At 38.7% G+C, this 144,179-nt stretch overlaps 1 long non-coding RNA gene across 3 annotated transcripts; it reads left to right on the top strand.

Annotated features, from left to right (window-relative positions):
- The first annotated feature begins 28,453 nt into the window (after positions 1 to 28,453).
- LOC119145298 lies at positions 28,454 to 76,948 on the top strand. Of its 3 annotated transcripts, XR_005103379.1 has the most exons (7): positions 28,454 to 33,138; positions 33,585 to 33,624; positions 55,882 to 55,969; positions 56,049 to 56,152; positions 58,386 to 58,571; positions 71,184 to 71,240; positions 73,621 to 76,948. It is a non-coding gene; the product is annotated as an uncharacterized LOC119145298 (long non-coding RNA). The 3 variants fall into 3 exon arrangements; XR_005103378.1 differs by lacking the exon at positions 56,049 to 56,152; XR_005103380.1 differs by lacking the exons at positions 56,049 to 56,152; positions 71,184 to 71,240; positions 73,621 to 76,948 and adding an exon at positions 60,436 to 60,576.
- The last annotated feature ends 67,231 nt before the right edge of the window (positions 76,949 to 144,179 follow it).

The following is a 144,179-nucleotide window of genomic DNA, read 5'->3' as shown; positions in this document are numbered from 1 at the left end:
AGGGACTTGCTGAACTTTCTAGCCATCTATTCTGTAAAGGACATAAATCATAAACCAGCACTTTTCCCTGCCACTTTCACTAATGCTTATTTTTGCATTAAACTCCCATAACTTTGTGATAGGCAATGAGAAAAGTCACACAGGCATGTGAGATTTGTCTCTGCTAGTAGAATTTTCACGGTGTAAAACAGGGAGTGAGGGAAAAGAGACGGTCCTTTTGTGAAAACATTCAGCTTAAATTCTGTGGTGGCTTACTGATTCAGTAGAAGAAATCACATACTAATTGTTTAACCTTGAGGATGTTAGCATGTAAGGGTGTTTAATGAGTTAGTTTCAACTGAAAGGAATTTTGTAATTTGCACTGAAATTGGTTAATCTTGTTCATTAGGTTTTAAAAAAACTCCTGTTGATATTACAGGCAATGCTTTTCCTAGTTTGCATTTAAAGTGAATTTGAGGCTGTAGAAAGTGCTTCCTTTAGGCAGAGGTATTCTAAGTAGATCAAGAATGGTGTAGCGTGGATGGCACCTAAGGTTTATCAGCAACTTCACCCAAGGAATGTCACCTCTGGACATACACAAGTAGCTCAGCAGTCATGTCCTTTCAGCTTTGCTGCCTCTAGAGATATTACAGACGATGTAGCAAGTTAAGCATCATCATCATACAAGAATTACATCTTGCAGTAGCATAAGCCTGCAGTTTCACTGCAATCTTCAGTTAACTGTGGGAAGAAATAGGTTTTGACATGCAAGCAGTTTGTATCTGTTACCCTTTTCAGTTAGTTATGTGGCTGATCTTATCCTGCTACTTAGAAGTAACTATAAGGGAGCATATCTTATCTGATGATGAAAGAAGGCTATGTTGAATTTCTTTGGTCAAATTTTAACCAGTGACTTGAAAAGTACTTTCTACTATAAACTCTCACTTTGAGTATCTATGTGTACATCTAGTTTGGTGCTTTGGGAATAAAATCACCACCTGTTTCTCCCATAGTCCCAGATTTTTTTCAGTGAGAATATTGGTAGAAGCAGATCTGCGGGAAAGGGTTTGATCTCAGCAGGATTTATGTGATAAGCATAGTTTTAAACATGTGAGCATACATTTCAAAAGTCTAAAGTTCTCTTAATGTATAATTTGCTTTTTGTATTCACATTTCCCTCATTGCCTTTATGAGAATGTGTATTCCTGTGCTCATCTGAAATTTTGTCTTTCCAGCATTACAGAAGCACTGTTCTTGTGTCGAAGCACCTGCAGTCATGTAATGTAATGGTAAAACACTTCTTGTAGTGGTTCCTAATCAGGTTACTGCGAGAAAGATACTTTTATAAGGTCTCTCTCAAAATCCCCAACTTCTTTCTGAGAAGTGAAGGTTGATGATTGGAAATAGGTGCTGAAAAGAACTCTAAAAGTTGCTGAACTGCTGGGCCAGTTCTTTTGGGTTATCTGAGCAAAGTGAAGTTCATGTTCTTTCCCTTTTCCCTCTTCCAGCCAATGTGTCTTGAAACTGCAGCGGTAGATCGGGGGGTAGTCATGCAATTATCCTTTCGAAGTAACTGCTCTCCCTATGTGGTTATACTGATTAGCAATCTTTAGTTTGTAAGTCAGGGTTCATTTGATTATATGTGCTTCTTTATCACTGCCCTAGAGTCACTCATTTAAGAAGTAGTTACTGAGTGTGCAGTTCTAGTTCATACTCATTGTTGACCTTTGGGCTTCTGCACATTTTGTCTTGGATAATGTTTTTCCAGTAGCAGTCTAGCTGCCATCTAGCAGTTCCTGTCTCCTTGGTCAATTCTGTTGCAGGCCTCTTGTTTTCATTGTGCCTGGATCAATCTCAGTGTTTCTATAGTCTGCTGCATTCATTTCTGTAGTGTATATATAAAGTCCCTTTGGGTGGAAGAGTCAGTGTGGTTTCAGCGTGAAATGTGCAAGTGGGGTCAGCATTGGACTTTGCTGCTAAGGCTTGCGTACAAAATGGGTTATATTTCACTTCCTCTTAGTTAATTTGTGTGGTTAAAACAAGAGATTGCTTTGAAATGTGTCTTATGCCAGCAGACCTTTGATCAATGAACCAAGAATCAACAGCTTGTATAAATTTTAAAGCTGTTTACTGTCCATGCTCTGGCAAAGGACTTATGTATTTGTCTTTGCTATGATAACAACGTTTTTGTCTAGTGCTCCCTTAGAGCTGCTCAGTTTTCCGCACATCATGAAGTTGGATAGATTCAGAAAATGTTCGCTTCACCTAAAAACCTCAAAAAGCAAAGGTTTTAGGGAGTAACCCGAAGTATTATTTTTATTATAGCATTTGGAGGATCTGGTAGTTGGTATTATGCCTTTGGCAGTGCAGCCTTTGACAATGTGGTTCCTTGGTGTAGATTTGTACATCTGCATGCAGGTTCAAAGAATAGTATAGCTATGGCAACACAGGGTTAATGTGTTCATATAGGACTGTGTGGATACATTTCTGGAACTGGAAAGCATAGTGTTAGCTTGGATATTCTTCTGAATTCTTCTGCATAACACACAAGAAAATGGTAAATGATATGATCTTTTTTTTTTTAAAAAAAAAGCAGCCCTAAGGCTGAAAAACTGTTAAGCATTCTGAGTTATTAGAAAGTCCCCCTCTTGATTATAAAAAAATAAACAATCTACAGGCTACACTGCTGCTGGAATTGATGTGCACATGTGAAGGTAGCCAAGAGCCAGTCTATGTGATGAGGTTAAATGAGACACAACTGTAATGTGACACAACTGTACAGTATTTCTTATACCTGATGGACAAGGGTAGTTCAGCTTGTGTTGAAGCCCAGTAATATGGCTGTTGTGGATGTTGTTTGCAGTAAGTAGATTCACTATAAGTAGTATGCGATGCCAGATTGACAGCTGTCACAGTGACATTGCAATGTCACAGTGACAGCTGAAAGAGAATTCTAGCAGGTAACAAGGAATAAATACTTTTCTGAGAGGGGAAACAAGATAGGTAATTGTAAACAGCAAACTTCTAATAAGGTGGAAACCAAGGATAATTATGGTGCTATGGAAAATGCTGTGGTTGCTGCACAGCTTATAAACTTTGTTGTTGTTGTTATTCTAATAATAAAACTATGGTAACTGTTTGGCTGCAGTGCTTCCAAAAAAAGGGCATATTCAATGTTCTAGTGTTAGGGACTTGTTGCATGCTGTATATTACACTTAGTGTCGGAGGTTTTAATTGGGTGTTTGCATGACATGATTTGTTTCAAAAGTTTTCTGTCCTGTGTGTGAGAGTAATTTGTTTTAGCAGCTGCAAAGTGCACTTGAGTCTGCGGTGTACATTGATATGTAATTTTCTGTTTTCTTGCATGCTGATGGCATTTAAAGGCTTTGAATTTTTCAGAGCAATAGATGTTCCTTCTAGGGGAGATACTATGACATTCTTCTTGTAGACTCAGTTGGATCTCTTTCGTGCACCCTACTGGTTTTGGTATTATTTGAATAAATGGATAGATAGAAGCAATGCAGACTTCTGCGAACTCGTAATTATCTGTACTACCTGAGACATTGTAAACAATATTGTCTCAGAACCCACTGTCAGACACATGGGAATAAAGATAAACAAAGCCAACTGCCTTTGACCCACACGGAAAAGATGTATTTTCAGAGAACAAAAAATTGCATCGGAGATAGGGGGATGACTTGGTGGAAATACAATCATCTCTCCATCAAAATGACTGCTATAAAGGGGGTAATCCAATAATGTAATTCTCTTATGCAGTCTTTGTATTTCTTTAGTATGTGAATGCATAGTGTATCTTCCCCAGTGTCCTTTTCTCCGCCTGGCAAAAACTAGGGAGGGGAAGAGGAACAGCCTTCTTATTTTAGACTAATAATATATACCATTTCCACTTTTTGGAAGGCTTGATGTCTGTAAGTAGCCATGTTTAGTAATGTTTACTTCCAAGAGAATAGTGGACGTGCTGTTATCTCACACATTTGATACAGGTAATACTTCATTTTGCCCCTTGCCTGTGAACTATCTCTGTTCTGGGACCCATGGGAGGAAAGCATTGCCTGGAGAGGAATGATGAAACCAGAGGTGAACGGAAGCTGATCTGAAGTAAATTCTTAAGAAGGCAGTAATGCGTGGTTATGGAAAGCAGGTGTTTCAAGGTGCTGATAGCTGCAGTATTTAAATCTGATCACTGTATCAAGTGGCCAGGCTCTGTTGTAGGCAAACTCTTCCTGAGTTACAGTGCTTCTGATACTGATGCCTTCAAGATATTCTGGTGTCCTCACATAAAAGACTAAGTTACTGTAAAACTTTAAAATAGGTAGCTTTGTGAAGAGTAGTTGGTGGTAGTGGTTGCCACTTTTCAAAATTTACCGTTTCCTGAAATGTCAAGACAAGTTTATTTTTCAGAATTCATTTTAATGTATTTCAACGCTTCCTTTTTGTTTTTGCAAAGTGTTTTACAATAAAATGGCTAAAACAATTGCTCCCTCACCCATCCAAAAAAAGAAAGCTTTTGTCAAGCGGGTACCTTTGAATACTTTCTGGCCATCCATATTTGATGGCTTTATATGCTACAGAATAGAAAAATACTTTGATATAAGTAGATCAGCTTAATTAAAGCTTTCAAATATTTCAGCTATTAAAAACTGCCCCAGTAAAATGAATTGATTCTAAGGAGTCTGACTTGGAGGGGAAAAAAATTATCTGTGATATCATCCATGTCTAGTACAATGTACATGACATCAACACAATTAATCTTTTCTTACAGTTTGTATTTGTTACCTTCTATTTGCATTGCCAATATTTCTCTCCAATTAAAATGAGTATTTTAGCAGAGTCAGGGAGTGAAGTCTTTAAATTGAGATAGATTCTCTTAGTGATGAATACCTTTTGGGGTATAATTGCAAGAGTGGTACACTGATAGAGGCCAGTAGCAGATGTATTCTGTTTGTTATTCTCATGTCATAATAGTTGAGATGAAAGAGTGAACTTGTGGAAATGCTCATGGATAGGAGTTTTATGTTTCAGTCCAGTTTTTTGTGTGAAGCCTTTTAGAATGCAAATGTATTAAAGTAACCACATGATTAAAGATTGTACAAATTCTCTTCCTCTTTATGGCAATTACCTTTTCAGAATGACTTTCATTACTTTCACCTCAGCATTAATACTTTAGCTGAGGGACGTTTTATACTACATTTCCCAGAACACTTATGTAGCTGACATCTGAATATTCTCAAAATAAATCACAATCTGTCATTTTGATGCCAGATTGATGGCTTGTGGCTTTCTCATGTAGCAGGATTGATTATGACAATACAAAGTACCTTGTTGTACAAAACTGCATAATAAGGTATAAAACTGTGTATTATTTATTATTTCCATCTTGAGGCCTTATTTCATTAACTCTCTGACCTTTTCTGTCAGATGTTATTGTTTCAGTAGAATCTTTCTGTAGAATTGGAAGTTTGTTCTCAATATTAAATGTGTCCCTGGATTTTCTTATTATATGCAAATGGAGTAGTCTTCAGTATTTTCAGTAAGGATTGGGTGTTTTTTTTTTTGCAGTTCTTTCAATTTCTGATGACATTACTCTGCTCGCTTATCCCACCAAGACCTACAGAAACTTTGGTGTTTTAACAAAACTCCTTGCTAAGAATCAGCAAGAAGTGAAGGTTTGCTTGAAGTTACCCCTTTAAAGGGCAAACAAATTAAAACAAAATTATTATAGTTTAGGAATCAATTCCTTCTAGTGCAAAACACAGTTTTAGTCTTAAAAACTGCTTTTCTAATTGTAGAAGTTATGCTTTCTGTAGCAGGTTCATTATTTATGCAACATGACTTTTCCCATCAATAATTCTTAGATTATGCTAATTAACAATATATAATTTACATGCAAAAGATGTAAGGTGGCACTGATAGATCATTACTTAGGGCGACGTAGATTATACTGATGAAGAGTACAAAAGAGTTTTCTGTCTCAGTGCATCAGGAAAATAAAATGCTAATCACTCTATTTTTGAGTTCATATACTGCACAAAGGTATTGATGTTACATGTGCTAAATTATCCTTCTGATTTAAATTATAGCAATGATCTGCTCCATTCATTGAATGAGTGCTTCAAATAGCTGCTTGTCTATGTTGTATTCTTCTCTTTGCAGCCACTTCTGGATGTGTTTGAAAGCCTTAAGCTGGACTTGAAGTTCATGGTTTGTGAAAAGTGACATGTGTTTATTGTGAACCTACAGAATGAAGAAAAATGCTATGTGGTCCTTGTGTTGTGCTGCTCTTCTCCCTGCTTGATTTCCCTCTCTTTTTTCATCCTTCTGTACATCTCCCTCCTGATAGTAATGTTTCCCAGTCTCATATCTCTTGGTATAACAGCTTGTCCCATCTTCCTTGGTTACTTTCTTGGATGCTAACAGGGATTTGCATCAGGACTGTTGCAATTTCAGTTAAGAAATGTGAGAGCTAAAGGAAGGCTTTATTGTGTTTTTTGTTCCTTTTAGTTTGGTGTCAAATTTTCTGTCCCTTGTTTGGTGGTTCTCCCATCGTTTTTCCCAATTCCCTTCTCTGTTGTTATTCCAGCCCTGAAAGGGTGTTGATTTCCCGACTTCATGAGGACTGTTTTTTTTCTGGTTTCAGACCTTTCACAGCCACTGGTTTTGCTGAACATTTGGAGTTAGTTTTTTCCTCATCTGTGTCCTCCCTCCACAATGTCCTCTCTTCCTCAAATTTTTCTGTGCTCTTGCTGCTTCAAAATTAAAATGTTTATAAATAACTGGACAAAATTTGACAAAACTGGAACATATCCCAGTCACGTATAGCTGTTCTGGGTTTTTTTTTGGGTTAAGAAGTTGTGTATTTTACTCCTTTCCAGCCCTGCGTGTTTTAGAGCCACTTCTCTTTTTTTTTTTCTGTTTAAAGGCCTGTCTGTGCTTGTGAATAGTCAGCTCTAAGGTCTTACCTGAAAAACATCTGATACATCTATTTGTAAGTGAAACAGTGTTGCAGGTGAGACCAGAGTTTCATCCGTCCTTTTTTCTGCCTGAGACTGTTATAGCAGATGCCTAGGTAAGATTTTTAAATCTAAGGCCAAATACATGAGGATACTTTTTGCCAGGCAGTCTTCTAAGAGGTCTTCTACTAAGAAGTGTCAGGTCCTGCCCTTGGGTCACAATAACCCCACACAGCACTACAGGCTTGAGGCAGAGTGCCTGGAAAGCTGCCTGGGGGGAAAGGACCTGGGGGTGGGGGTGGACAGCCGGCTGAACATGAGCCAGCAGTGTGCCCAGGGGGCCAAGAAGGCCAACAGCATCCTGGCTGGTATCTGAAACAGTGTGGCCAGCAGGACAAGGGCAGTGATTGTCCTCCTGTACTGGGCACTGGTGAGGCCCCACCTCGAATCCTGTGTTCAGTTCTGGGCCCCTCACTGCAGGAGGGACATTGAGGTGCCGGAGCGTGTCCAGAGAAGGGCAGCGAAGCTGGTGAAGGGTCTGGAGCACAAGTCTTCTGAGAAGCATCTGAGGGAACTGGGGTTGTTCAGCCTGAAGAGGAAGTGACTCAGGGTGGGGACCATATTGCTCTCTACAGCTACCTGAATGGAGGTTGTAGAAGGGTGGGGGTGAGTCTCTTCTCCAAGATAACAAGTGACAGCACAAGAGGAAAGGGCCTCAAGTTACACCACGGGAGGTTTAGACTGGATATTAGGAAAGATTTCACTGGAATGGTGGTGAAGCATTGGAGCAAGCTGCCCAAGGAGGTGGTGGAATCGCCGTCCCTGGACATGTTTAAAAAACATGTGTATGTGGAGCTTAGGGACATGAGGATGGACTCGGGAGTCCTGGGTTAACAGCTAGACTTGGTGATGTCAAAGGTCTTTTCCAACCTAAATGATTCTATTATGTTGTTTTCTGTATCAGGTGAGGACATGTTTTAGAAGAGTTTATTTGAAACTTCTAAAGCTTAGAAATATTCTACATGCTCAGCGATATGCTGGCTGCTTAGACATGCACGTGTTTTTCTTCTGTGAACTTGACCAGTTGAGTTTCTCTTGGCTTTGCTTGGTTTTCTTTTTTTTTCCAGACTAAAATAAATTACAAGTGAAAGTGTTCTGAGTGACAATTAACTTGGGCTTGCCAGGATGCTGGAGATGTAGAGGTGATGGAAATGTACTATTTATATCCTTTGTTTATTCCAAAGTCTCAAAATGCAAATTTGTCACGAGCTCTCATGAGAGGTCAGTTGTGGAATCTCTTAGGGAGATATTTTCGAAATTATCAAAGCTGAATTTAAAGAATGGAAGTCAAAATAATAGCCTGCAGGATGTGTGTGTGTGGGTTGGTAAAAAAACTTTTTGTCTATATTGATCTACTAAGGTTTTAATCATAGGAATGTAGTATAACACTTTTTATAAGTTAAAAGAACGTAGAAAAAATCCTGGCCTTCTGAAATGAACCTCTACTGAACTGCAAAGAGCAGACTGGACTTAGACTTACAAAAAAGGGTGAAGTTTTTTCATAGCACAAAATATTTGTCTTGCGAATCTATTTAAGTATTAGGAAATAGGAGAGTAGGCAGTAAGTTGGAATGGAAAGAATGTATATGGGATGGTTTGTGTGCTGTAGCTGTACTAGTGAGTTTGTAATTCCTGTCAAATTCTCACAGTTGGAAGTAGTTTGTGAAAGAAGAAACAATTTTCTGCAGGATGTTTTTTTTCTTTTAAAACACTATTAAAAAAAAGGCACGGCTGTTTTGGAAGTACAGGAGCATTCAGTTAAGAAAGTGTTTGCTTGGAAAGTGCCATGGCTCAGCATGTAGCTACGATTGCCTACTGGAGCTAAATGTAAAATAATCAATTAATGGTCTTGTGTATCCTGAATCATTACTTCCTGTAGCCCTTGTACTCACTGTGATGGCAGCATTTCTGCTGCGTTTAGGGTCCTCAAGCACTGTTCCAATGCAAGAGAACCACCAGAGTGAAAGGGATATGTAGGCGGACAGACAGATAGCTCTGAAGGTTGTTTGACGGTGTGGTAGGACTTCCTTCAGAAGTTGAAAAGGACTGCAGAAATGCCATTTATAAAGTTGTAGGTGAGACTCTGTCAGTGGCTCTCACCAATAAAACCTGGCTTTGGAAGTGCAGATCTTGGCTGCAAAACCTTACTTTGGGCTGCATTTTAGTCTGCATCTGACCTGATCTTAGAGTCTATAAATAATTATTTTCTGCTGGTTTCTCAGACCTGCATAAACTGCATTGCTGCTGCTTGATTTTATTCCATTCCTGTTCAGTTTGGGTTTTTTCCATCAACTTTACACAAGTTGATGTGTAAACTTGAACTAAAGAGTCATGTGTGAGATTTGTGTTTTTTAAATAGTTTAAGGCAAAAATCCTTTATCCAGTATCTAGAATTTCTGATCTTGCAATTGTGATGCATGAACAAGATGTGAATGTTGTATTTTGTAGTACCTGTGTACCCTGTGCTAGGGTAACTTGTTTATTCAGCTTTTCTGTGATACCTGTTAAATTGCAGTAGCAAACTCTTTGAGGTAACTTAGCATTCTCTCTTTTAATAAACTTGTGCCATGGTATTTAAGGCATGAGTCTAATGTCTTAGAAGGTGGCAGCAAAAGGCAGAATTTTTATTCCTGCACAGTATTTATTACAGAAAAAGACATAATTTCTGGTACTAAGAAAATGAAAATAATTAAAGTGAAATTTAAAGATATTAGGGTGGTGGTCGTGGGGGGAATTGTTTGAGTACAGTCCAAGTCTTTTTCAGCAGGCTGTCTTTAAGAAGTCTTTTTCTTTTCTCTTCCCTGCCCAACAGTGGCTGAAAGAGTGAGCTCTGGGGAGAGCAAAAGGCTAGAGCAAGCCTGTAATGATTATTTGACAGAATATTCTCCCACTTGCTAACCATTTTTACTGTAGTACTTATGCAGCTGAATTTGGTTTCTATTCATTTAATAGATCATCTTGTTGTCAGAGAAGTGTCTGTGAAGCAGAAGACTGCTGTAACCGTGCCTTCTGTTGCAGATTTCTTTGAGTCTTTTGCTGCAGCACAACCTGAGAGTAATTGCTCAAGCAGTGCTTCCCACCACCTCTGGTTTCAGGGTGTCCCTGAGGAAAAAGGCACTGAACTGATTTCCTCTGATATTTAAAGCCTCTCTTGTAAGTCCTCTGATATCAGTACATACACCAATGAATGGATGAAAAGAAAGAGATAACAATAAACATGCTCAAAAACATCTTTCCGGTGAATGAACAGTGAAACAATAAATTATGCAGTGTGTGCAGCACGGTAGAGTATTCTTGCTCGTGTTCTGTTGTTTTTTATTGTAGTAGTTAATTGTCTGCATCTGCAAGTACAGCAAGGTTGAAATAACTGGTATACCTTATTGCGTACATTTGCAAGGAGAATCCTGTGTTGAGTTACTGAACTTATGTCTGTTTCTGGAGGAAAAAGAATGACAAAAATGCTTTAATTTAGGAAGATGAACAGGTACATGAATTTCTTTGGTCCTGAAGTCTACCATTTTTTCTAAGTAATAAGTGCCACAAATATGTTCACTGATGCAGTGGGTTGGGTTGTTTGTTTTTTTTTTTTTCTTTCCCTTGTGAGGATGCTTATAAACTTTTAAATGATAGTAGTAAACTAGTGATCTGATTTTTTCAACATGTGCATACCCATGTCTAAGCACACAGGTTGCCTGTTAAAGTTAAGGGTGCTACTCATTTTCTTCAGTTACATGGGTGCTCTTTGCTGGATGTTTGGATGGTAGCCTATATCCTTCTGCTCAGTGGAACGAGGGAGGTGTTGTGGTGGGGTGAGAGGGACAGCCGCAGTCTGGCTTTGCGTAGCACCATAGGCAGGCCTTATCATTAGGGTTAAACAACAAAATGGAAATCTTTATTGTAAAAAGCTTAAAGTAGAAAAAGAGATAATATGCTAAGTACTTTTTAAGTTTTGAAAGCAGTTGTAGATAACCTCACTTGGAAGTTAGCAATAATTTACAATTTTCCTGTCTTCTCTGAGCACCGGATTTCCCGAGCCTTAAGAATCAAGCTGTGAGAGAGAGAGGAAAGAAGCATGAGAAATATCGGTACATTGTTTTAAAGACAGTGTTGTATTTTTAAATTTAATTAAACTCAGAATTTCATTTTGCTGTTCTGCTAGAAACAATGTAAGAACAACTAATACGTGTACCAGGTTAATGGGGTTTCCTTTAAAAACTATTTTGTGTGAGCTCAAGGCAACCGTGGGTTTTGCCGGTCAAGAAATAAATGAACTGTCTTTCACTCGAATTCATTATCCTTCAGATCACTGCAATTGGTAGGGAAGATACAAGGCACCAATGCACTTTCTAACTGACCAAAAAAACCTCTGAATCAATTTTTTTAGACTAGGCTTTGGTGAATTTCTCTTTATCAGTGGCATGCTAGGATGCTGTGTTTATTTAAGTAACATTTGTGTGTTAACTTAAAGTAGTTTGAGTTCAAATAGCTCAAAGAACAACATTCATTGTAGTGAACTCTAGCTAGTCTTTGTTCAGGCCCTTCCATAAAGAAAACAGCATCACCCCTGTGTGCTGACACGTTTTATTTGAGAGGAATTAACGGTTACTAGATCTTTTTTGTTTGAAAAAAGTAAAACCCCTTTCCCAAAGGCTACACAGCTGCTTACTTGCTTATTGATATGGGGGAAGAAATGTCAATGGAATGGGTATTAAAATATTTATTAAAACTCTTGTTGTTGTTTACCGAAGTATTTTTGGACTATTTTTTCTCTTTAGAACACAGTTGGTTTAAATGTTTCAAACAAGCGTTTTAGTTCAGAAAGATCTGATATTGACCTCAACTGTTTCTTTCCTTGATTGCCACTAAGAGGATCACACAGCCGTTTTCCTTGCAAATTAACTGTTGAGTAAATATAAATAAAACGGATTGCTACTTTGCTGTTTGTGTGGTGTGGTTTTTTTTTTTTTTTTAACCTGGATATGCTTTTTATCAGAACTTAGATTGCTAACTTGCACCTACTATTTTTCTTGCCTTCTAAAGAAAAAGTATTTGGTAGTCCTAGAAGCTGAATTAACCAATTAATCCTGGAAACTAATTAACAAAGCACAAACATTCGTGGCAGTGGCAGTTGTATATTTCTCTACAACAGCCTACTTCTGCCTTTAGCCTTACCACTCTTTGGAGGAGAAGGTAGTTGTCCCTTTGGCCTTCTCATTTGTGGTTTCTTTAGCAAATTTATCAGCTGATTTGTCAATTATTTCCAAGTTTGATGATGATACTTGGTGATGATTCTTTTGATGTTGGCACTTGTACATGAGGATTAATTGTAGCGATTTCAGAAATCCTGTTACAAATAGCAGGAGAGCTTGAAAACCTGACCCGTACAGATGCTTGGGAACCTGTGGCATGGGCTCAGTTTAAACTATCCATTTATATATCCCCCACGGGTTGAAAGAAAGCAACAAGGGTACCTCTCAAAGGAATCAAACATGGAACCAGCAGACTGCGTATGGTTGCACTGCTGTTTTGAGAATAGCTAGGCACTGCAAACAGCCTTTTCCACTGAGCACAGTGTTGGCTGAAACACAGGTAAGGGAACTGAACAGGCAATTTGCAATAAATGGAAAAAAAGTAGGATACTAAGCTTCAGTGAGCACTGGGTGATTATGGATCAATTGTGCAGAGAAAATTTGAGGAAACTTAAAACAGCTTTTAGTACCTGGACTGTTTACACAGAGTTTAATGCAGTGGATAAGCTGTTGATGACTTTTGCAGATTGCATTAGGCCTTGTATCCATCCAAATCTTCTTTGCATTACTGGAAGGATCAACAGAGATGTTTGTGTCTTCTGTAGCACTAATCTTAAAACTGGCAGGGTGTGTGTAATGAAGGGAGTGGGTGGGCTGCTGCCCTCATACAGGATGGGGCAAGCCTTAGCTGGCAGGTCTGTTGCAAATGGGTGTAGCCAGAGCAGTGCTGTGAATACATACCCTTTGCGCTACCCAGTAGATGCTGGTTCTTTGAGAGATGGGGAGGGAAGGTAAGTGCTACTACTGTTGTAATTGGGTTTGTTCTTTTTCTTCAGCCTTTGATTTAAGACGTCAGTGACCTGAGCCTTGTATTAGAAATATCTGATCTATTGCAGTAAGGCTTAATTTACACCTTATAATTTTATTAGCGTGTGACTATAAACTCACTTAAATCAGGAGTTTATTTCTTCACAAAATGTATGAGAAACCACAACCCCTTCCTGGAACCTTATGGAGGATTAATTTCCTAAATTGCATAACCTTACTTAGTGCTTTTCAGTGAAGACCCTCTACTACCAACAGCAACATAGTGTTTCTTCTGAAAATATGCATGATGTTACAGACTGGAAGGGGTGTTGGTTGGTTGGTTTTTAGCTGCTGTTGTGTTACTGTTCATTGCTTTTCTCAGTGTTCTTGTGCTGTGACAGCTTTGTTTGGATAAGTCACAATTGTGGGGTTGTGTGGGATTTTTTTGTGTGAAGTAGCAGGATTTTTTTTGGTCAAAATGCTAACGTGCCAGAATACATCCATACTTCTGCTTGCAGGGCTTTTGGCCTATCATGAACCCTCAACTCTGTATTATTGGGAATGACAGTGCACATAACTGGCAGTTAAAACCTTCTGAAAAAGGAGAGAAAAAACATCCCCCAAACACTCTTTGTATTAAACATCATTCTCATAGGAAACACATTATTTTTTGTTGCCTTTTTAATATGCGTAGACTTAGTCTAGAATTTGGACTTTTTCTGCTGAGCTGGACTATAAAGGTTTACTTTTGTATGATCAGTAACAGCATATAGCTTCGTGTTGGTGATCACAGTGATGATGGTCAGGGAGGTTTTTTTGAAGAGTCATTTTGTCCTGCTGTGGATTTAGTAGCCTATGCGACACAAATGGCTAATATGTTCACCTGCTCTTCTTCCTGGCAGAGTGTCCCCACAGCCCAGCCAGTTTTTCTTACCATTGAAAAGTTCCTGCCTGCATTCGATTTCTGTTACAATTATGTTGTAAAACAACATCAGCGAGCCTAGAGAACAGTGAAATATATTAATTGTGGGGAAACTCTTACTTAGTACCCCAGGATTTAAACTGTGAAATCAGTTTAAACTTTCAATATTATTTTTTTTTCCTGTCAAATTCTGATTGTCGTCTTACTGGCACTGAAGAGTGATGGTCACTGTTCATTTGAGGCTGTTAAATTTCCAAATGTACTTCAGGCTTGTTTGTAATATTGTTTGTAACATCTAAGAGTGAGGATCTAAATAACCCCTTCTGCCTGGATTACAATAGTTAGCAATGTGGACAAAATGCATTTGTACATATATACAGATACACACACACACACACATATATTTAAGTAGTTGCACACATATATATAAGTAGTTGATGATTTCCAGTGAATCTTATGTGCCTGGATTATATTGTGAAGTTTTTTTTAGTTCATGGAAGTTTATGAATAGTACTGTTCTTCATGTGAGCAAATATCCCATGGATTCACTCTGTTTTTAGACACAGTACTTGCTTCTCGACTGCCTTGCACTTTACATTGTTTTATACTTGCATAGGATGGGTGTCAAATGGTATCAGTGCAAAACGGTATAAGCAATGGCAGAAGAATGGACAAAAGCAATATTCAAGACGAGCATGTCCCTAATTGTTTCTTGCAATATTATCATGGTCGTAAATAAATGTAATCTATGCCATCTGCTAAACAGAGGGATTCATTTATTTCTTGGGATGTAGACGTGATGGATCACATCTTGAGGCTTCTGGTGCTGCAACAAGCTAGTGATTTATAGTTTATAATCTATAATTAAGAGTTGCAAGTTAGAGGTGTTTATTGCTCTCACATAGCACCATGGCAGGTAAAGGAATACCTGTACAAAGTGGTTGCGCAAATATATGACTGAGATTCCAAGTTAGCACAAATGAATTGAAAATCTAGCTGATAACTCTTGACATTTTTATTGCCATCAGATTGAGCTTGTTTTCTTTGACTGTAGCATGCAAAGATCAAGTTAGTGCCCTTATCTTGCTTGGTTCTAAAGGTATTGACACAAACCCACTTTTCTTGTTTGTATTTTGTTGTTTTTTTTTTTTTTTTTTAAATATTGATTGTATTGGAAAACCTTCTTCTAGTAAATTGTGGAAATGCTTTAGAAATTCAGGTTTCTGTAAGATCGAGTTTTCATAACTCTAAAGGTACAGACTGAAGATATGCCTGTGATTTTCTTACTTGACTGCCTTTCCACAAGTACCTAGGTGAACTAGGTAAAGTTGATTTGTATTGGTACACTGCTCTCTGCAGCTACAAATCCAACTTAAGCGAATGAATTTAAAAATCAAATATTTTATTGTTTTTATTTGTTTGGCATTTTTTTATAAATACCTTAAATCTTGCAATGTTTTTTTTTAATCAAGTATCAGCCTTCTTAAATCCTATGTGACTAATTATAATAATAATAATGTAAAAAGATAGTTAGCAGCTAGAAAATTACATCCTTGTCTGTTGATCCTTCAATTAAAAGCCTTCAGGTACCTCACTAAACAGTTTGTAGGTTTTCATGGTGTTCTTGATTTTCTTTTTTTTTGGTCTTGTATTCTTTTGTTTCTTAAGATCACACAAAAAAGAATTTGACTTAAAGTAGGAAAATACTGGGATCAGGAAGGAAAAAGGTATGAGGAAAATGCTGAGTGATGGTGTTGTTTGGGAGTGAAACTAATTTCCAGATTAGTAAAATAGCATACTGTTACTCTGATTTAATTATGTCTTCACAGCTTGCTACTATTCTTTATTCAGAGTAACTATTTTAAACTCCACTGTTTCAAAATGTTCACATTTGCCCTTGCATTCAGCATAAAATTAAATAAATGCTTTTCATGCCTAACAAAATGGATTGATCTTTTCCTTTGATTGTATAAGTATTTGTCAGTGGAATTAAGTATAAATATGAATTTATGACTAAGGAAAGATCTAATGTGATTTCTGGACATACTAAATTTTCACTTTCTAGGAAGAATCAATTATTAATCTCTCATTAATAATTGCTCATCAGTGGTAAATGGATTTGTTTGGACTGTATGTGGCATTCACCCATGATTGTTCAGATTGGTTTCCACTCCTAGCTTGTTTTCTGCTCTTAGAGAGCAGACAGAATTGAGGATTTAAGAACAGAATTAAGTAATACTTTTAAGGGAGAATTCCTACATTATTCCTACTACATGTTTACATTTTTTGAAATACTATTGTCATACAAAATACCCAAGACTTCACCCTGAGACTTTGTAAAAGATTTCTTATTTTTCCTGTGCCATCGGTAACTAATATTATTGTGCAGCACAGGAGAGATCAGTTATGCCATCTTGTTGGAGAGGTAAAAGCCAATGTTTTTTTCTCTTTTTAAAGTGGGGTGGTAGGGTGGGAATGTAGAGCTTATGCAGACCATGAGATAAAAAAAGCTTAGTTTTGCTTCTGTTGTTTTAAGTAATGCAATGTTTTAGACAAAATGGCAAAATTAGCTTGCAAACACTGACCCTGCTCTTCCTTTATATATAGTGCAAAGTGGGTATGTTTTTTGTTGGGGTTTTTTGTGTATGAGTGTGTGTGTGTTCTCCTTTCACCCCCTAGACTCTTCTTCATTGTACCTACTGGACTAGAATTGTAAATGTTAACATCATACAAGTGCAGAGTGACAGAATGGTAGAGGCTAGAAAGCACTCTGGAGATGCTCTGGAGGTCATCTGGCCCAGGTCTCTCCTGTGCAAGCAGGGCCACCTAGAGCCAGTTGCCTAGAACCGTGTCCAGACAGCTTTCGAATGTCTTCAAGGGTGGACACTCCACAATTTCTCTGGGTGACCTCTGCCAGTGCTTGGTCACCCTCACAGCAAAGTAGTGCTTCCTCATCTTCAGATGGAGCCACCTGTGCTTCAGTTTATGCCCATTGCCTTTTGTGCTGTCACTGGGCACCACTGAGAAGAGCTTGGCTCCATCCTCCTTGTACTCTCCCTTCAGGTACTTTTGCACATGAGGTTCCCTCAGAGCCTTCTCTTGTCTAGGCTGAACAGTCCGAGCTCCCTCAGCCTTTCCTCATAGGAGAGATGCTTCTGTTCCTGCATCTCCGTGGCCCTTTGCTGGACTCTCTCCAATATGTCCGCGTCTCTCTTGTACTGGGGAGCCCAGAACTGGACCCAACACTCTAGGTGTGGCCTTGCCAGTGCTGAGAGGAAGGATTGCCTCCCTTGACCTGCTGGCAGGACTTTTCCAATGCCTTTTAATAATCTGCTCCCTTACCTGCAGAAGGCCCCTGTCTCATCTTAAGCCACATAAAGCAAAGTTCTCTGATTCACAAATAATTTTGATTAATGCAATCTAGCCTTGAAGGCCCCTCTAGGTTCTGATTTCACATCAAAGCCATATAAACTACCTTGGCATTCTCGAGCAGGAAAACTCAAGGAGGACTTCAAGCGTGCAGGTCCCTGTGATGACACTTACTGGACCCCAGCCTGACTTTCCAGCTTCCCAGGAATACAGAGGGCACCTCTCAGAGAGAGCTTCTACTTTGCATCACGGAGAGACTCTTCAACAAGTTTTATCAACCAAAGGATTTACCTGGCAAATAAACTCCTTCGGAGTATGGCTGGAGCTTGGTTCTGTTTGCATTGACAACTCCAAAATGCAAACAGTTTTTATTTTATGCCCAGTGCTGTTATTTTGAATGGTCTTTGGTAGGGCTTGTGGAAGGTGCAGGAGCAAGAGTAGCCAAAATGTCTACAAGTGAGCTGAGCAAAGTCAGGGAGCAGAGAACATCAGGATTGTTGTGAGAGAAATTGAAGTCAGAGTGCTTTTAATGTCTCAGAACACTTTTCTGTGGAGAAGTGCTTATTCAAGTTCAGCTTGAAATATTTTGGTAGCTAACAGTCATTGCATTAGCATTGATGTATAATAACAGTTTGTGTCTAAAATACATATACCAGAAAGTGACTGTTGGATTCAATATATTAAAAAGGCCTTTCACTAGGATTTGGGACAGAACCAAGTGTCAGCATTTTGCAGTGATTAAAAGTGCATTTATATATTTGCTGTCTCTTGGGGGCTGTTATAACTCTCAGCACTGACTGTTACCACATAAACTGAAATTTTTCACTCCCAAAGAAGTCTATTTTTTGCTTGGTACTCTTGAATAATTTTATGTACTAGTTACTCTCAGTGGCTAAGACAAATGCAACTGTTGTATGCCTCTGCCCTGTTCATATGTCTCTGCTCATTGTGCTGTTCTGAGACTCCTGCAAGTTTTTTGGGCTTCCATTTTTATTAGTTATTATTAGACTGAAAAGCTATAAAATGATAGAGGCCTGTGTTATGCCAGGTGCAGAATACAAACTGGATAGTGACAGTTTCTTGAAAAGGCAACATTATAAAGGGTCAGGACCGTCCTAATTTATTTACTAGCTTTTCTATAACCAAAATGACACTTGAGGATTGCTGTGTTGGATCAGGATGGACCCTGTCTATTCCAGGGGCTGTTTCTATGAGGAGACAGGTATTGGTCGTTTTTGGAGGAAAACTCTGCGTTAAGGAAATTGTGTAAATTTTTAAGCAGTTAGAGACTGGCCAAACTGCTGAAGATGGTGCAGGTCTGCTCAGTGGCTGCCACGGTGTGGTGCTGCCCTGCAGGGCAGGGTCTCTGTCCCAGCAGCTCCCCGATAGAGTGTGAGCCTTCAGCAGAGCCCTGGAACTTGGGGTGGGGCTGGGGAAATCTGTGTAGCACTAGGAAAGGGGGAAAATAGATTGATGCGTCTGTGTAGACACCCAGCTAGAACTGGTGTTGTAGACAGAAAGCTGGCTTTTACAGCTGCAGGACCTTCTTTGAAGATCAAGGATTTCCAGAGAGAGGAGGGTCTACCTGACTAAATGGGGTGAGAGCATCTTTGCTAACAGGCTGGCCAGCCTGATGAGGAGAGCTTAAATAAGGTACAACATGGAAAGTAAGGATACTGTAGGTGAGGATGCAGTGACAGGTAAAAGAGAAACATCAGGAATAATAAAACGGGAAAAGACACCTGTATAAAATGTATATACATGAATGCATGCAGCTTGAGGGGAAAAAGAAACAATAGGGAGAGAGAGCTGTGCTTGTGGTCACAAGACCTACAGTTAAGCTGCATTAACTACAGAACAAGGGGAGTTATCCCCTTTACTTGTCACTTAGGCCATATCTAGACTAGTACATGCAGCTTTGGACAGCCCCCCTCTCCAATGCAAGAAAGACATTCAGGAGAGGCCCCCCAGGATGGCAGGGCGGGAGCCGTTGTCCTGTGGGAAGCTGCTGAGGGACCAGGGCTGGTTCAGCCTGGAGCAGGGACAGCTTGGGGGGCACCTAGGAGCAGCCCTGCATGCTTGCAGGGGTATTACCAAGGCGAAGGACCAGCCATGTGTGATCAGGAGGCAAAAGGCAACTTGCAAAAGTTGAAATGAGAGGTTCAGACTGCATGTGAAGAACAAATTTTTCCCCATGAGGGCAGCCCAGCAGTGGGACAGGCTGCTCTGGCTTTGGTATATTTGACTGCAAAAATTGGAGTAGCAGCGATTTATCACAGTTCTACCTTGGCAATCTAAAGGAGAGCAAGGAAAGACTGCAGTGTACCTAGCCGCTCCTATCTTCATGTGCAGTGTCCTCTCATAGGCTTTGAGGGATAATGTCACAAATGCTTCATGCTTGCTGTTTACTTTCTTATTCATGTACAGAATTTCCATGGAACATAATGCTGGTCTTTCTGAAGCCACATCATTTCCATTCACAAATCCAGTGGATGTGCTGGCCTCTGTTAATTCTTTAGAAGTATTCCAGTTTTCTGTTTTAGAAGGAGGACTATAAGTGTCTATAGGCTAGTAGAAGTCCATGGAAGCTGGTTCAGCATAGGGCTCACTGCAATTAAAATTTGGTTACTAAAGCTGGTCTTTCTTGTTTGTTAACTGTAACAAACCATAGAATCTAGAAATTCATTTGGCTCAAATAATAGCTGAAATAAAGCATATGCAGAGACGTTACCTTTCAAAATAAAATATTTTGATTTTTCAGTAAGTGACACCTATATTCCTGTTCTGGAAACAGTACCTTGATCACGTACTTCACAGATTTACCATGTTGTAAATTATTTAAATAATTCCATTTTAATATTAGAGATGTGACAGTTCTAACCAGAACAAAACTTCAATACAGACAGACCCTGTCAGCCTCTCTTGAGGCCTCTGCCTAAAGCTGCAGTTTAAGAGCTTTATGATGTTTCAGCCCAATTTATAGAAGCTACGTAAGGCATTCAAAATAAGAGATTATAGGATGGTAATTGCAGGCTGCTCTAACCATATCCAGTGTTTCCACAGTACTTTTTGCTTTTCTCAAGTATAAATCCAAATTAATTTTCTCCTTTCAGAGAAATACAGACTTCAGAAACAGATTCTACCTAGCTTATAAATAACAAATAAAATTTACTGCTGCTGTGCATGTGCTGATGCACCTGGGATGTTTTGAGTTACACCAGCCAGTGAGCCAGGGGTTGCAATCAAGGTTCATCTGTTTCTTTGTGGGAAAGTTAGTGTAACAAAATGCTGATTCAATTCATCTCCAAAAGATGGTGTGTTGTTTTGCTGTTGAATAATTTTCTGCATAGTCTAATGTATTTCCCTACAGCACAACATCAGTTGTTGCAGTGTCACAGATGGAGTGATGCACTTCACTCATAGGAGAGAAGTGGCAATATGTTTAGTGATATAAAACAGCAATTTAACGAAGTTTGATAGTAAATGTGACAGTGGTTTAACAAGGCTCGATGGCAAGGTACACTTGATTATTTACTACATAGAGCACAGGGTCAGACAGAACTGTCAGGGAGACCCTCCTGTTCGAGTCATGAGGTTCAGAAAGGACCCCCTTGAGTTCTCAACTCCTTCTCAGAGGAGAGTTTAGAGGTGGCTGGGTCCAGACATAGTCTCAGACTCGGTCAGTGGTTTATAGCTAAAGGATTATATGTGCCCAATCAATCCTTTGTATTACTTCACTAAGGTTTCAAAGTTTAGCATGTTATTAATCACTTACCAAGAATTTGTTGCAGCAAGGGATCCCTCAGCGCTGAGCAGTAACCTTGAAAGGCATCCCTACTGGAGGGGAGATCCTGGCATGCAGCCTGCTGCTGTGCAGGAGAGCTCAGTGGGCCGTGGGCTGTCCAGTATTTATGGAGTAAAACAATTCATAGTCATATTTGCGTACTGAATACTTAAGTTATTCTTCCAAACATGCCTTGAGTCAGACAGACCTTGACCACCTCTGTGTTTAGGTGGATGTGTTGCTTAAATTAGCCCTTGGCTATCGTGTTGTGTGGTTACTTGCCTCCCCCAAATCCACTTTGAGTTGGATGCAGCCATCATGAGCAGACACCTATGCCTTGAAATCCTTGCTAGTCTGAATTGGCCTTGGGATGTTTTCTTGGCCTGTGTTACTTTTCCTTGATCACTTCTTCCAGAGATTTACTTGCTAATTGCCTGCTTGACAATAGAGTTAAGTATTTTATACTGCAAAAAAATCTGAGGCAGTCTTACAGAATACTTCAGCCCTCTTATTATATAGCTTGCACTTGACTGTATGCTTTTCCCCATTTGTTGGAAGAATTTGTTCTGTGGTTTTTTTTCATCCCCTGTGGTTGTCTTTAAGTCACATCTTATACATGGTAACTGTTGCTGTACTCTGTCTAGAGTTGCATATAGGTGAGTACTGTTTTAATTTAAAGGATTCACACAGTGGTTCACACATCATTTCTTTTATAAATCCATTTGGGGTTTAGACTGGGTTTGTATTTTTCATTTTGGTATGAAAGCTGCCTGTCCATGCATAGGCAGTTTATTTACATATATACTTTACTTAGTTTAGGAAAAAGGGCCCTGGTTACCAGCTTATGATAGTCAGCTTTTTACTGTACTGGAACGTAGGAAATGTCACACGCAGTAAGGTCACTGATTTACCTGTGAGATGGTCTCTCCATTAACCTGCAACACATGGCTAAGGAATTAAAAACTGGAGCACAGAGGAGGCTTAAGAGCTGAAGCTCCAGTGAACATGCTGGGCAAAATGCTGAAGAGCTGTTTTGGCCTCCTTTCACCCTGCACAGAACCCCTGGCAACCAAAAAGTTTTGTCAGATCTTCAATAATTCTCGCTTTAATGTTTCAGCCTTGTATGTGTTAAATGTAACTTACAGGCTTTGGAGGACAAAAAGAGCTGGTGATGTAATGAGAATGTTAGAAGACTCAATGAAAAGTAAACCCAACCTTTCTGCAATCAAAGTGCTATAAAAACTTTATTCCCCAAAACAATTTGAAACTCTTTGAGCATATTTTGGCTTCATGTGTTTAAACATGTATGCTGTTCTGATTTGAATGGGCAATTGCCTAAGACTGTTTTGCGTAATAGATTTTGGTTGGGTTTTTTTCTATGTAAAGCTTGATGCATATTTAGTTTAAATGTTTGAATCAATATCTAATCAGTCTTTTGCAGGAGTTTGCCATCTTATTTTGATTGTTCAGCCATCTTGGTATTTTAATTAGCGGGCTGAAGATGTTTTCAGTCTGAACATAATTATGTGTATGTACCTTGCTGAACTGGGTGGGCATATGGGTGTCTTCATTTTGTTAGGACTTCTGACAGGTTAAACGCGTTCTTGAATAACTTCTGCAATTGTCACAAAATGTGGACCAACTTTTGGTCCTTGATCAATTGTTTTTTTTTTTTTACCTGCACAGTTAGACAGAGCAAAGATCATCTTCAGTTTCTAAGGCTATAGCAGCTTGCCTGCTAAAGAAAGTGAGGAAAATGAAATCTGTCATATTGGGGCCTATAGAGACCTCTAGATAACCAACTTTGGATGGTAAAATGCAATATTTCTTACATGGGAATAGCCTGATGGCTTTGGCATAAGTCACCAAACACTTTGCTTTTCCGATTTGCAGATGGAGCCCTGAGAGTGTGAGCACTGCTCAGACTGTGGCCAGACAAGGTAAATCTAGTGCTGTGTTTTAAGTCATCTGGAATATTCATGTATGAAGTGAGAATAGCTGGGTTAGTTGTACTGATATGTGACTGAGTTATTTAGGTATTGATATGTTGTTGGCAAGTAGCACACCTTGCATTGCAGAATTATATGCCTGTTGATTAGCTCTGTTCGACGCTACTGACTGATTAATTTTTTCCTTTCCAATGCAAACTAAATCCCTAGCCGGCAATGGCTGAAAAAATATTTCCGTTGCTACCTCTAAGTTTCTGTTAATGCTGATGTGATGCTTGCCATTGGCCTGGTTCTTGCTGTGCAGCTGCACACCAGGAGGCAGCACAGTTGCCACAAGTTTCACTTGGCTGGCAAAGTTTAGAATAGTTTAGAAACTTCAGAATCTTCTTCTGAGTGAAAGGTTGCCCTTCAGAGTAGCTGTGTGCTACACAGCTGCTCCATCCACCTGGCCCTCATCTGGTGAAGTGCGATGCTTTCGGATAGACAAGGAGGCAGAGCATGCGCCCCAGGGCTGCCTGCAGGTTGCCTGTCTCTGGGTAGATGCTTCAGGGATGCTCCGTCTGCAGCTGGGCTGGAGTGTGTGGCATCTTTTTTCCTGACCTATATGGTTGGATAATAAAATGCATGCAAAAGACAGGACAGATGTATTATCTTAAAGCAGCATTGTGCTATATTTGCTCAGCTACTCCCATAGGACTTCTTTTATACTTTGTTTTTAAGCAGGAAGCTAAAGGGGCAGCCTCCCGCTGAGTCTGTGTGAGTGGCATGGAAGAGAACAGGGATCTCAGCCACAAGGCAGGGATAAAACTTTCCTGTAGTGCTTTTCTAGATCACTTTGTCTTAAATTTCTGGTCCCTCTTAATGAACTTTTTGTTGTTTTGTTTTTTTTATGCTGGTACTTTTTTCATGTTTTGCAATAATTTAGCTGTTATAAAAATAGCTCAGTGTTCTGTACTATTGTGTTCAAAGGCTGACTTTGAGAAGCTGTGAGACACCGCGCTTCTGGTTCCTGTACCAGGGCTTTACTGAAAGTTTTCTGAATGCTGAAAAAGTTTTCTCTGCGGGAAGGAACTTGCCCTCAATCACTGTGTTTGGCTTTCCCAAAGGCTATTAAGCTGCTAATGCCACATTGAGAGATCAGGGGACAAATCACAGTACGTTACCGCAGGCATGTTGCTCTCCTTTTGAATATAGGAAAGCTGCTGCATCAGGAAAGTACTAAAGTCTTTTAAATAAAATGCTGTATTAGGGGTGCAATACTAACCTTGAGCTTGTTTGAGTCTCGATGGTTCTGTACTGAGTTACAGTTTTAACAATTGCGCTTGTGTGTTTCAAGTTACCACAAAGTGGGCATAAAATAAGGCATTTTTTAAAATTACAAACCCAGTTACCTGTTTTTAAGGAAGCAAGATGTGTTTAGGAAGCTATAGAGTTTGGAACTAGAGGCATTTTGGTTCAATGAAGGCCTTGTAAAACATGGGTGTGTTTTTTGAAGGACAAGGTTGGCTTTTTCCCTGTTTTAGAAATTTAAGATGGATATTTGATTCAAATAGTAGGACTTCTAGACATGAGGCAAAGAGGATTTTTATTATAAACGTAATTTTAAAAATGCAATGTTGTCCTATTTTGAGAATATATGTAAGTATGGAATGGTTCAAAGATCTAAGTTTAGTTCAAGGTACATGTTCTAACTAAAATTAAGTTGAATTAGTAACTGGTGGGTATGCAATTGCAATCTGAAGTGGGTTTTGACTGTTTCATGTAAATATTTAATTCTGAATTAGTTCTCCTCCAGCTGTGACAAAAATGTGAATTGCTGAGCAGCAATTACTGCAGTTGACATAAAATTAATCATTAATATAGGATGGGCAAAGTGCAAATTGCACTTTCAGCACTTTCTCTCTAGATACCCTTCTATTTCTGCTGCTGTCAGTTAACTATGTTCCCCTTTGCCGCACTGGATTTTCCAGTGGCTTGAAACAACAGGCACAAGCTATAGAGCTGCTGATCGTTGGTGAGGGATGCAGAGCTCATGAAGGATTCAGCTTGGCTTTTAGAGCAGGACTGGGTGGTTAACCTTTTTTTTGCCTCTGGCAGAGAGGCAAGAGGAATGATGCAGATCTCTACTACTGAAAATAAAACATATATAGCTATTCTTTGTAATAATAACTATCCAGGGCAGTTGGTTCTGACCTTATTGATTTATAGAACTAGGAAGAATGAAATTTTCCAGTGAGACCATTTCAAAAATTTCATTTATGTTGGTGGTTGAGCACACACACACACACACACATAACTTGCCTCTGGGGGAACCCTTACTGCCTGTGTATATGTTGGGAAGTAGTGGAGCTCATTTTCAGCAGATCTTGAAGGCTAAACATTTCATGCGGAGGATCTACTACCCATGCTGCACGTGTACTGAGTTTATCTGAGACTACTGTAGTCTTACCCTGTGGACTGAGCATCCGTAAGCAGTTGTTGCACCTCTGGTTTGACTCTCCTGCAAGGAATCCAGCTCATGTACGCTATGACCACTTCAGGAATTGAACCAAAGCATAGAAAGTGGGCATGACTGGGCTACCCTGTTCAAAAGTGAATTTCTAGTATGCACTCAGTGGCGACATTGACTCGCTGTAGTGCAGTGTTGTCTAGCACTATGTATGTAGACTGCTGTCTGAAAACTTGGTCTGGAGAGAGAGATGGAAAGCAAGCAGGTATTTCTATGAGTGCTTTGTTTTCACAGAGTCTTTCCTGTGACGTTGCATGAGTTTAACCCACTCACCCTCCTTATTTTTATACTTTTATTTGAGCATTTCTTAAAAATTGGGTTGGTGTACATGGAATGGTCAGGGGTTTCCAGAGGTCATTTAGGGCTTCTTGCAATGGGATAGCACTGAAGCCTCTGAGGTTGAGTGGTCTGGAAAGATCTGCTCTGGTGAATAATTTTTTTAAACTTGAACAATCTCAGCACAACTTGAAAGCATTTGTTTTTTGAATCCATGTTTTTGCATTGCAGCATTTTTATGTAGAGTCATTTTCAATTGAAGCCAAGTGCGGACTTCAGAATGAAAAAAGTTACAGAATGAAAAAAGTTACAGTAGAGCTGACTTGGTGGGAGGAATAACTGAAAAAATCTTTGCATGAAAATGAAAATTCTGTCCAATAGCTGACTGGTTGTTTTGGTTACAGTTTTTTGGGAAAAAGTGGCTGGGAAGGGGTAGTGACCAGAGAGAAGTTTCTGCTAATCCTGCATTTGAAAGTCCCTAACTCCTTCTGCAAAAGGAAGAAAGCTGCTGTGCTGGATGTTCTAAGGTTTGCCTGACAGGAGCTGAGAAGTCTTTGATGATCAGAGAGTTGCTTTTGAAGTGCAAGAATCTGACTGATGAATAGCTAGGAGCATTTTTGGTGATGTGTAGCTTCACTGAGGTGTAACAAGGATAAGTATTTCGTAACTGGGTGATGTCTCAAATCTGTATTTCTTGGTTTTAAAACTGCTATCCCATCCACCAAGCAATCATTTTAACTGATGTTCTTTAAGAACTGCTTGCTGAGAAATCTTTGTGCAAGTGTTTACTTTTAATCTGTTTTACCTGAAGCAGCCTGGAGGAAATTGGCAGATACTAATAGAGTGACTGTGCTCCTTTCCGTTTTGCTTGGTGCTGGGAAAAGAGCAGGCTTAGGTGTAGTGTTTCCTAAATGAAACAGTTTATATAAATTCATGAGAGCTGGAGAAGAGATATGTGATGAAAACAAAAGTGAAAATAAAGGGCAATGGTAAACTGTGGAACTAGAATTATTAATATGCTTATTTATTTTAGCTAATCTTAGACGAATGCACTGTAATCTTGTAAACTTTATACTTTTGTGATGATGTTGCTTAAGGTTAGTGATGGCCTTTCACACTACAAAAGGAATTGACAAGTTAACTGCAAGTCTTGACTATTTCTGAACTGACTATCTCCACATCTGATGGATGAAAGCATAAAGCATGTGTCCAATTAGCTAATATTGTGGGGTTTGTTTGGGAGATTATTTTTTTTTAAATAATTTTATTTTACAGGATGCTGCTTATCACATTGCATGACAGAATTGTCTGCTTTGGATGTCTGGAAGATACAGATGCAATCATGCAGTGAGTCAGGATCATTTTCCCTGTCCTTGGTTATGCCTTCAAAGAGCATTTGGCAGTTGACAATGTCTACTGATTATTCAGAATAGTTTTGAGAAAAAAAAAATCATAAAATATACATCTTTGCAATCAGTAATTACAACCTATTTAAGATGTAACAGAACTAGGAAAATAGCACTTTTTTTTAATTTTCAGTCTTGCACTTTAGAAGGGTACAGTACTGGATTAAATGACGTTCACCATCCCACATAATGCACTTGATTAAAAGCTTCCTGTGTAATTCTGCTTGTTTATGAATTAGGAACCACCAAGAGGATGACCCAATACACCGATGACCTTGAAGTTTGATCGTTAGCCAGAACGCTCCTATGCAGTGAAATCAAATTCTTAAGTGCCAAAATTTTAGCTATTTCTCCGTAGTTTTAGAGATAGTCTTGCTCTGTACACCAGTGCTTTCAGAGGTTTTCAAGGATGTTTCTTTATTTCCCTGTTGTACGGGATATTTGGAGAAAAGATGTTGATTTTTTTCTTTGTGAGGGCAGGTCGTGGATTATATGGGTCTACTTGGAACAGCTTTTAGCTAGGGAGAGAGGAGCAGCCACAGCAAATAGCAGGAAAACTGTTTTTCTCTCTGCTTTACCACCTGGGCTACAATGGCTGACTATACAGTTCCTCGCTTCATGCTGATGTTTGGGTAGAGGTTTCTGAGAGATGGGAGAGATAAGTATAAAAATAGAATAGAGCAAACAGAAACTGAAACCACTGCATGCACGTATGTCTAAGTAGAAACAACCTTGCCTTTTTTTTTAAAAAAAAGTGGAAGGTATATACTGGGGAAGCCTCCCATATCTCTACTCTTCTTGGCCAAGTAGTGATGTTTAAGTCTCTGAAACAGCTGCTTCCTGGCACAGGAGTTGCAATACTGTATGTATCTTGGAAGCAGTAATTTTATTTAGCATTACCTTACAAAATATTGCTATGTATTTGGCTTTTATCAGTTTTCTTACTTTATAAGTTATAGCCTTTTGCAAAGCTTTAAAAACCAAAATTGATGCTTTTAATCAGGTTGGCAGATTAGTTGTTTTTATTGCTTTTCAGGATATTGGTTTTTTTACCCCTCTCCACACCCTGAGTGTGTCATTTGGAAACAAAATAAGAAAATCTTCAGGTCATTGTTTCTTTTCCTTTGAATCTTGGCTGCTCAGCCTGCAGAAGCTGTTCTGCATCAGTGAACTTGGGGGGGGGCGGGGGAGGGGTGTCTGTGTGTATGTGTGTGGGTAAAATAGTTCCAAAATCCCCAAAAACTGATTTAGCAGTGATTAAAAACAATTTGCAGACTTACTACTGGTCCCTTGGCAGCACTCACTGCCATTGCACCGTGCCGGGTTGCGTCTGCTTTACGTGGGAGAGCTTGCTGCCTGTGTCTTATCTGACCTTTCAGTTTTGCTTATGTAAAGTCTAAGAGCGACTAACTTAATTGTTCCATTCAGATCTCACCCTTTATTAACAATATTTATATAGCAATTTATTTCATATTCAAACTGTATTTTCCTTTTCTTCACCAGCAGGTTTCTCAGTTTTTGTTCGATTTGTGACCTGGCTGAATACGTGAGAGTGTGAGCTTTGGTAGAATGCATAACATCAGTAAATCCTTGCATTGCAAATGCTTTTGCAAGATCTGCAGGTGCACTTCTGGATTTCTTCTCTCCCTCCTTAACTTCTGGGAAGTGTGGGAATCAACTTCTTTCCTGCCTGCTTCATATGGAAGATGGGGTTGTGTGATTTTGTTAACTGTAAGATGAATGAGAGGTTTGGGCTGTCTTTTGATCCATCATTCTTTAGAATTGTTTTTTCATTTATTAGGTCAAGCTCCATGTTATTCTTTTCATTGTGTAATATAAAGGGATGGAGGGAAGAGGAAACCTTCTAAGTAGTTTACAATTTTAAAAATTCCACAAGAATTTATAGATTGCTTGAAGTCAGTGGCTCAAGCTTTTTGGCATTCAGCCCATCGGTCCTGCATCTTTCTAACTGCTTCATGTTTATCTTCTGCAATTATACATTCCTTGAAATCATAGTGCTCTTAGGGGGAAAAAACCCCAACTGTGTGTGTTTTTGGTGTTATATTTAAACTGAATTAAACATGTTTGAATCACAACATTGTTTTTCCTGTTGGGAGGAATAATTCATACATGAGCCTCTATACTGTTTTCATTTTAAGATATGAGGTTCTAAACAATTAGATATGCAAAGATCTGTTTGTTTTATTCAGCTCAGCAGCATGCTGGTCTGCAGGCAGCTCTGCTGATTTAAATGGAGTTGTTTCTGAATAATATTAGTAGAGTTAGAGCATATTTAGAAGGTCATATTTGATTCTGATGAGGCTACAGCTGCAGGAAGGTGTTCAAAACGTACAAGTTGCAGAACATGGACTTATTACAAATGGACAATTATGCAAATTTGAATGTGGTCTTCCATGTCTGGAGATGTCTTCCTTCAGTAGTGAAACTATACATTTCAGTGTATAGCACCTTAGATCAAGGTGTTGTGCAGAGCATTTCACCACCTATTGTCTGTTTGAGCAGTGTACTGTTCCTGCATTTATTTAAAAATTCTATTCTATTGGTTTGTACATAAAATTCCAGTAGAAGTGAGATTGTTTTTCTTGGTTATCTTTTATGGACCTTTTACAAGTAGCTCATAAGTATTACCCCAGAGCACAAAATGAGCGGCCTAGGGTATAAAACACTCATTGCTTGTCACTGATGTAAAAGTACCTCTGGAGAGGAAGTTGATGGGTTTGTGCTGAACTGGACACCAACACCATTGTTGTGGGTTTTTATAGGAGTAAAGTTGTCTTAGACAATTGAACGTGCTAGTAGGATGTTAAAGGTGCAAAGTCAAATTGATCATATTCATTGACTGAATAATATCACTGAAGTTAGTGTATCTTTTGTAAAATCAAAAACTTGATGAAGTCTCTGATGACAAGAACTTGGGAAGCCTGCATCTTTCCCAGAGGCCTTTGTTTTTGTGTGTGGTTAAACCATGTAGCAGGGTCACTGGCCCAACCATGCTTTTGGCCTAATCCAGACAGATACCTGTGCATGTTATTAATGTTAAGCACAAAAAAGTTTTTGTTATCATGTATAGAAGCGTGGAACCTCTGCAAAAAATAAGTGACAGCTATTGAATATGTACTACTCTTTCCCCAAAAGGAAAGATCCCCTGAATGTTTTATTCTGAGATCTCATTGTTCATTGGTGTGGAGACACTAGCAAGTCTGTCTTGGGAAATTATATCATATCAAATGTAGGGGATTCTATAGATGATGACGCTGAACACAGACTCTGCAATGTGACTGCTTTAAATATGCTGGATAACCATGGTGTGATACAATGCTTGGGAGGTCATAGTAAATTTCTATTTGCTTTACATTGTGTCTGTGTCCCTTTGTGGAGTAAGATGAAGGCATACATATTTTTGGACTAGATTTGATCAGTGCCTGCAATACTGAGTTTGGCCCACTGACTAAATGGTCAGACTGTGTGGTTCATGGTCTTCAATAAAACTGTGGCAGAAGATGTCAGTACTGTGCTGTTTTGCATGGTATCACCATCACTTGGTTCAGTCAACAGTTGTGAAAAAAAGCTGTAAGAACTAAAACTGGTGTAGTTCTGTCTACTGTATGTGACTACAGAAGATGTAAAGGAACACCAAATAATTATTTAATTCAAAATATCAAATTATGTAGAAGAAAAACTTGTCTAGACTTACTTGCTGTAGCATCCTTGCTAAGCTGAATTACAATATCAGAATAATCACTGCATTTACTTGGTAATTCTGAATGTGAGGATATGTGGCTACATGTGGTACTCCTTTGTACTCATCTTTTTTTAATTTTAATCACCATTTAAAAACCACATTAAAGGGGATTTTTTGAAATAGAAAAGTAGATTCTATAAAATAGGCAAAATCACATTTGAAGCATTGCATCCAAAGGACACAACAAAGAATATTATGCATCTGAAAAGTAGAATTCTTCCAGTATAAAAATACATATGGGTAGAAAAACTTACAATTAGCCACAAGTATTTAATTAAATCCATGAATCTGATGAAGCTGTGCTTGGCCCTTTTGCATCGGCACTTCTGTGAAGTTCCTATTCCAAATTGCAGCATATGGTTGAGGGTTCTTTTGAAAATGGCTCCTGTATGAGGAAAGATATCCAAGCACCCTTGTACTTCATGATATGCAACCTTTTAACAATTATATTTATGTACACACGACATATTTGTTACCAAATTATGATAGGAGAAGGCTTAGATATTCATTTTTTTGCAGCTGTTTGATTCCTATGAAAATAGGATGAATTTTGCTTATGACTGTAACAGCTGGTATTGCATGGTGTCTGATTAGTGAGGATATGACTTCAGTTCCTCTCTCTTTAAGCAGATGTGGCAGGGAAGAGCCTGCAGAGGAAGTGAGAACAATAAACAAGATTCTGTAGTATACCAAAGAGTACCCCTGAGCGCAGCCATAATACAGCTATATAGGAAATAACACTTGCCTTGCCTTGCTGCTAAGGGAAAAGTATTGGGAATAACAACTAATTACTTCTTAGATCTTACACAGCCCCCCCTCAAATCCAAAAATCAATCAATCAAACCAAAAAAAGAGAGATATGCATGTCTCTTCTAAGGCAAACTGGGCAAGCTCTCTATTTCAGTGTTTGTTGTTTGATTGAAGAATGCTTTGCTTGATTAAGAGGATGAACGTTAATGAATTGTAGAGAAACCTGGAAGTGCAGCATTTGGTATATATGTGTGTGTTTGGAAATGAGGATTAGAAGTCATTAGGAAGAATGCCTCTGTCTGTTCACTGCCCTGTTACTGGGTAATGAAGTGTTTGCTGAACGACAGCAGTGAGCACCGGATGGCCACCAGCAGCTGATTTTCCATGAAGATGATGACACTTTCACAAAAGTAAGTATTGATTTCATTTTCCTTCTGCCTTGGGGAATCATATGGTGCTGCTTATCCCTTTGGCTAATGTGAGTTGGTAGTGGAAGCACTGACAGAGACATTCTCGAGTCTGTCTGGAGCCTGATGAGATGCTCTTGGATGAGCCTTCCCAAGACTGACAGCCTCTGGGTGTGGGAAGCAGTGCTCTGGCAGTTGGGTTTTGGGGGTGTTTTTCCTCTCTGTGGAGAAACATTGCAAACCTGAATGATGAACTCTCTTAATCCTGACTGGACAAGGAACATTGGTCCTACTGCAGTAAACTTTCTCTTGAGGAGTCTTTGGCTACTGTGAAATGGTCAGATTGGTCTGTAATATTATTGGTTCTGCAGCTATATATGAAAAAGAGATCAGGCATCCAAATTACATGGCTTTTTGATACTTAAATAAGAACAAGACAATCCTTTCCTTTCCCATCTCCCCAGTATTCAACCCAAACCATTCTGAGCCAGTTGCTTTTCTCTGCATCTTGACTTTCTGTGACCTGAACTCCGTAAATTTACTTTTGTTTTATAGCTCTCCGTGGCAGCATCTGCCCTAAGGTGAAGATCTTGCCTCCCTCTGGTTCCTCTGGGAGCTCAACAGTAGGTCCTGTGCATAGCAGGTTATTTCTACAAAAGTTCGGTCTTATACCTGTTGTACCTGGACAGATTTGGATTTGTATGTCAAAAATATTTGGAAAAATATGGTTTGTAATACCATTTTTTGTTTACCTCACACAGGAGAAGGCATGCTTCCTGTCAGCTGCAGAGGGTGTTGAACAGTCTTCATCTCTCTAGATGAATAAATAATGAATTATTGCATAGAGTTGAGGGACAATATTTTCTTCTTCATTTGGACCTTTAGCATGTTGCTGTGATTGTGGGCGCAGAGCAAGATGAATGTCAGCTGATTTTTGGTGAGCTGTTGGACATGCAGCAAGGGGCAGGGAGTGGGGGTGGTGTGTAACAACCGAAACAAGGACATCTGGAGAGCACAGACTGGGGCTCTGGCTTCCCTTTTAGAGGTCACTTGATCTTGAGACTGCAGAACTGGTCTGCTAGTTCATTATTTCCAGATGATTTGTGTACCGAGGGCTGGTGTTTTGTTTTTCTCCCGGTAGAGTTCTGTCAGAACATTTCCTTAATCAGGTGAAGGACAGGAAGAAATCTGTGAGGCAACCCCAGGGGTTCTTGGGGGAGAAGTTGCTGTGACTGCTGGGTATGCATTACCTCCTAATGAGACAAGAAATAACATTGAAAAGCGTAGGTTTTCACAAGAAGTAAATTGATCTAGTGGGCAGGAAGAGAGGCAGTTATATTTTCATAAATAATTTTCTAACAGTAAATGTGTTTTTCTTCATAGGAGTGAAGAGGAAGTATGAGCCAGTGCCACGTTAAACAGGGTGAATGTTAGCTGGGTGCAAACACAAACTTAAGTTGGTGGGTTCTTTTTTTAATACTCCATAGAAACACTGGATTAATGTTTAATCCTGATGACTAAATCCGTTAATACATATATTTATTACTATCTTAGATAAATGAGTCTTTCAGGCAATTTTGTTACTCCCTCGGGGCATGATTTCCACTTGCCTGAGTATTGCTTTAATTAGTTGATGACACAGTATCCCAATAGCGATTTTTAAGATATGGTACCCCTGTCACTAGACAGTAAGTTTAGTTTGGCTTCTTTGGTTTTAATTAATGAAAAGGGAGGCTTTTGTTTGAAAGAATCAGATGATGTTCCTTGGGGATGTGAAGTATTTATATCGTACAAGGCAGGGTAGAACAGATAGACTGAATTTAGAAGGTATGGAAGATCTTTGCTGCAAAAGGCAGTTCCCCCAAGTTCTTCTATGTCCTCCATTTTCTTGGCTCTTGAAATAATTAAATTCTTGTTTTGCCGAAATAGGAACCACCATATTCTCTAATTGGCTTTCCAACAAAAGTTACTGTTTGAAGTTATGTCACAGAAATCAAGGGGCACGGGGAAGATCAACTTCTCTGTTAAAAGACTTTGGAATGTGCAGGTAATTGAAAAATACAGGATGGCCAAGTTGATGGTGCAGTCTGTTTCTGTGTGATAAGTCATGATGGCAATGTGTACTACTAATGCACGGCTGACACTGGAGGACACAGTCTGGCTGTAGATAACAAATCTGAAACAAACAAACAAAAATATTCTTTTTAATTCGGCTACAAAGCTGTGGCTACAATGACTGAATGTGTTTTCCAATAACTGTTTACGTAAAGCTTTTTTTGCCTGGCATGAGACATCGCTCTGTTTCTTCCTTTTTTGTGTGACAGTTATCATTACTATCATCTATATCACTCTAGTTCATGAGCACACCAGAGTGTGAGTCCTTGGGTGGGAAGTACCTTAATGTCCTTCATACCTGCTGGATGCTTGACTTGTGTAGAATCATTCTTAGCACCTGACAACATGAAAGAGTAACTTGGCTAGTTTTGTCTAGAGTATAATACTGGGCAACCATATTTAAAAACGAAGGCTGGAAATCCTGGAATTATACAACCTTATCAGGTTGGAAGGAACCAATGAAGATCATCTAGCCCTAGCTGAAAGACAGACTGAACTAGCTTCAAAGTTAAGCCAGGGTAATTATGGCCTTGTCCTGCTGAATTTTAAGTAGCTTCAAGAAGGTAGAACTCCAGACCTCTCCGGGCAATCTGTTCCAGTGCTTATCCGTGAACCTTTTTTCCCTTTTACATCTACCAGTAATTTGAGATTTTTCAGCTAGCGACTGTTGCTCTTGTCCTTTCACTGTGGTCATCTCAGAAAATTGTGGCTCCATCTCCTTTGTAATCACCGTGAGGTAGAAGACAGTAATTTGCTCCCATTAGCCGCCTTGTCTTCAGGCTAAAGACACCCATTTCCCTCAGCCTCTCCTTGTACATGCCTGTGCTCCATTCCCCAGCCGTGGTACTGTCCCTCCACTAACCACCTCCAGTTTGTCAGTGTCTGTCTTACAATGAGAAGCCCCAAAGTTGACACTGTTCCAGGCGAGTGTTTTAGGTGCTGCACAGAGGAAAGTAGTCGCTCACTACTAACCCACTGTTAGGTGGGTCACTGTTAGCCCTTGTCATGCATGGCCTTGTGTTCAGCTGGTCTGCTGGTCCTTTTCTGCAATAAGAAATATAAACAGATTTTTCTTTTCCTCCTGCTTCAGATACCATTAATGTGGTTCTCAGATGCTTGGGATTTTTCTTCTAAGTCTTTGCTCGTTCATTCCCTCATCATTAATGAGGGAGCTATTGGTGACAATTCCCTATGACCAGCTGTGAAGAGCCTGCCTTGGGCTGAGATTTAGCTCTCACGTTTGTTCTTTCATTTACTAAGATATAATAAATAAGATGCTAATACAATTAAAAAGATGCTATTTTTTCATGCATATGCTTCAGTTACTGTTTAATTGGAGATGGAGGATAAACAAACCTTACTTCTCTCCTTGATACCAAGTTCATCTTGACTAATACCAGTTTAATATGCAGGTGGCTGGTGCTCAGCTGTGTTCTCAGTTTTCAATAAGCCACTTCCATCAAAGTGCAAGGTTTGCAGTGCTTCTCAACCTGCATCCATTTCTTTCATTCTTCATTCTTTTTATTTCTGTCAGTCACCACTTTCTTTTGAAACCAGTGAGATGGTGTTGATGGTCATGAGTTCAGCTGTGAGCAGTATGAACATCTGAATGTATTTTGCTTTTCAGTATAACAGTTTGCAGATGTTCAGAAGAAATAAAGAATGGCTAAAATAGCTAAAAACATCAGAGGTGTAAACCTCATTGTTTTCACTGAAGGCAATAGAAAAATGCTTTTAACTGTGTTGGAAAAGAGAGTATGCCTTGAGGTTTCTTTAAAATGTTTATCTGATATGCAGTGTCTTCATTAAGAAACAGACAGCATAGTCCATCTTCAATAAAAGTTGATATTCTAACAAATGCAGACATACACTGATTAGAGGAAATAAAGATACTTTGTTCCTTAACTACTTAATAGATTTTATTGCAACTCCATACTAAGTTGCTTCTTGGCACAAATCAGTGTTGCATTAGAAGAAATTCTCATAGTTTTCCTACGGTGAGAAACCATAGTTTCCTAAAGCACAGGAAACCAAGTTTAGGAAACTGTAGGAGTTGGTGGGGGAAATGTTTAAGTGTTGGATTAACTGTAGGAAAGATTGAAAGCTTACATAAAATTTTCTTCTTTCTGTATGAGTTTATCCCTTTCAAAACTTCACCTCCAAAGTAGATATCCTGTATTTTAAAAACCGAAACACATTTAAAATACAATTTGTTTCCAACAAAGAGTTTTCACTACATCTTGAATTTTAGGTAGTGCTTCTGTTTCCCAAAGACCACTGTGTTAACAGATTGGAAAAATACTATGCAATTGGAACTATAGTGATGTGTCAGAACTATATGACCATTATCCTCAGCAGGCTGATACCAGGGAGAATCATGCTGAAAAATTTTTGTGTGCTTTGTGGGCTGACTGTAGTTAGGGCCTGATGAAAGAACATGGGGTTTCACAGTTATGGGTGGCTGCTGATTAGACAGAAATTAAGTGCTATGCTCTCAGAAAGGCTCTTCAGCAGTATTTGTTTTGTTTGCATCAGGATTTGATGTTCTAGTTCTCAGTTTAGGTCCCTGCTCATGACATTTAGTGTCATGTTTTGGGATTTTCCTTCTGTGTCTAGCATACTCCCACGTGCTTATATACGGTTACTTTTATGCACAGTTCTGTTAAAGGAGTGTTGTGTAAAACAGATGCTAAGAAATTATATTTACCTTGAGATCTTGAAGTTAGGCTTGATCTGAGTAGAATTATAGTAGTTACTATTGGGAAGACATGAAGAGTAGACATCTCGATAAATAGAGATGGAAACAGAAGTCTGGTGGTTGGATATTGTGATTTGTGATACACAGGCTCAGGCTCTTCCTCAGGTTGAGTCATGGGGTTTTAGTGTAGATTTTTCTGCCTCTGGCAAAGAGATGTTGTTTGAACTTGAGTTTCTCATAGACCAGGGCAGGATTTCAGCACTCATGCAAGTTTACAAAAATCTCTCCAGTGCCAGTATAGGACAAAACCCGACTTTAAGGACTGCCATGACACCAAATGACTTTTAATCAGTTTTCATGAGCAATGGTAGTAAGCATGATATTAATAACTACTTACTTCCATGAAATGCATGACTGACAGGAATGTTGATATGAGGTTTGACTTATCAAAATCATATGTGAAAATCATAACCCAAGAAGTTTAAAAGCAGAGAAATAGTCTTGACATTTTGAGAATCAGCTCCTTTTCCATCTTTTTTTTCTTCAGTCAGTCAAAATAATTTTTGTTTTAATTCCATTTTCCCTAAATGAAACAACCCTTTTTCATTCTCATTTTGAAAGAATACAAATGAAGTCCAGCAAATGAGTTGTATAAATGTGTGAATTGGACACAAAATGTCAATACACAGTTGGCCTTTTTTGCATTTCAGTTGTCATTGCCAAGGAGGTAAGTGATATTCAGCCTTGGCTTCAATGTTATATCATAGCCTGCCCCTATGGCAGTATCCCAATGAGGCAGACAGTTTCAGAGTGAGAAGTGCAGAAGCAAATATCTTTTTTTCTCCCCCCCCCCCCCCCTTTTTTTTTAAATGAGTGGTGTCATGATGTTTTCCTTTTGAAGATAACACTTTGAAACAGCGTGATCTAAGGCAAGTAAATTAACTGCTAATGAAAGACTTTCTTCTAGGGCTAAAGTTTTCAGCAGAGAGGAATATAGAGAGGGAAGATGCCTCAGTGGCTAGAGTGGTGGCGTGAGTCTTGGAGACTGAGATTCATTCAGCATCTTTCTCTGAGAGATTTCTTATTAAATTGGTCTTTCCTCTCTACCCCTGCTGTTTGAAGGGCATTGAAAAAAGAAAGCTGAAAGGCCTGTGAAGAGCTCAGATGGTTTGCTATTGAAAGCAGTGTTGACACTTTTACAATTGAAATTCTGATTTCTAGTCCTAGCATTCTGGTGGAGTTCAGAATGTGGTGTAGCAACCCTCCCAGTGTTCAGTGGTGGGTGTTTTGGGCAAAATAACCTTTACACAAAGGAATGGTGCCACCTATCACTGTCTAGATACAGAAGTACCTTGAAAGCAGGCTAAAGCAGGAGAGGTCATACAGTCTTGGACAAATGTTGTGATTCCAAGGTGTGTTTCTTTGAGCAGTGAGTAGGATCATGCAATCCCACCAGTCTTTCAAAATCAGTAGTAGGTGCTAAATTGAAATGCTCCTGAGCAGTGCTGAATTTTGACAAACCTGTGAATGCCATGTTGTGTTCAGACTTATACCGGACCAAGATATACTGCGCTGCCTTACCTTGAACTTCACTTCAAAACACTAAAGCAAAAATGAGGTTGTTTTCTGAAAGTGGATCTGTGGTTTAAAAAAAAAAAAAAAAAAAGAAAGGTTGGGAAGGCTGGTTTTTATGCTTTTGGGCAGGGGAATTTGTTTTTGCTGTATCTCAATTGTAAGACTGATGCGTCTCCTACAAGAAACTGCTTTTCTGGCAGAGCTGGTATGCTGTCACCTTTTTTGTCTGGAATACCTGTGATTCCACCTGACGTACCTATGGGATAAATGTGCTCTTTATTTCCTGGCAAGCAAGGGAGGTGTGCTTCATATTAGCTATGTTGATGAATCGACTGGAGGCCATTGGAAGAATATGACATTTACTTTAAAGAACAGTTAGGTGGTGTACAGCCTTTGACCTTGGGGTTTCCCAAGTGTCGGTTGCATCTGTCATCCATTTTATGACCCTAGAATCTGTTTTGCTGAATACATTTGTCACTTAATTCTTACTTTAAGGAAGAATAACCTGTCACTTGACTGCAACAGAATTATTCTTGAATACAGCTCAGCTCAACTACAGATTGTCTCTACAGCTCAGCTTTCTCATTCAGGATATATATATTTAATGGAATCAGCCCTCCTCTTCAGTGAGGTTTTTTGTCAGGTGTGTTTTTGATGCATAATAGTGAAAGAACGTTACAGAGGAAGCAAGAGGGTTGACCTACAGCACACTGGGGCATGCTGTCATATGTTGTGTCATCCAGTCTCTCCCATGAGTAAATGCATAGTTAGAGTGACTTAACATTACCCCCTTTTGTCTAGTGCATAATAAAGATATTCGGCTGTTTAGGAAAGAGTATCTTATTTGTATGCCGAGAACATCTTTGATTATTATTTTTCTTTGTAAAGCTCAAAAATCTACTTTTTTATTGACTTGTATCTGACCTTACTATATTACAGTGGTTTTGTTTATTTGAATGTAAAACTACCTGCTTTTGCGCCTAAGTTTATGCCTTATCTACTCTTGTGTATTTTCAGTCCTTTTACGAGCATAAATTGAGACTTCTGTACACCTTTAGCCTGGATTTCAATAAATTTTATGTATTAATTTGCAGCAAGGAAGGTATTTATTTTTGCCAGCTAGTCCTTTCTTAAGATTTTTCTTAAAAAAAAGATAATAGAAGTTTTATGCAGTGTTAGCCTCTCATGAAAGAAAGAGAACAACATAACTGGAATTAACTGAGTTCAGGAGAACATTTCGGTTGCTACTTTTGGTTTATTCTGACTGCTCAGAGAGCAGAGATCTGACAACACATCTTTGATTAGGTGTCCTACACTTGATAAATGTTTCCAATACGTCTATTTCCATTACAGAAAATTTTATCAGCCCTGGAATGGTAAGATCTCTTGCAGAACTTTCTTCCCCCTAGTATGCAGTCGCACCTCTTGATGTCTTGAAGAGGACATGCTTCAGGGGAGAGCTTAGTCTTTTATTAACATTTGTAGATTATTTCATCTATTAATCCTGACTTGTAGTAATCTGTTTTTGATATATATATATTTTTTTTTACAGTGTCATGTTCACTGAGTTCTTTTTCATTGTTTCTTCTGGTAGGTCCAGTTTTCAAATGTCAGAAGTTCTTGACTAAATATCTAAATATACTCACAAGCTTTGAATTATACACAGATGCGCTGAAACTTGACCTTATCTGACTTGCTCAAAGCCATATGGGAGACTTTTGAAGTGTTAAACCACTGCATTTGTGATACTTCTATGGGGAAAGAAAGGAACTGTATCTAATTTAGAGCAAAGAACTGAGAAGACTTGAATGTAGCCATGTTCTAGACAGCTAAGGTTAAATTAGAGCTTTAGAGGGCAGCTAGTACAGTAAGCACATGCCTTACTTTGCTCACTTTCATAGCTACATGTGAGTATTAGAGATAGCAGGGCTCTCCCAGTGTCAGAGAGGATGGTGCTACTCAGTGGACCTATCTCTTCTTGGTTTGTTCTGTATCTCCCCACAGATGGAATGAATTGAATATGGTAAATACCAATTAGTATGGCTTCTTGATGCAGATAATTTGTTGGCTAAGACTTGGGAGATGCCTGGCCCATCTCTTGCTGAAATTTGGGAATGAGCCTGGTGCTATTTCTTGAAGCAGAACTGGACAGATTCCTTTCTGACTCACTCAAACCCATTTAAACAGCAAGGTTCACATCCTGCTGAGTGAACGTGGGGTGAATCTGGCAGCTGTTTAAGAGACCCTTTGCATTCACTATGCAGGAAAAGTGTGCTATTAAGCACTTGCTGCACTGGTGACTGCTTCAGCCAAAGATTCCCTTGCCTCTTCCAGACAGATGGGTCCCACCCCTCCCTAACAGGCTATAATCAAAGAATGTCCCATTGTCATAGAAGCCAAATCCCTCACAACAGCACCAGCTGTGAAGTGAGAAGTTGATGTGCATTATACATCTATTTCTGTCTGCACCCTTTCCTCTTACTGGTAACATGGAAGAAAAATAACTAGGGCACCAAATTTTTTCACTTGTGCTCCCAGGGCATTTTAGGCTTCCTTGATTCTGCCCAGATTCTGGCTTGTGGTGCCATTTGTGCCCATGTGAAAGAGTAGCAGAGGATTGTAGTCCATGCACTTGACAAATTGTGGCACCCTCTCAGAAATATCTTTGATCTTTGCTCCAGGAAGGCAGCATACCTCATGTGCTTCCCTGTCAGGCTGGCAGGTAGACACCTCAGTGCCTCTTAACAGGGAGTCACCCACTACAAGCACCCAACATTTCTGTCTGCAGTAACCATGGTGTGCTGCTTAGGTACAGTTTCTCCACGCAGTCCTTGTTTGTGGATGTCTAGAGCTGTGAAAGCTTCATATCTGTTTCTGTTTGTAAAGCAGAGTCCCACTTTTGTCACTAGGGTCCAGGGTGCATCGTTCTCTGTGGTGTCCGCTACAGGAGCATGAGTCAGAAACCACCTATCTACCTCTGTCTCAAGACCCTCTAATACTATGCAGCCTTTTAAGTTTCCTGCAATTCTGTAACCTGTTGTAACGGATCATCAACCAGCATGTACCATAAGTGGGTACTTTTATCCAGGAGAAGAGTCTGGGCACTTGTGGCCACTACTGCCTGTACCAAAGTCTCCTTTACCCATTCCGTCTGGGTGGAGGCATCAGACATCACAGGGGCTTTCTCTGTAGAAACACTGGCTTTAAGTCTGGGGCGAGCATCCACCATTATGGCAGAGACAGGACAGTTACTTCTTGCAGACAGAATACTTCAACCTCAAAGGAAAACCACTGTGCTAAATAAGCTTCTCAGCCTGTAATGTGAATTCTTGAGAGACTTAAAATTACTACTAACCGCTGCTCCAGCCTCGTTTTACAGGCTGGATAGGGATCACTTGTGTTGCAACATTTGTGGATCATAAGTAAAACGAGTTACTGCTTTATTCCTCTGGATTTAAAATAGGCTAAGATGGCAGAGAGCAAGCAGGCTTAGGGATGGGAGCATGAGGACATGAGACTACATGTTAGAAGTGTCAGTGCTTGCAGTTCACGTTTTTAATTCTGTTTCTGCTGTAAAATCACTTAACAGGGCACAGGAGACTCTTTTTCTTTGGAGATATTTGAGCTCAAGGTTGAGCTGGTTATCACTGAAAACATGTATCAGTTATGGCTGTTTGAAATTTCTGTACGAACTAAAAATTGAAGGAGCTGTTTTTAGAATAGTCCCACTGGAAAGTGCTTCTCTGCTAGTGTGTTTACTAATTGAAGAGTATGGTAGAAATATATGGACAGCTCTGCATATGATAGGAGCAATGTTAAATTAGATTGCTGACTTCAAAACTTGTATAGAAGTTTTTTTATAATTTTACTATCCACTTTTTTAAAAAACTAGCTGGCTACTAGGATATCTGTAGGTGGTAAATAACATTGAGTCTTCTTTGAAGTGCTCACAATAAATGGATCCTTACACCTATACAGGATAATACAAACACACACAGAGATATGTATTCAAACAAAATTGAAGCTGAATACAAATGGCAATCGAGTAGAGTTCCACACCCCAACCCCCATTGGTATGTGTTGTTTAAGTTAATTTCTGTTGTTTTACTTCAGTAGGGAGAGGAAAGACAGTCAGGTGTGAAGTTTTCAAAACTTAAGTACTAGCTTAAATAACTATAAAGTTAAGGATTTTATTTTGTGAACAGGCTCCAGTTTTGTGAAGTAGGCCCTACAGTTTAGGAAACATCTAAAGTAAAGCTGTCTCTGCAGCCTTTAGTGCTTTCATATGCTCTGTTTGTGCAACTCTTTCCAGTTGGAACTTTGCCTTGGTTAGATGGACTGGCGAGTGATGGAGGCAGCTGTTCATGTTTATTTTCATCCTTGTCCTTAAACAAATGGACTTTCTAATTCTCAGTATGCTTGTTTCACAGCCTGTGGTCCATTTGACTACTGAAGGCCCAAACTACTTTCAAACTAGTAAAAATCTGTATCATGTTCATTAACTTTACTGGATTTATTCCAGATTTACATGGCTGTTGCAGTTAGGGTTGGGGTCAAAATAAAGTACAGATGCTGAATAGGACAAAGAAGTGTATGGGAATCATACAGTTGGCAGGGCTGTGTTAATCTCCCTGAACATCAGCTCATTTTGATACACACCAAATAATTATTCTGCACCATGAAATAAGAGTTCTTAAAATGCTTTTTAGTATTGTGAAATAACAGTTCTGGGCAGTCTCGTTTCCATATACTTGTTAGAACGTGCTTGATCTAAATGATAGCCGTGAGTTTGAATTCAGAAAACTAAATTGGTGGGTGCAGAAGTTGCTCTTTATGCCCTTGAATTTGCAGCTAACTTTTGCTTTTAGATCCTTATACCATGTGATCCTCCACTTGTCATGAGATAAATATTGGGTAGGTGTTGTTTAAACAGGCTTTTGTTCAAATTTCTTGGACATCAGGAAGTCAAATATCAATTCAAAACCCAAAGAACTCCTTTATTCCCCCTCTTGATATGTTTAAAATGTTTTGATGTATTTGTCAGACTGTGCTGGCATTGTATACAAAGTACATGCATTCACGAGTTTGTTCGATTGCACAGTGCTTGCCTCCTGGGTCCTCTCATTTGGAAACTCCTTAGTTGAGCTGGGAAGTATCTGAAGCAGCTGCAAATACCTCTGCTCACCTTCATCAACTATAAATCCCATTTTAACAAATAGAAAATAGTTGTGCCTAATAGACTAGAAGTACATCACTTTGCTTCCACAAAGTATTTTTTGATACTGCTATTATGACAGATAGGTGAAGTATTTAAAAAAAACAACCAACAGTAAAAATGACTAATGTCAAGGAATTTTTTATAAGCCCACTAGAAGAAGTGTTTCCCTTTGAAGTGTCTTTCACTTGTCCTTTGTGTTTCTGGATTCAGTATAGATGGTATTATTTAAATACAAATTGATGTTAAGTATTCTGGAACATACAATATTTCTTGCTCTATATATGTGTAAATGTGAATTTTAAGAAAAAAGATACCTTCCTTATGCTCTTCCTGTACTGTAGAATGGAGATTGCATCACTCTGCTTGATGTTGGTGAGGGTCAAGGCAGTTTTGGGGATGTCTTTCCAGAATTTGCGAAGGCAGCTAGCTCTACAAAAATAGCTGTCTGGCTGCTGTCCTATAGCTTTGCAGCTTGGTCAGAGCAGAAGGTATCAGTAAGATCATAGGATAGAGAAGAAACTGGTGACTAATCACAACAGACCATCACTAATTGTTATGCCTTGATTATTTTGATAGCTAAGGAAGAAAAGAGAGACCTGCAACTGAGGTTGAAATAAGGTGTCCTTATTTTTCCACATATTCCAGTGATGAGCACAAGCTATTCATTCCAGAAGAGGCAAACAGATAGTTGTGTGACAGATGTTCCTTTCTTGTAGGAGAATTGAAAAGAGTTTGAGTAAACAACAGCTGGCACGTATATCTGAGTAAAGAGACAAGGCTAACTAAGGCACTTGTACTGAGAAAGGGAAAGTAGAACCTCAGAAAACAAACCAACAAAAGCTATAAGCTTTGGTTGTGGTCATGGCATCATGCCAATGCAGTGAGTACCTATTATCATGGCCCAGAGAGCACTAGGAGCCTTAATTGGTTGATGGCCTTAACTGCCCTGCCCAGCCTCCATCCTGGAACCTCCATCCATGGCAAGGAGCAATAGCCAGAGCTCAGGCCAGACAGGCAGCCCAGTCTCCAGCAGTCCTGACTTGCAGTTTGAGCATCATTCCAGAGTGCCCCTGGAGCTGACCCTGCCTCACGTTGTGTGATGGTCCCCAGCCCCTAGCACTGTCCCCACCCTGGCTCTGCTCAGATTCTGTGGGGCTGCTTCTGTTTGGTGGGATGATGTCCTGCCTAGCTCATGGCCGTAGCCTGGCTTCCCTTGTGGAGCAGCCACTGCTCCCTGACAGCTATGTTCAGTCCTTGCTCTGGCTGCTGAGCTAACAAGAGCTTTCTAAGCCTGAGGAGAAAGACTTGGGGGTGTTAGTGGACAAGAAGCTCAACATGACCTGGCAATATGCGCTTGCAGCCCAGAAAGCCAACTGTATCCTGGGCTGCATCAAAAGAAGTGTGGCCAGCAGGCTGGGAGAGGTGATTCTGCCCCTCTACTCTGCTCTCGTGAGACCCCACCTGGAGCACTGCATTAAGCTCTGGGGGCCCCAACATAGGAAGGGCCTGGACCTGTTACAGGAGAGAGTCCAGAGGAGGGCCACAAAGATGATCAGAGGGCTGGAGCACCTCTGCTGTGAAGACAGCCTGAGAGAGTTGGGGTTCTTCAGCCTGGAGAAGAGAAGGCTCTGGGGAGATCTTATAGCTGCCTCCCTGTACCTAAAGGGGGCCTTGCAAGAAGGCTGGAGAGGTAGTATTTACAAGGGCATGTAGTGATAGGACAAGGGGCAATGGCTTCAAACTGAAAGAGGGTAGATTTAGATGAGCTATGAGGAAGAAATTCTTTACTGTGAGGTTGGTGAGACACTGGAACAGGTTGCCCAGAGAAGCTGTGGATGCCCCATCCCTGGAAGTATTCAGGGCCAGGCTGGATGGGTCTTTGAGCAAAGTGGGTCTAGTGGAAGGTGTCCCTGCCCATGGCAGGTGGTTGGAACTAGGTGATCTTTAAGGTCCTTTCCAATCCAAACCATTCTATGAATAACAAGTGGCTGCTAATGTATTAGTGTAACTTAAGTCCAGACAGGCCTACTATTTATTTTTGTCTATAACTTTCCATATTTCTGGATTTTTAAGTGGAGGCAGATTGACTATCTGCTTCCTGAGACCAGTGGAGTTTAGATGAGACCATGCACATGTTAAATGTCTCTTGTACTTGGCAATGAACTTTACAAAATGTTATCTTCTTTCAAGACCAGGAAAAAACACATTCTTCCAGTTCTTAATTTCCAAACATGTACAGAGTTGCATGTGGAACTAATTTAAAAAGTTAGAGGGTGTTATCTTTGTATAACAATATTGTGTCAGGGACCATTGAGATAAAAGCTCTTTCTTTCTGCTCAAGCCTAGCAAGGCAAGCCTCTGAATTTCTAGTGAAATCAGTCCTAACCTGTGGCATAACTGCATTGTGAAAAAGCTATTTTATTTTAACATTGTAGTGAGATACTCCTACATCACAGGAATTGCCATAAATATTTTTTCCTTCTCTTCTCCCATTCTATCTTTTATTCTATTTATCTTTTATTCTTAGATAATCTTTGATTATTTGCTAGCTGCACAATGTTTGCTGGGTGGTATATTTTGTTTAACAATCTTACTGCAGTATCAGTAATATGATTAACTTTTCTACAGTATTCAAGGTGTAGTACCAATAGAAAGAAGGATGAAAACCTTTTTAATTTGCATTTGTTTGTTTTCAAAATTCTGTGCAATTGCTTGAGAAGCAAAGAGGTGAATTATTTTTGTAATGTCGTTTTGCAGGTACTATAATCCCCTGCTTTCCAAATGAGAATATTTGAACGTTTGCATATGCCAGACAGAGAAAATTTCCACTTTCCGTAATCCTTGGCTTCTGGTTGATCATCTGAATTTTTCACATTCAAGTTAGCTTTGATATGCTCTAGGCAGGTGTGCTTTGTAGGGGCGTGAAGAGCTCTGGCAGTATGAAAGGCTGGAGATGCAGGAAGGCAGTTGAAGACCCCAGGTGAAAGAAAGACCAGTTGCTGTTGGTGCAGCTGTAGAGCTGACACCAGAAAGAGACTGGTACTGGAGCCTTTAAGATAATAGTTCCCAAGTCAGTACTGCTGAAGAGCTGAGTGTCTCTTAGCTCTGAAGGTTTGCTACTCCTTAAGAAGAGCCTTTGCAGGGTAGTAAGAGCTGCAAGGCTGTGACCAGGGTGGAGCAGCCTCTTTGCTCCTAGTATGAATAACTTTGGAAAGTCTGGGAAAGGTGGGCAGAAGTTACAAAGCCAAATTTTGAGCTGCGCTGCTGGGGCACCTGGAGTCATCTAATGGATGTGTGCTTGGTCACATAATTTCAAGAATCCTTAAAGACAGCATTACATTTTGTGGGGGACAAATTACTGAGCTGTACAGATCGGAGGGAGGCACAGAAACACATAAAAAAATCGGTACATAGCACAAATACTGTTCAGCCACTGAGTCTTTCAAACCAAAGGAGCATCAGAAATAATCTCTAACAGCAAGAATTAAAAATGGAGAGGTATGTGGCACTTCTTTTCCTTCTCTGCAGCCTTCTAAATTCATAAGACAGCATCTTTTTGACAATGATTCCTGCCTCTCTGCGGGTCAGCAGGGTGTTCTTCTGAAGTGATGGGAGGCTACAGGCTATACCCATGCTTATGTCTGTAATTATCTGCATTTTGAAACTGTCTTGAACAAAAGGTCATCACTTTACTTTCAACTAACAAATGGACAGTGAGTGTTTGCAAGCTGCTGAATTTGAATAAAAGTCATTTGGAGTAAATAGTTAGCATGGCTGATGTGGTGAGTCTGCTGCGGGTTTTGAACATTTTCTATTCTCTGGTGTATTGTTGCAAACTACCAGAAAGACGGGTAAAAGGGAGGAGATGGTTCTCCTAGAACATAATAGAACAGCAAAGTGTTCTAATATGGCTGACAGGTTTGCTTATCTAATAATATTTTAAGCTAATGAAATATGAAAGCGATATTTCATCTTTGGATCAAGGTTTATACGTATTCTTACAGTTGTAAGGATTATCAAAATAATTGATGTACTGCCAAAACTGCAGTGAGGATACAAATAGATTCTGTGGGCTGGAGTAGATCTCATGGTAATTTAGTGGCAACTGGTGTGTGTAGGAAGACTTTTTAGTCCCTTGTTCTGAGGTAAAAACAGTCCCTTGGTAATGTAGATCTTGAGGAACATAGATGTTGCCTTTCTGAATAGGGCCAGTAATTTATCAAACCTTATATTTTGCTTAAACAGTGGCCAAAACTTCAGAGGAAGATGCAACCATTTTTTAATTTGAGCTCTTATGGATAGCCTGGACTAGCTTCTCTTTACTTCTGCATATGATGGTTATGTTTTGGCCCTTTAACATGAGCAAAGGTATGGTCCCTGTGATCAACTGCTGGTATGGACACTTTGTGGGAGAGTGAGGAAAGTATTCACAGTACCTAGCAAGGATGTGATGCAGCACACTGACCTTCAGAAGCCAGCATTGCTTTTATGTCGGCGAATGGCTGAGTAATTTTTCTGGGTGGGTGATTTAAGTTCTCTGTTCTCCTCCCTGCACATCCCCATGCTACAGTGTAGCTGCACGACACCCTTGTCGCTGCGGTCTGCTCTGTCATCTCTGGTCCAGACTCCTCCAGATCAAGGGGTTGGCCAGAGCATGTGGTAGCTCTTATTCCTGCTTCTTGTGTTAAGAAAAATGAAGCTCAATGAACCCCCCAGGTCTTGTTCTGTTCCAGACTTAGGCAGTTATGGTATGGATTTTTAGTGGAAGCTCAGAAGTGTTTCTAGGTCCCTCACTTTAGATACGGGAAAGTGGCTTTATGTACTTGATAGAGCCATTTTGTATGAATTTATACTGGCCAAAGTTGCTTCTTGTTAGGGAGTTAGTGAAGACTACCCAAGATGTTGAATATAACCATCCGTTTCACTGAATCAACAAATCTTTATGGTTCTTCTAATACCAGAAGAATTAACATCTCATGACATTATTCAGTTGAACCACTACTTTTGCTTTCTTGAAATTAGAAAACAAACCCTTACATACGTGCAAGAGACACTTGAGGGCTTTCTAATAATGTATCTTAAATTGTATGCTGAGTTGTTTTTATTTTGAGAAGCTTTACCTTATGTTTTCAAAGGAGTCCCTTTTGGATAAACGTCCCTTCCAAGTAGAAGTGATCACATCTTGAGATGTGTCAGAGAGGAACAGGCAGAGAACTGGTCCAGCGTTCTGTTTTCTTTCTAGTGAAGAATGGCAGGGGCACTGTAGGCAAGAGTAGGGCAAGACTTTGAGCTCAGTAAAATATAGCCAAGGACAGAAGTGGGTGTAAATGACCTGATAAAAATGGAAGAAGAGGCTTACTGTGTTCAGTGACTGTTTCTGAAGATGAACTGTATATTTTTTGCTGTTCCTGTTGCTGTAATTTAAGACAGATCCAGTCTGCTTTACAGAACTTTTAAAAAAAGTTGCAAAGTAATGGGAAATAAATAACATTTTGTTTGGGGAAAGCCTACCAGTGATGTTACTGCTATGATACTGGTGTTAGTGATGTAATATATATACTGGTTGATGTTTATAGGCTAGATGGTACACGGATGACTTGCTTATTTTCAGTTTGCCTGCTTTGGCATGAGTCGTAAGCTTTTAATACATGAAAAAGTAAAACCAAGAATGCTAATACTTTTCTTGGCTATCCCAGTTACCATGCACACCATCTAGATGTGTTTTTTCATACAGTTCTCTTTCAGTGTTTAGTTACTCTGCTCCTTTTTTTTTCTTTGGGGGGGGGGTCTGTGCCATGTGTCCACCCGACATAGTACACTAACCACATCTATAGAGATATCTGTGGAGATATTTAGGTGTCTAATGGATCCTTTTTTTTTTTTTTTATTTGTTCTGCTTTCTTTTTTTGGGGAAGTTGACGTGTGGCTAGGGATAAGAAGTGCTACTGTTTTAATATTTGAACTAAGAGTGATTTCAGTTTTCTTTGATTTAGGTACCCTTTATCCAGTTGAGATGAAAGCACACTAAAAGTTAATGTAAGTCTTAAAGTGAATTTGCATTTATTTTTGCCTTTTATAAGCTTCACAGAAATTGCCTGTGAAATTTCAGGGGTTGTTAGATGATTGAGAATCCCTGAAATAATAAAATTTGTGTGCAGAGGGAATCGTCTGAAAGCAGTTCTAAGATTCTGTCAGTAGATGGTGCAGTTAGTAAAAATATGCTGTGGAGACCTTAGCACGCATGAACAAATTTTGGGATTTGTGACTTCTAACAAGGTCTTTGGCTTATGAGGCACATTAACTAGTTGGTTTGATTTAGTATTTTCTTCTGTTACAGCAAATGTTGCAACCTAGTAATTTCAATATAGATTTTAGAGGAAACTATAACAGCTACAGTACTCAAAGCGGTGAGTTTGGAAGTAATTTTGCAGTTATTCTGCTCAATAGTTGAATATGCTGTTAGGCAAAATCTTCTCTACCCTATGTAGTGCAGACTAATACTATGACAGACCTCGTCTTTCATGCTTGGACAAAACATTTTTGAGCTTTCTAAGGTCGCCTGCAGCTGGACCTTTTTGAGACAGCAATATGCTGCAGCTTGGTTGTCTCTTAAATTGGAGGTTCCCGTATTGTAAAGATTTAATAGACTATGGTTAATTTGAATGTTTTCTGACAAATTTTATGTTCCTTGGAGATACTAGGAAAAATTGTTATAAAAACATTCTTCAGCATGGCCAAATTGATAAGCTACAAATTTTAAATGCAGCTTCTAGAGGCTATGCTTGGAAATGCTTGGTGTGAAGGATCAGTTTCTGCAATGTATTTCAAAAATATTAGGGGGCACTATGAAGAGCTAAAACTCTTTCAGTATTCCCGAATCTGAGCTTGTCATTAATGGTAATGAACATTATTAAATTGAAGTTGGAAGGATTCTTTTTAAAGTTTTAAGTTGAAAGAAGTAAAGGAAGAATGTATACCTCTGAGTCTGTATAAAACTGACAGTGTAGTTCCTGGGTATGAATTGATCGTTTATTCAAACAGGTATGTACTTAGATTAATGACTTTGTGATAACACAATTTAAAAAAAGTCACAGTATTTCAGAAATTCAAAGAAATGTTTTATCATGACCTGCATCAGTTCTTTAGCTTGTGAAGCGTGCTATTGGCCATGGAGCAATCAAAGTAAAATCTATTTTTCGGTTCTTGAGCACAATCTAAAAATTATAGAGATGAGATCGATAGCTGTCCCACTACTGTGGTTTTGTTTGTTTGAATTCTCTGTGGGTAGTGTTGACTATATATTTTGGAAGGGCTGCAGACCAGATAAGAAGAAATTGGGAATAGTAGGAGGTAAAATGAGGGGAATTTTTTTAAGTTTGGCTAAAAGAACATGTGCAATTGTCCTGATCGGTTGCTTATTTTGCTCAACACTGAGGCCAGTACTTTCAAAAGCAATTAGACCAGGTGCACGTGTAAGTTTTGTGCACCAAGGCACCTCTATTGCACTCTGCTCTCTAGAAATGCTCAGTTACTGCTTTGCCTTTCAAAAGCAATCTGTTCTTTTAAGATGCTGCTAACTGAACATCCAAAAATTAAGCCATTCAATATCACTAGTAGAATATGGTGAATTAGGCCAAGTTTGAGAAGTAAACTGGTATTCATAATTTTGTCACAAAGTGGATAGGAGTATAGTACTTATAAAACTGCTGATCCCTGTCTTATTTTTTAGAAAGTTGAGCTACTTTAGAAGAGTCATCCCACTTTTTGATCCACTTACACTGCTAGAAGTTCAAACCAGAAAACTTTTCACACTTCCTCTGCATGGCATTTTCGTACACAGCTCTCCAGTTAATAAATGCTGTGTTTAAAGTCGAAGCAGTGCACCAAGTTCTGCTGTCATTTTCTATTTGCGAACTAATCTTGCTGCTAGGTTTCTTGGCCTCTGCTGCCTGTTGAAAGCACTGCCTGCACCCCAAGCCTATCAGCAAATTAAGATGTCCCAAGACTTCCCTGACAGTAGTTTACAAGCTGCTAAGTAAAGCTTGCATCTGTATGCTGACACTCTGAATCATGGCATGCAATATCTAAAATGACAGATGAATTGCCTGTTTCCCCATGAAATGTTAGCTCCTCTCATCTTACTCTGGGATTGTAAACTTTGCCTTTCACTGTAGGTGGCATTTGCTTGATGTTCTGAGGCTGCAGGTAATTCACGGGTGCTCTTTTTGTCAGCAGGTTAGGAACTTGATGTTGTTGGAGAACTTGGGACTTTTAAACAAAAACATGTTACTTCTTTTGCTAATGTTGCTTCTGTCATTATTCCAAAGGTGGCAAGAGACCATACATTCTTAATCTTCAGTCTTCTCAGCTCTCCACAAGAAGTAGATGTGCTGTTAATATCACACAGCTCCTTTAATTAGATAATTAGCAGTGGAATGACAATGCTAAGAAATCAGGAGTGGAAAAAAATAATAGACTTGCCAGGCCTTAACAGTCCATCAGTTACTACAGTAATCTTTGTCTCATTCCTTTATGATCTAAAATCCTCAGTGGTATTGTCATGTCTATAATTCTATTCCTATCAATGAAGCTGCACAGCCTAATAGATCTGTCCCAGGTAAGTAGTTTTCACTCTGCAGAACATAGATGCTTTGCCTACTCAATGGTCCGTTGTCAGCTGTTAAGTACTGATGATGGTTTTCTCTGAACAGCCTTTTAGCAAACAGCTTATTTCAGTTAGCTTGCATAGTGCAACTGTAATGTCATAGGGTGAGGGGGTTTTTGGTTGCTGGTTGGAGTTCTTGATTATTTTTACTTTCAAAAAAATGCTTTTCAGTATTCAGTATCAGTTCAAGAAATAGTGGTATCTATGCAACTGTATTGGGTCAAAAAAATGTCTTTACTCAACGTGGCTTTTAAAGGAATTTGTGCACAAACTGTGACTTGCCATTAGCAGTTAATCCTTCTATTTACCAAACACATTTATTGATCATCCAGTGTGTTTTGCCAGTTGGGAAAGGCTTTGAAGATGCATTGTTTCAGAGTTCCAGTTTGGTGTTTCTTTTTTGTTTTTTTGTTTTTTAAGCTTTTTTTTTTTTCCTAAGGAGAGAAACAGTAAAATATAGGATTTGCTTTTATGAAGTGCATTCTTTGACTTTTTCCACAGTCTGCTGTTACTAAGATGATTAATTGCTCAGGCTAGAAGATAGGATTCTTCAGAGAGCCTTCTTTATCTGATAGAGGCTAAATTCACTGGGGGTGAGGAGAGGAAAAGATATTGGTTTTGGCTTACAAAATGTTTTTTATGTTTTAGAAGTAACATTTTAAAAAAAACCTCCCAACATTTCTGAGAGAAGAGAGGCATGAGAGAAAAAGAAAGGAAGCTCTGGTACTGGTACTTTGCAGTTTTGCAAAGACTCAGACTAATTTCAAATGAACTTTAAAAGTGCTCAGTTACAGGAGCAATGTGTTGTTTCCACAAACGTGTAAAGTAGCTTGGCTAGTTTGTAGCTTCAAAGACAAGCTAAACCAAAAGGTGGAATTAATTCCTATTTCTTTAGGAGCTATTAGACTGAGCTGCCTGGCAATGGGAAAGTTAATTCAATGTGTGTTTACAGGAGACCTGGTTATGCTTTTATAGCAGTGCATTCATCTGCAAACTAAACTTCTGGACCCCCTGCATGACACCTTGTGCAAATTCATTCACTGTTGTGTGAAGTAGCGTCTTCAGGAACATCATTTCCCAGGAAAGCCGTTGGGGTTTGTCTTACTGGGGAAGCATACTCAATGTCACCTTTCTAGAGGAAAGGTTGGACTGTCGTCCTGCGGACCCAGCTGGCTCCTCAGAGTTCTCTGAGAATGGGGTCACCTCTGTGGGGATGTTCACTGGATACCTCAGGGGACTTGCTGAATGGTGGCCGGAGCCCGAAGGAGGAACCAAGGTTTAAGGCCACTCGGGTCCCAGAGCTCTGAGTGGATTTCCACAGATAGTACTTAAAGTGAATGAAGGACCCTGCTGATCCTAGTGAGAGGTACGTATAGTCTTGGGAAAGCAAATGCAGACAAACCTGTTTGCACTTGCTGTGTTCTATTCCAAGCTTAGATGCTGTCGGGACCTCGGATAACAAGTGCCATTTGTTGAGGATTTGCTCTGTCTGGGGATGTGTGGACAGCAAAATCTCTCAAAGAACATAATGACCTGTATGACAGTAGTGATAAGTAAAGGATTAAAGTGAATTCTGACTTGCTTTATGGCTTAAAGACATACAAAAGTCTTTATCTTACCCTCTGTTCTTCAGGGATGACCTGCATGGATCCCCTGATTTTACCTCTCCATATTTCTGCAGTGAGTGTTGAACAGACAGGCTGGACTGGCATAGGCTGAGTTTCAGCAGGTGGTTCTTCTGTAACACAAAATGAGGAGGGATCCATCCTCTTCAGCAGTCAAGAGAATGCCTCTTTCACGGTGCTGACAAAATTGGGTTCATGTGCAGGACCCCATCTCTGTAGGAATGTTCCCAATGGTTTGATTCTTCTCCAAAACCAGTCCCGCTTTCCATTTATGCTGCGATGAACGGTGTGATAGCTATATGCTACTGAAGAAAGCTGTGGTGGCTTAATGTGTACTCTAAGCTCATGTGAACCAAGCCTCTTACATGGTTGCATGTAGCAGTGTTAGAACTGATCTGAATCCAGGTGGCTTTGCTGGCTGTAGAGTTTTTAACTGGGATGAGAAAAAATTAAGGAAAATCTTGTAAGGAGAGGAAACCTTTTCCTTCTGCCTCTTTTACTTGGTGCCTTTCCCTACCAGCTTTATGAGAGAAAACTTTTAGCTTTCAGCCCTGTATATGTTACAAAAATCTTTGCATTATATATATAGTAGACTGTTTATTATAAATGAAAAATGAAAAGACTTTGGGGTCTAGTGTAAATAGATTTTCTGGTTTTCCTTGAGAATTTTCATTTCTACAAAAATAAAGCAAGGTTTGTGCATAGATGTCTGTGTTTTAACAGAACTTTTAATATTTTTATACCCAGATAGCTACCCTGGTTGCCTTATTACCATCCCAAGCTGCTCCTCCCACTCTAGATAAAAGCTAAGAGGAGACTGGAGTGACTGAAGTGTCCTTAGTGGTCAGACCGCACCTCTTAATCATCTCATAAAGGCAAATTCTGTTTTTCAAGGACTAGGTAGAGAAAAAAAAAAAAAAAACCCACAAAACAAACCAGCACTGGAGGGGGAAAAAATTGGGGGCTATTTTGGAATGAAAAATACCTCTCATCTCTAGAAGCTCTCTTGTTCAGCCTTCAGAAATGCAAGCATCAGTCTTGTCCCAGAATTACAATATCAAGCCCCTGTTTCTGTTGGGGCTTTCCTGCCTCCTCTTGGTATTACTTACATGGTATGACTAAATTCTGAATTGTGTGAAATGATTACTCATAATAAGTAGGTTGAATTAGCCATACATACAGCTTTAGGTATAAATAATCTGGCTTTGGGACAGAATAGATGATCTCTGGAAACATTTCTGGCACTTTGATTCTGTTATGGGCATGATGAGACAGTGACAAGTTTTTGTTTACCCAACGTGGCTGACAAGTTTTCCCTTTGAAAAAAATGAAAGCTTGTTTTTGACAACAGTTACTTCTGCCCTAAACTTCCTTGCTCCTGCTATGTTACCTTGTCCATGGAAGATGAAAGACTTTTGCTGTGTGCTGTAACTGGCTGAGGGATGATTTGCAGAAAAAAATAAGAATTCAGTGGGAAAGATGGAGGTGAAAATAATGTAAGGGCAATGTATATCTTTATCTAAAAAGGTCTTAAATATATTTTTCTTATATGCGGTACTGGTGTGTTTACAGTGATATCTATATAAAGATGCCATTTTCTGCCCCCATCTGACTACAATAAGGTAGGAGCTTTTGTAACTAAGCCACTTGTTAGTAATTACAGCACAGATTTATCAAACTAACAGTTATATCTAGGAGGAAAGAAACAGTGATAGCACAAAAGATGCTTCAATAACAAACTGGATAACAGAAAAGCTGAAATCCTCCATCAATTTTTTATTCAGGTTGAGCAGTTGGATCAAAGAAGTTAATGGCACGTTGTACACGTGACAAAGTACAGGAGCATCACTGTCTGTGGAGCCCAGCTGGAAGGTAACATGATGGCACATTTCTTCCTGCCAGCAGTGTCTCCTTGTCAGCAGAATTGTCAACATTAATCCTCTTCTTCCAGGTTGCAAAGCAGCTGTGAGAATAGATGGTTGGACCCATTGTCATGGTGGTACAATACTGCTCAACTGAAGTTTTCCAGCGGTAAAGGCTCTGCATATTGTGATGGTTCTGAAAATAAGATCGTGCAAATATGTTTTGTGACATGTTAGCACTTTTAAACTGTACAGCAGCTTTTGTCCTGCTTACTTATAAATGGTGTCCACCACAGCTCTAGGTGGTGGCTGGAAGGGTTCTTGTTTGCACTGTGAACAGTAATGCGGTGACATATACAGCAATGGCTCCTTCTAGGATGTTAGGAAAACTTGAGATTAGACCATAAACAGTTTTATCAGATTTATTTTCATTATTTTCATTATATTTCATTACTGAGAGCATAATTGACTATGCTTAGAATTTATCACATAATTTGGTATTTGAGAGCAGCCCTGAGGAGAAAGACTTGAGGGTGTTGGTGGACAAGAAGATCAAAATGGCCCAACAATGTATGTGACAAGCAGGTCAAGGAGGGTGATTCTGCCCCTTTACTCTGCTCTCGTGAGACCCCACCTGGAGCACTGCATTCAGCTCTGGGGGCCCCAACATAGGAAGGACCTGGACCTGTTACAGGAGAGAGTCCAGAGGAGGGCCACAAAGATGATCAGAGGGCTGGAGCACCTCTGCTGTGAAGACAGCCTGAGAGAGTTGGGGTTCTTCAGCCTGGAGAAGTGAAGGCTCTGGGGAGATCTTATAGCTGCCTCCCTGTACCTAAAGGGGGCCTTGCAAGAAGGCTGGAGAGGTAGTATTTACAAGGGCATGTAGTGATAGGACAAGGGGCAATGGCTTCAAACTGAAAGAGGGTAGATTTAGATGAGCTATGAGGAAGAAATTCTTTACTGTGAGGTTGGTGAGACACTGGAACAGGTTGCCCAGAGAAGCTGTGGATGCCCCATCCCTGGAAGTGTTCAGGGCCAGGCTGGATGGGGCTTTGAGCAAAGTGGGTCTAGTGGAAGGTGTCCCACTAGAACTAGGTGATCTTTAAGGTCTCTTCCAACCCAAACCATTCTATGTTTTTATGATTTATTTAAATATCTAGTTCTTTAAGATGCACAAAGATGTGCATGTGGTGGATGTTTCATGCAAACAAACTACCTCAAGGCCTGTAAAATAGTGAGTTTCTGTTTTTGTTGTATTTTTTTTTAGTGGGATTTTTTTTTTGTTGTTGTTGTTGTTGAGTCTTTGGCACTGGAAAAAGTACTGGAGTACTGCTCAGATATATCTGGGACTTTTTTCCATTACAAAAGATACTCACTTTTGCTGTTTTTTTTTGGTTTTGTGGGTTTTTTTTTTCTTAGTAATAGAGGACTTGATTTTCTTTCTTTCCCTCTCAGCAAACAATTTTAATTATTTATAAGCAATTTTAATATTTTTAATCTACAATCCCCACTAGATATTTCTTGAGCATCTTAAGCTGATGCTGAAAATAAATAATTTCATGATGGTAGAGACACAAGTTTTGGGGTCCTTTGCCTCCCGTCTAGAGCTGTTTGAGGAAAATCACCTTTTTATTTGCTGGATTAGAAGGATTCTGAGTCTCGTTGCACTTGGAGTATTCATTGGCACTGTTGTAAAAATGAGTTAGGTGGTGCCTAGAGTGTATTCAGGAGTTTAACTGCATAATATTTTAATCTGTACTGAAGGCAGGAAAAGAAGAAAAGTTGGACTATTAGGTTTATAATGGGGTTTAGAACGTGTTAAGTTTTAATGAGTTATCTGGAGCGTAAAAAGGAACAAGCACAGAATCAAAGTAAGGTTTGACAATTGTAGCAAAAAATAGGAGCGCTACTGCCTTATTTTTGATCCTAAAGAAGGATGGCAGGATGTTGTTTTGATGTTATTGGAAGCTGAAACAATGCAGTCCTTGATGGAAGATGTAGTAATGTCTGAGGAGCTAAATGCTGATCTCAAAGATGCTTGTGTTGGGAGAGATGAGCATGCATAAGCAAACATGATGAAGGATATACCTGATATTATACTTGCATAATAGCATGATGAAGAAGGTATTTGCCTTGACTACTTTGTGCTTACAGCATGCCATTAAGTGTATCTTTAAGACTTACATACTTTGTCTGCTTCAGTGGTTGAGCAAGATTTGTAGCAATTTATAGTTAAGTAGTATTCATTATTATTTGAAAAGCACTGGGGGGTGGGGAATGGGTGAGAAGAGAAGCTATGGACTTGGAATTGATAAAGCACTTGTCTAATCAGCAATGCAGTTACACTAACTTTTCTGAGAAGACCTGATTTTTGCAGCAAAGTTTACCTACTTCGCAGATTACTCTTCTCTTTCTCATACTAACAGGTCAAGAGAAAGGAGATAGTCAAGATACAGCTTCAGGAATAAGAGAGTCGAGACATCTTGTCTAACTGTTTTTCCATGATGTCCCTCGACTGTGGCACTTACTCCCCACATAACTTAAAGAAGGCCAAACTATGTGCAGCAAAGTCTCTCTTGACAGGAAACTTAATGGAGGTGATACACTGACAGGTAATGAATGTTAGTTTTGGCTGCAGTGTGCTTGAATAAGAACATCTTGACTTCCCCCCCCCCCCCGCTCCTAATTTTGATGTATGTGCTAATCTGTATGAGACACCTGTCAGAATTCTGCCAGTCAGTTGACACAGACGTTGTTCGGTCTCTGCTTGAGAAATGTCTTTTTTTCTCTGTGCCCTATGAGAGCTTGAAAAGGAAACGCAATGACAAAAAGTCTGAACTTGATAACTCATAAAGAGGCCATGCAGATAGAAATGGGTGCCTTTATACAGCCTTTAAACTTGTGCTTTGTTTCAGAAAAAAAGTTACTGCTTGAACTTGTTTGTTTGTTTTTGGGTTTTTTGGGGGTTTTGTTTTTGCTGTTTGCTTTTGCTTTTTTTAAAAATAAATGCAGTACAAAAAGTCTTGGGATTAATGATGAGTACTTCCAGTTCTGGCAGTTTTTAAGAGAGTTCAGTGTAGAATTTAGACCTTACCTGTGACTATGTAGGTGGCTTTTCTCCTCAGATGGACACATCTGATGAGGGGCCTGCGAGCAGCATCATAAGCTCTTGATTCGTCACTTCTATTAGACCTGTTCTTAAATCTTGCAGGGTCATTTAAGGGACCTGAGGGTGCACTTAGGTATCTTCCTGAAGGAGTTTGCTCTGAAACCAGAGCTAAAAACTTAAAAGAATATGTGTGGGGTTTTTTTGTTTGGTATTTCCACCCCCCCACCCCCGCCTCCATCTGCTAACAGGCTGGTGAACCTTGATCTTTCCAAGCTTTATTCTCTAGAGTTTTGGCAGGCTTCCTTACTTCAAGCTTCATTGCAACTGCACATCCAATGAACAAAAAAGTGCTACTTGACCAGTCACGAGTAAACAATATAGTCCACTTGGCCATGAATAAATATTTCACAGAAAGATCTGTGTGAATAAAGATATGAAAAGATATAAAGATTAAACCATTGTTTAAATAGTTTCCAATGAGATGAAAAGAAATCATGAGCAGTGCTATCACTGAAGAGAGACTGAACCGGCTCTGTTCAATTATTGGTTAAAGATTGTTTTTGTTCATGTCCTGATATTTGTTTCAGTAATGTTCTGTCCCTGTGAATGTATTTGCTTGCCATCCTGTAGAAAGCAGCTTAAATCGTGTGCAGAGAGGTGCAGTCCAAGACTCCTGATGGAGCACTTAAGGATTGCAGAGATTTGTATTCTGAATAAGGAGATCCTCATTTGTATGTATAGACTAATATCACGGTACACTTGGCTACTGCAGAGATTATCAGTGTTGGTTGGGTTGTTTGTTTTGGTTTTTTTTTTTTTTGTTGTTGTTGTTGTTTTGTTTTGATGGGTCCAGTGATAGAAATAAAAGTTGTATTTAAGCAAGCATTGCAGTATTTGATTCAGGAATAGAAATGTGGTAGTTCATTGCTAGCCCTGGTGTGTAGCTGTGATTAGTAGTAGGTAGGGTGTTGTCATTTGATGCTGCCCATAGAAAATATGTTGTAATGAAGTTTGTGGTAATAGCAGAAAACCACACATCTCTTACACCAGGTTCAAGAGCAGCTACAGTTTGTCCTCTTTTTTTCTATTAGGATGTTGTCTTTGATGCAGACACTGCAGAATGAAAAGCTGCTTTGGACCCTTTCCAGAAAGTTATTGAAATCAGTCTTCAGTAACTGTATTGGCTTTTACTGTGTACCAAGGTCACTGAGCTGCATGAGCACACAGCCCTGTTAAAAACAGGATTTGAGTATTTTAAAAGGTGTCTTTTTACAGTTTGAATAAATAAGCAGAAGCCTTATAAAAATATGCTGTAGGTATAGTATTTGCTACTTGTGTCCTGATCTACCTGTTTTTTTCCTCTCCAGCTGTGGTCCTGCTGATCAGTTTTGATATCAGTAGCAGCCTTCCGACATTTGTCACATAAAAGCTCTGAAGAGAAGGAAGACGGCAGTTGCCCCACAGTTTTTGGCACTGATAATTAAAAATACAAGTGTCTATCTTTTGGGCGGGCTGGTGTTTTGTCTTTTTATTCAAAGGAGGTGGTAGTTTTGGATAAAGGTGGTTGTTACTTTCCTGGTGAAGTGTTATTCTTACCAGAAACAAAATCAGTATGTAAAAAATGGACTCCTCTCTGTCTAAAGCTTTGTGATAGCTGTGTGTTGTGCTGAGCTTTTTCAGCTCTTGAGTAAACTGGAATTTCTGGGTTAAAAAGGAGGTTCAGGTGCCAAAGTGGCTTTTACTATGCCCGCTGCAGTGCAGTATTCCCTCCACCATAGTGTTAGGCTTGGACTTAAGTTAATCTTCTACCTGCATCAGATCAGTCACCTGAACAAGGTGAGTGTTAGGACACTAATATAAGAAATGTTTGAAGGTAGATCTCTTTGTTCTCTCGAAGCATTTTACTTCATGCTCACAGTGATATGCACATTCAGTAACTGAGCCTGGGTGGAGGCAGGAATGAAGAAGTAGAATTAGTTGCCTCGTGGCTGGTTTTGTTTCATGTTTTAGGAGTAGGTCTTGGATGTCTAGAACAGTAGTGTCAGGATCGCTTGCTGAATCTCAAGCCTGTAGGAAAAGCAATTCTTGCAGAGTGCTTTAGGCTTTTCACTGGGATCAGGATATGTCTTTAATTTACTTACACTACATATGTGTAACAGAGAAGGACAAAGCTCTATAGGAAATGGCTTATAACTAAAATTGGCTAGGATTAAAAAAAAAAAAAAAATCATTGTGTGAATGCCTGGAAGGGACTGCAGCCTATGGAGAATGTATGGCTTGCAGCTGAATTTCTCATGACCAAAGGCCAAATATTTACTTTTTCAGTTGGCCTTTTGTTTTTTCATGCTTTTATTGAATATTGCTAAGGACAGATTAGCTGGCCAAAGCAGCTTCGAAGCTGTAGTTATCCCTTATCAAGGGTGAAGACATTCAGCCATTATTGTAGGATTTATGTGAACTATATCTGAGTATGTGCAGTTTGTTTTATGCCTAGAAATCCATAGAGCTGACCCCTGCCTTCCTCGCAGTATCTTTTTGTAAGGGAAATTTTTTCAGATGTACTCAGCTGACTGGGTGCCTTCAACACAACAGACTTATTAACCACTAAGCCAGCATAAAAATTGTAAGTGCAGCTGCTGCAGAAATGGACAGTGAGGAAACACGAAAACTGTGCCTGAAGACAGAAGAATAAATAACAATATGGTGGTAATTACCTCCTGTAGGTCTTGCATTGTGGTAGTCATCAGAAACTTATTTGCTCTGTCTGTCTTTCCCTCTGTCAGTGATGAGTTTCCTTCATGCCTCCATACTGCCTGCAACCTTTTAGAGAAGTTCTGAGGACTGTAGCTGAAATGTTAAGAGTAATTTGATAAAACATTGCTGTAAATTCCTGTGGAAAGAAATACATTTACTAATTAGCTTAGTTGAGTTCTGGCCAAATATATCTTCTTCTGTATGTAAATAACTGGATGAACAGATAAACAGTTGGGTAATTTCCCTTTACCTTTCTCCAGATAGGACAAAAGGTAACAAGCTGAAATGGCTAAGGAATTGGAAAACTGTTGCTCCAGCATTTACTTTTTTTTACCATGGTCAAATACCTCATGCTCTGCATAAACTGCTGAACACTTGCTTCTTGTGCCTGACCTTGTCAGGCTGAGCAGCCCTCCTAGAGAAAGGTCAGGCTTTTGAGGCAATGGTAGGTTGTTGCTGGCATGAGTCAGGGTGGGATGAAGTCCTAATGCCTGTACCTTCAGTGTCAGCTGGCATTCTCTGTAGATGTTCAAGGAGTGGGAGATCAGCAGTTCCAAATCAGACCGATGCGCACTGTGGCATATTGGCCTCTTGGGTTTGGCAAATGACATGCCTTGTGTCTGAAGTTTGGGTTCTGACTTAGGATTAGTGGTGTCTTGCAAAAATTCAGCCTAGAGAGTTGTATAAGAGTTATACAACTGAATATATATTGTAAGCAAAAATAAGAAATCAGAAATCAAAGTTTTGGAATTGAGTGAATCATAGGAATTATGGTAAGCTCAAATGACTAAGCAAAGCTATTGAATTTGATGCTCCATCAAGATGTAAGAGTGTATTCGGTGTGATTGTGACTCAGCACTTGTGGGTGAGTCATGCCTCATCACTGGGACCTCAGTGCTGTTGGTTTTCTGGCTGAAGAAGAAAAGAGGAGGTGGGAAGAGATTTAAACCTACAGAGAAAAGTTTAAACTTTGTGAATACGAAGGAGCGGGGGAAGTTTTATACCCACTTATACTATTTTTCTTGACTCTTTATTTTTAACTTTTGAATATGGGATTTTCAGTGGAATAAGACAACTTTTCACAGAAACTTAATTTATAGTGGAGGTTTTCGTATTTTATTTTGCAGAAAATTAATTTGTGACTATATTTGAACTGTTAAAAGAAACCTTTAAAGCAATGCAGTTTTCTTTGTCTGTGGCTGTCTTTCACACACACGAGTTTAAAATACTTCCCACCAATAACTCGGTTGTGGAAAGACAATAATAATGGAGTGGGATTGAAATCAGTAAGTGCAAAAAGGAGAATAAAGGTCTGAGGATATACAAACATTTAATGAAGTATGTGTAGTAGAAACTGCAAAACAAGAGGGTCTTGCCAGCAGTGACAATATTCTGAGAAGGTGAGGCAAGCAAGGGAAATGAGAGGTCAGAAGCAGTGTGAAATCCCACCTTAACTCCGATGTGTCTACGTGTTCATCATGGAATAAAGGTGTCATGGTATGGGTCCTAATGCTGTATCCAGCCAGAGTGAGGGTCCCTTGCCTTCAGGCATAGCGATGGTAGCGAAGATAGTGTTAATCTTTTTGTGAAGCTTCAGGCTTCTTAGTAGAGATGGGTTTGCTTGGGAGGCTGACTCGTGTGTGTTGGTGTGTTAACCTGTTGTACCAGATCTGGGGATCAGAAGGGAAGGTCCTTTTTCCTTACCTGTTCTATTTGCCAAGTCTGGCAGAGTCCATGGGGAAGTTTGGTTTGTGTTGTAATGTACAGCATGGTTAGCTGCTTGGGAGCACCTGGGGAGCCCAAGTAATGAGTCCTTTGCAGTCCCGTGGGGCTTAGATATTGGCAATGCTAAGGATTTTTCTTCTTCTTGCTGTGTCAAATTGCGGTTGTGTCTTTGGCCCTTGTATTGCAAGTTTCAAGTACATTGCAAGGTTTGAGCAAATTCTTTGTGGCTGTTCTGTGCAAGGCTGCGTAGTGTAGGCAAGCAACCTGCCGGACTGTGTGGCTGTTGCACCCTATTATCTGAATAAAGTGGTTCGATGTCATAACCCGTTCCCATCCGTGTATATGGTATTAGCTATATGTACAGATTCAGCCTAAAATAAAGAAATTCCAGAAGCAGCATCAGTTAAAAAAAGTTGTGAAATCTGTGGGGTTTTTCCAAGCGCAGCTCTGTAGACCATTTACTGCTTGTCATGTGTTGTAAAATACCTGCAGTGTCAGTGTACATAGTCCTTTTTTTAAAATCACAGAACGTGATAAAATCACTGAATGTGGCAAAGACACTGTCATATGTGCTCATTGCTTATTTTGATCTCGAGACTCTGAGTTTGGTTTTCAAATGTAAGTGCCTCCATAGGATTTGGGAATCTCTGATGGGAACATGGTTTGGTACGTTAGGTACAAAGGCACTCAAGTGTCCCTACTGTAAGCTGTGGACGAAGCTTTGACTATCTGACAATGATACATTGAGGAACATAAAAGGAGGTGATTAGAGATAGACAAGGTCTGTGAAATAGGTCTGGAGGATTTAATAAATGAAGACAGTAATTTTAAAGGAATGTGTCATTCTTTTCTTACACATACAGTTTCAGTACTATGGGGACTTATTGCTGGCATTTGATTTTTGTTTAGAATTACATAATATTTCTAATGGTTGTGCATTTATTGCATATAGCTGATACTCTTGTAGATCATTAGGTAATGATGTTTAAGTGGTGACTGAACTAATGTGGAGCTAGGCTTAGTCTGGTGAAATAGATACATGGCAAAGCCCAAAAAAACAGATTCAAAACCTTTTATTTCAAAAAGCCCATAATGAGTTTTATGCAAATTATAAAGGAGGATATCTTGGTAAAGCAGGAAGAAATTAATACTTCCTTTCATCCTTGTTTTGTCACAGCACATGAATCTGGTGATGCCTCTGGCATAAGAGCATCTGTGTGCCAGTGTGAGCCCATCTACTTCTACATCTTTGGAACATGCTGGTGTCATACTTTCAGATGAGATCATGTAATGTAGGCCTGGAGGTTCTACTTCAAAATGTTATCTAAGGTTTTAGAATTTAAGAGCTATTGAAAGCAACTTTCAATTTCTATACTTGTAGTGAAAAATAAGTGGCAAGGTAATAATTTAGTAGGTTCCTTCATTTTACTCCCCACGAATCATGATAACAAGCAGCTCAATTTCATACACTACAGGGTGCTGAGTATCTGGAGTATTTTATAAGGTGACCAGAGAAAATAGTTCTGTGTCTCATTGGTGTTTGGAGGTTTCAGGCTTTGGCTTTTTTTCCACCTTAGAACAAAACTGGACTGTTTTGATGATACTGCACAACAAAATTGCACAGAAGTTGTGCATTTTCAGTTCAGAAAGGCCAAGATTTTAATTTCAGCTACTTTAGCTGGAAACTGATCCCACTGCATCTTGGATATCTTCCTGGTGAAAACTTTGACCTGTTTCACTGGAAACGTTGTAATTAGCTCTCATTCCAGCCTCAGAGTCTTTTAAAACGAGAACAAAGCAGCAAACTGCTAGCAAATCTGAGCCAATAAAGACACAGTGTGCAAAGTATTAGACCCAAGGTTGCTAAGGAGCAAGGCTGTAATCAGGGCTTTAAGACCAGAACCAGCTTAGACTAGAAGTCCTGTTGGTTTGACCAAGGCATTTGTCAGTTCTTCTCAGTTGCTTGTCTAGGAACACCCCCAAACTAAAACCACTGAGATATTAATAACTGGATACTTTTCCATTTATACTATTCTGCATGACTTTTCACTTTCTAAATGTTTCTGCTGACCTGAAGCCAGTGTGAAAATATTTCCACAGCTGGTTTGCTTAATGTGGTTTTATTCAGGTTTCAATGGGATGGAAGCTATTGCAGTATTAGATACAAAGCATTACAAAATAAAAATGAAATGGTGAGTTTTCTTGTCAGATAATGGCTTTGTTCTTCCAAGAGGCACCAGCCTCAAAAATAACCTTTTCAATGTCTTTGTCTCTGTCTGCAAAACAATGACTGCTTCTTTAGTAAGGAGTTTCTGTTACTGTTTGGGAGGCAGATGTTAGGAGTAAGGTGAGGCTGTATTTGTCCCCTCAGCCCCTTACCTTTAATCAAATATTTACTCTTTTATTAGTGTGAGCTTTCAAGTATTCTACATTTGAAAGAAATAGGAAAAGCATGGGTGATACTTGATAAAAGCACAGTTTGGGGTTTTTTTGTCTGCATTCTCCTGGTTTGTTGTCTTCACCTCTCTGCTGAGGTTGCCCTTGTAAGACTAAGACTGAAGGCAAGAGATGCCATTTAGACTGCAGACATTTCTGTTTGAAACTCTTTTCTCTATCTAAGCAGGAGTAGATATGCTGGAAAAGAGGGACTATTTTTCCAATTTTTTTTTTAGGATGGAGAAGCTCTTTGATTGGGAAAAGGCCATATAGGTGCTAATATTCCCTTTCCACCATTTACCAGCTGAACCAGTCTAGCTATGCACTTCTGCAGTGCCTGAACTGGTGGTGTTTGGAGGCTCTAGGAATACCTCTGTTTTTTATTATATGCTGTTATATAAATGATATGCTGTGAATGACCTTTCTTATGCCATTATTCATTTTTTCCTGGAGATCTTGCAGCATTATTTTTTGTGGTGTCCTCCCTCACATTACTGCAGCAATAAATGGATGTAAAAGACAAGTGTATGTTATTTGTCTGTGTCCCATATATAGCGTGTTAGGGTGCCACTGTTCTCTTTGCTTCTGAGAAGTGGTGACGATATAGTAAAGGTGGAAGTTGTTGCCGTCAAATGCAATACAGTCCAGTTATGTGAAGATCTTTGTCACTTTAATTTTCTGCGTTCTTTGCTTGTAAAGAGATACTGGAAACTTTTTCTTTGCTCTTGAAATATTAATGTCCATAGTTGTTACTTTATATTGTATATGTACCCAGGCAGTTAGTGTTGCTTTTCATTGTTACTGGCCACTAAAAGAAAGGGTCCAAAGTATTCATGGAAGCCTTTTGTACTCCTGACTTTGAAGAGTACTTTTGTTTGTGTCTGCAGTTAAACCTGTGCATATAATCAAGTAACCATGCTTTTAATTGATTCTCATTCCTTGCTACACCCCCCCACCCCCCCCCCCACCCCAGTTTGTAGTCAGCATAATTAATAGCTTTTTTGCATGGAAATTGAATTCACTTTATTGTTCATACGTGTTGGATTTAGCATGGCATGCTACATACCAATAGTCAACAATAAAGTGCAATGCTATTCACAAGTATTTCTGTAGCTGTTCTACAGTCTTTGATAGGGACACATTAAATAGGTTTTGTTAATTTTGGTTTAGGCCTTGAGACTTGAGGTATAAAGCAGGAAAACTGAGACATGATGGCAGAGACTGACCAAATGAGAATGATCTTGCCTTTTTTTTTTTATTATTTTTTTTTTATTTTTTTCCCCGCAACTCCTTTTCTGATACCTCACTTCAAAGGAACATCACTTTCAAATTAACATTGCTCATGTCATCAGTTTTTCTCAACAATAGTTGCATGTTTGCTGTTTAAATAGTTTCAAACCCACTTATTTCTTTTCCATGAGCACTTTGCAATAATGCCTATCTCTTCCTGTAAGGATCTTTAGCTATTGAAATACAGGTATTAGTTTTTAACTGGTTTTAAGGTTGGTGTGTGGAACTGGGAGATAACAGGTTACTTGCAGGTATAAAGGTGGAAGGCCTGGGATTTCAAAGCATTTTAAGACTTGCCTTCAATTAGTGTTAACTCAATAGTTGGTGCATTCTGCTTAGGTATGGGCAGAGTGTTCTCTTCCCTCTGTGTTTGCTTGTATATGCATGGAAATCGGTGACTCCTTCCTTACACTCTGCCTATCAAATTTGCAGGGTCAGAAGAGTAAGGTGGCCACTGGGACTCAAGATCTCACCTAGTTACCTTGGTGCCTTATCAGTAAAGAAGGGTGGTGTCCCTGGCCATGGGGATGTAGGGCAGAAGCAGACTTATCACCAGAGAAGCTTTGTTTCCCAGTGTAGTGGGGTCTGTTGGAGCTGGGGCCTCATTTATGTAATTGTTTAAACAGAATTATTGCTGCATGGGTCTTCTGGAATATTAAGCAGTTGTACTGCAAAAGCCTTGTCTATATAAAAGAACAGTTTCCTGAAACTGTACAGTAGTTCTTTATACTATTCTAAATATTGATCAGTTTATAATCAGTAAGAGAAGTTGATCAGCTTGCACCAAAACTGGAGGGTGATATTGGTGCCCTCAATAGAAATAAATTATTTTTCTCATTATTATTTGTTGTAAAATAAACCCTCAAAGCTCAATATTTGGAAAGCATTTTATCTATATGTATGTATCAAATCAAATTAACTCCTTGTTTCAGATTATTTGCTTGGGTTTTGTTCTGAGGTTTTGGTAAGTTACCTTTGTTACCAAGATCAGCTTGGAATTGGAGGTGGCCTGTTTTCAACTGGAGAAGCTATGCAGGGAATTGTTCTTGCTAGATCAGTGAATGAAATGCACAGGAAGCAAGGGAGATAGTCGACTACAGAAAATACTTACAAAGAGCAGTGTGGTGGGTTGACCCCAGACAGCACCAAAACACCTGCCCTACCTCTCCCTCATTCCCCTCTCAAATATGCGTAATGATTTCTTGGGAAGACAAATGCCATAACAAACATCCCTGTGTTCTGCCCATTTCTCTGAGCTTTTATTTCTGAGCATAGTGTCTTATGGTATGGAATATCCCTTTGGTCAGCTGGAGTCAGCCATCCCAGCTGCGTCCCCCCCAAGCCTCTTGCCCACCCCCAGCCAGCCGGCCTCCGTGTGTGTGAGGTTGGAGGGAAAGCCTCGGTGCTGTGTGAGAACTGCTCAGCAACAGTGAAAACTGGTCTGTTACCAACACTGCTTTAGCCACAAAGGTAAAGCAGAGCACTCTGCAGACTGCTGTGAAGAAGGTTAACTCCATCCCAGGCAGACCCAGTAAAAAGAGATTTTAGGAAATGGTTTTATTAATGTATCTGTATTTACATCTTAACAGTACAAAATATCACCATCAGAGATTAAGTAAGTGAAAAGAAGAAAGAAATCTACTAGGTCATCTCCCAATTCCATGCTGACTTTAATTAGTATACTGCTGGCCATAAATGAATGAAAAGATACATTAATGACTGGAATATTTCCTAGAAAGCATATGCTTTTTCATGATGGAAAGTGTTCGACCTTTAATTACAAGATTAAAAATAGGGTGATAGGTTTCTCAGGACAATATGTGCCTTTGCCTATTAATTTCTAATTATTACTGATGGTAGCTCAGACAAAAGTATTACCCAAAGAACAGCAGGATACCATCTGGGATCTCATTTCCATGCAAGAAGTGCTCAGTGAGGCTTCTCACTCAGTGGCATTAAAATATATTGTTCAGTAAATGTGGAAGAAAGGTCAAAAGGTCTGAAAGCCAAAAATCTGTTCATGACTCTGGGAAAGCTTTTAATTTCTGTTTCAGGAGCAGCTGATTCTGTTTTGATACAGTTGTAGAATTAAACTTGGATGAAGAATAGTGTGTTTAATTGGATGTTTACTCATCTGGTTCATTGTGACTGGTCACAGTTGTACATGCTACTTCTAATAATGTATGTTCTGCCAGAGCTCCAGCGCTGACTTCCCTGGTCTCCTGGAGAAGCTGGAAAAGGTGGAAAGTACAAAAGAGATTCAGGATGTTCTCAACAAATTTGTTCTGTTTGCAGAAATGCATTGCTAAAAACATAAAGCTTTGCTCAGAGATGGAGAGTGTTAGCCCCTTAATCAGTACATGGGTGAGGAGCTTGGCAGTTTGCCCTTCCTGAAGCAAGCCCTGCCTCACAGAAAAAGTGATCCTTTGCAGACTCTGAAGCGCTCTCTGTGCACACCAGTTGCTGCATGGGAACCCACCTCAGAGGTGGTAGGCCATGGCAGTCGCTGGAATACCACCTTGTTTTATCCTGATCTGTTGCCCCTGTGAAAACAATCCACAACTGTTGGTTTTGCTTAAATCCATGTTGGGTTGTGGGCTCTTTAATGTAACTTCACTATGTAACTCTAACTGAGGTCAAATTTCTATTTAGACATTTATAAACAGTTACAAATGAAGCTTGAGCAAAAAGGTGCCTTCCAATTTGTTTTGGTATTTCGTGTCTAGATTTCTTTCTCCTGAGTTTGAAGTACCTGTGGTCCTTACAGAGAGATTTCCCCTAAGTCCTGGATGCCTCTGATAAAAACTTCTCCTTATCTGTCTTTTTGTTGTTAGGACCTTTCTACAAACGTAAGTGCCATAGATGATTCTGTTTACAGCCAGATATCTTTGTACCGTGGTGAGGATTTCTCATTCTGGAGTGATGCCTAAATAACTGAAGGGCACAGGAGTGATGTAACTAGCTCTGAGTGTTTGGGAAATTAAGGCTATTTCCCTTTTGTTCCTGGTTAACAGCTGATAAACGACTCTTTCTTCAGTTTGTGCTGTTGAAGCAGAGTCTGCTAGTATAGTCATGTTGAATATTGGACCAAATACTTATATGCACATTCTGATGAGCTCTTGATGTCTTTTGCATTGTTGGTTCTTGATAATTCAGTATTAATGAAGATGGTGCAATTAGTAATAAGCCACTTTTTCTTGGATGCATCCTCCCTGTTTATGTGTCAATGCCAATGAAGGGAGAAGTGACAGAAGGTTGAAGTGGTTGAATGGATTTTGGCTCATCCGTCTCTGCATGAGGGCCAGACTAGCTCTTTTTAGGCTCTGGAGTTTCATGAATATGGCTTAATAAGTGGAAAGGAGCAACAAAATATACTTCTTTATATAGGTTGTGCATTTAGCTGACTTATTTACTGCATACATTTGTTCAGTATGTGCACACATGCATATGCATAAAACATGCATTGCACGTATATGATCTCTAGACATGTAGAGGTGTCAAGTATCAGCTCCTTTGGATTCAAGTAGGATATTGGGTATTTAAAGTCTCCAAGGATTTCTTTCTAGTTTCCTAGACAGGAATGTAGAATAGATATTGCATGTTTAATTTGAAACCCACAGAGTATGATCTACTAACTGGAGACTAGGAAGACTAATTTAATGTAAGTGCCCCTGTATCAATGCTTCGGATAGAGGTTTAGGATTTTGGAAAAAAAAGTTTTGCAAAATATGTTAAGGTTATAAAACTGAGAAGCTTATACCCACCCAGTCACTCAGAAATTACTGGGAGCTGAAATACAGTCAAGAATTTGATGAATTGATATGAGTTAGCAAAAGCAATGTCAATGCTAGATGCACCTTGATGCTTGCATCACATCTCATGAATTCTATTAATTCATACTTTATTTCAGGTAGAAAATCTTTCTGGCTGTGGCAGTGCCTTTATCAAGTACTTCAGTGTGCCATAGGTAGGTATAATGTATAGGTAAGGGACTGATGGTTTATCAGTGTTACTGTAACTGTTTTGTGTCTTCATTTTTATAAAATTTTCCATGGTAACTATCGTGCTGTCAGCAGACAGGCAGCCACTCTGTGATCAGCTCATTGTAGACAACTGTAAGAGATGTGACCTACAATGATTCCTCTCGGAGTTCTTACTGTGATTTTGTTTTACCTTCCTTAATCTAAAACGGCCTCTGTGGCTATGCACATATTTCTGCCTTTCACATGGGGAAATCTGATGCTTGACACAGAATAAATAACACGCTGTTCAATACTGAAAATGCAGATGGGTGCAACAATGCCTTGCAGTCCTTCCCTGTGCCAGAAATAGCAGAAGGCATTTAGATTTCCCTCAGCTGGCTTTTTCTTGGCAGAGAATTAGATGGCATTAGAAGCACAGCAAGATGCAGTGGGTTTCCCAGGGCCAGCTGTAACTCAGCTTTGTGGACCAGCCATGCCTGGATGACCAGCAAGGCAGAGCCAGTACCTTGCTTTTGCAGGCCTTGGTAAACGTTGAGCTGACCTGCATGTCTAAGATCTTGAACAGGTTGGCTAAAACGCTAAATGTGAAGAGCACAAGATGAAATGTGATAATAGCCCACTGGATTTTTTCACAGCTTCTAACTCCCTTTAGTGAAGGCAATCCTTGAAACTAGATACCAGTGCCTAGTGCCTGTAAAAAGAATTTGAGCAAAGCAAATCCTCCGCTCTCCAAGTGAAGGATTCTTCCTCATGTGTACTGTTGGTTAACATTCTTTTGTGTGCAGAATGCTGGAGTAATACGTAAGTTGTACGAAATACCCCATGTGTACTGAACCTTAGAAAAGTGATGTACTCTCTTTTTTTCCCTCTCAATGTAAATATAAACAACCCTCCAACCCCCCAAACATTTAAATACTAAGTCTTTATTGTGGAACAACACTTCTTTTTGTTACTGCATTGAAAAAGATTTTGTATTTCAGCACTGTAAAGATGTGCTCTTTTTCACTCAGGCAGACTGTAACTTACAGCGTGAATGACTTCAATAAAAGTGAATGGTGGTTTTAAGTACGGTTCTGTAAAACACATCCTGAAGTAAAACCAGACCCTTCTGTGTGCTGCATTTGAGTTATAAACCAGCAGGATCTAAGCTGAACTAGAAAACAGCAGGATCTAAGTGGGAGCCTTTTAAGGGAAAACTAACCTAGGTGATGTACAGTGGGGCAATCAAGACTAATTCCTGCTGAGTCAGCACTAGGCTATGCCCCTAGGATGGTGCAAGTGATAACTGATTGTGAGGATGCTTGGGGAGAAAGAGAGTAAAAAAATGCATGTAACAGCACATTAATAAAGTGTGTCTACTCTTGGAAACACTGCCATGTGTTGCCATGTGGAAACACATACATAGGAATGCCATAGTAAGCATTCAAAACTTCAGTTCATGCAATAGTCTCCTGCACCCTGGTCTCCCCCTTACAGTGTTGCATGGTGCTTGCTGCAGTGCTAGTGCTCAGGTGATGATAATGCCTGCCTACCATTTATTGCGGTAGCATCATTATACTCGGGCAGTCTTTTATCCAAGTACTTCAGCCTGAAACTGCCTCAGAGCAAAGAAACTCAAAGAACGAGGTGGGTGACTGGTCTACAAGATAAAGCGCAACTGCTTCAAGGTAGAGTGGTGCTTTATTGTTTAAAAGGACAGTGTTAATCAGTGTTTTGAATAGAAATGCTTTGTGTAAAGGGAAATAAAGAGGGATGTTCTGTGAAAATCTTTGAAATAAAAGTTACTGTAGTGGAAGGAAGTTGGGATGAATATACTTTTCCAAAAGCTGGAACCACTGCACGGAGTTTAAAGTGTTGGGCAGATTTGCAACAGTTCATGCTCTGAACGCTTCCATAGGTTTTAAATCTGTTTTTGTTCCACAGTGGAGTTAGAAAGGGCTTTCAGGAGTTCTGTGGATTGTATTGGAAAGTTTAGATTTTAATGTGTTTAAGAGTCAGTGCACGGTGATTCTCTTCCCATGAACTTGGTTGGAATCTGCACTCGTGAAAAAGCTCCAGCTTTGACAAGGGTCCATTTCCGTGCAGGAACAATGGGCTTCATCAGGTTTTTGGTACTTTTTCAGCATTCCTAACAACTTGTTAGGAATGACAACCACTGAGCCAACTTGTGCTCAGTGCCAATGAAGAGAAATTTGAATCCTTTTGGCCTTGTCAAAACTGACACTGAATCCTACGCAGCCTGTCACCCTCTCAGTTAATTGGGTAGGATCAAGAGTGAAAGTGGACTGTCCTCTTTGCTCTGACAAAATGTGAAGGCAAATATGACTTAATTAGCTCATCGCATCTCTGCTTTTTCTTTTCCAGATACGGTTGATGGACGCATAAAAAAAATCAAGTTGAGATTGTGCTGACACCTGTGCAGTTTCACGACAGCATCTGTATTGCCTGTTCATCGACAGTATGCAGCTCCTTGGTCTCCCTGTGGATGCTGAGGAGATCAGACTGGTTTTCATCCATTTCACCTCTTTCATGTCTGACCAAAACATTTTGAGTTCAACGGTCACAGAATACTCCCTGTGGTGTGCTAGCCCTGATCTGCCTGCATGCTCAAAGGAGGACAGCAGTTATAATGATGACTGGCTCCCTGGGGTGGTGCACAAGGGTGAGAGGTTACCGAGCAAGCTCATCCACAGCCTGTTTGTAATCCTTCCTGCGTGACAGACTTGAAAAGCTCTCTTATGTAACTGTATTTCTTAAAATTATTCAAAATCTATTCTTTCATTTTTGGAGCTGAATAGAGAGAGATGCATAAAGATGTATTTAAAGAGCCACACTATATCTGATTTAATAACACCTTATTTTTAGTAAAACCCCATTATTTTTAGTTAAATCAGTTAGTGGAAGAATCACAAGGAAATAGCAGCCCAACTTGCTGTAAGACCTATATATTCTGCTAAGTTTCTTTAACCGTAAAGAGTGTTACTGTATAATTCTCCCTTTGGCAAGGTGTATGCATCACCATGATGCATCTATAAACAGAATGTGAGGCGGCTGTGCTTCGTTAGATGAAGCCAGTAATTCACTAGGCACTCAGACTGGCACTGAACTCTCCTCCAGGATGGGGACTGGGTGCCACTGGTGTTCAGGTCAGGGGAGGCAGAGGGCATTTGGTACCCCAATGAATATGTGCTGCCATGCACACCAGTGTCCTACAAAGAAAAAAATATAATCTAGCAGTAGTACATGCTGGTTTGCGTAAGTGGATGTGGCTGCTCTCCACGAGTATTGCACTCTAGTGTATTTTCAGCATGCTTGTTGTAAACTACTTGTATTGCTCAGCAGATACTCTGTGCTCTGTCCTCCTGAAAAGTGTGAACAAATTGCTGTGGTTAATGATTATAGCTGCTAAATGTTTGTTTCTGATCATTTCTGCAATATGTTGAGTGCTTGCAAAATATATATACACTTAAAAAAATCACCTCCTGTTCAAAAGCAATTTTAATTTGTCAAAATTTTTATCTTAGGCTTAACTTTGCTTCAGGCTGGACACGGCTCATAGGGGATAAAACTTAGGCAGGCAAGCATCTGAACAATCAGTTTCTATTGAAGTAATCTTCCCAACCTTAGGTACCTTTGAAAAATGATAGTCTGATGATTTCAGCCAGGAGAGATCTTTTTAGATAACATTTTTTGAATGAGGTGTCTGTAAAAAAACACACACAGTGTTCTTTATACTCTTAAAACTTTAAAATCTTGTTTAATACACAGAAAAAGTACAAAAGTATACACTAATACTTTGTAAAGTTAGAGTGGAGCCTAATGAAGAAGGATTCCTCTTCAGAACAAGAATGCTGTAGCACCCAGGTTCATTTAAAAACTGCTAGTGAAATTGTTCTTGGAAATCACAGAAAGTTTTCTTGGCAGAGTTAGCACACATACTTATTAGCCATTTCCATGCTTGAAAGGGTTACAATATTACTGTAACGTTTTTTTTTTTTTTAGAAGAAAAAAAACCCCAACAACCCACTATCTTTCTTTTAGCAGGACTATTTCAGAATCTGAAATAATGACATAATGAAAAACACTGCTTTTTTTCCCCCTTAATTCTCTCCTTTATTCGCTATAAAAAAGCAGTATGTGCCTTACCTATTGTCTAGTTTCTTACACACTTTCATAATCCAAAGCTTAATCTCATTCTACATCCACCTCTCTTCTCGTTTTTATTTTTGTTGCAAAATATTGGAATTCACTTTTCTTTTTTTAAGGGTGAAACACGCTGTGTATTTTTAATGTTACTCCTATGCTGTGTTCCTCAGTTAACTGAGCCCCTAGTTTAGATTTACATGCCTGATCTTCTCTATTTTAAGGCAAGAGGGCAAAAAGCAATATTTATAATCCATTTCTTTATTCATGTTATTATGGCATTTCCTATTTTGCATGAAAATATTAGCCCACAGTTTATTAACTTTTTGATTACATCAGTGTGAAAACCTTGAAAACAACTTTGACTGGAGGGAGAGGTTACCATCTTGCCTAGAGTGTATCATGTTATTAACCTGTCCTTTATTTAGCAGACATCAATAATGACTGTTCGGTGAGACTGTAAGTGAAGTTTCCTGTGTAAATCACTAGCCATCATCTCACTGTGACCCACTATCTGCTGGTAGACTGCAGTTCACTGCACGTCATCTTCTGTTTCAGGTGAATTTTTCTAAAATTTAAAAAATTATGGAGTTTTCTAAAAAAGTGTGTAAATTTGCACACAACTTAGTTTACCTTGTGTAAATTGTCAACCCTAGATTAAATTTACATCCATGAAGGATCTTCTTATTTCTGTCAGGTGTAGAGGATTAACTATAGCCATTTACAAATTTTTATTGATCATAAACTTGCTGCTTTGCATTAGAACGTTTGAATACCTTTTGTCATAAAATTGAAAGAATATTACTAACTTTGTTTAAATACCTTACATCATTAGTGTGTACAGGTTTTTTACCTCTACCTCTGCCTTTCTTTTGAAGAGTCTTCAGAGCATGTTCCGAACAGTACACAAACATGACTAGACTCCCTCGAAGTCAAAAGCAATACTTTTAATTGGCATAAGTGGAGCCACATTGACAAAGGATTGTTTCTCCCACCAGTGAACTGAAGCCCCTCAGGAAGGGAGGATCAGTCTGTTTCACCAATTTTCTGGCTGTGTGACTTCATTGATTCCCATTGCACAACCATGACACATGGAGTGGAGAATTGGGCCCTAGGCAGGGTGGCTGCATGGTCAGCTCTGTGTCATGCTTCAGGATGAGAAGTGTAGAAGGAACTATATGCTCTTCTCATGAACACCTCTGCAAGCTGGGCGCTGTCATGACTGGATGTATCTCATCTGGTATTCACTTTGAAAAGGGTACAACACAGGAGAGAACTGGCCACCTGGTATGGAAATGCAACCAGAGGGGCAGGGGAGTGGGTCAAGGCTTAGTATGTAGCCATGCTCAGGAAAGCTTGTTTAAGCTTGCTTCTGTAGTCAGAAAAAAGCAATATACTTCAACTAAACTTCACCTGGCTAGGAGCATATCATCTCACAGAGGGTGTTTTTTGCATCATACCTTATGTCTATAGCCACATCCTATAAGTAATGCAGAAAAAAGTCTTCACTGAGGTATTATAAGATATAGTAATCAAATAAAATTGCAAATTTTTGTCTTGGAGATTTGTTGCTGAGTTAAATAAAGATAGAATAATCTTGCCTATAGAAAATATCTCATTCTGGAAAAGATCTATTTATTGTTTCATTGCCCATTTAATTTTCTAAATAATGTATTTCATCAATATGTACTATAATATAGACAACAATTGTTTGCCTAGAAAGATTTGGTTTTACTGATGACAGTGCACAATGAATGATGAGAACATCCTCAATATATCTTGAAATATATGGCAGCATGTAGCAGGAAATCCTACTTGAAAAATTCAAATTGGCTTGAACAGGAGAGTAGCATCAGATGGGATTCAGGCTGTGTTACATCTATAAAAAGGTACTGGAATGCAGGCAAGTTTGCTAAGTTGAAAGGTCAAGTTCCTTCTGCAGATCCATGCCAGAATTAATGTTAACTTCAGTCTTCCTGGTTCTTTTGTTTGGCAAGAGCTGAAAGTGAGCTTATTATTTATGAAGTCAGAGAACACTTGTAGGCCTAATCCAGATGTAGCTTGCCCAGGGCCAACAAGCAAATGCCACTAAAGGAACTGGACTGGGGTGAGAATTTTGTCTGGAGCCTGCACTGATTGCTTTGTGCCGCCATTCTTAGGCTGCAACTGCTGTCAATCATTTTGTAATCAAATAATGATTGTGTAGTGTTTTGCAGCAGTAGAGCTCTGGTTACTAAGATCTCAAGTTCATGAGCTGAAGTTCCTAAGCTTGAAGGTTCTGAGTGTTTATGCGTCTGGTTCTGTGAAAGAAGACAGATGTAGAGGCATGGGAATCAAGAGGACTGTGAAAGTGGTCTGAGCTGATTCAGCATGTACTGGGTTTGGCTGCGGGTGGAAAATTTGGCTAATTTGCTTCATGACAGCCCATACAGTGCTGTGGTTTAGACTCGTGACCAAGACAACACTGCTAACACACTGATGTTTTAGCTATTGCTGAGCAGTCCTTGGACAGCATTGAGGCTTTCTTTGCTTCTCTTTTCCCCCTCAGAGAGTAGATTGGGGGTAAGCAAAAGGCTGGCGGGGGGCACAGCCAGGACAGCTGACCCAAACTTGCCAAATGGATATCCCACAGCATATAATGCAGTAAAAACTGGGTAGCTGTTGCTTAGGGACTGGATGGGTATTGGTCTGCTGGTGGTGAGTGATTACTTTTTTTCTTGCTTTTTCATCACTTCTTAAACTGTCATTATCTTGACCCACGAGTTTACTCATTTTTTGCCTTTCCAGTTCTCTCCTTCGTCCTGCTGGGTGTATGTGTATGTGAGCGTGAGTGACTGAGTGGAGGCTTACCTGCCAGCTGGGGTGAATCTGCCACAAGCACTGTGGTTTTGGAATGAGAATGACACTAGTGAGGATTCTTTTACATTTAATGCTCAGTGAGCAGTATCACCTTATGAATTACTTCCTGCATTTTTCTTTCTCATAACTGTATTATTAGCTGTAGCATCACCGACTCAGCTTATATTTTGGCTAGTAAGGTCAAGCTTAGCTAGTTCTTGGTGTCATAGAGGCCAAAGTAAGGTCAAGTATCAGTTGCCAGCAGACCATCATATGTTTTTTCAATTGATTGAGATTCTGCAGATAGTCTGGGTGAAGGGGCTGAGGTATTCTCCCAAGAAAACATCTTTATTCCCAGAGGAGAGGGTCATACTCACACAGTGAGTCAGTCCTCTTCCTGGTCCAGCAAATCATGAATCACAGTGTATGAAGTGGCATAGCTTCAACAGGAAGGTAAATTATCTCAGACCAGACAGCCTGTGTATGCTGAGGATGTTCTTTCTGCGAGAAAATATATAGATTTCAACCTTCTCAGGCAGAAGAGGCTACGTTGCATAGTGCTTTCCCAAACAAGTGATTTAGCCACTGAGCTATTGGATAAAAGCAGTACTCCAGCAACTGAACAGCAGCAATATTTGTGGCAGTAATGTTTTAAAATGCCTAATTCTAGAAATCTGTGGGAAGTGTGTGCTGTGCATGCCTCTCAGATTAAATCCTTTTAGGGAGCTGTGAAGAACATTTAGTCCTGTATGAACGCTGGAACTGTGTGGTCCCAAACCAAAGGGTTCATGCTCGTGTTTCTCAGTGTCAGCTGAGAAACATTAAAAATAGGATGATATGCTTTAATTTACATGGGAATATAATCTATAAGGTTCTTTATTACATTTCTGTAAACTGTGGGATTAACTCAGGTAATGAGTTACTACCAACTTGATTCTTCATTTATTGGTTAGGAAGTTTACACAGAAGTAAGGATCCAGATCCCCACTTCCTTAGGAAACCGGACAGGACTTAACCAGTAAGACCAAGGAAATTAGTTTAAATATGAGGGTAAAAACTTAAAGAATAAGCTGGGAGACAGAGCTTTGTGTAAAGGGTTTGTCTTAAATTGAACTAGTAAATGTGAAACACATCAACCTTTCACAGATATGTGTTTGTATTTTCTTTGTAATTTTCTAGCTTGGAAAATTATAAAGCAGACCTTATTTTGTTTTGCATTTTTGCAACAAAATGAATATTTATTTCAATACATTAAAAAAAAATCTTTTAACATGTCAGATTATTTTATTGAGAAATTTTCCATTTTTGAGATTTGCCTGTATTGGAACACTTTTCCATTTTGAATACATGATTTTAGGAACTGGGTTGCTTCCTATGCTTCATACAGTACTAAAGGTTTGAAATTCTGGCATTGCCTAGGAAAAAGGAATGACCATTATTAGTGACTTTATTCTTTAAGTCAACACTCTTTTCCCCCGGCAGTATTAGCAAATAAATATATTACTTATTCCTTCACATAGCTTTATCTGTAACAAATACTGAACTGTTGTAGAATTCAAATAGACTTGCTATGTCTTTTTCATCTTATTAAGTTGGTATCTTGTATTAGTCATAATTTCAGTGTACAAGATACAGCTCTACAGTAGTCCTTGTTATCAAGTATGCCATGGTTGAATGTGGTGTGACGTTTAAATTAGTTGCAGGAAAAGAAAACTCTGAAAAAGCTTCCAAATGCAAAGATAAATATGTACATACACAATTACCTCACACTCCTGAGCATACTTAAATGTGGAAACTTGAACAGATTTTGCATAGGTAGTTGCTTTTTCAAATGACTTTTCTTGTGATTCAGACAAGGGAATTTTGTACATTAGGTAACTTTTATCTTTGCTTACTAAAAATTTGTTCTTGTTGCTCACCTAAGTGTGCTCAAATATTTTTGTGTGCTGTCATCAGGGATATATGTGTGTATGGGAGAGAAGGAACATTTGTTCTCAAGATTGCATTCACTAGGAATGAGTTAGATGAATTCAATTTTATCTTTTTGTGTTGATGGTGTCTAAAAGTGTGAGATATCTTTCTTCACTGACAAGTTTAGGAAAAGCAAAAGGAGATTCAAACACCCATGGAGATTTTCCCTTCAAGAGTCTGCTGGTAAATATCAATACTGTTTATCAAACTGGCTGTTCCATCATCACTGGGTCAACAACTAAAAGAGCAGGCTTGCTTTCTTATGGCAGTGTAGGTAAAAATGATCTTACCCTCCTTTTTGGCTTAGCTTTCTGCTTTTGGCTTCTGTTCCTTTGTTCTTTACTCCATCCCATTACCTTGTTTCAGCAATAAGTCAATGTATTAACTTTTGCCTTGCAAGCATGTTGGTAGTTAATACACAGTTTTCTCAATTAGAAATCTTGCTAGACTATTTACATGTTACCTGGGACATACTACTGTATGATGAATGTAAAAGTTCACAGAAATAGTTGCTTTTTCCTAATGCTGAATAGGAATTTTATCATGCAAAACACCACCTTATACCAATCCTAAATATTTTTAGTTTGTGGCAGTACTGCTGCTTTATCTTTCACAACTTTTCTTGATTGCCTTTTGCAGTAAGACTTTAAAGAAATATATTTCTGTTTCCTCCACCTCCATAAAGCAGAAATGAGCATAATAGTGATAGAAACAGATGTTTTAAGCTGTCATCATACCAAACTAGTCATCTGAAGCCTTGAAGACATATTTCTGTAACATTTTATTTTGACAAATCCTAAAAGCAAAAACTTAATGGCTGAAAAGACCATAATTTCAAAGGCAGTATGGGCCAGGCAGGGATTACTGTGTCCATAATGAAATGAAAATAATATTTTTGTTTTAGAAAACTTACTCAGGGATCAGTGTGCAAGTGCAAATGCACATGGATTGTTGAAACAGATGCTTGCTCTGCAGTGTGTCGGTCTCCTTCATGTGAAAGCCCCAGGTAACAAAAAGAAGGATAAAAGTTTTAAGGGCAGTGGCTGAAAGACTTGGAGCCAAGCTGATGAAGCAAAAAGCAAAATCCCTGTCTTTGACCCTCCCCAAGAACTGTAAAGGGAGTGGTGCTGGAAGATGCAATTTGCCGATGTGTGTCTGGTGGAGAGGAGACATAGAGAAAAAGGATTAGCAAACACACCTGAAACGTGGTTGCGTGGCTCAAGACGTGGTGGTATGTTTAAGACGCATATCTAATAAAAACGAGAGTAAAAATTGTAGACCACTTATCTAAACATGGAAAGGAAACATTGTAGAAAAGAGGGAAGAAAGGCAGAGGGGACTGTGCGTCTCTTCTGGACCGTGTGAGACACAAGGTGTTGCTGAGGTTTCTGGTGAGCTGGGAGACTGTTTCTTTCTCAGCACAGTAAACATGTTTCTATGATCCCAAATAGCAAAATAATTGTTGGTGAAGATATACATTAGAGGAGCTTTGGATGTAAGGCATGGTTGGTGGAGGCTGCTGATGGGAACGGCAGTGAGGCATGGCTTGCAGACCGATGGGCACCTGGCTGAGACAGTTTGCACCAACAGATCAGTGCAGCCTACACCAGGCCTTGAGATCTAGAAGGCTTAAGCCTCAAACTCTGAGTGGTGGTTACTGGAGTGAAGTGAAAGCAACCAGCTGGCTGAACAGTTGCTTCCCCAAAGGGAAAGATTCAGAAATTTTATGGCTTTAATTACAATTTAGGAATTAATTTTTGTTACTCTGTTTACTTACCTTGTTTTCTCCTTTTTAATGAAAATGTTAAGCTGTTTTACTTAAATTTGTAGATGGGCAGAAGTGGTTGCTCTGAGTATAATTAGTATAATTTTCCCACATCTCTGCATAGGTCTTTAAGCAAGTGTCTATCTAGGAAGTCCCATAAAAGTGAACACAGCTCTGTACTTGTCAGCTGAATTGTGGTGGGAAGGTTACACTGAGAAGTGGCTTGGATGCTTGGCTAGCTGAAGCAGTGACATATTGATTCCTGGGAAAAGGGAATATAAATGGTGCATATAAATGCATCAAATCCAATGCTGAATTAAGGCTTGATTTCTGCTTGTGATGTTGCAGGAAGGAGACATAATCTCGATTTCAAAGACATACGTATCTCCATGTGCATTTCTAATAATGAGATGAACTGAGACTCCTGTATGTTTATATTCTGTTTTAGGGTAAGTTAACAGTAGTTATACGTGAAGTAAAAGAGGTTTTAATTATTTTTTTTTCTTTCTCCTGGCAAATCTGTTAGTGATCTTTTCTGCCCTGAGATGACAAGTGATTGCAAGACCCTTTCAAGAGCAGGTATCTGAAGAACCATGTGCTTTCAATGTGTACAGCCCTTACCCTTATATGTAAGCAAGTACTGCCTGTGATAACAAATCTGTCATGCTAGCCAGGAATTTGGGAGATGTTTTATGTGTTGCTGCACTCAGAGAAGCTCCTTTCAGTAGAGTGGATTAGAAAACTACTTGCTGAAGAACCTTATCTATGACATATTTTAGGTGATGGCATTTTGATTGTTTTAATGTACTTAAGTTTGTGTTTCTCAGCAGAGTAACAGCTCCGGTTCTGTTGTCATCTCAGTTTTATTACGCCTATACCCAAAAAGCCATAGGGATAGAGGTTTTTTATTTCTGTTTTTCTGCTTATGTTTATGATTGCCCTCTGATTAACTGCTGAGAAAATGATTTAAATCTATCATGTTTAAAGTTTTACTTCTTAATTTCTTTTTACCTCTCTGATCCTGAAGTGCCACGCATGTTGCTCTTACTGTTGCTTGCTCTTAAAGAACCCTGCTCATTTTCTTTTGGAAAGCTTTAGAAATTCTTGTGATTTGGCTGACAAAAGTAGTATTTCTCTGAAAGATTTCTGAAGTTGTCAGCTTGGTTCTCTTAGGGCTGTGAATCATTTAGCAGCAGATAGTACAGATCTGTCAAATCTCATGCGTTATGCATAGGACTCATTCATTTGGTCCCTGTCTCTGCCTCATGTATTTTCAACAGCTCTGCAGCTTCTCTTCTACTCTTTGGGCACTGACGTTAAGGCAATTGCTGACCGTACAGTGAGTCAGAGGAAAGCTGGGATTCTGCAGTGATAATGACAAAAATATTGTTTTCCTTAAAGCTGATGATGCTACCTATAGTGGGGAGAAGTAGTTGTCTTTCCCTTCTTGATTGATGTTCTTTAGGCTTGCAGTTATTTCTTTCACAACAGAGAGGATCATACACAATGTAAAGACAGACAAATGCATACATATGGACACAGAATACTCTAGAGCATTATTGAATTGGCTTTGTTGCACCCTTTCTTTCCACCCTGTCCCCTCCACTTACCCTGTTGTGCCTGTTACTTACTTGAGCCTTAATATTCTGTGCAGTCTATACTTGTGCTCCTCTCTGAAGGCTGTCTCGGTAGAGGGTTATATGATCGTATTCGCTATCTCCTACTTCACTCAGCTGGAGAATTGCTTGATAAGAATGGCTCAGTTCTCTGCTGGTGTTATTTTGAGATCAAATGTAATATGCTGCTCTCTAAATATGGTGCTTTGTAGCAGGAAAAATCTTGGGCTATTCCTAATTCCCTACAATGGCATCTTGTTCTTCAGGACTTCTTCGTTGGAAATGCATACACATCCGTATTTTTATGTTTCACAGTGATACTGTCACATATCAGATACACCAGACATGTCCTGTACATGTAGCATACGAAGTAGAAGTATCCAAGTGGGAAAATGAGATACACCCAGGAAAGCATAAGTATGTGGCAGTGCCTCCTGAAGAGTGACAGTAGGCTTTAAGGCTGTTGAATAAATCAATAAAAAATAGAGGGCAAAGGCAACTCCATCCATAGCTGTATTGGGTAGGTAGGGGAGGGAGAAATTACTGTATTAGTATCTGAGGAACAGAACATGAACTGGCTAATCACTGTCTATTGATGTAACAGAAAATATAAGGTGAGTGTTGTAGTGTTATTTTGTGTTGGGTGTTTTTTTTTTGTTTGGGATTTTTGTTGTTGTTCGTAATGACTTTCATTTTATAAGTACATTACCCAGACTGCTAGCTGAAAATCTTGAGGACTTAAACATTAGATGTTCCAAATAAAGGCTAAAATAGATGTTACTCTGACCTCTTAGGGCACTACTATAATTTCCATTGCTTTTTTCATTGCTAGTGATGTCTGTATTCTTCCTGCAACCCAGTCCTTGAGATACCTCTTTGATGTCCTGAATAGCTGATCATGAGGTTGCATACAAAAGAAGTTGCTAAAAAGGAGTCAAAATAACATTTTGAGTAATTTGAGGCATTGCTGGATGGAAAGTTAGTTTGATGTTTTACACCCGAGTCATGGATATAATAGATTTTGTCAGGTGTTTATCTTTTAGTCTTACAGTAGTGGTTGAGTATTATTTGGATTAAAATTGCATGCAATGAAACCTGATATGGCATCTGAATCCCATAAATTAACATAATCTCTGGATTTTTTTCTTGAAACTTCTAATTTTGTCATAGTTGTGATACACTTTCCCAAAACATTAAAACTGGATTCAGCTGAACTATTAGGACCGTGGTTATAAATCCAGCCATTGCCCATACTATGCAGTGATTAACTAGTTCCTGCAACTGCATAGATCTCTACTGATAGCTATAGCCTGCAAGGTGAAGCGATTGCTCATAACTACTGAGCAAATATCCCCATACATCAGTGCATGAAGACATCAATCCTTTTCAAGGTTAAAAGGATATTTCTCAAAAGCAGGCATTGCTGCAATTCACAAAGGCAATAATACAGCAGGTTTTGTATTTTGAGCATTTTCATTGCTGTTAGAACTTCTTAAGTTCAGGAGGATAAGTATTTTAAGTGTGCCAGTTAGCAGAAAAAAAAAACACTGTGGCATAGCTGCAGTGTACATTGTCTTCTGGGCTTGTCTTCTCTTAATTTCCGAAGTTTTCAACAGCAGAAGGCTTTATTTGATGAGACATGCACAGACCTGGCTGCCCCTTCCATCTACTTTTTTTCTTCTGGGCTAATCCTTTATTTCAAATGGAAGTAAAACATCTTTCTTGTATATATCCCTTAGTTATTTCTGGTCAAATTATACTGCAAAATGCATAAATGTAGTCAGTATGTAAATGCCTTTCTGATCACAGATGCAAGTTCAGGGAGTTTGCTTCCAGTTCTACTGGTGACGTAAGTGCCTGGCAGGGTGTGGATTAGATCCCTTTTAGGGCCATTCCTTTCCTATGACTGAGACTTAAAGCATGTAAAGCGTTCATTATTACGTGAGGTACCATCACATCCAGCCTTACTATGAAGGAAAACTGACTTCATCAATGAGACGTGTACATCTGAATGTGAGTTTGGTTTCCAGTGTTTTCCAAAGTATTTTTGTGTGGTTTTGGGTGAAGGAAGCGTTATTCGTATTCTCTGTAAAGTGACAGGTTATATTTCTGTCTCAGAGCTATTTGGAGAGAACAAAGCCATTAGTATATGTAAGAAGGTCAGAAAATGCATTGACAAGAACCATAAAAATCTAGACAAATAGCAAAAACTTCTGTGGATGAAAGAAATTGGAAAGTTATAGGATTTGATCACTTCTTTCCTCTCTTCTGCTTTTTTTTTTTTTTCTTTAATTCTCTGTTATCTAAATAAATTCTGTAATTTCACAATGGAACCTGACATAACCTGGCATCAGGGAGAAAATCACCTAAAACCAAAATTATTTCATTCATAGTATTGTAATAAAGTACACCAACTCCCTTCAAGCAGAATTCAGTTCTTTTATTTTCCAAGAATGTACTATTTCCTACCCAAGATCACATAATGCACTCTTAGATGCATAAGGAGCTTTCCTAGAATGTACAAGAAAAGCCATTTATTATTTTGACTTAAAATCAATTTAAACACAGTCCCTTTTGGAACATTAGTATTTGTCAGACCATTTTCATGTCCCTAGTGATCTTAATGGAGTATCAGAAACTCTTAAAACCTGCTAGGTCTTTGTTCAGCTACATTTGCAAATGATTACTTTTTTATATAGAAAAAAAATAAATCTTATAAAAATTGTTCTCCATAACTCAGGAATTGGCCTTGATAGAGAAAGAGAGTTCTCTTTCATGGAGAATTTCAGAAGTAGATGATATAATGTTGTAGAGGCACATTTACAATAAATTTTCACAACTAACATATCAAGAATCCAGCAGACTTAGCACTTGTTCACAGAGACTTAACTAATACTCTGAAAAATACCTTATTCAATATGTCCACTTAATATCAATTGTAACACAGTTTTGATTTGGAAGTGTATTTAGATTTGTAGTGGCAATAGTGCATTTGGGTCTGTTCTAGCAATTTTTGGTACATCTGTAAAAGGTGTGTGAAATATTTAATGTAAACCATGTGCTAGTTTGTAATGGGTTAATGTAAAGCCTTCAAAACTAAAACGAAGCATTCTTCATAGGGCTGTAGATCATGTGCTAAATGACCAAGTGAAATGAAAAGTATCGAAGACTAACCTTTCTCTTCACTATCTGTGCATGCATGGATGCTTTGGTAGATGTAGGTGTGTGTGTCCCTGGGTGTGTGGGCAGCAGACAGCCTGAAGAACCTTGTTTGGTGCCACTGGTTGCACAGTACCAGTGCATGCAAAGAGGAAATGGAATGTTTAGACCGATCTGGTACTGATATCAGTGTTGAAAACCTCCCCCACCCCAACAGTCAACTGGCCACAATATTTCACATGATTCCCGTATTGCTGCTTCTTTGATGTCATCTTTAGGTGTTTTGATGTATAATGCAAAAAACAATTTTTCACCTTTGTGAGCATTGAGCATTATGTGTTAAGATCTTTATGGCTCTGTACACACAGAATATTTTGTGTCATGCTAATATATATGTTGTAACTTTCTGGAAGCAAAAATACATTTGAGAATGCAATCACAGTTTTGACAGTACCAATTTATTTTTAATATTATATCTTTTCCTATTAATCTGTCACCAGACTTGATGCATAAAATAAGGTACTGTTTTGCTGTTTGCAGATGTTATGTGAATTTTAGACATAAATCTATACATAAATGTTTATTTTCTCTTGGACTTTGGGGTTAAACTAAGTGCCCAAGAATCAGTAACTATGGTCTTTCTTGGCTTGCAACAACTAACTACAGATTTTTTACAGCCATAAAGGAGCAAATTTTACTTGCTGTATAGCAAGTCTTTGGAAGCCAAGATCAGATCATCTGTCTAAAGTTCTTTTTTCCCCTTAAACAGCCAATTTAAAATATCATTGTAAATAATTTTAGCCTAACATAATCTGTATACAACTGTTAGCTCTAAGATTGAACTAAGTTACATGAATTTATTTGTTTCATTCTAACAAAATGACTGTGAGAATTGTATGAAAATAATAAATGGAATTGCTGGCTGCAGCTTGAAAGGTAATTGATCTTAAGAGCAGGAAAAATAACCCGTGTTTTTAATCTGGAGAAAAGAAGAGATGGTCAATGCAAAAATACATTCCGTGTTAATTTTAAACTATAAACTTCCACATTAGTGTAAGAGCACAGTAGAAGGGAAGAAATGTCTCATAATGAAGATGAGTTTCTCTTCAGCATAACCTGCTAGTCCCTGTCGTGTGTACCTCTGAGAAGTGTACCGTGCTGTTCCTTCTGAGACGTACAGTGGATAGCCACTGGGTAAATGTTTTGAAAGTGTCAAGTATCTCTTGGTTTTATTGAAACAAGGGCCCGCATGAGTAAGCTGATTCTGGACGAAAGATGAGTATTGCACTCTGGGTATGCAAACAGAGGAGGCAGATGGCATGTCTAAAATCTTTCACCCCTTTACTGGAGTTAGTATTGGTAGAATGATGAGGAAGAGTTGGTAGAATAATAGATTAGAGTAGCAGCATCCATAAAAAGGCTCCTTCAGGTCACAGGTGTTTCTTCTTAATCTTGTTATTTTGTATTTTAGTAAAATATTAAATTGTCCATTGCTTTGACCTAAAAAACCCCTGTATTTGTTCTCAAAGGTTTACAGATCTGTGGTGGGTTGACCCTGGCTGGATGCCAGGTGCCCACCAAAGCTGCTCTGTCACTCCCCTCCTTAACCGTACAGGGGGAAAGAAAGTATAGCCAAAGGCTCATGGGTTGTGATAAGGACAGGGGGATCACTTGGCAGTTACTGTCATGGGCAAAACAGACTCGACTTGAGGAAAATGAGTTTAATTTATTACCAATCAAATCAGAAAAAAACGACCTTCCCCTACCCTTCCTTTCTTTCTGGGCTTAACTTAATTCCTGATTTCTTTACCTCCTCCCCCCGACCAGTGCAGCAGGATGGGGAATGGGGGTTACAGGTCAGTTCATCACATGTTCTTTCTGCCGCTCCTTTCTCCTCTCACACTTCCCCTGCTCCAGCGTGGGGTCCCTCCCATAGGACGCAGTTCTCTGCTACCAGAAGCTTGCCATGCAAACCCACTATAAGATTTTTTTTAAACAAAAACGTCTTGATGTCACCATGTAATATATAGGTTTTTTTATGAAATGCTGATTATGTTATGGTGACTTGTGTAACTTTGTACAAAAGGAAATATTTCGTTGCGTTAAATTAATGAAAATGTTTTGAACTAAAAGTTCTAGGTTATTTAAATTGGCATTGTTTAAATTGTTTGCTTTCATTTAGAGCGAGGTGATGTATCTCTAACCCAGAATTTTTCTTAGCTTTCGATAATGCAGTAACACATGGGAAAGCCTGGGTAGTTACTGCTGTCACTCTCTAAGGTGACCTAGAACTGCCCAAAGAGGCACCACCTTGCTTGTGATCCTTCTTTAGTTTCACTGACTCTCGGAACACAAACACTGCAACTCTATTCCCAGTGCAACTGTTGAGTGACTGTTCTGTAACATCTGAAAATATTAGACCTGAGGATTTTTTTTACTGCTCGCCTTCGTCTTTTCAACTTAATAGTCTCATTTTCTCCTCTTTTTCTGCATTTTTCAAATTGTGTTAAAAATAGCCTTGAACTACCACCAACACTAAAAATGTTTTGGTAAGTAATGTGTTACTCCTTCAGCGGACCTTGCCACTCGTCCTTTCATCTTCCTCCTTTCCTCTGGAGTCATCTGTAGAGCTCTGCTTTGACAGAGTTTTCAAAATGTGGTGTTGAGAGCCTGACAGCTTTAGGCAGAAACACACTAAGGATCTCATGTTGGGTAATAGATTAAGTAACACCTAATGCATTATATAAGGGTAGTTTATAATTTACATTACTAAATGAACATAGCTGGTAGGTTAACTGGCTGTATTTGCCATTCATACTGTATAAATGAGTTTTAGAACTCGCCCAGTGAGGATGAGTGGAACAGGAGGTGGTGGACTGATGCAGTATGTACTTGTAAATGTTGAATTTAAAAAATAATGCTTAAGAAAGATTTGGAAAGCACTTTCTTGAAATATTTGTCTTTGTAAACAAAGAAATACAGATTTTATGACCATTTATATTAGCAAAGTTAGTGCTAATTTATTGATGGGAACAAAATACAAAAGTTATAAACAGTATAACTAAAATATGTGGCTGAATGTTCAGGAAATATTTTTCTTCTCTATGCAGAGTCCTTAATTTGAACACTACTGCAGAGACCATAGATCTAGTATACCCCAAAGTGCCTGGCATGCAATTGCTTTACAACTTAATGAGAAACTGAAAATTCTGACCAAGGTAAAAGTTTTCAGTGATGCTTTTGGTTTTGCTCAGGGAAGCCTCTTTTGAAAATAAGGAGATACATGGAAAATTAGGAGGAAAAAGTTCCTGTGAAGTATTTGCCTGGGCCAACTCCTACCTAGTAAAGTATGTAGGAACATCTATAGCTTTCATGATACCAGAATTTTGCTTTTCTTCTAACTGGTTATAACATGGAATGAGTTCTTATATTGCAGACATATGGCAGAATAGCTAAGTTGAAAGCACAGTTCAATATTTTGGAAGAAAAAGTGACTTTCAAGATTTATGATTACCTTAAAGAAATCGATTACAAGTGCAGAAATTGTAGCATTAATTCTAAAATGGTAAAAGAACAACTGAAGTGTTAAAGGTCTGAGGTTTTGGTAAATAAAACATTCACATGTACTTAATTTTGCCATATAATAAAAATATGTTTTCAACCAAGGCATTTTAATATAAGTAATCTGAGATTAGGTTAACATGGTTTTTAAAATAAATTGGTTTCCTTTTGTAATGATACATGGTGTCAGATGGATGGATAAGTGTTGTTCTTGTCTGCTGACTCTACCTGGCACATACTCTGGTGAGGAAGGGACTGAGATTGAGAAGGTCTTTCAAGAAAATCCTGGACGAAATGAAGTCTGGGCCATACCTGTCTTTCACACTTTGATTTTTCTAAAAGCATTTTTCTGTTCTTGCCAGTGGCTCTATGTGGAATGTGGACTGGCCCTCTGACCCATCTTGATGCTCCAGAGCATCTTTTCAGTTGGTGATGCAGACTCCCATCTGGAATTTTGAAGGCTCCAGCTCTGCACTTTGTGTTACTGCTCATTACTTCATATCTTCACCAAAATGATTCAGCAGTTTTTCCCAAGAATATTGTTGAGATGAAGGTTTGTTGTTTTACTTGAATTCTACAATGCCCTGTATAAATAGCCATATGCAATAGTTATTTGTTACTAACATAATAGCTGTATTATTTGTCACTAGTATAATAACTATAGAGCCTTACATCAGAGAACTAGTACATTATAGATGGGAAGCATGTCAAATTAACTGCACATGACCTGAATATTTTCCACAATAATTAATCTGTTGACTCAGCCAAGTATCTTATCAAATATTGCTGTGGCTTCTTTTCTTACATGTTGAATTGTGGACATTTGAAGCTTATAATTTGGCATTTACCTCTTGAGTTTCTTTTCTCTCATCTTTGTTCCCATTGCAAAACCATTAAGCAGGCTTGTTGCAATGCACTGTGAGAGGCTGTTGTAATTTCTGATCTACACATATGGTTGTAGGCTCATTTGATACTCAGTTGGTTATTAGGTGTGTTGGGATGCTAATAGGTTAAAACATAATTCACTGCTGGCCTCATTTTACATTCTGAGGATAAGAGATGTTTGTGAATCAGGTGGCCTGTAGAGAGATTATTTTAGAGACTGATGCTTGCTTATTTTTTAATCTGTCCTGTGCATTGGTAGCTGAAATCCAAAAGGTTGAAGCAGGTTATGAAGAGATGTAGCAAAACGTATGATTTATTTCAGTGAAACTTACAACACAGTGTGGATTAAACCCCCCCCCCCCCCCCCCCCCCCCCAAACCTCATAGCATAGAAAGTTCATTATGAGGATTTTGTGGGAGGGGTATGGCAGTGGTCTTAAAACACTGGATTTTTGTCATTATCTCTTCCTCCTTGTAAGCTCTCTAATACTTCCCAATCCCTGCCACTGAGTGACCTTTGCTTAGAGAGTTGGATGGCAGCCGTTGACACAGCTTTACAGTCAGAACACAGTAATGACATGGATGTTTTTTCAACTGTATCAGACCAAATGTAAAGGGGGAGGAGGATAAGGGAGAAGAAACCATGTGTTTCCTTATTTCTCCTCCCCTTTTGCCTGCTTTCAGGTATCAACTGGAAAATTAGTTTTAAAGACAGAAAACATGGACCTAACTTTTAAAATTATGAAATAATTTTTTTAAGACCAAACCTGGTCCTTACAGGTTTTCAGATAGACTTTTCTCACTATTCTGTAAATCTGTGCTAAACACATTTGGGCAGCATAGAGCACATTCGGCTTACTCCTAAAATTAGGAAGTATTCTGATTTAGGGCTTGACTTTGTCAATTTTTTTAACTTAAGAACCTCAATTTCAAAAGTAGACAGCAGTTATTTTCCCTTTCATGAATGCTATTACTTAATTTTTCTGAAAACTGAGTGCTTGTATAGGGGACTACATATATGTTTTTTCCAAATGCTAGGAAGGAGGTTTTCAGCTTTGGTGAACTGCAGTGATAACCAAGCATTCACATTAATTTACTATTTTTTAAATTGTTCTTTAAGATTTCAGGTTAAAATATTTTATCTTTATTTCTTTGTCACAACTTTTAGCAGGCTGTAGAAATATTTTTTCATACGATTTTGTATGGTTATTCAAGTAAAACATTTCACAACCAGTTGAATAGTCCCAGTGTAGGTATCTAATAAGGAATATATCTTGCTGTATAGAACCAGCAAAATAGGGACAATAATAAGTATGTGTTGGCTGTTGTTGATCGTACATCACATTTTGTTTTGAGCTTACTTAATATTTTAATATGTGCAACCACAAAACAAAAAGGCAAAAGGAAAGTACATTTGACACTGTTCTTTACAGTGTCAGTTTTGTCTGCTTCTCAGTATAGTATCTTGTTGTGGATGTAAAGTCCACTAAGCCTTAGATAAGTTTTTGGGAGAATTGAATTAAGGAACACACAGAGAAATTTTCTATTGATTATAGACATATAATGCATACGAATACTAAGAAACTAGATATATTTGTTAAATTGATGTACAGCTCCTGAATTTACAAATCTGTTGTTAAGTAAGTGGATGTAGATGGATGTTGAAACATATTGTAGTTAAGGCATTCATCTATGAGTGAAAACGCTTTTCCTTCAAAAATAAGAATATTTAATGATTTTAACTCTTGCATCTATTTAATAGCAGTTGCTTAAAGGAAGAGTAGTATGAGACTATCATGCCTTTGTAAATTAGTATGAAGTGATTTAGATTAATATCAGACGTTTGAAGTGAGATTTAACTCCTTAAAACATAAGGGAAAACTAACCTACATCAAAACCCACACGAAACATGCACGGTAGTGGGTTGTGCTGAGGTTGCGTTATGGTAAAGGTGTGCTCTTTGTTGGTGGGAGAGATTGTACCCAATTCCTGCCCCACCACCAATTCAGGTAAGTAGTATCTTGCGTGTTCTCCCTCCAGGTAGGCCCAGAGAACATGTGGTCATTTAACGTCATCTATCTGAGAAAATCTAGTCATCTAGGTTTCCTCTATAATTTCTGGCAACTCTGGAATAAGTATCTCTATGTAAGAGGACATATAAGTTCTGGGATGATCATCTTCCCCTATTGACTAGGGAAAGATGCTAAATGACTGACTGACTGACTGACACCCTTGATTTGGTTGCTTAAAACCAGGGGAAACAATTTAACTTTTAGAAGTACTATGAGTTGCAAGAATTAAATAGGCCCTGAGGCTACTCTACCTTAAATCAGAGTTCAGAGTATTACAATTCCAAAACATAACAGAAGTCAGGGTTGGTTGTTTCCCAATGCTATCTGATATAAACAAGGTTATTATAGTTTGAAATCTATTTTCTATGAGTAACTGTTGCCCTATTGGGAAATACACACTTTTAGATTCTTGTAATAAGGGCTTTTGCCATTTTAGCCAAATAGGTAACTAGTTTACAGAAAATATCAGTCTGGGATGTTCTGGGATCAGAGGATGTTCAGATGCCAGATTTGAGACTAAGGCAATAGTATAGTAGTTCTGTAGTTCCTCCTCCTGGAACCTGTTACAGGTGCATGGGGACACTCATACATGTCCCCAGAATGAAAAATGGTCTAGACAGAAAACTCTCACCTTGGTTTTTTTCCCCCTGGAAATTCATTTTAACATTGAAGTCTTGATTAAACAAGACATTTTTTTTCCTTTCCAACATTTTCATTAAAAGGAAAGCATCTTGTAGGTTTGTAGCAGAAGATAGACAGTAGAAATTGAAGCACAGGCTTTGGAAAATACCTGGAAAAGTGCTAAACAGCTTCAAAAGTAGTATGGCCATGAATCCAGATGTGTTTAATACAAATTAGGTAGCTTGCTTTTTTTTTTGTAATTACCAAATGATAACTGCTTTTAACCAATGCTTTCTACCTGTACACTTAATGCCAGATTTTCATGCATAAATAAGACTACAGGGAGTGATTTGATTACAGAGACTTCTTTAGTATTCATAATTTATGTTGGAAGAGATAAAAGAGGGTCAAGTTATATTAGGTTACTTGGTGCTCTGTCCAGTTGGATGCTGAGTATCTCCAAGGAAGGAACTAACACTGCTGCTCTGGGCTCCTGTTCAGTGTTTGATCACCCTCACATTTTAGAAGTTTTCACCTGAAACCTGATTGGAATTTTCCATGTTGCAGCTTGTACGTGTTGCCTCTCACTCTGTCACTATGCACTTCTGAGAGGAGTCTGGCTCCATCCATCTTCACCTATACTTTCCATTAGGGTGTATTTGAAAATAAGATACACACATACCTCATGCTCACACCCATAGCCATCCCTTTTTCAGACTGAACAACCTCAGCTGTGACAGCCCCTTCTTGCAAATAGTGTGCCTCAGTCTCCTAATCACGTTGACTGTCCTCTGGACAGTCCTCTAGAGCTGGACCTGTTACAGTATGCCAGACTTTGTTGACTGGGAAGCCCAAAAGTGGCCACAGTGCTCCAGATGCAGTCTCATAGCTGCTGAATTGAGGGGAACTCCCCTTACCTGCTGGTTATGTTCTTGCTAAAGCATCTCAGTACGTGCTTGGCCCTCTGCTGCAAAGCCGACGCATGCTCAACTTCTTGTTCACCAAGGCACCTAGGTCCTTTTCTGCAAAGCTGCTCCCCAGCCAGACATCCTCAGCTTCTTCTGTTGCTCCCAAATGCAGGATTTTGTGTTTGTTGTTGTTGAACTTCATGAGCTTTCAAGAGGGTCATTTTTTCAGCATGCAGGGATTCTCGGGGTCTCTGAAAGGCGTAGCTTCCAGTATATTAACCGCTCCCCTCCATTTAGTATCATTCACAAACTTACGGAGGGTGATTTCTTGATCTTGAAGGAGGTGATTTTGTCAAGAACTATGGTTAGGTTTAGTGTTCTGAGAAACTGGAAGTCTCTAGATAGCTCATATTTGACCTAGGTGTGACTGACTTCAATCTTTGCTTCAGGGCTTCAGTCTGGAAAGAATGACATTGATTTTCAGTAGTCATATGAGTGACGCAGAAGTTACACCACGTTGTGGTTAGACTAAGGGTCAGGTGAAAGGATTGTAGAAATTTGCAATAGAAATATTGCTGTTGGTATAAAGAAAGAATGAATGGGAATTTTTGAGTGTGAAAGCACCAGAGGAAATGGCGAAAGAAGAAATAAAATAATTACATGTGTTGATGGCATCTGGATCATTATTTGATAAAATCATAGCACATTGGCATGCAATTTCTCAGTAACATTCGGTTTAGGGAAACAAAAGATAGCCTAAGCCAAAGGACAGGCTATAGGTAGCAAGGAAGATACAGAGGGTGAATACGTGTTGTTTAATGAGTCATAGAAGTGGCACAGGTTTAAAAGTTTACAGTCACTGTCAAGTCAGAAACTGTATACAAATTACATCCAAAAGCCAGCATGTTGCCAGCCTATGAGGAACCTTGAAGACACAGTAAGAATTCAGTAGATATTGACATTCCTCGATCTCCATGTTCACCACAAGTAATTTTGCAGGAACTACTTGGATACTGTGTCTTCATTCTAGTGAGCATTTGACTATGAAAGAATGAGTGGGCAAGTGAAATATTTCTTAAAATTAAAATATCTCATCCTGTATGGTCTTCCATTGGGTGATGATATGTTAATTGAACTTTACACATTTCAGTGCTATTCACTGCATACTTAGAGTAAAAGCTAACAATAGTAGCACCTGGAAAACTTTACATGCATTTTTTTTTTCTTTGAAAGTGGAAGAGGAGGAGGAAGAAAGGTATTCATCAGACAGGTAGCAGTTGCCTCTGCTGGTGCAGTGCCAAAAGAGGCTCAGATATGGATTGATGTGTATAAAGGATACAGTAGCAACAGTATGTAGGAAATTTAAAGTTTTAGTTGTAAGCCTTTTGTTTATTTGTAAAACCATCAACTTTGGCGTAATGTCCAGAGGCAATTATAAAAATATACCAAACCCTCCTACCAGTTTAAAAAATTCTGTCAATATCGAAAAGCCAGAGTCTTGTTACAGCTAAATGAGGGAAAAAATTTACCTACAACTACTTAATTCTGAAGCTGCTGTCATTTCTGTTAAAAATCACTTCAAAAGTCTTCATGGCAAAATAATTAGATACATTATTTGTTGGAAGTTATTTATTTGGCTCTGCTGTTTGGTGAGTTTTTTCCCTTGAAATAATCATTATTTCATACCTTGGAAAAGAGAAACAGGAGAGACTTTATGTATTGTGATACAGGCTCTGTGAAATAAGGATGTGGATCACAATTTTTTTTTTTTTTCTGGTTCCTGACCACCCCACAGTAAATTTTGAGGTATAGTTAGAATGTATCGATGCCTTTGGTCTAGACAATATATCTTTAACAACCCTAAAGAGTCTGCTCTTCTTCAGCTCCTACATCCAGTATGTCATATGGGTTTTAGTAAAGAAGTACTTTTGCAGTTCACCTTCACGTAGTTTGGTGCTAAGGAGAGAAAGAAGTGATTCACCAAGTTTTTCCCTCAGCTTTTGGTTGTTTGCTGGCTGCTGCTCCCATTTACCTTCCTGCTGTTCTGATTAGCGCTCCATTAATATCCCAGCTGCTCTGCTTCTACTGTCCTTAAGATATGTGACAGGGAAAAAAGGAATGAACCCTAGGAATCCACAGAATAAGCTTCCTGGCAATGGAAAGGAACAGAAGGTTGTGGCAACCAAAAGTGAAAGCTTTGTGGAAACAATTAACAAATCTGTAAAACCTGGCTGATCTCTTCAGAAACAAGCAATGTATTCCTGCACTTAGGAGTGTGCTTGTTTATTTTGGTCGCCGATAAACACATTTTGCCACCCTTACCATGTGTTTTATCTTACTCCATAAATACCCCAACTGGCAGAAGGCAGAAGTTCAGTGAAGCACTACACGAGAAAATAAGACAACAAAATTTGTCTCTGTGGTTTTGAGTACTCTTGGTAGTTTCCAAGTGAATCAAAGCAAATTTTTGAGAAAATCAGAGGTGGTTTGTTTTGGTTTGGTTTGTTTTGTTTTTTTTTTCATTGTTGAGTTTTTTGTTGTTATTCGTAATAGCCCTATTTAAGAACTAACAAAACCCAAGGCTTGCACTTTGTCCCCCAAGGGCTGCATATTCTAGCTTGTTTGGCAGCTCTGTTACTTGACTGTCTAAAGTAAGCAACAGAAAAGACCAACTGCCTGAAATCGTTGTTTTGAAAGGCTGTCACCTTAACAAAAACACCTACTGTGATTTCAGGACATGCAGATGCAATAATTTTCAAGGAGGTTTTTGCACCTGGTTAGCTGTCACTTTGTTGACAAAAGAATGGGAGTGAAGACTGCTCCTATGCATTTCTGTTACTGTTTATTTTTTCTACTCTTACCACATAATGACTAACAGCAAACAAGCCCTGATAAATATTATTTCTTAATGGTGTAGATGAACACTGATGCATGTGATTGTAGCGTAAAGCATGCCTATGGAAAACTTGCCTCCACAACTTATTTAGAAAGATTCTCCACTGTTTCTAACATGCAATGCTGACTGTTGCTGTATATATCAAGAAGTAATGTCTATCTTAAAAGGCTTCTTCTGCAACCCTTGATGTGTACTTTAAAGATCCATTCAAACATTTGATGAATCCTTAATTTCATAACACTGGATTTTTAGGTATAGGTAAAAAGAGTAATCATGCAAACCATTTTATTTCAGAGCTTTTAATTTGAAAACCCCTTGACAAGTTTCACTTCCAAAAGCATGCTTTTATTGTTGAAAGAATAAATCTGAGCGTTTTGGCCAAAGCTGTAAAAGTGCTTCAGCAAAAGGTTCTGTAAAAGAAAGCATTGTAAAGTATATTGATCTTTGCCTGCTCTTCTGGTCAGTTTGGTAAGAATCTTGGCCAAATGAAGAGCTCTCAGACAGAAATAGCAAGGCTTGAGTTAAATAATGTGTGACTAGCACAATATGTGATAGGTGCTAAAAAATTTCCAGTATCGTGCAATAAGAGAAGGTAAATAACCCTATCGAAAGAATAAGGAACCTTACCTAATAACTTTGTTTCTTGCTTTTACAAGAAAACTGACTTAATTGCATCAAGTCCAGGACATAATGATTGTGATATTTTTTTAACAGTTTTCCTTCACACTCTCTGGTAAACAAAGTTAGAGTTCAACTTAACATGTCTGAGTCAAGCATCAAGTTGTAGCATCTGAATCCTATGTTCATATTGTTTAAAATATTTTTTGGGGTGGGTTTTTTTTTTGACTGAGAATCCACATTTATCCATGTATCTGCAGTAAGTCTGTTTTTCCTTACAGTGAGGATTCTCAAAAAATTACAGAATCACAGAATGGTTGGGGTTGGAAGGGATCTCTGAAGATCATCTAGTGCAACACCCTGCTAAAGCAGGTTCCTCTAGAACAGGTTACACAAGATCACATACAGATGCATTTTGAATGTCTCCAGAGGAGACTCCACAACCTCTATGGGTAGCCTGTTCCAGAACGCTGTCACCCTCCAGGTAAAGAAGTTCTTTCTCATATTCAGAAGGAACTTCTTGTGTTGCAGTTTGTGCCCATTGCTCCTTGTTCTGTTGCTGGGCATCACTGAAGAGTCTGGCCCCATCCTCCTGACACTCACCCTGAAGATACTGGTATGCATTGGTAAGATCCCCTCTCAGTCTTCTGTTTTCCATGCTATACAGGCCCAGCTCTCTCAGCCTTTCTTCATTAGGGAGATGCTCCACTCCTGTCATCATCTTTGTAGCCCTCTGCTGGACCCTCTCCAGTAGTCCCCTGTCTCTCTTGAACTGGGCAGCCCAGCACTGGACAGAGCACTCCAGGTGCGGCCTCACCAGGGCAGAGCAGAGGGGAAGAATCACCTCCCTCCACCTGCTGGCCATGTTCCTCCTAATACACCCCAGAATCCCATTGGCCTTCTTGGCCACCAGGGCACACGGCTGGCCCATGGGCAGCATGCTGCCCACCAGCACACCCAGGTCCTTCTCCTAAGAGCCGCCTCCCAGCAGGTCAGCCCCAGCCTGTGCTGGTGTGTGGGGTTGTCCCTCCCCAGGTGCAGGACCCTACACTGGCATTTGAACTTCATGAGGTTCCTCTCTGCCCAGCTCTCCAGCCTGCCCAGGTCTGGCTGAATGGCAGCGCAGCCGCCTGGTGTGTCAGCCACTCCTCCCAGGTTTGTACCATCAGCAAACTCGCTGAGGGCACACTCTGTCCCTTCATCCAGGTCAGTGATGAATAGGTTGACCAGGACTGGACCCCAGTACTACCCCTGGGGAACACCGCAAGCTACAGGCCTCCAGCTGGACTCTGCGCTGCTGATCACAACCCACTGAGCTCTGCCATCAGCCAGCTCTCGATCCACCCCACTGCTTGCTCATCTGATCCACACTGCCTGAGCGTACCTATGGGGTTGTTATGGGAGATGGTGTCAAAAACCTTGCTGAGGTCAAGGTAGACAACATCCACTGCTCTCCCCTCACCTTCCCAGCCAGGCCTTCTATCAGGTATGATTTCCCCTTGGTGAATCCATGTTGACTGTTCCTGATGGCTTTCTCTTCCTCCGTGTGCTTCAAGATGACCTCCAGGCTGAGCTGTTCCATCACCTTTCCAGGTATGGAGGTAAGGCTGACCCGCCTGTAGTTTCCTGGGTCCTCTTTCTTGCCCTTTTTGAAGACTGGAGTGACACTGGATTTCCTGCGGTCCTCAGGCACCTCTCCTGTCCTCCATGACCTTTCAAAGATGATGGAGAGTGGCTTAGCAATAAGGTCTGCCAGCTCCCCTAGCACTTGGGGTTGCACCCCATTGGGCCCATGGATTTGTGTGTCAGATTTGCCTAAATGATCTCTAACCCTGTCCTCCTCAACTGAGGGAACTAACTGTGGCCCTTCAACCAATCAATTGTATGATTATTAAAATAACTTTTAGAAAAGGTTTTATTAGGAGAAAAAAAAATAGTAATTATCTTTAAAATAAAAGTAAGTAAGAAAACCAAAAAGGTTTATAAATAACTTTTCTTCTGTCCTGCCTCCTGTGTCTGGACCTATCTGTGAGGTTTAATGTCTTCTGTGTCACAGCACAGCCTGCATGTTCCTCTGGTGTGTAGTTCACCAGGAAGGACCTGGATGTGTGTTTTCTTGCTGTTCGTCTCAGAAATGTCTTACTCTCTTTACTATGCTGAGGGCTTTTTCCATCCTCAGTCTCGTTCTCTACCTCTTCCTATCTCAAACTGTGTGCCTCATCCCAATCTAAAAAGCTTTTATCCCGCAGTGTACTCACTAGAGGAGGAGTGATCTGCTCATCCTTCCAGAGCATCCTCTGTGATCCTGTCAGTCCCGTTCTGAGCAGACAGCAATTTCAGGCTGAGCAACAGAACAGGTGCTGTCCGTTGTGCTGATCCCTCACTGGTGTTTCCATACTCTCAAGACAGATGTCTTAATTAAATTTTAACCTTTTTCCATATGTAGTAAGCCTTAATAGGCCTTTGTAGCATTTGTTAGAATGCACAAGATGCAGCTGATTATATATCATAAGTTTATTAAAAGATATTCAAATGTCACAAGAGATGCAGGGGAAGGATTTGATATTAAGTGAAGTATTGCAATAGAGATGGCCTCACTCCTGGAAGTATATGATGTGGATTAGGCAATTTCATCCTGTCTCTTCTCTCTTACCCTATGTATTACCTTACCTCTCCTACCCTAAGGTTTCTTTTTCAACTGGCTTCAGATTATTCTATCTCAGCTGGTGGGTGAACATGGTTTTGATTACAAGGGATGGGGCAGTAGGGAAAAGCATATATTTGCAAAACTTCCTTTCATTTTAAGAAATTATTGTGGCTGCTCCTGACTGGGCAGAGAAATCCAGATTATCCCGTTTTGGGGGGATGACTGGGCATTTTTAGTCTCAGATCAAATTTCTGCACCTGATACTTGCTGTTAAACCACAACTTAATTTTAACTATAGATGCACAAATGAGTGTCTGTAATAGTGATGCATATGTAATAACAATTAAGTAGTTTGAATTGAGATTTAATGCAGTTGGGAGATTTAACCTTGCATTACAGACAGTTTTTATAGGGTGTAGGGTAATGGTGCTTGTAAAAGCTTCTGGACCATAATGAACACACTGGGCAAGAACATAACTAACTGTAGGAAAGTAATGTAATTCCATCTCCTGCCTAGCTGTTGTGTTTGTTTAAATGGATAGATCTTGCCAAAGGCTTTACTGTTGGCCACTTACATCAAGTAGATTCTGGGGAATCCTGCACCACCTCATAAAATGAATATTTAAAGTCAGTGACAATTAGTCTTGCAAGGTTAAAAAAAGGCAAGAGATTGCTATATAGACTGCCTCAGATTAAATATTGTATGCTAGGTTTGATATTTTGATTGCTACTGAATAATCAGCTCTCAAGTAATCATATCATGGTGTTCTGCTAGGAGTCCTTTTAGTTGGCACTGGTTTTCATACCATAATATAATTGATAGGTTCCTATGTCAGAAATCACTAGGCAGCCAAATAAACAATATGTCCTTCTGTCTGTTCAGGAGTAGTGTAATGTTCAGAAATACTGATCCCCTGTGCCAGCTAAAGCCATAATGAGGGTAATACCAAATGAACCAAAAGCTGCTTCAACATGTCTCATCTATTACCCAAAGAATTGTAAAGTTAGTAACGTATTGACCTTGTCGTGATGCACTAAAAATTACTGCCGCTGGTGGTGCTTAGTATTTTCAAATGGCTTCTCTTCATGAGAAAAAGAAAAAAGACTATATTTAGCTTGTCCACCACTGGTTTATTTTCTATTGATTTCCTCCCCTCACCAATTTAAATGTGAATACACAGCAATAAGGCATCAAAGTCACCTAACAGAGGATGGTAAAAGCATGTTGTTGGCCAAAATCTTGCTATTATGAAGAATTTGGTAGCTTTTGTTTGTAACCTCTCCTCTTGACTTCTTTCTCCCTTCTGCTTAATTCTAGAATTAGGTAAATGCTTCACCTATGGCAGTGTTCTAGTTTTAGTGCAGGACACTGTCAGAAATAATGCAATGCCAATCATCTGAGTTCACTGCTCACTCTTATTCTCTCCCACTGAAAGAAATCTTCATTTTCAATGAAATATTCTTCAGTTATGGAAAGTTTATTCTGTGCTATCAATTAAAAAATATCACGCTGGACACGATAATACAGAATGTCTGATTAAAAGTGAAAAAGATTAAAAGATTCTCCATGAAATAAATACATTTTAAAATGAAAATATATCATAATCTGGATTTTTGCTGTGCCAAAAAGAACATCAATAAAACCAGTAAAATGTAACTTGGTGGATTGTTTTAAGCATCAGATAGCTTCAAGAAAATAAGTAAATGAATAAGCTGGTAATCGACATTCTTCTTGACTCATCATATTGATTGTAATTGTGTTATTTGGAGTATTACATTAATCTTGAATGGTGCAAAGATTCTTTAATTATGCCTTCACTGGTAAAGAAAAGGATGATCTTTGAGGACCAGCATTTATGCTGTTCATCGGCATAGTGTTTGGTTCCTGCAGACTAGCACTCTTCCAGCTGCTGCCTGAGCACTGTTCTTGCAAGGCTTATCTCCAGTGGGAGGTGGGGCTGTGACTATTGTGCCATATTGGAAGTGGAGGACAGTGCAGCCATATGTAGGTATAAACTGTGCCGTGCTGCACTGCTTTGTTCCTAAGGCAAGAAGAGTCCCTGGACTGTTTTATTTACTAGTGTAGTAATAACCTTTGTGTGTTGCAAGATTTTCTCGATAAACCTTTTATAAACTTCTTGGAATTAACTAGTAAAATAGAATCTGTACATCTTTTTTATTTAAAAAATTAATAATGTCATTAATCCTTTTTCCCATATCCTCATGTATCCCCATCTCTAACAAAACCCATCTCTGGTGCCAATATGTATTAACTAACGCATATGTGCCAGGCCCTACAAACTGAGTTCTGGCAAGACTAAAAACCAGTGAGAACAACAGCTTAAATCCAAGTTTGGGCTCAGATTACAAAGCTGTTAATGAAGTTTGTTCCTTTCTAACTTTATATTTTCACTGAGGCATGAGACATTACCATTTTTAGAGGTGGCTGACTTCTCCCATAAACTGAATCTTTTGAACCGGCCAATGTCATAAACCATCACTAAAATGAAACTTCAGAAAAATGCCTCTGAAGTTGCACAACTAGGAACAGTTTTTCTTGTCAATTCCATTAATTAAAAAAATGCAGAGCCAAACAAAAAACCAGAATTACTTTCAAATCTGAAATAACTAATCAGTAAAGTCTGAGAATATAACTCACCTCCTTTGCAGTTTGCTTGATTTGCAAGTGAAGATTGTTCTGCTGCAAATACTGAACTAGTGTCTAACAAAAGGAACAGGTTAAAATCTTCCTACCTTATTGGCTTTTTGTTAGGTCTTTTAATTCTACTTATCCCTTTAGGCCTATCAATTTCTGACATATTTTCAAGGATGTGTTTTCAGCTGGATGTGCCTGAAACTGAGTTGCTAGAACTAGTTCTGAATGATATAAATATACCTCCTAGAGTCTAGTCTCAAGTAGATCTGAAAGAATAGCATGGATGTGGCAATTATTTATGTTGGAAGTCTGAGTTTTTAAATACATTTACACACACAAGTGCATAGTTAGCTCTGAGTTTTAGATTTTTAAAACTTTTTTTTTTTAAACTGAAAAATGGAAACTGTATTTAATTTGCGTGTGTGTCTCTGTTTCTGTAGTGGGATCTCCAGAGAATCCAATTGTGTGATATCGAAGAGAATGATTGTATGATTGTGTGATTTTGAGCTCCAGTTTGAGAAAAGCTGATCTGTACTGTGTTTTGTAGGTAAACCTTGGAATTAAAGTTTTCACAGTACCTTCTTGATCAGATTCTCTTCGGTGTATGTGCATGCATTCTCTTATTTTTTTCAGAAAGAACACATGTCAAACCGAGCCCTGCATATTAATACAGTTTGTATTTTACTGTAAAAAACTGAATCAGATAACTTAGACTTGTGTAGAGAGAAAGGGTGTTGGAACATTATTATTGCCCCATTGCTTGAAATAAAACATAAACCCCCTAGCTACAAGGATGTAGGTTTTAACCGTGCATATGTATTCTGTGCATGCTTTGTTTTATTCATATCTACCAATAAGGTTTTCAGTTACAATAATTATTGTGATAGTTTCTGGGAGTCAAGTAGTTGACTAGCACAATCATTGTGTGAATATACTGTTAGGTGAAATGTCATCTAGGCAGTGAAATAAAGTCCATTACTTTTAAACAGGAGTTTTATTTGTGGCTTTTGGTTAGAGTTAATGGGATGCTCTGGCTAGTTATTTTTCTGAATTAATGCATTACTAAAAATCAGTAATACTTACTGCAGCTGAACGAGAAAGACACTTCTAAACAACTTCCTAGGAAGCTGAACTCCTTTATAACAACTGCCCTGTGTTAATCTCAGCAATTCCATACTGATTATTCTGTTATAACTTAGCAAAGAAACACGTAATAGTAGTAGCAAGTGACTCTCCTTTGCAGCACTGATGGAGGAACAGGTCTTGGTATGCCCAAGGCAGTTCTATCCCCGGGCTGCTCCCATGGAAACTGTTAATATTGTAATAGAACAGAGCAGAACCTCATAAAAGGGATTACATTAAATTAAATTATTTATAATACCCTTAAGGCTGTACCAGCATTTGAGAGATACAGATCTCAAACTTGTTCTGGAGGGTAGCGGTCGGATATTTTTTTTATTATTATTATTCTGTATTAAAATTTCATTTAAAGATCATGTTATTCATACGTAATGCAAATTTGTATAGAAAAGGCATGATTCCCTGACAAATCTTCAGGAACATAGTAAATGGTAAATTAAAACATGTTTTTTCTTGAGTTGATGTTACGCAGTGAAAGCTATGTATTGATGGCATTGCTAATGCAGGAACCGGAAGTCATCTTTTCAGAGAATAAAACCATCTTCTCTGCTGAACTCAAAACACCCTTGAAAAAGATGTCATGAGAAAAGAACTGTGGAGCTTGGGTTTCCCCCTGCCCCCGCTTTCCTGAAGAACAATGTGTTTAGTTAACTCTGAAGTGAGAGGAAGCAAAGTTTGATAGCTTACTGTAATGGGACACACTACCCCGCACCCTCTGGTCCTGTAAACTGGGTTTTTACTTCAGTGACAGTTGGATATTTTTAACAATTCTGAGAATCAGATTTTCACATTTAGCGTTCTTACTTGAAAGAAGCTTTTTTCCAGATTGCTAGATTACGAGATTAAAAATCAAACAAACCACTTTTCATGGGATTTAGATCATTTGATTTTCATAGTTGTATATAGAGACACAGGAGCTATCTTTGAGCATTCACATCTGAAACACCTGGTTTCTTTTCACAGTAATACAGGATGAGATGGTAAGAAGTTCAGAAGACTTCATTTTCAGTTAAGAAAACTGTATTTGTAACACTTCAAAGCATTTCAGAGTCTATTGAAAATAAGCTGTTGAAAATAAGGTGCCAGTCCTTGTATCTTATTTTCCAGTGTGGGAGTTATATTGTTGTTTTGCTAGGTTATTCTTTACTGAATTATTCTTTACCTCAAGCACAGCAATGAAGTTTCCATGTATTGTTAAAGGCTTGGTCCTATTTCTTTCTGTAGAGCATCATCCAGCAGTGGGTGAGTTATTTTGGTATTATATTGTAGTTTCTGTTGATCATATTAAAGAGTGGGCATTTCTCAGGAAGAAAAGTTGCAGCAGGATGGTTTCATGTAATTTTAATTATAATGATATCCAAATAGCTAACATTTTATTGCCATAAAGAGTGTCTGCATTTCTGTTTCTAATTGCAGTGGTGTTGATTTTTGTCAGTCCATGTATATATAAACTTCTTTGTAGTTGCAGTGGAGTCCATGGATACACTCTCCCTTCACCCCAAAAGCCATTTTCAAAAACTCTTGTTTCAGCTTATGACAAAAGGCAAAAGTGTGTGTGTGTGAAGGGAAATAAAACTTGCCTCAGAATCAGTAGGCGTTTGTCACTCCTTAAATTTTGGGCTTTGACACTGGCAGTGTCACTAAAACTAGGAAAAATATCCCTATTAAACAGCAACCTCATTCATACTGAACTCATACTGAATCTGTACTTGCTCATTTTTTCCTATCACCAGGTGAGGTACTAGTGCAGGGGAATCTGCAGAGGAACATTTCATTAGCTAGACACAAGATAAGGGAGGGACTGTGATAGAGGCACTGGAGATAAGAATATCCCACTGTTTCCTCCTCACACCCTCAGAAGTCACCTACAAAATTGGGGTCTCGGAGCTTGGGAGTTGTGGTGATAAGGAAGGGGAAAGGAGCTAGTGACACCTGAGAAGGGACAGGAGTGAGTAAGAATGGGAGCAACATGTGAGGACATGGGCTGCACCGGGAGGTCTGGGAGAGCAGATGTGGTTGGGAGAAGGAGAGCTTCAGAAGGTGGCTGGGGTCTCTGATGTCAGCCTTGCTGGGCAGCCTCTGGGGCAGCAGTTGTCTATAGGCACTACTTATGGTGTAGGAAAGGGTTGGGGGAGAAACAGACTTCGTGGGAAAAGTACCCAGCTTTGAGATCAAAGGATTTTAAACTTCTGGATGGGAGGAGGAAGGGAAAGGCCTGGCTTTGCTTGCTAGGAGGTTTGATAGATCAAGCTACCTCTTATCAGCACAAGCAGCTTTTTGACTTGTGTACTGAGGAAAGAGCCTTTCCAAAGAGACTGGCCTTGCCACTTGGGCATTTTCTCTGCAGATCTCTAGCAGCTTTGAAAATCTATAGGTTATGAAAAACAGTAAGTTTGAACATACAATACAAAACATAAATTTGAAATATTCTAAAAGTCTGGCATGATTTATTTTCTTCTGCATTCTGTTACAATGGAGTGACACTGCATTAAATCTCATTTTAATGGTCTAGAATTCAAGAAGTATTTGTCAGCATTATTTGTTTCCTTTTACTGTGTGTATGCCACATGTTTTAGAAATATGTTGTCTGGAAAAATGGGGAATTTGCAAGTATAAAAAGCTTATTTTATTACAGAGAGCAACTTCTGAGCATAAGTGCAGTGGAGCTAGAGAGGGAATGTACTTGCTACAGTAAATTAGTAAAAGAAGATGAAAGATCCTGCATATCTGTTTGCCATTTCAAAGGTAGTAAAAGGCAAGCTAGAACAATGTTGTTGCTTGGCCAAGCTCATGTGGCATGACCTTTAACTATGCATATGGGTATCTGAATGTTAAATGTAGGTGTTTAAGAAACAGTGTCATTTCCATATACATACTCAAATGTGTGCAAAGACACAATAATTTTATAGAAAGTTGTGTATGGAATTGGCAAAACCCACATGAATATATGTCTCTATTCCCATGTCCTATGACCAACTGATACTTCTCTCCTACAAAATGCTTTTTATTCCACTGGTTTTACATGGGCTTATTTATTTAAGCCAACTGCATATACGCTCATTTTTGTAGGATTCCTGTTCTTGTAAAAGTAGTATATGAAACTTCAGAAATAAGTTTTTGTAGTTTTATGAAAAGGCAAAGTCCAAAATAAGTAGGTATTAATTATGTGGGTCAGATTGTGTGTGTCTAACTGTGCGATGTATTTGGTTCCTTCCCTAATCAGCAAAAGCCAGTTTCACACACTTACTGTGGTGAGAGCACTTTTAAAGCCAGTAATGCTCTCACAACATTGGAGTGGTGGTAACAGTTAATGGAATGAGGGCCTAACATATTGAATATTTCTCTCCTGTGAAACTAAACACAGAAATAAAATTCCTTTGTCTTTAGAGGAAATTAAGTATCAGGATAATTGACAGGTAACATACTGAAGATACTCAAGATAAAATGCAGTTAGCTGCAAAGGTTCAGTTCTTGATATTGGTAAGAGTGTGTACAGAATTTGGTGCAAATATTAACATATGTATTCTTGCTCATTTACATGTGTTTATTACGTGAATATGTAATTCTTTGTATTTGAAGCACACCTAAGGAACAATAGGAGTGAGCAATAACAGGGGCAATGTATGAGGGACATGAGCAGCACAGCGTTTCTAGGAGACCAGATATGATTGGGAGCAGGAGAGATTCAGTTTCTGTAGTGGGGTAGTTTGAGCAATTATACAAGCAAGTAAGAGTTTCAGGATTGGGTCAATGCCTTAATTCTGTTTGTACAGTGTAATGTGGTAGAGCTGTTTGAAAGATGGCCAAAAAGGATGCAAGAAAAACCATTAAGAAAAAATGTTTTGACATATTTTTGAAAAATAAATATTACTCCAATTTGGGAGCTGCAGAAATATGTCCACCTTATTGCAGAATCTAATGATATACAACTGCAAGGATACGAGATCAGGCTTTTCATCTTTGAAACTGTTCTGCAGAAATAGATTGTGTTATTCTGTTGCGTATTTGGTAATGACAAGAACAGCCCCCTGTTAGTAAGTTAGACTGATGTCAGGACACCTCTTTACAAAAGCAATTTGTCTGCAACATGAAAATTTAAGCCCTACGTATAGTCAAGGATTTGCTGATTATTCTGGTGAATCGTGCTTTCCTGCAGCCTGCATGCCCTTATCTGTCTTCTGTTCTGAAGATGGGAAGCTGATGTGCCACTGCTTCTTGCAGGTACCTTCAGCAGGTCTGCGACTTGGCCAAATGTTCTGTGCTACTTTACTTAGTAAGAGGAGAGAAGCAGGTTTGCACAAGGCACTGTGGTGCTGCGCTGGGTTATGGAGTAAGTGATAAAAAATAATCTTGTCATAAACTCAGAATTTTTTAGTTATTCAGTGATAGACAGCAGTGTGCATTTTCCTGAGGAAAAGGTACGACTTAAATGCCTGATTTTGAAGGAGACTGCTTTGAACCAGAGGAACAGTTCATTACCATGTGAAAATTGCTCCCTTATTGCTGCTGAGGCCAACATTAGCATGTGGAAAACCTTCATCAGTTGTAAAGTTTCAAAATTTTTATTGTTTGATTATGTCTATGTTATTTCATTGAATTCTGACATGGAGGCATGGTGCATTGTTGTTGGTTTTTTTTTTTTTTTTAGAAAGCTCAGTAGTACTTAGTAATATGGAAAGAAGAAGAATGTTTTGTGTGTGCTGTCTCCAAGTGACCACGTTCAAAGATTTACTTAATTGTGCTCCAGCTACTACTTGACAGAAGAAATGCAGAAGAGTGAGTATAACAGGTCTATGAAGAACTGCCATGGTGTTGCTGTGTTGTAGCCCTTCAGCTTCTCAAAGATGTTCTCTTGCGTTTGCTACACCTAGGCTGTTTTTTCAGCTGCGTATTTGTCAGTGAATAATATAGGGCAAAGATATATGTGAGGAAAACATGGGCAAATGACACTGCTTTAGAGCTGCTGAATGAATTATGCTGCCATTCACTTGGATGTGTATGAACATATACATGCACTGCCTTCCCATTTACTATAAGGCATGACCTCCTTATTGCAGACCTTAAGCTGTTCTGTATATACATCAGACCATTATGGTTGTAGTACCCCTGCAGAAGTATTATATTCTCACTGTGCAGATGGATGCAGTCCGACTTTCCAGAATGATTGCATTGTCCTAGGGCACGTGTGACGTCTGTGGCTGAATTTGGTGATGAAAACATAGCTATCTGCATCCACTCCTGAGGCACCTTTGTATATAAGCTTATATTTAGTATATGTTTAGTACATTTGGTATATAAGCTGAGTAGCTGGTATATTCCTAATAACTGTAGTGTATTCATGGTTTTACTGTTTGTTTTCTAAGGATTTTCCAGACAGGAAGGAATAGGTCAATATAAAAAATAGTAACAAAAATGGATAATGTGTTCATGACTCGCTCTGCCAAGTGCCTCAGATGTGGTCAGACCTAACACCTATATCACAGCCCTTTACAACACCCTTAAAGTGCCCTTTAGCACTTGTCCTGCTTCTGAGTTTTGTACCATGGGCATGTTATGATCTACCAACCACTGTTTATTATGCTGCAGGTTTTCTGTTATTTTATACCAGCACTGTTTAGCAGAAAGCTGTCCCTGAGACAGCCCGAAGGTGTCAGCTGGCAGCCTTCAGCATGCTTCCCAAGAACCTATATTTGCTGCCAAACTTGACAACTCAAATAGACCATGCTGGTCAGCATTTGTTCCCAGCTCCATGGTTCAGCTGAAAGCTTGTGCAGAGCAGGATGCCCCTTTTCTAACATTTAGGGCTAAGGTGTATTGTTATCCCTGCCTGTCACCCCCATCCCAGGACTTCTTTATGGTGGCAATCAGCATTCCTGCTTGATGAAGAGAGCTTTGAGACTTCCTGACAAAGATCACTAGTTTCTAGTTACATGACATGAAGTGCCTAGAAGTGAGTATGGACCCATCCTGGAGCTGGTGCATATGTCTGAAAGCTCCTCCTGAGGACACAGGAAGGCATATGGGTCAGAAAGTGCACTCAGTAGGGCTCTATTTGTCCCCACAACAGGTTGCCTCTGCCTGAACTGAGAGGTTTAGGCAGGAAGATGAGGTCACTTTGGTTCAGAGCCTCGACAAAGATGACAGGCAAATTTCTCCATCCAGAGTGGCTGTCAGATAAGGAAAGAGATCCAACAGCTGACTTGGAGGAAACTATATGGAGCACTGAAAGGGAAGCCCCAAAAGAAACATCCCTGTATCCAAACTTCCCCTGTGGCTCCAGCTCCCTGATAATAATTTTCAGGACTGGTACTCTTAGACCATCTCTGTGGAGGAAGCTGTTTTGGAAGGTGGTCCCCTGCAGGTGTGTGTATACATTGTCTCTGATGTATGTCTGTGCTGAGTACAACAGTCACGCTGGTCACCTCCAAACCTGCTCGACTTAATTGCCTTGCAGCAAATTTTCTGTTATCGGATTTAACTACTGAATGGCAAATATATGACACATTGGTAGAGTGACAGCTGTTGACATGCAGTGTGTCAGTTGTTGCTGTCTTTGGATGGGAGGCACATATAAAGCAGATTTGAGTCCACTGCTGGCACTGGTGTCGATCACTTGCGATGTCAGATGAGAGTTGAAAGGAAGTATTTTTGTACGAAAACCAGAGGATGCGTTGGTGCAGAAACAGACTGCATCCATACTTTCAAAATTCTTTTTTCAGTGTGGGGTGATGTTTTTTCCAGGTATTCCTTCCAGACAGGAGTCTGTCATGGTACCACAGAGAGACTCTAAAGACCAGACACTGGATAAGTAGCTGGTGGATGGACAGAGACCTTAGCTTGAAAGAAGCTGGTAGAAGGAGTACTGATCCAGTTACTTCCAGGATCAAGTATTTTTTTGGGAATTTCTCACCTCTACTATACATATGCAGTGCTATACATATTTACGTTCATGTGTTTCCTTTTCTTTCCTCAAGTCCTGCAAATCTGGTTGCTTTCTCTGTGCCTTGAAGCTGTTTTGAATATTTTCACCAAAGCTTCTCCAGTATAAGAATGTAAAACAGGTATTTAAAGTGAAGCCTGATGGTAAGAGCCATTTGTTACTCTCTGTGTCTTGTTCTGACTATTACTATCCTAGACCTGTAGTAAATTCTTCCAAAATAAGTATACGCAACATTAAATTCAAACAAAGTTAAATTCATTTCCTTAGTAGTTTGAGATGACATGCTTTTTTTCACCCCTGGTGTGCTCCATTAGTGTTTTTCAGAAATTTGAATAGCATGAACAGTAAAGTGAGAAAATTGTGCTTGGAGGTGTGTGCCTTGTCAGGGCAGAATAAAAGGAGTTGCCATGGCTGAATACAAGTCTTGGTTATCCTCTGACAGCAGCATTTTCTCACTTGGCTGGTTAGACATCCTTTGAACAGGTTTCTGCCCATGAACAATGCACCACCCATACCAATATCTACAGCTGCAGTTCAGTAACTGCACTCTCAATAACTACAAATGATAACTATGCACATACGTTGCGTAGGAGGAATAGAAACAATGTCATGTTGATGTAACAAAGGACACGGGTAACCAGTTGTGTTTTGTTTTTTTTTTTTTTTTTTTTATAAATAAAACTGTAGAAATTTGATGATAAATTGACAATTTAGAGGTATAATAGCATGCACCTATGAACAATAGCTTGTTCAAAGAGGCAAGTAAAGATGTAATGGAATAATTCAGAGAGCTCAATGCCATATTACTTTGAAACAGGAACAGAAGACAGGCTCACACCTGGAAGTGACACTTGAGGGATTTTTGGAAAAGATTATGGTCGGTCATACCACAGCTGTGGGAAGGAGGAAGTGAGATGTCCAGTAGGAGGCAGTTGTACAAAAGCACGTTGAAGGGATAATAGGCTAAACTAGTTTATTGTTTGTAAGGGAAAGTCAGAGATGTATAATGCATCACCTCCTGGGCACTATATGACAAATACATTTTCTGACTAAAGCAGTTACCTGTTAATCTTAGCCTGAAACATCTGAGCCCATATTCATGATGCTGAAGGTTCTTGTAGGTAGAATTATCGAATTCTTCTGGAGCAGGCTGAGCAGATGCTGTGGTCTTCGTTGGCGGCATCCTGAAGCCCGCCGGCCACATCCACATCTTTCTTATGTGGATATACAGGCAGAATTATGTCACTTATTCTGACTCTTGTCTGTCGTTTACCATTCCTAGCTGGATTCTTTCTAACCTTTAAAGCACACAAAGTAAGGACTTTGAACAGTTGCTTCAGATTTTCCCAATGACCTTGGATTTCTAAAGCCCTGTTCTTGGGTGTAGCAAGAAGTGATTGTCTTAGACTCCGCCTGCTTAATTCCTAAACTTCAACAGGAACAACAAACTAGGCTCTGACCCCTCTGTCTGATCTAATGAAATTTTACAGCGTGCAGAGATGTGACTGAACTCAGAGCTGCCTCATCTCTTGTTTGATTTTAATGTAACTATGTGAATAAAGCAATTGGGGTTTGGCCTTATATTAATTTTGAAGTAATGAAAACTAGTATCAGCATGAATACAGATGCAGGTAGTAACACTGGAAATTGCTCAAATTACACAGCTGTAAATCCACAAATTTGGATACATGTTCAGACTTGTGAACAGTGTATTTGTGGACCTACCTTCACAGCACACTGAAAATGACAATGTACACATGGAATCTGTAAGTTTACATTCCTCATTTGATATTCCAACTTACTTTTAGCACATTGCTGTGTACTTAAAACATGGAATTTAAAATTAAGAAATGGTGGCGTGCATTTATGTCAATTAACTATGACCTTGCTCTGGCTGAAAGTCACATAGCATAGGTATTGTGGAACCAAGTGGTAGATGAAGGCAGCGACCCAATATGTTTAATACTTCAGCATAGAATATTTTGATTGTTAGCTTCTTGGGAGATTGGTTAATTGCTTGTTTATCTTCTGTGTAATTTGTTACTAAATAAGCTTTTAAAAGCATAATTTTGGAATGGAGCCAGTCTGAATCTGATCCATGTTGACAGCATAAAGTCTGCATCAGTTATGCATTAATGCCTAGCCTTGTTTGCTTTGCTTTAATAGAATTGTGTAGAACAGCTTGAATTGAATCCAAATAAGAACAAATTTTACCAAGAGTTGTTGAGTCTTTTTCTGGAGTTTCAAACAGCTTTTAATAGGGAAAGGGCTAGAAAACTGATGCTTGGCCACAGTTTTACCCATACTGACTAATTAGCAGAATTAACGTAATTACTCTGCATGCATGTAATAATACTAAAAGGAGTTTTGTGAATCTGCTAGGAGAGCAGGTTTTCTAAGTTAGGCATAGCAGAACCTTCTACACCTTCTGGGTTCAAGACTGCTTGTTGATTAATGCTCCTTCCAGCCAAGCAGTCTGGCCTGGATCCAAGGAGTCAAAATGGTGATGGTGTGGCTGTGGCTTGACTGTAAAGTGAATTAACTGGGCTTTAAGGCTTCTCTGTTCAGATCAAAAAAACCCGTGTCTGTATGACGAGAAGTGCTGAAAAACTGATAAGCTTACTGGGATGGTTCACATTTGTTAAAAATCCTTAGAAAAGCTAACTATGCACTGAAGGATTCGCAGTGAACCTGCTATCATTTTTCCACTGCTCTGTCTTTATGACATATCAGGTATCATCATTTTTTCTGTAGATGACAAGAAAACATGAAACTTCCACAAACCATGACGTGGGGTACAGCAGCCTTACCAGACAGGATACAGGGATGTTGTATTTAGTTTTTCAATATGTTGTCTGAAGTCTTGTTTTATAATATATTCTTATTTGAGTACATGGAGTAGAGGCTGCTATGTAATCAAAGCAGCATATGTTTCTTTAACTAGGTCTCAATCATTCCAAACTCCAAAAGCTCAATATTTCTTGCAATTTGTTTTTCTATGTTGTAGCTCATGGCTAGATAAGAATGCTTTTTCCGGGTAGCACTGGCACAAATCCCAAAAAACAGGTAATTAGAATGTTACTTTTAAAGTACAATGACTTAGAAGTATACAGCTGAGTATTTTCTATTTTTACTTGAAAGTATACAATTTTCTACATATTTTCCATAGATTTTTCTCTGTCTCTGTAATCACTTTAAAAGCTGTATGTTAGAGAGGCAAAGTGATAATGATTTTTTTGTGAAGGTTTTATGTACTTTAGACAGAAAACCCAAAAGGGGAAAAATAGATTCCTTATAATTTGTCTGAGTGCATACTTACAAAATGGTGAAGTTTGGCAGGCAGGGGAATGGAGAAAACAACAATAATAATTTTTAACATCCTGAACAACTTTTTTTTTTTTTTTTTTTTTTTTAAATTATTTAAAGAAGGAGAAGAAGATGACATCCCTGTCAGCTGGCAACCCTTACAGTTTGGTGTGTTTTCTGGAGTGTGCAGCTAGGTGTGCGGAGTGAAACTGGACATGTTTTATTTCCTTGGAAGCTTGGCTACTGCAGTCAGCTTCCCACCTCCTCCCTTAGTTCTCTGCCCTCATGTTGTGGGCACATGCAGCAGCAGAGGCTGGTGCTCCTGGTGTTGGTATGTTCTTCCCAGAGCCAGTAGCAACTGGATGAAACTCTTGGAGCTCTGTATCTAACCCCTGCTCTGTTTTCTGCCTTCTCTTGTTTTCCATAAAGCACAAGGCATCTGGAAAAGGGTATAAGTGGCTTTAACTTTCAAATTATAGTGGTTTCTTCCAGCTTTACACCATGGCAAGCTCTTCTCTGTTTGAATCTAATTGCATCAGCTGAAAAGATGAACTTTTGTCAAATGTCTTCCATGAAAGTATTCTATTAATGGGATAAGGGAAGAAATGTGGTAAAGGGTGCATTCTTTAGCCAGAGTTCACAGTGACCTATGTGAAACCACCTGTTGGTCTCATTCAGTCTGTTGCTGGTTTTGTTATCATGGTCAGTATGGTGGCCACAGAAGGAAAGTGCAGAGAACAGAGTGATCTGTTCATCGCAAAAGGTGAATATTTACAGAACAGGGCTATGACACGCTGGTACAGTCATACAGAAGGCAGCTTACACTGCCACTTATTAATGCTGTTTATTACTTTGAGATAGTGGCTTGAAAGCTTAGTTGGCTATTCCTAGAAAGCACACAAAGGTTGCAGACACTTTTTGTCTTGTTGACACTGTCCAGTTTAAAACTGCGATTTTTTCACTGTAATAAGATCATAAAAGAATATTTCCTTTATTAGCCAGGCTCTGTAATGCATGGCTGGGATGAAGAAACTGGGGGATGGACAAAAGCACATGTGTCAGGTTGTTTGCAGATATTTCAAAATAATCTGCTTAGGTGGAAATTCAAGTTAGCAGTCTGCTTACCAGTGATCTGTGAAACTGTGTGGCATTTCGTGCTTGTCATAGTTGGACAGGCTGTCAAGCACTTAGTCAGGAAGCCATTATCACTTTCCTGTTTCTTTATGGCATTTTCCAATGTTCCGTTCTAACCCATAATATAATTTCTGGGGTCATTTTTTTGTTAAAGATGTTTTTGAATTGCAGGCACCAGGGTATCTGTCTATCTCTAGAATTCCATAAATAGCCCTTACTAATAAATACCAGTCTTTACTGAAAAGAATTGCTTGGCTGTATACATAATGTTCCTTGCATAAAAACCCTCTGTATGAGCAGCTTTTTCACAAGAAGAGTTTGAGTTTGTAGTAATGTAACAAGCAGATAAATACAGTTTAATGGTTAAATGCTTTGTAAACTACCTGTATTTTACTCCTGTTGTCAAAATCCGGTTTTCGTCTAAGAGTTGCTTTTGGTAAGGCTCTGACGTGGTAGAGTTTTTTAAGCATTTTCATTGCAATACTGATTTACTTTAAGCAGAGGTGATTGATATGTCTGAATTCTTCTAGGTTAATCAAGTTTTCTCCTATATTAGCATAATGAGATTTGTAATGAAATTGCTGCTGAAATTGAGAGACAGAAGAATGAGGTTAGTGGATTTTAGGATAATGGAGAGGCATTTGATTTAAGTGAATCTGCTGGGTCCTGTGTACCTAAATATAAAGAAATGACTGCAAAGAACTGCCTGAAGACATCTTTGACTTGATTTTTCCCAGTGCAGTTGAGAATAAGACCTGTCCTAAAGAGCATCTTCAGGAAAAATGTTAAAAATGTAAGTAAATTCATGCATAGTCCAAGGATCACATCTAAGAACATTATTTTTTTAGCCAAAACAGGGATATGTTTTACCAGATGGTGTTTCTCCTTGCATAGTGGTAAATATTCTCACTTATAAATAGAAAGCAGTAGAACATGCCTTTAACTTCAAGCATGTACCTGGTCTTGTCAGATTACGTGGTCAGCTCAAGAAATCAATGTTATGTATGTGCTTAAGTACTTTTCTGGATCAAGACTTCTGTAAGTCTTGTTAATTGCTGACACTGTACAGAAAAAGATATTAAAACCACTGTAAAAATTCTGCAAAAACCACTATATAGTTAATCTATGACCTTGAGGTGTTTAGCAACTAAGACAGGAACAGAGTCGTGTGGTGCCTTGAAAAGCTCAGGAAAGGAAATACCTACGTTCGTTAGTTAAAATTGATGCTGATAATTCAAATGCAATTATAGTGAGTTGAATTATTTCAATAATGCTAAATCCAGTCTAAAGCCCCCAGGCATGCCATACTCCCTGCTTCTCTGTATTCCTCAACCACTTAACTCTTGTAGCAGCTACAGTCGTGTTAACGTGGCCAACAGTTTCAGCCTGAGTTAGTTCTGAGAAGAGGCACTGCAGAAGTATGCTTTAAAATATTTGCTGGGGTGCTGGTGAACCCAAGTAGGGAACATGTGGAGATGTAGCCAGCAACACACACCTTCAAGCTGTGGACAGTTTATACTGAGAAACTTTCCAAAGTTGTCCATGTTTTTTCCTTGTACTGAGATGGGAAAAAGCCATTGCTTCTGTTCCTAAAATAGGAGTAAACATGGAGACGTTTACTACTTTCAGGTAACTCTGAACCAGAATTAGAGCTGTATTCTACATAGTGCTTTAAATTGGGTGCAAAAATGTGGTTTTCTGTCCCAGGATTTGTTAACATTGTTCAAGTTTCCTGTTAAAAAGGCAACACAGTGCAGAGCTGAAGAGCTACTTTGGGAGAGAAGCTCAAGTGCATAAATGGACTTATGCAAATAGTGTTTTTCAAGAGAATCAAATTTGTTTGGCACTGTTTAATAGGAGATCTGAATTACTTGACTTGCTCAAATTGAAGAAAAAAAAGAAAAAAATGTGGGATGTGAGAAATTTCTAAAACCCTAAACATCTCTGTTATGTTAATTTTTACCAAATTAATTTGATACAAGGCCTCCTCCCATAGAGACTTCACTATATATGTTACAGAAAATGCTGCAATCTCAAGTTCTCTCAGGAATTATTTTCATTCTAAACAGAGTAGATACATTATGAGCCATCTATTTGTCTAATTTCTAAATCTGATTAAAATAAAGCTAATTAAAGCTGCTCTCTATTGGGTTTTTCTGCTTACTTCATGAAAAAGAAAATATTGAAATGAGAGTTTGGGCATCAAAGCTTTACCCTTTTACTGTGTTTAAATTTCATTAAATTATGTAGAGCCATTTAAAAATCTGGCAACGAATGTGCTGAATCATTTTGTGTGTGCACATTTTTCTGCAGATGCTTAGCAGTGTGAGGACTGTCTATTTACAATCATTTATTTTGTTGTGTTTATGACCAGGGTATATCAAACTAACATGACATCTACTAAAAGGCTACAGTTCAATTTTGGTACAAATATATTTTCTTCTTTGGAAGACAAACCCCCACATTTCTGTTTGGTAAGCACTGAAATGTTCAAAACCAGTAAATAAATGAAGTCTATAAATAAAAGAAATGCTAACCAATGGTACTTTCCTTTAGAATTACTATTTCTTTTCTGTTCATTTTCTTTGACTTCTTTAGGCCTAAAACTTCCCATGTGTCCTGGTGTATTAGGGGATTATAATGATGTAATTCCAATCTCTGTTGCTTTATTTTCCTGGCTGTGAAATTTACTGGTGAGTGCAGAACGGATAGAGCAAAGAGATTGCTGTTATGTGGAAATTAAAAATATTTTGCAGTGAGTTAGACGTGCAGCTTGGGCAAGATTTGTTCATTATAGAGATTTATGTGACACCATAAATCTTTAGCAAGTTGAACTTCTGAGAAGTTTGATATGAGTTTTTTTAAAAAAAGTAGGCTATTTTTCATAAATACTAAAGCTACTTTCATGTGGTCCAAGCAGAAAATTAGGATTTTTGGAAATATATTTTACAACTTTAATGAGAAGTGATGAACATTACAGCTATTACAAGACAGTTTTCAGTGTTTATCTTGAGGATACTCTGAATCAGTCACTGAATCTAACATTTGCTATTCCTAGAATTATGGTGGTTTTCACCCTTTAAAAAATTGTAGATGGACCTGAAGAACAATTTTGCACCAGCATAAACCCTGACATGCAATCAGAAAAGAACAGAAACAGTTACCAAAGGGGGAATGTTTCACAGAACAGATCTGTGGTCTCTTGCTCTTGATCCTCAGAGGTCAAACATCATCCAAAACCAAGCCTGGGACTTAAAATTCGTGATTCCACTGGACCTTAAATTTTGTCCCACAGTATACTCTTCTTCACCTACTGCCTTTTGTGTGCCCCATGGACTATGTATTTTAGGAGTTAACTGGCCATGGCATGACCTCTCTGTGTTAACATTCCTCTTGTCCACTGTGTCCAACTTGCTTTTCTCTTAAGGGGGTTTAACTGTGACTCTGGAGAAACTAAGAAGAATTATGCTCAAATTGTATTTGGTTTTGGACTTTACTGTTTCTGTTTCAGACTTAGAGAGCTCATATGCCCAAAAGCTGATCTGCCCCTTCCAAATACTCTACTTAATTAAAAAAAAAAAAACAACAACAAAAAAACCCCCACAAACATAACAAAAACCAATGCAACAAAACAAAGATCACACAAGCACGTAATACTACTTCTAATTGCAAATCTAGCCTTGCAGAAACAACAAACGTTTAGGTGGAATATTTTGTAATACTTTTACTTTGTGTCTTTATAGGGTTGGAAGAAGCTGAGTGAATACTTTTGTTCCATTTGTTGAAACAGGTATGCTATGACACTGCACCTGTGACTGAATTGTATATTAAATTTAGAAACTCAGCATTCATTCGCTGTGTTGTCAGTGCTGGGTATCCTTAAAATAAATCATATCTGGTATTTAATAATGTTTGGAACAAAGATACCTGAAGTGTTATTAATATGCTGTCATGTGTGCCAGACTTCAAAAGTTCTCCCCTAGTTTGTGGGATATTTTACATATCAGACACTCAAACTTTGGCATTTAAGTGCTGAACGACTTTGACAAAAGTAGAAGTAGAGGTCCTTCAAAATCTAATTCTTATACACCAGTTATGAAGGCGATTGAAGGCTGGGTTACTAAATGAAGTTTTACAAATCTTTTAGCTAAATCAGGGGTTGAAATGCAAAATCTGAGGAAAGCCTGTTAATCATCACTTGTCATAGGCAAAAGAAGTTTCAAGCCCGTGAAAAAATCAATGAATTGTATTGATTTAACATTTGCAAATACTCTCTTTTTCATATACTTCCAGAATAATTCCATGCAAATGGCTGCTTTGAATGTGTTATCTGTAGAGTAGTTTGTATATGTTATTATGAAAATAAATGGAAAGAGACATGAACGTGAAGATTTAGTGGAAATAGTTTTTGGAGATGAGACTGGGTATGTATCACCATACCCAGAGTTATAGGAGACTTGATCCACAGTATGCCTGTGATTCTGATCCTTGGGTGAATCTTTTGGCTTCCTTCTGATTCCTGGGACAAAACCTATGCAAGTGGTATTACTGTGCACCATCTTTTAGAAACCCCATGCAGTATGTTCAAATAAGGAAAGACATTTTGGTTTTCTGTGGGTTTTGTTGGTTGGTTGGTTTGTTTGTTTTTGGGTGATGGTTAAAGGATTTTTTTAGTTGTCTGATATAGGGACCCCCCCTCCTCTGTAACATGTCTGATATCTGTTTCTTATTTATAACATAGAAATTATGTGACTCTGAGTAAGCTCCTCTGTTGCTTGAGGTTCTAATGTCCTGATGCCAGCTCATTATGCATCCATTCAAGCCAACAATTAGCAGTGTGGATGTTGACATGACTTCTTTTGTGCAATAAAGCATGCATATTCTGATGTTCAAAGTTTGTATATGGGACAGATTTAAATGTCTGTGTGCACCATTATAGAATTGGCAAGAGTGGAGGAACCTTAGAATGCTTGGATGTTATAGATAAGACAGTAAAAAACCAAATTTTATTGCCATTTAAAATCAGTATTTTATCACAAAGATTAAGTGATAGCTGGGGTTTTTTACTTGCATTTATATTGCTTTTACCTCTCTCATTTTAGAGACATTTTTTTCTAGTAACATTCATGATAAGCTAATAAATTTAGAACCTATATATAATAACTTCAAATAAAACTACAGGTTTATTGGGGGAATCATTTGAAACTGTTGATGGTAACAGGTGATGGCACTTAACATATGAAAGAGAATGCACCAGTGTGGTGAGAGCAGCAGAAGTTGCATACGCAATCCTGTGTGGAGGAAAATGGTTACTCTGGAGAACAGCTCACAAAACAGAATGGCTTAAATGACAGTAATAAATGAAAGATAAATAGGATAAATATTATTCCCTAAAAGCACATCTCTGCGATCAGATCTTTTGTTGTTGACCTTGCATTTGGTCTGTTAACTGTTCTCCTGGGTCTTCCTCTGCCTTGTGTAGAGGGAAATTGCTGTGAATAGAAGAAACATGTGTAGTGTATGTCGTTCTGTGACAGACAAAGAAAGAAAACCACACAGAAAACACATAAGATCTGTTGCAGTCAAATGTCTATTTTCTTCACTGCTAGGTATGGAAAAAAATTCCAAATGAACCTGGCTGTATTTTCTGTAGAGACTTGTTATGTAGTTCATAGTTGCCTGATCTTTAGTTCTCATGAGCTGCTTTGGACCTGAAGGTTGTGAGAGTCTGTCCTTGGATGTCCAGACTTGGTGTATAGGACCTGTAGCAAAGATGTTCTGAGAACTCCTCTCTGGAAAGAAAAATATTTTATCAGGTCTGTATGAATCAAAAAATACAAAACAAAGAATATGTGTCTGACTAAGAGACAAGGTGGTAACAGCATTGGAACAATAACTATTGAATAATAATAAAGAAAGAACTCAAACAGCTTTTGTGATCTTGATGCTCTGTTGTTACAGGTGTGTGCATTGGCACCACTTTCTGAGAGCTACCCCCGGCCAGGTCTGCCTGCAGGCAGGTACACAGCCTGACATCTGCCCTGCAGGGCTTGTGGAAAAGTAGTATGTCTTCTTGCCTGCTTGGTTTTCTTCTGGAGAAAAAAACCAAGGCATACAACTTAGTTGTCTTTATGTTGGCTGAAGTATCTAGCCAGAGATCAGGGCTGCATGGGAGGCTGCAGTACATCATCCCGTAACGTATGCCCCATAATATGTCTCTCTGTAATGCAGGCACAGACAGTAGTCAGGGGTGGATTCTGCTTTTTGGATTTGAGTCTAGGAAGTCTTGTTGTGTTTGGTTTTTTGTTGTTGTGGGTTTTTTTTTATTTCTCCGGTGCTAGAAGGTGCAGTCTACTGATGTGTCATTTATGACCTTGTATTCTCAAAAGCATAGTTTGTGCTTTATACACAGATCTGGGATATTGGAAGAGGTAACATAAGGATGAATTCAGGAAAGGTTTCCACAAAGAAATGGGGATTATTTCCTTTAAGGACTCCACAGCAAATTCTTTAGACACTTTGTTACCTCATACATTTCTTTTCTCTGCAACAGTGCTTATGATTTTATTAATATTTATTTCAGCACTGGGAAGAGTGCTTTATCAGCTGCATCTGCTTGTAAAGATTGTCTCTGGCAAAGCGTGTGTGTGGTGGGTGTGGGTAATTATTTGGGATGGAGAGGGAGATTCAAACAACCAAAAAGCAATGCTGTGCCAAAACTTTACAAATATGGTAGAAATAAGATGATGATGTCTGCTATCAGAAAGAAAACATTTGATATTTGTGTTCCTTCTGTTTACTCAGTTCCAGTCTTCGGAGAAGGATGTTATTACTTGATTTTGATTTTAGTTAAAAAAAAAGACTCTTCATCTCTGAAATGCTCTGAGTTGTTGGATGGTAACAGGCTCAGACATAGGTTCTCCTCTAGGATCAATGCCATCACTGCAGAGTTTGTCTTTTTACCACATCAGTTTAATTTAAAATGCTGCCTGATTTTTTAACTTTGCCCTGCGAACCTTGATTTAGCTTCTTGATTAGAAGGCATCATTAGAATCAAAGTAAATACAAGCTTGACAGCTACCAGCCTGTAAGAAATCGGCCTTGACATCATAACAGCATCAACAATTAGAAAAAGCCATGCAATAAATATATAGTGATATAAAGCTATTTAATTTTTCTTTGCTTTACTTTTTTTTTTGAGTAGAAGCAGGATTTTAGGACAGTTTTGAATAAATTTATGGTTTGCGGTGACAGCAAAAGAATACTTTGTTACAGCAAAGGTATCTACATTACATGTTGTGTTTTCAAAATTAAGCGTTTCTACTTGAAAACAGAAAAGAACCATGCAAATAAACTTGAAATTCACCTGATTGACCTCAGACTTCACTTGATATATTCTACTCACGTGCTGGTGAAAGCACCTATGTAATGTTTGTTCAAAGAGTGACAGATGATTATTACTAGAGCCGTAGGCAGTAAAAATTATAATAAGATTCCTTTAGATTGAATCATTACAGACGCTGCTTTTACCTGAGAGTGAATGCTTTGTGTATCCAGGCAGTGAGGAGATTTGAAGAGTCAGGGATCCATTAAACTCACAGGTATATCCCAGCGTGGTGCTGCAGTATTGTTTGAGGCTAAAAGAAATCTGGGATTACTGTCACAGGGAATAACTAGAGGACAGCTGTAAGGTTTAAAGATGAGCACAACAGAAACTTGTATGGCATGAAAGTTGAAAGATTGCGAAAGCAGAGTGGGCAGATAAATTGTTATGTTGCTATTAACATAAACTTCTTATAGTAAAAATGTTACTTTTAATGCAATTGGTGTGTTATTAAAAATGTGTATTTCCACCCATCTGAGCTTTAGGCTACCACTTTAATCAGTATGGGCATCACTGGGAGTCTGTACTGAGTTACTCTGTGTGCAGATCTGAGAGTAATTGTTAGTGAGGAAAGTATATGGGAGGTGAAGAGAGGTACAAACAAAGAAGAGGGTAAATTACTGTGTTAAGAGTGGGTCAGGCACTAAAATGCAGCCTATTCAGCAGTCTTTCTCAAAGTCCTGAGTCTTTCTCAAAAAAGTGGGCATAAACCCCCCCTTCTTTTAAATGGAAATTAAAAGATTCAAACACTTTTACCAGTCAAGCAACGAAAGCTCACGTGGAGAAGGAAACTGTGCTTGGAATATTTATGGTCCAAACAAAGAAAATATGGAGGAAATCTCAGATGAGACACTTTATCTTAGATTTCCAGTTCAGTTGTGTCTAGGAGGCTCTTTAGGTTACAGTCTTTTTACATTCAAGATGTCTTGGCCATGACCAATCATAACTTTTAGCACTAATAGCGCTAATCTGTGAAAGTCTTTATACTAATACGCCTGGATCCTTAAAACAAAGCATTGCTGTAAGTTAAAAACGTTGGTCAAACCTTTGCATCCCATATGATGCTCTGAGTTCAGTTCCTATGGTTACCCTGAAAATGAAGCCTGGGAAAAGGCAAAAAGGGAATCACAGTGTTGGAAAGAACCAGACTGTAACAAGCACAATTGCTCTTAGGTTTGTAATTCCTGCAGATCTTCCAATGGTGCTGTTTCTTAATGGTACTGAACCAATTAAAGGGTGGTGTGATAATGATAAAGATGCCTCTCAGGACAAAGCAGGGTTGATTTAAGAACTGCTGGAAGCACCTTGTCATTTGCTATGATTCAGGAGACGTGAAATATTTTTCACCCATTACTCATTGTATAACTTCACTATTTTACTTAATCTACCAGATTGATGCCACTGTAAGTAAAATGAGGATTTAACTGCAAAGCACAAGTAAGGCTTCCTAATCCCCTCTCTGTTTCTTTCATAGGACAAAATTTATAGAACAAAATGACCAAAGGCAATGTGTTAAATTGCTGAAAATGCAAAATAGATGGATGAATATTAAGGCAAATGGCCAGTGGCCTTTTTGTGTTGACAGCTGAATGCTTGTAGGAAAGGGCACCAGAGGAAGAGGTCAAGTTCACCAAGATAGTGATGACTGGGCTATCCTGAGAATACAGCTGATGTAGCTGAGCTTGATTGACCTGATTAAACATGAGAACAACCTTACCTTAAACTCAGACACATCCCTCCCACTTAAATAAGTGAAGGAAAGCTTCCCCCAGCTCAGAAGCAGTGGAAGCATACGCTTCAGAGGGCAAGTATTTGATAGCTCCACTCACAGGAACGTCTAGACTACCTCTTTGCCTTAACCCACATCCCAAAAATAATCCTAAAAAAATCTGCAGAGCCCTGGAGGCATGGCCCCGATGCAAACTTTCTCCCAGGACAGGTCCCTTTGCAGCCTGCTCTTTGCCTGGGCACCTGCTTCCCATCTGCACTGCACCTGCAGATCTACCTTTTTCTTCTTCTCTACCTTAACAGTAACCACAAATTTTCTGCTGGAAAAATTTTTTTGTAGCTCACACTAACTAGGTTTTGGCAGGTCTTGCTGTGTCAGCTGTAGCTGGAGGTACTAGCTTTCCTCTGTTGTCTATTTTAAAACTATCACTAATGTTTCTATTAAACCCCCAAAAGACACCAAAACATTCCCCTGATGCAAAATTTCTCCAAGGCCACGTTTACCAATGTTTGTCTTAAAAATTTAAGTATCTTTCACTTTATTTTTAAAATTTCATTTTTACAATTTGATCTTCTCATTGTAACAGTAAGCCTTAATAAAATGACATAGTTGAAGTCAGAAGGGTAGTCCTTTAAAATGTTCAGCTAACTGTTATCTTGTGAATTCAATTTTTAAAGCCTGTTTTTCAATCACTGATAATTTTTTAGAAGTTATAGTGAAAAGCCAAATATTTTTTAATTAAAAAGAGAGCAACTTTGGCAGGGAAATAATAAGGTATGATGTGGATAAAAATGTATTTAAAGTCAAGTCAGCTGAAACATTGAACATCAGTATTGTGGGGTATGATAGTGAAGTTTTAATTTTTTCAAATGCAACATTATCTTCATGGCTTTTGAATCTGACACTATATTTAGCTAGTATCAAAGTACTTTACCTTACCTTCCCCTCCTGCCTATGAAAAATATAATAGAATCATCATTTCTGCATCCAAGATGAAAAGACTCCATTTTTTTACAGTTCAGTGTTTCCATTACAATTTCTTCATCTACCCCATCCTGTCATTTTAACTTTGCTTCTGAATTTCACCTAGTATATGATTTGGGTTTTTGATGTAATTGAAGATTTCTTAGACTACATATGCTGTAATCATAAATACTTTTTAAAGAGCTGGGAGGAAGGGTGGGGAGAAGGAATAGATTAAAACTGGGTTTTGTAGAAGTAGCCAAAATTCCACTTGTATGGTAGTCACTTGAACTCACTTTTAGTAAATATTTTTATCTAAATTACTTCATTATCAGAGATTCTCACAAATGTGAGAGCCTTCATTATCCCTATGTGACATGCCAAACTGTTTCTTTTGTGAACACATCTCAAGCATTCATCCAAATGCAGCTTTAATACATAATAGTTGCAAACTTTTCTGCTGAATTTGATCATGTTCCCAGTGGCTCAGGGTAAGGGATGGTTTCTGAGTACTCTACCAGATGACTATACTTCTCATAGTAAATACATCTTGAAATTTTAGGAGGTAGAATAAAGTGGATCCCACCCTGGGTGCAAGTCTCCAGTGAATGCAGTCATGAGATGAATATGCAATACCTGTCTTCCTAACAGGTGTATGGTCAGGGTATGTTTAGTATGAAAAAAGGAAGAAGTTCCTCTGAAACTGGGGTTTCCTTCATGCTAGTGTTTACCAGCTCCCAGCAGTTTAATGTCGAGGTCCACAAAGGCATTTTGTAGCTGTGTATTTTTTCAGAGGTACTTGTAGGCTGGCATGCAAAATGCACACACAACTAATGTGCAACTGCACAACAGAGTCCCCTTAAATCCCTAATGATTGTTGTGCTAGTAAATTATGCAAGTTGATTTCTGAAACCAAAGTTATATATTAAAGAAAAATAAAGGACTCAGGTTTTCATTCTTACTGACAGTTAATTCTATAGTGCTTTCAAGTTTCAGCTGTTTTCATTGTTTTCATATTATAGTTACAATCTCATATTTCTTGACCCGAATACATGACAAAAATTGAAGCCCAGAAAAGCAAGTGAAAATGCAGTTTCTGAGAGGTGTGAAGATGTGTTTTTTTTTTTTCTCATGTAGTTCTCTGAGAGCTGGCTTCTGCTATTATCTTTGTATGTTGGCATTTTAATATATTTCAAACAAATGAGCATTCACACACAAACTCATGTCATAAGATTTTAAAAAAAAAAATATCAGAGGACTGTGGTATTAGTGACTTGAGGATTGTGTGTAACAGTCCTTATCCCAAAATAATGGTGAAGATCGATAGCTCCTTTCCCACTCAGAATTTGCATGTATTGCTTTAGTTCTGTATTCACTGGCAAAATAGCATGTTAAAAATGGCAGTTTATTGTTTGTATCCATTTTGAGTTCTTTGAAGTGTCTTTCTTTTCCCTATGCAGTCAGGTGGTAGAAGCCATAATTTCAGGGATCTTTAATCACAAGGATAATGGTATGGCACAAGATCAGCTGGAGCTTGTTCTGGCAACCTGACCACACCAGGACAGGAAAACCCTGCTCTTTACATCCAGCCCTTCAGACCTAGCCTGAATCCGGTACGTTGTGTTCCTTCTCATTTGAGTGGAGCGTGCATAGAAGTCATGTGCTTCTCAGTTGATAACGGTAGTCATGGGAAATGAGCATGAAATGCAATAAAAACATGCCTCAAGCTCTAAAAGTCATATAGGATTGATACGTAGCTTATAGGCAGATATAGGCAGGATACCTATATTAACCATCGTGGCAGGCAAAAGTAGCTCAGCTTGGACTTCTACTTAAATTTGCTAATTATTGCAAACATTTCATCACTGATTCAGGATATGAGATAGAAAATTAACAATCAAACACCTTGGGAAAGAAATCCTCCTCTCTCCAACTAAGTTTCATTCCAACACCTCTCCTTCTCCATTGTGGTCTCGCCTCCCCTTGTACTGGGTGTTATACTCAGTGCCTCCCAGTCCCCTTGGTGAGGCGGTGCAGGAGGCTGGGTCCATGTGTAACACTTCCTCTCTGTTGCTGCTCTGCCTTTCTCACTGGTTTTCCTCTGCCCTGGTTTGGTCACTTAGAGGTGGGAAAAAAGATTCTTATTTTATATCTAATATCTGACAACATTGTTCACTATTTTGCACTTTTTTATTCTCCATTGTTAAGTTTCTAAGAAAAAGAAAAAGAACCAAAACAGAGCTCCCCTGCACTGCTGAGACAAAATTTAAGCTGTTTGCTGCAGCATTTGATCTGATTTTGGTAACCAGTACCCTTGCAAAAATTTTTTCTCCTGGATGCTTACTTTTCTGTCTAGTTATTCTAAGGACATAGATGTAATATTGCCCAGACAGGCAAGATTTGCACTGAAGGTGTGCAAGCAAATTGCTAATTCTGCCATTCTGTCTCCAGCAGAAGTTGTTGAAAAGCTGGTTATTCAGGTACAGGCAGCAATGGATGAAATTACTACCTGTTGCTGAGAGACTGAATAGAAACAACACGTGGCAAAATCAACACCCTTTTCCAGCAGGGGCAATGGCAAACACGATACTCTACAGAAACTTTAGTATTTCTGTACAGTTTTTAATTATATAGCTTTGATTAAATGAATGACAAAAAAAAAAAAAAGAAGAAATATAGGGGAGAGAGATGAAAAAACACCACCAAGCTAATCAAATATTTCTTATCATTTCCTAAAGGTGATGTTGATCATAAGCAAGTCTAGCAGCTAATTATACTTGTATTATAAATGTGTGACTGTAGCTCTCTAAATATAAGGTGATAACAGGTGATAATGACAGGAACCTTTATTGGTTTTGATACAAAGCTCATTAGCATTACTAAAATCTTTTGGCTGTCTGATGGGAGCTTTTTTAATGTTTAGTGGGAGCTAAAGTATTTTGAAGTCTAGTCAAGGAATAGCATTTCATTTTAGTTTATTGCAAAATGATAAATATTTTGTGTGTATGCTCTTTAACAAGTTGCCTCTAAGGCAAATGGGAGGAAATAATACAAAACCCAGAGCCCAGTGTCAGGGCATAGTCTTGTGCTGAGCTGGTTTTCATCTGTAAAATCTTCCTCTATTCCCAGAGGGTTGTTCCCTTGCTGTGGTTCATTATCTTTTCAGCTGTGCAGATGCAGCTATGTGTGGACTCCACTGGTAAACAGGATCACTGATACAATCCTGGATTAAAGAAAAACTAACACTTCTTCCTAGAGCAAACGTGTGTGCTACATCCTGATTTTGTTCCATGCTCTGGAAGTATCTAATTTTTGCTGCGTAATGAAGAGTTCTATTTAATTTGTTACAGCTTAAAAGAAAACCTGGGCCTATGGGTAGGGTAAGAACTTGTCATCCAAGATGCATGTCTTTACAATGCTAGAGAATGGTTTAATACTAGGCTGAATATCACCGTGTGGGAATTTTTAAAAACGAAATACTTCTGTGCTTTAAAATATTAAAGCTAACCCCACCCCCTTAGTGCTGGAAACCCAAATACTGTGTCTTTGTGGTGGTGGAGGCATTAAGGGGAAAGATGATTTAGAAATATTCATTGTACTGTCACACTTCAAAATGGATGATGGCAAATATGTCTTCCTGAGCCTTCTCTTTGGTAGAGATCCCTGGGTGGAGTGTGCTAAAGCAGGATGATGATTTCTGTTACACGGGTAGTAAACAGATATATAAAGGAAACCAGTTACACGGAAATATTCCCAGACTTTTTCCTCCAAAATGAAGTTACCTTTTTAGGCTTGGTCTTTGGAGCAGGGAAAATAGTGATAGTATCACAAAACTTCTGAATGCCTTTCTGGTAGGAAAAAGAAGCAAGGGTACCGATGATGTCTTCTGCCCCAGTGGGACTGAAAAAGGTAAAGCCCATGTGAAGAAAGCCCACACAACAGCAGTTGCCTTCTATCCAATATAGGATACTTTGCTGTACTCAAGGTACAGAAAGCATGTGTGAAAAATAAAATGAAGAAATATTATAATATATTGTACCTTGTTAAACACACAGGAGTACGTTATCATAGTGAGTGCAACAGTGCAATTCACTGTGCTGCAGAGCAGCTACAAAAAAAAAACCCCAACAGTGTTTGAGGCACAATCTCTGTGTCTTCCCTAGAAAAGCACAGTTTTGATAGAATATTCTAATGGTTATTCTGTGGGAAAAAGTATCAGAGCTTCAGTGTAATCTATATATATATACCCAAGACAGGCTTTACGTTAGCTAACTTAGAGACTGCCAGCAATCTAGCTTCAGCAGCTAGGAGCTCAGCACTGTTTGTGAAACTTATTTGGGAAGCAGAAAAAAACAGCACACTCAGCATGTGCTGAAGTAGCTCCGTGCTGCTATGCCTGAGCTCCTCCAAACCTGGAGTCTTCTTGTGCTGTGTGTTCTGGAGATGAGGTAAGATATTTTTGAGTACTAGTTCTTCCCTATCAGGTTTCTGAATTGTGTTCTGTTTGGTTTTTTTATTTATTTTCAGTTTCCAGAAATTGCATTGGAGCATCTGGTTCAGCTGCCTGACTGCCAGAGCTGGCTATCATGTTAACATAATGTTGGCATAAATACAGGTGGTTTTCAGTAAGTTATTCACAAGCTGAAGACTGGAAATAGTACAGGCATAGTGCACCAGTTTCAGAGATTCATTCTACTTGGGAATCAAAATGTAATTTGAAACAAACAAACAAACAAAACTATACTTAAGTTAGAAAACTCACAAACATATCCCTCTGGAAATTTCCAGTATCTCTTGTTTTTGTTTGTGGCATTTTCAGCTCTTCTTTTATTAGATTCCAGGAAGAGTTCTGTGACGCCAGGTGTCTATGTTTTGCTATAGAACTACTGAGGGGAAAACAGTATTAGTCTTTTGACCTGGTTTTGGTTTATCTGACTTGTTTGTTTTATATAGTGTCACTTGATCCAAGTATTCTTAAAAGTATAAAAAAACTTGAGCTGGGGAAAAAAGTGTATGTAAGGAAAGCCTGACATTTTGAAGTGTCAGTCTTAAGCGTAAGCAAACTTTGTCATTCTAGGATGCTGAATTAAAATTTGATATTATTTTATGGCTCTTACAAGTTTAAGAATGAAAAGGACCAAAAAGATATGATCTTATGGTACGTTCAAATATCTTATCCAAAAAGATAGGATGTTGTGATATATTTTTACATAAGGAACTGGCACAAATCTCTTGCACCTTAACACCTTAATGGTATAAGGAAAAGAAAATGGCACACCCCACCTAGCACAGGCTGAACACCAACCCGTGCATCTGTAAGCTGGTTTTTGGTAATACCAAAAAGGATTCTATATCTACACTTGGACTTTTAATTTATTCCCTGGAAAGGCTGCCAAGCATTGGAGTGCAACACTGTGAAACAGCACCTGGGCATAAATATAGAGTTAAAAATGTGTCGGGCCCGCTTCTGACAGCTGTTAGTGTGTAGCCAGTTTGGGTCAGAGGCTAAAAGATTTTACCAGCATTAATGCAGGCTGATCCTTGTCAGATGGCTTCAAGGACTGACATGTTCCTGGCAGTTTTAATTTAGTAGGCTAGATATAGCCTGGAAGTTCAGTTAGGATTCTGGTTGCAATCCCTTAGGAAACAGCTGCAGTGGCTTAAGACTTCACTGTCCTCACCAATAGATGGTTGCCATCTTCCTGGTTGAAATGATTGCTATCGCTGCAAAGTTAACAAAACAAAACATATTTGTACCTCAGCTGCTTCTGGGTAAAGACCAGTACTGACTCAGTGCTGCTGGTAAAAGTAGTCTTAAACAAGGTATTAAACTTGGTACTGGAAGAGATACACTCCTTTTGCTCCATCAGTTGTGCCACCAGACCTGTAACTGGCAGAAAGACGGGGAAGATGGTCACAGACAGAGGTGTGAGATTACAGTTGTCAGTGGCCTTGGTTAGGAGCACTACAGGGTTATACAAGTCATTCTTTTCCAGCTATATCTCCAGGTGTGGCTACAGAACCATTTCTGCCTCTCCACCACAGTGAGTACTTGGTACCAGTGAATTCCAGTTGCTGTGGGCCAGCAACAGAGATTTTAGGAACTGGAGATCTGGAGGATTGTAAAAGCATCTCAAATCTGATGGCTTTAATTGATAGAAAGCAGTGGTTAACTACACTGAGATTCTGATTGTTGTTCAGTTCCCATTGAAGTGGAGCTCATCTACTTTTGCTGGGGCTGTTGTGCATCAAACGTCATCACAAGTTATAAGGCAGTGGTGGAAGACCAGATTCTACGGGTAATGTCAGGGCTGTGCGGCTGTTGACTGCTGGAGGGTCTTGTGTACTTTTTGTTTGCTCCAAAAATACATTGGCTTGAACTCTCTGTAGCATATTAACCTGTCAGAAACACAGAACATGAAACAGTATTAACCCCTTGGCTTTATAGAACATAGCCTTTTCTCAAAATAGATGTCTGTGTATGCCCACGCACAACTGTGCAGGTGGAGGGTGAGGGCTGTTGCTGGGATTGTATGCAAATGGGAATATTTCATAATGTACTTCTGAGTGCCAGGAAGGACATGATGCTCTCTGCTTGTTCAAATGCCTGCTTACATAATATCTTGAGTCAAGAAAACATTGCTTTTTCTGAGCTGTTCAGCTAATAGCACTGCATAATTAATAAGTTCATCTTGACTTTCCCTGGCCACTTTGCATTCCTGTGAGTGATTGCATCTGCGTTGATTGTCTTCACTCTGGAATCACATTTTAACTCTTTACATCTAGTGCTCTTTATTGTTTAGTTTACAGATTAGCTTGGAAAATATAAGTGTTGTACCAAGTCAAAACAATGGGTGGTGATTATTGCCTTTTTCACTAAATTACTAGTAATCTTTCCTAGTATAAATTAGTTCAGGGTATGAAAAATGCAAGGAGGAGGAAGCCAGAGCTAGTTTAGACTTTTAACAGAATGCGCCTTGGAAAACATCTGTGCTCATTGAAAGCAATACAAAGCTATTGATTTACATCAGATGATGAAATAATGTTTCATTGGTTTTGACTCTAAGTAGAAATTCTCCAGACTTTGAAAGAAAACTTGAACATTTGCCTGTGTTTTAAATGTAATTAGCATCAGAGTTTCCGATTTATATTTTTATATGTATTTTCTCACTGTTGAATAGAAATTTATTCAAACTACATTTTTTAACATTTACGTGATCTTTTTCTTATAGTTTGTGGATACTTCTAAGCAATGATAAAATTTTTTCTTCCACTTTTGTTCATAAAGTACATAAAGACTGTTGGGTTTTGGGTCTGTTTCACGTTTAGCAAGTGTTGGATTTTTCTAATGCATACAATCAAAATTATTTTCCTTACAGAAATGTGAACTTACTACAACTGAAGAATACATAATTGTAGAGTAGGATGGGAAGAATCTCAATGTAGAACATCTTAACAGTTCTCAGGAAACACTTCAAGTGAAGGTAGGAAAGGAATAAGATTTTATGTATTTGTGGAAATATTCCAAAATATGCATATATAGTCTAGTTTGGAAACCACACACTATTATGTCCTTTTTGAATGAGTCTGGGCTGGACATGAAAGTGCATAATTTATTTTAAGGCAGATCATTGTTAGTAGGTAAAGACTTTGACAAATTTATACTGCGATTAAGGCCTAAATGGTTTTCTTGGTACAGAAAAAAACCATACTGTGACGATATAGAGTTGTTCATACCAGTTTGCCTAATTTACTTATGCCACATTCATAGGTAGTATGGTCTCAGATTACATTTGTAATAGCATGTCAAGGGATTAATTTAGGAAAAAGAAAGATTCACCTCCAAATTGCATCAACCAAAGGTGCAGCATCGAAAGATGTGTGAGAAGGTATGTTTCTTTTACTTTCTGTCTGTGTCCAATGCAATGAAAATAGGACTGAACTCTGTCCTTGCCTGTACTGATTAGGGGGCTTATCCTGCTCTGGTAATGCATCACAGCCAAAATGTCTGTAGGAAATATGTAATGTACCTCTTTATTTGGAATGGATTCTACAAAACACTGTTACCTTTTCATGTACCATCCATTCATCTACACAGGCTGAACACTTGTTAGTTTTATTAATACTGCGTCCAAAGGATGTTCTGCAGGAATAAGCAGTTTGCACTTAATAATGCACAGATGTAAGACATGACTGCTGTGTTCCTAGCAATCAAGCCTTTCCATAATGATAGTTAACAGCTTCAAAAATAAATTTATATATTTCAGTAGCATAGCTATCATTTAAGTGTATTTCAAAAGGTTAATGAGGGATGTAGACATTTTTATCTAGCCATAATGCTGTTTTTCATTGTGGAAAAATTGCAGAGCAATTGCAGAGCATCTTGCAGAGCAAGATGATGTTACGACCTAGGCTTTAAAAGCACGACAACGTAGCAACACTTTGTGCACATTACACTGAACACAGTTCCTTGAATGGCTTAGTAGATGTTAAGTTTTTGTTAGAAATACTTAGGTTTGATGTCTTAATTATCTCATAGATGTGGGATATTTGAGAATTCAGACTTAGAGCCATTTGTGCTTTAAATACTTTATAGTGTCTTGAGGAAAAGATTAGAAATTGATCTGCTTCATGTTTCCTTTAGTGAGTTGAATTGGTCAATTTGTGTTATTGGTCAAACATGGACAATGTATACCCTATATGAAAACAGGGAATATTTCTAGTATTATTTTGAAGAACTCTCCAAAACAAGAATAATCGAGAGCTTTTTAATATATAAATCCATGTTTATGGCCATGGTAGGTAGAATGTGTTTGAAGCATAATGGGGTTTGGTCCAATAACAAAGGAAGAAAGTGAAGATGTGAATTGCTTCCAAGATGCAGGTAATGACTGTTGCTGAAGGACATGGCTACCTCATATGAAACTAAGATAAAAGCCCACCCTGTCTCTTCTACTGGGGAGAGAGAGGGGAAATTGTGTTTCTTGAGGTATAAAATAAATCATGATTAGTCTTGCAAGACTGTGAAATTTTGCACTAGTGCTAATGAATAAGTAAATACTGTTTAGTGATTTTTTAAACTTTCATGTTTACATTAATGTTGAAAATTAGTAGTTTTATATAAATAAGAAAAAAAGTATCTGTTGCATGCTTCCTGTTTCTTTTGTGTTCTTCTCTTTCTTCGCATTTGAAAACAGTTTGTAGATTTCAAACAAACAAACAAAAAGATCTGATGGGCCTTTTGCAGATCCACCTAGGTAATCTTTCATGGTGGAACAAGCATATATAAATAGATATCAATTTTGACTGGTGATTTTTTTTATTGTATCCTTAAACGTCTTCAGTGATGGAAGACATCTCCTCAGGTGATATGTTTTGGTGTTCCACCTTTGCCGCTAGAAAGTTTTCCTAAATGTCCATTACTTCTACATAATTTCTTTCTTTGTAGGAATGTATGCATTTATGCATATATTTATGTATTTGAGGACAGTTACAATATTTCTTTTCAGCCTTCCTAGTAGCCTTTCTCATAGAATGAGATCTCTAATAATTCTCTGGATTGCTTGCAGTTGATTGTGCCCTTCCTGAACTGTGGATCCCCAAACTGGGCAAGATCTCATGGCTGAAGACTTAACAGTATGGACTGAAGAAGATACATTACTTGTCTGTTACACTTCTGTTTATGCATACTGCATGGTGTTTTGCCATTTTTTTACAGCACTATGTTGGCTTTTTTCAGATCCTGATTCACTATGGACTAAATTCTAAGGTCAATTTTGCCATTCTCTATTTGTGCAAGTTGGGTTATTCCTATAAGCATGTATCTGTAATTATTTTTGTTTTCCTCTTTTTTAGGTCATTTTTCTAATTTGTTTGGAGTTATAATCTTTCCCCCCGTGTATTTGCAGTCTGTTTCAGCTTCATATCTTCTTTCAATCTAATGAGCCTGTTACCTTCGCCATAGTCTGCTGGCAGTACTGCATAGTACCAGGTACTGGAGAGACCACTGTAACCCAATACATCTTTCATCACAGCTTTACTGGGAACCACTGATATTCTGTAAGTAATTTTTTTATTTCTTTTGCACCTACCTAACAGCAATTTCAGCTAGGCTTATTTGCTCTAGCTTGCTTTGCAAATGTCACATGGAACAGTGCCAGAGGTCGAACTGCGTAACACCTACAGCATCTCCTGTTCATAAGGCCTATTACCCCTGCCATAAAGGCATTTAGATGGGTTTAACAAGCTTTGCTTTTGACAAAGCCATGTTAGTTGCTGCTCCACTCTTCTTAAATTTTAGAAACTGGTTTTGTATTTGTTCTTGTCTGTTCTTATCAAAGTCAGACAAGGATTTGTCCCACAAAAAATAGTATCTTCTTCCCCTAAAAGTATAAATTAATTAAAAAAACCCAACCCACCAACAAACTCTCCCACTTCCTAATAACTTCTAATCAAAAAGAGAGAAACAGAATCTAAAATTCAGTCTCATGCATTGGAACCTAAACTATATCCAAATATGTATTATTTTTCTAGATATTTTTAAGTTTATAATTAGAAAATGTGAATTGAAATAAAAAAAAAAACAAACAAAACCTTTTTTGATTGGTAACCTAATAACCCTCAGGTGGATTAGAAGTTCTCATGTTCATCAGTAGCTGTTTCAGAAAGCACATTTACCTCCCAAGAAAATTCCCATGAAGCATTTGCTTACATATTTTCCTAAATAAAGATGCATTTATAAGTCATACAAATCATGATGCCCCTCTATGGAGATGTAGATATAGTAGTTGGAAGTTCATTGATCAATTTCTGTGCAAATATAGAACTATTTCCTAACATTTATTTTAAGAAAGAAAAGCCAAGGTAAAGCAAAGCTGATGTTATCTGTTGGGTCCTACTGTACAGAACTCAAGGACACTCTCATCTAGTTCTTTTGATAGCTTGCAAATCTCTCACATCCTTCTTACCTTTAGGTTTCCATGATTTGAAGAGTTTTCAGAAGGTAGAACATGGCTGGACTTCGCCATGGCATTACATATCTGTAAGAAAAAAGTTTATATCCTCCAGTCACAGGGCATTTGAAATAAGGGCCTTCAGAAAAGGGATCTGAGGATAATCTGCTGAGTGTAAACAGGAGAAATAGCTGGGGTTTTTCAGTGGCTTCATATGTGCAGTCTGTGTGGAAATGAGTGGCTTTAAGTACGTTAGAAAACTGGAGAGAAATCACAGCTATGTGTTTCCTGCCTTTTGAGTATTACGTTATGTAATATGTTTTCTGCCTTCCCAGTTTAAAATCCTTCCTGTGAAGGCTTTTAATTTTGGCTTATTGGTGTTTTTTTGTCTTCCAGCTTTTTACATCAGACCATACTGATTTTTTTTCCAGGTCTTTCCTCTTTTGTTTTTCACTTTTACTGTGTTTTTCTGATTTTTGTTTTCTCTTTATCTGCTGAACAGAGTGGCTCATTTAGAGCTATATTTAACAACACTTTTTACCATCTCTGTCGTCATTCCTGAAAATAAGGTAGCATTTATATAATCAAGTCATACTCTACCCACTGTTTTCCTGTACTTGCAAGGTAAAATGAAAGTCTATTTGTGATTCATTGGGGTAATTGTAACATTTGCCAGAGTACATGTGGGCAGGTAAGTACATACACAAGTTAGATAACTGGGTCAATAGTGGACAATTTAGGCCTAACAGAAATTGATTTCATAAAGGTGGGTTTAATCCAAAATGAAATGCCATTTGATAGAGAAGTTTCTGCAGAACTTAGAGGTTCGAAAGCATCTTACCCATATTAAAAAAAAAAAGTATGCCCAGTGTCTTGGATGTATACATATGAATACCACTTTTTATGATCAAGTCAGATATTTTAACATCTTCCTAACTGGTAAGTTCTGGTAATAGTAGCACATTTCTGCTTTTTCCTTTGATGTAAACCTACTGTCAAGGTGAAGAATGAGAAAAAGAAGTGGAAATACACACACACACACAGACACACACACATATATATTTATTTATTCCAAAAGAAAGATCTTTTGACTCTGACAACAACAGTAATAGCAAGCCTGGCATGTTGGGGAATTGGCACAGATTTACTAGACAGAGTATCCATGGCATGATTGCTGCCTCTCTTGCTGCCCCCTGCCGTGTCCTGCCTTAGGCAGGTAACGACTTCATCTGTGCCTAGAGCTGTCCTTGAAAACATTCAAATACCCAGAGCAAGGCTGCATAAAAGATGGCTATGCATTTCCAGAACAACTTGCAGGGTTTCTCTGTTTTGCTCTGCAGTGCTTTTTTTATTTATTCATTTTTACATTCCAACCTTTCAGACTTTTTCCCTAAATCAGAGCTTGCTGATATGAAAGAGAGAAAAAGGGAGCCTTGATAGGTAGACTCACGTTGAGCAGTGGGAAACCTCCACTCAGATCTCCTCTTGGTGTAACTCAAAGCACAATTTTCTTCTTGAGTGCTCTGATGCAAAACTGAATCTCTTAACTTTACAAGGTGACACTCTTGACTATCACGAAAAGTAAAAGACTACACTGTTTCTCAACTCAAGGTAATGATCACTCCCTCAGAATTAAAATATTTTACCTTCTGTAAACAGGATCTTTCATCACTTGCTGACAGTCTACAATCCTTGCACGATGTTTCAAGGCAAGTTGTTGTCGACTGAACTGGAATTAAAAATCAGAATTACTTGTTATATTACTCAAATAATTGGTGCTAATCACCATTCCTCTCTCCATTTCCAACCTTTAAAATGGAAATTGTACTGATATAACCTAAATCAGCAAACATTTGTGCTCCAAACTTGGATGTGACTATTTTCAGATTTGCTGCACTTTCTGTAAATGTCATAAGGAGAAAATTTTTCTGAACAGAACCCTTGTCAGCTATTGTGCATAAATTAGATACAGAACTCCACCTCACTCTGTATGTCAGTGTACAAATTTGCACATTTTATATGCCATGAAGTGGATGTAAGAGATCACGTGTGAAATTACACTCTAGGCCAACTTGAAAATTGGACCTCACATTGATTCATTAGTTATTCCCCAACTTCATAGATAGGCCAAGTATGTTTCCAAAGTTACTGAGATCAAGAAGATCTCATCAGGAAATGCTGGACTGACACACAGGGTGTTGCAGTTTTGCTTATTCTTTCATTGTTTTTTACAGCCATTTGGGCCATAGGCCTGGTGTAATACATGTAACTTTCCCGCACCCCCCAAAAATAAAAAAAAAATTGTTACTGTTTGTGACAAGTTCATTCTTTAGGTAAAGGATTTTACATTACAAATTAACACAAATTCCCTTTTTTCAAAACTAAGATTTTGAATACTCCATCACCTAGCAAGTAAAAAAGCCATGTGAGATATTAATATTCCATTAAATGATTTGTTACATATTAATGATTCAAAATGTGAAAAAGGGGAAGTGAACTTGTTTCAAAAAATGAATCAATTCATTCTAGACCTTGTCCATAAGTTATTTTATCCAAATTCACCTTTTCTCATTTCTAGATGTGGTCATTTTCTCCCCTTCTGCTTTTGCACTAATTTTAACTTTTGTCTGCTAGGTTAAAAAACATTGAAATGATTTTTACTTAAAAAGAAACACAAAATTAAAAGAAGTGAACAGCTGTTGTAACACTTTCTCACTTTCTATTACATTTCTCCCTCTCCCTCCCATACCCTGATAAAAAGTGGCAAGAGCAGTACATTAAGCTAAGCTTCAGTGAGGGACTTGATAGAAGTAAAGAGACCACAGACCAAGAAAAAATCAGAGAAATAAAGCTAGCAAATAATCCGTGGCCCAAGAATTCTGGCTGCAGTGCTTCTTGTTACCAAATTTTATATAAAGTGTAAAATTATTTTAAAATAAAATATGAAATTATGAAAGCTAGGTAGCTTAAACAGGATTTCACTGTACCCTTGTTTTTTCAAATGTAGGAGAGCAATGCACCAAAATCAGTGCCAGGCTGCGCACGGGCTGGGGGCTTCCTGGGGCTGGGTGAAGTAGGGGTTTCCCAGGGGCTGTCAGACCCATGTATTGGAAGCAGGGTTTTTTGGTAGCCCCAGTGGTATGGAGCACAATAATTCAAGTCATGGATCAGGACTCCTTTTGTTGTAGACAGTGTAAAAACACAGGACAAAGAGACAACATCCACTCCTAAAAGCACAGGGTATATGTGGACAGTAAAACCAAACATGAGATGGTACTGGTTGGTGTGACACTGGTTTCTGAGCATACCACCTCTTGCTGCCAACAAGTTTATTTGGAGGCATCTGAAGGAAGAAAGGTTTGGGGAGAAGGATAAAAATTTAAATTTGCAGATGTTCACTGGGGGTGGGGTGGGGTGGTGTCTCTGTCTGGTGTGAGTGATGGGGGAAGCACAAAGGTCATACAATCTCATTATTAATTTTCTTCAGGTGTAAGTGGCCATTGCAAGGCCCTGTGAGCTAGGTGCAGCATAAAAACTCTGCTTCTTTCCCCAAGAGTTCATAGCCTGAATAAACCGTAGACAAAAGAGATTTATGGAGAGATTCAATTAGATGGTTTTAAAATTACACAAAAAAAGTCTGCAGTGAACTTGGTTGAATTGTGTCCTGAATTCCAACCCAGTGACTTAGCAACTAAATCATTTTTTCTGACTCCTACTCTGAATCCTAAAGGTTGCTTTACCCCCCCAGTACTTCTCTTAAATTACACTTTTAAAATTAAACAACTACCAACATAGAGGATATTCATATTTTGACTATACATAACAAAGTGATAATTCTATTGTGAGTTTCCAATGGTGTCAACATGATTTTTAAAACCTGTCTTGAGATTTTACTTAACATATATATTAACACCTGTTCAAGTAGCCTGGCTGAAGTGTTTCCTGCTTGGGTGTGTAACTGTGTCTTGCCTCCACACCACTCAGTCTTTTTTGATGGCACAGATGGAAAAAAGATAGAGGGAGGAAGGGCGGCTCTGCAGCTATACCAAAATATATTAATTAAAAGTGTGTGTGTATGAAAGAGAGATAACTGTCTGTGCATTTGAGGACAACCTCTCAACCTGTAAAATCTTTGTTTCTTGCCTAATTTGGGGCACAGAACTAGCAATGCAACAGAGTTACAAGGTCATTTGTTTATATGCTTTCTGAGTCCCATGTGTGATAAACTGATTTGCAGTTGCAGTTTTGATAGGCCCATCCATTTGGAAATGCAAGGAAGAGGCATGCAGTTCAGAACAGGTTATCCCTTTTAGTCCATTCCTTTTTGCTTTATTGCTGTGTGTAAGCAGAGCAATTTGATTTCAGTCTTCCAATCATGCCTATCTTGATAGTCCAAAATGTCAAATGATATATGAACAGCTACATAATATTTTTATTGTGTACTTTCTGTGACCATTAATGTAACACAAAACTGAAAAGTAATATGATGTAAACCATTTTTTACATCTGCAGGCTTCTGTATATCTCATAATACTATATTTAAACATCCTGTAATGAACCAATTTAATTTTGAAAATATGCAAATTATAGCAGCAGGCTTTTTAACATTTTAAATGGTCTTTGTCTAATAAAATGAGTCATTTTTCACTTATCAAATTCAGAAATAAAATTACATACAGCTATTCTTGTTCTTCTAAATGAGAATAGTAACAGTATTTCTTTTATTGCCTGTCAGTTCTGAATTACTTTAAGTGCACTGTGGGTGGACTGTGTTCCAATACTCTCTTTTCAGCATAGCACCCAGGCATCAACTGGGGTCTAAGACTCACCCTTTTCATTGGGGTGGGTCTGACTGATGATTCAAAAGAGTAATGCAACTATAACCTACCATTTCAGCTCAGGCAAAGCCATATTTTGTTCCAAGTAGTGCTTAGTTCTACCTAGTGGAGCATGTCACCTTGTTTCCAAGCCAGTGCTTGCTAGCTTGTTGCTAACTAGGAATAGCTCTGTTGGCTGTTAATGCACTGAGTGTGAGGTCACCCAGGAGGATTTTCTTTCTTCTCTGCCATCTTGTGTTTTTAAAGAAATGGAAACTGTAGGGATGAACTTTGGCCTTCTAAAATATAGGATGTTTCTTAAGGGAAAAGAAATAAACCCATATTTCTGACATACTGTATGTCCACAGTATTCAGATCATTGTTTTCACTGGAGGCAATCTCAACTCCAAGCTGTTATTTATTAGCAGAGCTTCTTATGAGTTATACTCTAGAAAAAAATAGATGTATAGAATATTACTCTGAAAAACATATGCATATGTTGGCTGCCTTGACAACTACTACTATTGAAGTTGGAGGTGAATAAAGCTCTTCTAAAAGTATGGTTCATAAACTGTGCAGGTATCTTTCTGTTTCCTTACTTAGTCCCATGTAGACCTGTGTAATATGTGGACTTGGGGTTTTTTTTTTTGGTTTTTTTGTGGGGTTTTTTTGTTTGTTTTTTGTTTTGGTTTTTTTTTTATATTGACTGAGTGTAACAACAGCAATGAAACCTGTCTAGTGTGTGCTGAGCAGTTTGATAGTAAAAACTGATGCATGTGTCAACCTAACAAAACTAAAATGGTGAATCTTTGCATTATTTGAGATGTACTGTCATTATCTTTCTAGGTGTTTGTATTTGAAACAGAATACTTGAAAGATCTTGGTAGAAAAACCTTTCTAATACTTGCTGTAAAGTCCATCCTCCAGAGATCATATGAAGAAATGTTCAAATATTATTTTGTGTTTTTATTTCAAAATACTCCCTAGCTGAAACTACAGTGTACAGAAGTTGAGGTAATAGGACACAAAACAGAGGCACTCCTGATGGTTATTTTGAGGTTAAATAACCCATCACTGCTAAAGTTCCCAGATGTGGCTGGAGCTTGTATAGGTATATCTTGGTTGGCTTCAAATGAGATAATTTGGTTCTGCTAGCACTGTGGAGCATTGTGGTCTGTGGGAGCTATTTTGACTGAGGCCTCTTGAAAAATTTTGCTGGCTTTGTGAAACTGAAGCTGATCTTTCACATAGGTAATCTACATCCACGTTAACTGGAATTATACCCCTGGAATGAAGTACAGATGTACCATGAGGATAGTCAAACACAGCTCCAGTGACAAAATCAGTCAAGCCTTACAGGCTTGTGTAATTAAAGGTCATTTTTCATCAGGGAAAAAAATACAGTACTGAGAAACTCAGTGAGATTTAAGTAATTCCTGCTATAGGGATACAGATACATTTAAGCTCATTGATAAGTATTTCTTTAAACTGGGTATTCAATAAAATAGGATAATTTAATTAACAGGAGATTATAAACTGTGCCTTGTCTTTGCTGTTTCTCAGAACAAAGTGGTTCAGTGGCTGGAAAGATAATTTTGACGGGTTGTATTGATGATATAGTAATAGGAAACACCTTTCACGGTATCTTAGGTACTGACTGTGAATCTGGTGATATGGCTAATGCTGAGCAGTTTTGCTGCTGTTAGATTCTTGTATTACTGTTTAGATTTTCCAGCAGCAGATTCTTGTATTAGTGCTTCGTGTGTTATCTTTTCAGCCAACAAAAGATCTGCTCAAGTTATGATTTAAAAGCCCTATCTTTTAAAGCTATAATGGTTATTACTAAAGAACTGTGGAAAGGTAAACGTAAAAATCTTTGAGATGTTTCATTCCTGTCTTTATTTTTTCTGAGAATGTCAACGATTCAGTTTTCAACAAGAGGTGAAGACTGTGGATGTCTTTCGGTAAGCTTTGAGTGAGCCTGTGCCAGGATCCTGGTACCAATGTTTCATGCTCTAGCCTCTTGCTTGCATCCTCCCTGGTCAAGGTCTGTTTTATTTGTTTGCTTATGACAAGAAGATGAAGGAAACAGAGGAACATTGAAATTCATTTCCAGTTCTGCCTGTTCTTCAAAAAAACTCTAAGCTTCAGTTCCCTCATTGCAGATAGATAACCTACTAGCCCAGCCCTGTCTGAAACCCTT

Source organism: Falco rusticolus, chromosome 3 (assembly GCF_015220075.1).
Source record: "Falco rusticolus isolate bFalRus1 chromosome 3, bFalRus1.pri, whole genome shotgun sequence".
Classification (NCBI taxonomy): Eukaryota; Metazoa; Chordata; class Aves; order Falconiformes; family Falconidae; genus Falco; species Falco rusticolus.
The sequence above is the reverse complement of the archived record's forward strand: the minus strand, read 5'-3'. Positions and strand labels throughout refer to the sequence as shown.